Source organism: Melanotaenia boesemani, chromosome 8 (genome assembly GCF_017639745.1).
Source record: "Melanotaenia boesemani isolate fMelBoe1 chromosome 8, fMelBoe1.pri, whole genome shotgun sequence".
Classification (NCBI taxonomy): domain Eukaryota; kingdom Metazoa; phylum Chordata; class Actinopteri; order Atheriniformes; family Melanotaeniidae; genus Melanotaenia; species Melanotaenia boesemani.
In genome coordinates this window covers 7,843,509-7,987,687 of record NC_055689.1, presented here as the reverse complement: position 1 = coordinate 7,987,687, position 144,179 = coordinate 7,843,509, and the positions used below count along the sequence as shown (strand labels likewise).

The following is a 144,179-nucleotide window of genomic DNA, read 5'->3' as shown; positions in this document are numbered from 1 at the left end:
GTCTATGTGTGGGTTACATTCAATTTATCACGGCATGGAACGCTGCTCAGCCAATCACAATTAAGGATGAGAAACACCCGTTTTATAATAAGTATTAAAGCTAGATAGTTCTTCTTGCTAACTGCCAGCCACCAAAGGTTAACCCCACAAAGATGATGGGGTAGCTCACCAATTATAACTCCACTATATTGTAGTGCAGTAATTCTTCACCTTTTTGAGCCATGACCCCCAAGATAACATACATTGGTGTGTACCCCTACCAGACTAGTCAGCAGTCTGCCGTAAGCTAGGTGTTAAACCTGAAATTGCAGCCCCAACAAATGCGTGCTTGCCTTTGAGATAGAGGTGCGATGGTTAAAAGAAAACTCCTTCCTGATTATTGCATCTTTGTTTTTTTTAAATCTCAAACTTCCCGTCTACAGGGTCAGCAGGTATTTGGCATTCTTCCATCTTGCTCTGGTCACAATCATATTGCATAGACGAAACGTCTTTTTTTGTCTTGTTTTCTTGGTGGTTGGCACGCATCAATTTGGTACATGTAAGACGTCTAAGGCTTGAAAACTGTCAGAATCTTCAAAAATAAGATGGATAAAGTGGTTTTTGGTGGATTTAGTTCACCATTGTGACAAAGAACCCTACGTGTCCAAAATCAACTTCTCTCGCCAAGATTATTCTATATTTAGGTTTTTAAACTGGCACCAGTAATAACGTTGTTGGACACCCAATAATATAAATTCTAACTGTAAGGCTCGGAAAATATTAGAAACTTCTTTAATAAGAAGGATAAAGAGCTCTTTTGTAGATTCGATTTTTTTGTGGTCATGACAATACAATATTTCTGCAAAATACACTGCTCATCCAAAAAGTGTCAGCTTGGAGATTAATAAAGTATCTATCTATCTATCTATCTATCTATCTATCTATCTATCTATCTATCTATCTATCTATCTATCTATCTATCTATCATTATTATTATTATTATCATCATTCCCCTCTATTAAGTTTGCATTTACCAACCTCCACTCACTGCACTCACTACAAAGAAAAGTCATTAGCAACATACCTCAGGTAACAATGTCGGGGTTTGTGCCATTGCCTTGTGACTGCAGATGTTTTCGGCCTAAGTTATTAGTTTATTTAATAGGATCCCCATTAGTCATCACTCCATTATAGGAGCAATGGCTATTCTTTCTGGGGTCTGAGAACAAAATACTATAAATAAAAAAAACAAAACAAAACAAAACAAAACAAAAAAAACAAAACAAGTAAAAACAACAATATTGAATAATATCAGGTAACCAAATTAAAAAAAAAAATTGAACAATAAAACGTTCCACCAATTTTAGCACAGCATACACTACACTAAGCAAAAACCATTTCAAAATTTACCAAAACACCTAAAACCTGTCTTACAAAAAAAAAACAAAGACTAATAATTAACAAAACAAGCAACAAAACAGGAATCAAGAAGTCAGAAGTTATACAGTTATCTTTCTAAAAACGACCTTCATAATTCATGTTGAAAACTACTTTGGTTAACCTGTGGTACGAGCTGAGGTGGAAGTCTGTTCCACCACATCACTGTTCTCTTGAGTGCATCGGTTCTTGGCAAATGTAATATGAAGCTGTTGTTTACTGCTTGCCTTGTCTTGTGATTTATGTCTATTATTAGGACTGAATGTTCATAAAGGCAAGTAGGTTTACATGCATTATATATATTCTTAAAAAACAGAATCAGACTGTCAACCTTTTACTTATAATTAACCACGACAGTCTGGTACGCATTTCTGACACATCCCCCTCTATGAAGCATCTACCTACCTACCTACCTACCTTCAGGATTTAACTAAGCAAATAGAACACAGCCTCCCATTAGATAAGTACTTTAAGGATGATCATGTTTCAGCTGACAACAAGTTTTTTAAACCTAACTGATGCAGTGAGTAGCTTCTCTTTTCCTAAACAACCATGTCTGAAGACACATCCTGTCTTCGTGGAACAGATGTTAATCTGTTTCAGAAAGGTCAAATTACTGCCATGCATCAAGAAAAGAAAACATCTGAGATGCTGAAACTACTAAAATTACTAACTGTCCAGCACATTATTAAAAACTGGAAGGACAATAGGTAACATTCTTCTTTTAACAAAAAACATGTGACAAAAAAATGTTGAATGATGCTGACTGGTTAAATGTTTGGTGAAATGAAATCCTAAAAAAAAAAAAAAACAACAGTAGAAATCAAGTTGACATTTAATAGTGATGGTAAGAACATTTTGTTGTGTCCCGCAAAGTCTTGTTAGGTTTTCTGTTATGTGTAGTTATTTCTGGTCTTGTTTTGTGTGTTTTATTTTGTAGATTAATTCTTTTCTTGTTTCAGATACCTTAACCTTCCAGTTTTGATTGGTTTCACCTGTGTCTCATTTTCCCATTGTGTGTATATAGTCTGTGTCGTTTCATAACCTGATGCCAGATCGCCATATCATGTTATGTGATTCGTTCAAGCCTGCGTTCTGTATCCAAGCCTCTCTCTGGAATAAATCTTTTAACTGCATCCTGCGTCGGAAGTCCTGCTTTTGGGTCCCCTGTCTACACCTTCCTTAACACATTTCCACACACAATCTCAAGGGATTGGGACTAAACAACTGTGTAGCAATAAGAAAACCATTTATTAGTGAGTCTAATTGAAGAATAAAAAGGCTTAAATTTGCTAGGGAACTCAAAGATTGGACCATCGAGCAGTGAAAGAAGTTCATGTGAGTCCAGATTTACCCGGTTTCAGAGTGATGGGAGCATCAGAGTGAGAAGAGAGGAGTATGAAGTGATTCAGCCATTGTGCTTAGGGCCTCATTTACAAGCCTGTGGGGGTATGATTTAGGGTTGCTGCAGTTGGTCAGGTCTAGGTTTAGCAACAATATGTGCACAAAGAATGAGGTCAGCTGACTACCTGAATATACTGATGCCAGCATTCATGGGGCTCAGAATGTGAAATGTGAAATTTCTACACATGGAATGGCCACCACAGAGTCCACACTCAAACCCCATTGAGATGTTCTGGAGAAGGCTTTGTGGAGTGTATGGACTCTACCATCATCAATAGAAGATCTTGAAAAAAAAGTCGAAGTCACACCAACATTAAACAAAGGCAACAAGAAAAATGGTTTTATTTGATAAAGTGTTAATGTCTGAATTCATTATGTTACGTCCTCATTTGTCTAGGGGTACAAAGGATGGAACACAGGGAGTCGGACACAGGATTTAAAAAAGTATAACACAGTTTATTTGCAACAAACAAAACTAAATCTAGGTTCTCAAACAAATAAACATAACCCAGTGCCGACTACAAGAAATAAACCAAACTAAACCAACAAAAGGTGTCCCAAAATGGGTTAAAGGATAAATATCAAAAGAAAACCGGAAACACAAAAGGTGTTCCAAAGACAATTATCCACAACACAGAAACTAAAAATGTCCCAAAAACGGGTATCACGCTCAAAGGCGGAATCACAAACAAAACCAAAACCAAAATTATTCCTCTTAACCAAACAGTCACTTCAACTCAAACAAGGACGGTAAATTCAACACAAATGCCAATAGTCTTTAACTCTCAATTGGTATCTACACAAAAATCTACACAGAGAAGTCCGTAATCAACACACAAGTCAGAAGTCACTCCAGGCTGGCAAACTGTGTCCCACTGTCCACAGTCGCCTCGATCAGTGTGACTGGTGCCTTCTTGTATGAGCTCCTCCCCTTCGATTGGAGAAGCAGTCCGGAAGTGGGAGACGTCTGGACCAATCCGGACACAGGGAGGGCGGATCCCAGCTGGTATCTGGGACCAATCACAATCAGGTCCAGCTTTAGGCTAAGATAACAGGCTAACATCACGTGCCGTATGTGTTTACAGTCAGTGCGTGAGAAGCGAGCGGAACCGGGCTGTAAAGCAGACAGAAGGCGCCACTAAATCCAAACACTTTTCACTGAACTTTCTGGTTGGGGCTGTAAGCTCTGCTGATTTATCCTCCAGTTCACCGTGCTTTCTTTTGGAAAGCTGGCCGGCTCCTGCTAAAAATCTTCACATATTTACCCTACTTAATTAGCCTGAGCTAAACGGTAAACAGAACTGAAACAGTGCAGCGCATTCTCGTGTCACATGCGAGTGTTATCAGTGCATGTTTGTGTACGTGCGCGTCATTCATATATGCAGACAGCAGAGGAACATGAAGAAGAAATCCACCAAAACATGACTAATTTGGTACAAACATTTAATCGCCATTTGGCAGATAGCCCTCTGAGCTTTACTCGCCAAACAAAAAATTTACTTGCATTAGGCGCCAGGCGAGTGTTAATTTCGGACCCTGCATCAGGGGTGTTCAACCTGTGACTCTGGAGCCGCAAAAGGCTCTCTGGACCTTCCACAATGCCTCTAAATACGTGGCTAAAACATTTTTATAAATCTGTCTTTCTTGTTATTAGGTTGGAAACAAGGGACTTTTTTTTCTTTTACTTTACATCATTTTCAACAAATATCTACATCCCTTAGAAGAAAGTCTGTCTATCCTCTTTTTATAACGGTTTATGTTTTAACATAACACCTCTGCATCTGCACCCTCCGCTACCGGGAGTTAAGGGGTAAACATCTCGTTTCCGGGTGTAGTGTCAGGTCTGTAGATGTAACTATAAGCATGTGTGGTATCCATAGAAAGTCCAGAATCTCAGCTAACAGCTCAGTGAAACCATTTCTATGACAACCAAACACAGTTACGACAACAAAACATTCAAAGACCAGGTACACAAAGTTCGAAAAATATGTAAAAACAGATGATGTCTCCCCGTGAATACGAACAAACGGCTCCTCTACTGAAAGCTCACATCTCACCGATTCCACAGCTGGAAGTTTCATCTCACTATGACCAAGATTCACCGAACCAGAGGCAGAAGAAGACCCGATTTATGCTTCACGTTTGTAAAAATCAGAAAACATCTATTACCGTTGCTGTCTTGCATAAATTAAAGCCACATTTATTTAAGAAATAAATAAATAAAAAAAAAATTTGTCATTGTCTTTTGGGAGCAGTTTCCCATCCAAAAATCACGATGTTCTGCTATTTGCATGGGTTTTGACAGACAAAGAGAAATGTCGGTTCTTTTTCTTCTTTCTTAAGTTCCAGACAGAAAACGTCTCTTCATTGTAATAAACCCGCTCTCTCCGGATTACATCAGATGCACCGCTGCAGCAGGGAAGGGAGGACGCCATGTTTCTGTCATCAAAGCCAGTGGCCAGCAAAAAGAAAACGTTAAAAAAAATAACGCCGTTAATTAATTGTTGCGTTAACATGCGATTAATGCTTAAGGCATGTGATTAATGCTTAAGGCAAGCACGCATTTATTGAAAACAGCCACAAGAAAAGCAGCCACAGCCAAATACTTCCAACGAGTAAGGCAAGTCCTAAAGAGTCAGCTCAATGGCAAGAACAAGGTCCAGGCAATTAACAGCTATGCCCTGCCGGTCATCAGATACCCTGCGGGAATAATAAGCTGGCCAAAGGAAAAGATTCACACCACAGATGTGAAAACATATAACCGAGCTAAGATCCTGTGGGACTTCCAGATCCAGACCGACAAAATGGTAATGGCAAACAAGCCGGACATTGTGGTGATGGACAAACAGCAGAGGAAAGTCGTTGGCATCGCAATACCAAGCGATTGCAACATCAGGAAAAAGGAACATGAGAAACTGGAGAAATACCAAGGCCTGAAAGAAGAACTTGAGAAGGCCTGGAAAGTGAAGGCAACAGTAACTCCCAAACTGGAAGAGTGGCTACAAACCTCAGACATCTCGGTCCAGAAAAGTGCAGTTGTAGGAACAGCAAACATACTGCGCAGAACCCTCAAGCTCCCAGGCCTCTGGTAGAGGACCCGAGCTTGGATGGATGAGACCGCCCACGGAGGGCAAGAGGACAACATATATATATGTATATATATATATATATATATATATATATATATATGTGTGTGTATATATATATATAATGAAACCACTGACTTATGTCACTCTACTGACATGTCATTCTAAATTTCAATCTTTTATATTTTCTTATGGTGCTGAATAAATGTGAATTTATTGTACAATCCTGCTCCTCAGTATTAGCTGTTAACATCTGTCGCGCCTTTTGTTACATCAGTTGCGAGGCCGTGTTCAGCTTTTATGCTCACAAATGTGGAACAAACTCTGTGTATGGCAAAACTACAGGTCTGCTGAAACTCTAGCAGTTTTAATCAGTCTTAAAAACTTTTCTATTTGCTGCCTTTTATCAAAACAGCTGTTAATTCCTTATGCTGGAACTTTATTTCTTGCATTTTATCAATTTTATTTTAGCTTTCTTCTTTCTTTTTTTATTTCTTTTAAAGATGGTTTGTAGTGCACTTTTTATTGCTTCCTTCCCCCTGTGTAATGCTTTTAATGCTTTATGTAAAGCACTGAATTGTCTTGTATATGAAATGTGCTACACAAATAAACATGCCTTCTGTTGCTGTCGTAATATTCAGACAACTGGGAGAATCTTGTTGAACAGTATCTACTTATTCTATGATAACATCTTCCTGTTCGTTCATGTCTCTCTCTTTTGCTTCACGGGTTTATCTGTCATGTCGTCCGTATTCTTTAAATAATTCCATTTTGAGAAATATTTCTATCATCTTCTATTGTATTTCCCACAAATACTGTCAGATTGTCAGCTTTGAAGAACATTCCTAGAAAATACAAATATGTATAAAAGTGTTAAAGATGGGATTTTGAGGTTTCGTGGCAGATGACTGAGCTGAGATCTTATTTCTGTAGTCCACTTACTCCAGGAAGCTAGAGTTCTTCATCTGGAGTCAAAGATGGTCTAAATTTTGTCTCATCAACTGACTGAGGTAAATAGAGTACTATGAAATCGGGAGAATTAAAAACGAACATTTTCTTTCATTTGAACTTACATGTTTTGCATCTTTCTCCACAGTGGACTTTATTCTGTAATTTGTTGATAAGATTTTGTACATCATCAACATCACGTGGAGGTGGAAGGATACCAAAGTAACCCAGCTGTGTCATTTTGCTTTTTGTTGACTGACAGTTTTCACATGTTGTGAAAGCTCTAACACCCAGCAAACTTGATAAAAGCGGACATCTATTCAATCAAAACATGGCATGTTTTAATAAATCAAGCACGCTGATGGTATGTTTTCCCTTATTTCGCTCAAAGCCGGGAAGATTTCAGTTGAATAGAAGCGTCTCCCTGGTAAATAAATGTCTGTTAAAATGATCTTTCTCAGTGCAGGTGTTGCTGATGAAGCTTTAAAAAACTATCACTCTCAGTCAAATTTTCAGCGTGCACAATACACTGCAGCAAAGAATTCATAAAGCTGCTGTTCAATGTATCAGAAAACTTTCGGATGATTAAGATTGAGTCTTTGGGGGAAAATTCGTGTACATCCTCTTCTCTGCGTTTCATCATCTGACACTTTTTTCCAAAAGATCACTAGTGTAGGTGGCGTCCTTGGCATAAAATAAGTATCAGTGCTGTCAGAAAGACCAGCAGGTCGTTCAGTGGTTATGTCATGACCAACATCTTTCCTCAGTTCTTCACCAGTAACAGTTCCTTCCTGTCCATTAACACAGGCTGTCGTATTATTTAGATAACTGGGAGAATCTTGTTCAAAAGTATCTGCTTGTTCCATGACAACATCTTCCTGTCCATTTATGCCTCTCTCCTGCTCCACGGATTCATCTGTCATGACGTCTGTATCTTTTCATCTATGTAAATTATCCTATTTTGAGAAATATCTCTGGCATCTTCAGCTGTATTTGCCACAGATACTGTGAGATTCCCAGCTTGTCTTCCTTCTTCACCAGTACTACCTGTCAGGTTGTCTGCTTCCAAAAGGCTGTTTTGTGTTGCTGATGTTTCATTTGTGTAATCAGTAGAATCTTGTTTGAAAGAAGTTTCCAAGACGTCATTTCAAAATTTCTGTATGAAATCATTAACTCTTCTTGCAACAGTGTCTCTGTATCGTTATTGTGTCTCTCCTGTTTCACAGAGTTATCCTTTACAAGAGTTGCACCTTCCGTGGTAGTCCTATCATTCAGATAAGTGGAAGAAACTTATTATTATTTTCTCCATCTTCAGTGGTATCCTTATGCACATTAATTTCTCTGTCCTCTTTTCCTGATATGACATGATATGAAAATTCTTCTGACTGTATTTGTTACAATGTCTCTCAAAAGGTTAAATACACTGCAGAAAGGCATGTTTGACTCCTCATAGCTGCTGCTGCTGCCATCCATCTTCCAGGACAGACTCCAGTCAAAGGGGAAGCCCTTGTTGGCCAGACACACGAGTGTGGCTTTGCCCTGGTCAAGATCTTCACTGGGGGGGCAGCACTGTCAGGGTGGGACAGACTTGACCCACTACAGAAAGAGAGAAAACACTGCAGACATTAGATGAAACTCCTCCTCAGTTTTTTTTCTTCTGACTTTTGGTTCAGTAACCATAGTAATGGACAGGCATCACTGCTGAACCACAGCAACTGATCATTACTAAAGATAAAAATGTTCAATTTCAGTTTCCTCTGTGTCACATTACTTTAAAGGTCCCATATTATGCAAAATTCACTTTCTAAATCACTTAATCACTGCAAGATTAAGTGGATTAAATGGTATTTTTGTTCAATCTAATTTTTGTACAGATATTGTTCTCTTTTCCTTTTCATTAAAATATGTTTAGGCAAAAAATGACCTCAAATCATTCTCCCACATGAAGTAATGTGTAGCTTTGTAACTGATATGTGTTATTCAGGTAAACTGCAGCACTGTTTATCAATCAATGTCATCAGAATTTCAGTCTGAGTTTACATCAGAAAACACTGACAGTCCTCACAGTGGTACTGACAACATGGGTCAGTATTTTTGGTTTCCTGTCACAGAGATAATAGGTTTGAGCAGACAAGCTAAGTAGATCAAACAAAACCTTTAGCTTGCTACGTTTACAGATTACCATTCATGTACCATGTCAGAAATATTTTTGGTCCTCATCAGTTTTTAAAATTTCAATAATTTACTGAGTAAAACAGTAAGGACTTTGAATTTTGTTTCATTTTAAGACTGAACCTCACATCAAAACAATAAAGGTCAACCACCATACTGTTCAGATATCAAAATGCCCTTAACACTGACACATAAGTAATTATCTAATTCAGATCTAAACTTCTCATGTGACTCTCCTCTGCTGATGCTTCACAGGCCAAGTCCAGAGAATCAAACTCCTCATCCCTCTGAAATGAAGCCGACAAAACCGTGAAGCTGCTTTATGTTTTGGTCTCTGTATCCTCAGAGTCCAGAGGACAAGTCACAGTGACTCAGCCTGCAGCAGCGAGAACTGATCTGGGAGGAATCGTCACCATCACATGTAAAACCAGTCAGAATGTTTATGTTTATAGGAACTACCACTGTTTAGACTGATACCAACAAAAAGATGGACAAACTCCTAAACTCCTCATACACTACACTAGCAGCAGAGGATCCGGGATACCAAATCATTTTACAGGCAGTGGCTCAAACTCTGACTTCACTCTGACCATCAGTGGAGTTCAGGCTGAAGATCCTGCAGTTTAATGGTCAGAGTTATCACTGCATCAACAGTCAGCGTGTGTTTACACAGTAAAAAACATTCGTACAAAAACCTTCGTCAGTCTGACTGAACAGAAACTGAACTGACTGCTTCAAAAACTGATACAGTTCACTGAAAACACACACACACAGACACATACTTGTTGTGGTTTTCAGTTTTTCTTCCCACAGGTGCTCGTGATGATTGTCTGCTGCGTTGTCTTAGAGGCTTTCGTGTTTCTCAAATGTTTTACGTACAGGTGTAGCAGGTGGTTGTCTGGTTTTCCTGTTTTGGTTTGATGAGACAGTTGTGGTGGTGGTTATTTATCTTTTGTTTCTTTCTTTTCTTTTCCTTCTCTTTACTCTTCCCTTCTGCTCTTTGCTCACCCTCTACCTCCTGTACAACCCCACCTTCCAGTCCAGGAATTATGTGTGGTAATAAACAAATTTAAAAAACAATTAAATAATAGAGAATTATAATTAGGATTCAAGGGGAGCCTCATATCCAAAAGGTTCCTCGTGGCAAAGTAAATTTGTTTAGCACAACACAGAAGCCAGTCCATCATGGCGCTGGAGAGGACAAGTTACTTTTTTTTTTTTTGGCCTTTATTTTAGGAAGGGCAGTGTGTTACTAATGGCTTTCTTTTATTAAGATGTAATTTTGATCTTGGACTTTCTCTGCAGTGAATACACATTAAACAGATGCAGAGATCTGTCTAACAGCCAAAACGATGAGTAGAAGTGCTGTCATAAAGAGATGTTACAAAAGTCTGTTTTACAACTGAATGTAACTCATAAGTCAGAATGAAGCCTCCATCTAATTAGTTATCAATATAAAAGATCTGCTTTTGACATGCTGCCATATCGTAGTGTGATGATGCTGTTGACACTACACATTTTCTTTTTCATCTTGCATGAAAAGAAGTTTTCTTACAATTACCATCCAAAGAGGCACTTCTCAATGCTTAGCGCTTTTAGCAACCTGCCACTCTCAGACAGTATGGCAAATTGCTTTTTTTTATTTGGCCTGAAAAGGGGCTCAGTTGACAAAGATTAATGAGACACTTCATAAGAGCAATATTTAAAAAGCTTTTCATGATCAGCAGACGAGGGAAAGAACATAATGTTCTGATGTTGAGGTAAAAAGGTGGAAGGACTATAACTAAGACACCTAAAAGCACTTTGGGGACAGGAAAACAAACACTACACAACTGTTCGCATCCAATACTTTAAAAGTGTAATGTGTGATGGTTTAGAAAAAAAAAAACCCAAAAAGCAACTTTCACATAAAGACAGCATGAACACAAACAACACCTCTACTGAAAGCCCACATCTCACAGATTCTAAAATTTTAAGTTGCATCTCGCTATGACCAAGATTCACCGAACCAGAGGCAAAAGAAAGCCCAATTTATGCTTCACATTTGTAAAACATAGTTATAAAATGTCTTACCATATATCCACCAGAATGAAACCGCATTTAGTTAAAAAAAAAAACAACAAAACAAACAAACAAAAAAATGTTTCTCCTTGTCTTTAGGGAGCAGTTTCCCGTCAAAAAAATCACATTTGCCCATTTGCATGGGTTTTGACGAACAAAGAGAAATGACAGTTCTTTTTCTTCCTTACGTGCCAGACAGAAAACCTCTCTTCATTTTAACAAACCCTCTCTCTCTTGATTACATCAGACACACTGCTGCAGCAGGACCAGACATAGAGGAAGAAACATAGACTGCAGGCCTCTGTGTGTAAACAATGAGCAATAAGTTTGAAAAATGAAAAAAAAAAAAAAAAGAGGCTTTAATGTGCGATTAAAATAAATAAATAAATAAATGATGTTTATTAATCAATGCGTTAACACAATAATAATGCATTAATGTCCCCAGCCCTAATATGCGTTAAATGTGTTCAAAATTTTAATGCAACTACTTACATAAATTTAGCCACCTTTTACCACATTCACCACTGTTAACTCGTTACTTTGGACAGCCTTAAAAAATTATGTATATATATATATACATATATATATATATATATATATACATACCTAGTTTCTCACAGAAGTGAGAACTTTGATATACAGGACACCAAACTATAAAAACTAAACTGTGATATTTCGTCAAAGTCTAATGTGAAGGGTGTACTCACTTCTCTGAGATACTATATATATATATATATATATATATATATATATATATATATATATATATATATATACATACTGAGAAGGTCTTTTAAGAGATTTGATATCCATCTGTCTCCACAGCTTATGTTTCATCAGCCATGAAGAAATCCCCATGTTTCTAAAGATTTTCCCTTCCTCTCTTTGGGACAATTCGTCTGACTGTATTTGTTACAGTTTCTCCCCAAAACACACTGCAGAGAGGCATGTTTGACTCCTCATAGCTGCTGCTGCTGCTGCTATGAGGAGTCTCCAGCATATTAGGGCTGGGGACGTTCATAATAAAAAAATTATTCTAACTTTACTTTGCAAAGAACAATTTACTCTTGGCTCAGTCCTGGTTTAACAGGACTAATATTGGAATAGTGACCTTATGAGCAGTGAAGACCGATAATGTTACAGAAAAATGTTGTCTCAGCTGTAGAAAATATAGAAAAACTCTTTTTTTTAAAACTTTCATGATACTGAAATTAAATCTATAAATACATTATCACATTATTACATTGAAGGTCTTCTCTTCAGACAGGTGTCTTCCCATCTGCCTGTAAAACAGCTGTGGTGCGGCCTCTTCTGAAGAAGAGTAATTTAGACTGCAACATCCTTGACAACTACAGACCTGTATCCAATCTACCATTTTTAAGTAAAATTATAGAAAAGGTTGTTTATACTCAATTACATGGGTTTTTAAACAAACACAACATTTTAGAAAAGTATCAGTCTGGTTTTAGGACAAACCACAGTACCGAGACGGCCCTTTTAAAGATTGTCAGTGACCTTAGACGTAATTTGGACTCTCAGAAACTTAATGTCCTGGTGCTACTTGATCTTAGTGCTGCTTTTGATACAGTGGACCACCAGATTTTATTAGACAGACTGAGAAGTCTGGTGGGCCTCTCAGGTACTGTTCTTAACTGGTTTTACTCCTATCTGGCTGATCGAAAGTTCTTGGTGAGTATGGATACATGCTCTTCAGGAATCTATGACATAAAATGTGGGGTTCCCCAAGGCTCAATTTTAGGCCCAATACTTTTTAATCTTTACATGTTGCCACTTGGGGACGTCATCAGGAGACACGGCATTGACTTTCACAGCTATGCTGATGATACACAGCTTTACATCGCCGTGTCTCCTGATGACCTAGAGCCAGTTAACACCCTTTTAAACTGCATTTTAGACATAAAGTCATGGATGGCAGTGAATTTCTTGCAGCTCAACCAGGACAAGACTGAGGTTTTAGTCATCGGTCCTGAAGACAAGAGAGAGATAATTTCCTGCAGACTGAAAAACTTCAAACCCTCTCAGTGTGTGAGAAATCTGGGTGTCCTTTTCGACTCTGAGCTGAATTTTATTTCACACATCAGAAATGTCACAAAGACAGGCTTTTATCATCTTAAAAACATCGCCAGAGTTCGCCCATTTCTCTCTCTTGCCAGCACGGAGGTGCTAATGCATGCTTTTATTTCCAGCAGGCTAGATTATTGTAATGCCCTGCTCTCTGGTCTTCCCAAAAAGACTATTTCTAGTTTACAGTTACTGCAAAACTCGGCAGCACGAGTTCTGACGAGGACCGGGGGGCGGGAACACATTACACCGGTTTTAAAATCGCTGCATTGGCTCCCCGTGCGCTTCAGGATTGATTTTAAGGTTCTCTTACTTGTTTATAAATGTCGTAATGGTCTTGGGCCTTCTTATTTATCTGACTTGTTTTCAAATTATGAGCCCTCGCGGACCCTGAGGTCCTCTGGTACCGGCCTTTTAACTATTCCCAAAGTTAGATCTAAAACACACGGTGAGGCCTCGTTTCATCATTTTGGTCCTCAACTGTGGAACAGCCTGCCAGAGAGCCTCAGGGCTGCAGAGACTGTTGATGTTTTTAAGAAGAGGCTCAAGACCTTCCTTTTTAGTTTAGCCTTTTGATTTGACTTTATTCATTTTCTGTTATTTATCTCATCTTATCTTATCTTATCTGTCTCATTTATCTATTTTATTTTATTATATTTTATTATAGCTTCTTAACTGTTTCCCTATTTTATCGTTGTTTTAACTGTTTTAACATTTTTAACATTTTTAACTCCAGTGTTTCTTTATGGGGATCCTAAACTCTGGGAGTCAAGCCTGCTTCGTCTGCCCTCTGCAAACATGGCTTGACTGGCTCCTGGTGTAAATGGGTCCCCAAAAATGCCGTTTCCTCACAGCAGCGCCAAGCCAAAGACAGATATTAAGAGTTTGTGTGTGTGTGTGTGTGTGTGTGTGTGTGTGGATGGGTGAGGGGGGTGGGTGGGAGGTGTTTAATCTGTCACATAACTGGGTGTGTAAAGGGCTTATTGTTTTTGTTCTGTGATTTTCTTTTTTTTCATTTTAATATGCATTTATACTATGTAAAGCACTTTGTGTTGCCTTTGCATGAAAAGCGCTTTATAAATAAAATTTGATTTGATTTGATTTGATTTGATTTGAAACATTTGGCTCATTGGTGAAAAACCTCTCACTAAATGTAAAGTTACTGCTGTGACTAAGAATTTTGTCATCCATTTAATTGTAGTCCAGTTATAATCCAATTAAAACAAATCTAGTAAATGATCTAGATTAGTCCAATTTAATACTGCATTAATATAAGCCAGTTCAAAAAGAACATATTGCATCAAATCTTTTTTCTATCCACCATGACTGGGTGAAGATTGAGAGAAAAAAACCTTATAAATCGGATAAAAAAAGAATACCTAATACATAATACATCAATCTAGTACCTGCTGAGAAAGAGAAACTCAAGTGAATAACAACATCGTATGTCATATTTATACACGAAGAATTGAGTGTAAAGAGCAAAATGGTGGGAAATCCTCAATGAATCACTGGACAATCTACAGCAATCTAAGGCTATAGGATCATGACAAAGGGGATGGCTAAGGGTGATTTTAAGTTTCACAAAAAAAGAACAGTTTTAAACCTAATCTAAACTCAAACTGGTTCCCTACGAGAGGGGTCCTATATAAGTTAAATAAACATAAATGCTCTGCTCATATAAACCCTGCCTCATCAGTGACCTCTTGACCCAGTATGAACCTACCAGAACCCTCAGGTCATCTGGTTCCAGTTTCTTATCAGTTCCCAGAGTCAGAACCAGAACTAGTTTTTATTTAGAAGTCAAAATCTACATCTGGTTCTTTTAAGCTGGAATCATGTTTTAATATTGTCTTTCCCCACACTGGAATTTTATTTCTAGCATTCCATCTATTTTATTTTAGCATCTTCGTTCTGTTTTTATTTCATTAATTGCATTTCTTTTAATCTTTGTTTTTTTTTAATGCACTTGTGTTGCTTTCTGCACCCTGCTGAAATGTTTTATGTAAAGCACTTTGAATTGTCTTGTACATGAAATGTGCTATACAAATAAATTTGCCTTGCCTTGCCTTTTATGGCACATTCACAACAAATGAGTGGCACAATCACATTTAAAGATAATGAAAAAATGTAGACAGACGTGTTTTCATCTTATATAAAAAAAGTGGACATGAACATGTCACTGGAAATCTTTCTGCTTGAGTTTATTATTTGTCTTGACAGCCTGTCAGTGAGATCTTTCCAACATCACCTTGAGTGAAAACCAGTGGAGATTATTAAAGAATAATAGCAATTGACTCCACTATGGAGGAAAAACTTAATGCAGCTGGCTGTGAGAGCCCAGAACTCCGTGATTATAGCTATTGTCTACAAGGAACATAATAAAATAAATCAATAAAGTAACTAAGTAAGGAAATATGGAGAAAAGTAAGTGAAACATAAGTTATTGAAACATATATGTTACTGGACTTAAGCCTATCCGGCTACCAACAAGAGAAAGAAAGGTGTTAACAGTCTATCTAGTTTTTTTTTGTTTTTTTACATTTATCTGTTTTTTCTGTTTGATGAAACTGGCAGGAATATAGGTTTCAATGTTGAATAAAAGCCAGTATCCCACAAGTTTAATATTAACACAGTGATTTATTCAAAAGCATCAAGACTCGAAGCTAATAAAACACTAAAGCGATAGCAGTATTAATCATTTAACTTTGTCCTCAGCAATTTGCTCAAACTATATATTTAATATTTGCTGCCTTACATGTAAAAAGATGTTTGAACTAGAGGGAAATTATAAAATGACTTTCCATGTGTCATGGTTCACGGTACCGATTCCTGATTCTTGTGTTTGGTTTTTTTCTGTTTTGGTTTATAATGCCTTGATCTCAGTTTATAGTTTTGGTGTTGTGTTCTGCTTGTTATGATTATGGTTTAGGATTTTGGTTTTTGTCATGTTTAGTTCTGTCGTGCTCTTGGTTTATAGTTCTGGGTTTTTGTCATGTTCAGTTTCCGTTATGTTCATACTTTAGGTTTTCAGTTTTGTCATGTTTAGTTCAGTTTTTCTGTTTTTCCCTCATGTGCTCAGTTTTCGGTTCCTGGCACGTTACTTCACCTGGTTTGATTTCTTATTCACTTCACCTGCTCCTAATTACTCCCTCTGTCCACAAATACCCCATGGTTTTCAGTTTGCCTTGTCAGATCCTTGTGGTTCATCCCTGTGATGTGTGGCTCTCTGTCCCTGAGTTTTGGTAAATAAACCAGCTTTGTTCATCACAGTTCAGCTTCTGCATGATCTATCTGCATTTGGGTCCTCACCTCTGCTCACACATGACAGCTAATAGCATCATAGGCTCCAGCTTCCCAACGAAACCAGGATGGGAAACAGTGGTATAGAAAATAAATGAATGGACAAATAAACAGTAGTTTAACCTAGTTAATCTTATTTTATTTTACAAATTAGCTTATTGTACATAGGGAATATGAACAGATACCGTGCAATATCTGTGGAGGTACAGTAACTACGAACCATCCGTTCTGAGGGCAAATATTCACGTTATTAAATTATTAAACTATTATTATATGCGGCAATAACAATAGTCCACTAGCTGAATTTTCATGACTGAAGTAAGACATACATTCACATCTGTATGTATCATTTAACCCTCCTCTTTCTGTTCTCTGCCCTGGCTTCTACCAGCAGCTAATTGCTTATTCTGATGTTTTATCTGAAGAAAATAAGTATTATGCTGCACATATCCCCCAGCTGTCTTTTCTGTGGTATCAGTCCTCCAGCATTTCTTAAGTCCGTCCATTTGCAGGCCATATGGGCATTGATAAACTGAAGAGGGGCACCCACAGGAAAACCAAATACACTGACGAACATTTATTTTATAGCCAATCAGTTAACAATATAAATCCAACTAATTTTTGGAGCTCTAATTAGTCTCATGTGATCTGAAGAGTTATCATTACAATAAATAATTTCAGAGCTTCATTCTGAAAACTATAAAAACCTACATTCTTTACATGGTAAAATTATATTACTATATATTTTAATTGTGATGTTTCTCTCTAACATTGCTGATTTAAATCCTGCAAACATTCATTTGAAACGGAAGTACACCCTCAGTTATAAGATTTTTAGGGATTACAAAGGGATTAAACATTTTTTAAACCCCCTTGTCTTTAGCAAGTATTAAAATTGGTATACAACCTTAGAAGAGCAGCATGTTACATTATTTTAATCATATAGTTAATTACCTAATCATGATCATATTGATTTATTTAGTCTTACAGAAACATGGCTGCAGCAGGAGGATCATGTTAGTATTAATGAATCTACTTCATCTAATTGTTTGAATTTCCATGTTCCTAGAACTAAAGGCTAAGGAGGAGGTGTGCCGGTTATCTTCTAATCAGGACTATTGATCAGTCCTGGACCTAAGATTAGCTATAATTCCTTTAAATACCTGACTTTAAGTCTATGTTACGCAAAATAGAAATCAGAGAAGCCACTTCTGCTAGCAGTAGCATATCATCCACCGCGACCTTACTCAGTTTCTGACTGATTTTTCAGATCTCCTATCAGACTTAGTGATGAATACTGGTAAAGTCATTGTACTAGGTGATCGATAATGAAAATAAAAGCTTATATATTGCTTTTAATTCTATACTAAATTCAATTGGCTTTTCTCAAAATGTCTTCAGACCTACTCAGTCTTATTCTCATACTCTTGATCTTCTGGTGACAAATAATAGTGAAGAACTGTCTGATCATTTCTCTATAACTTTTGAGTTCACTTTACTTGACTAAATGGCTGAGAAGAAATTTCAAAACAGTAGATCTGTGTCAGATAGTGTTGTTACCAAATTTAAGAAATCAATTTCATCATTATTTTCTACAATGTGATGTGTCAAAATGACAGAGAGCATCCATCCCAGCGCTACTCCAATACAGCGCTAATCCCCCATCCCCCTCTCAGCTGTGATGACTTCAAATTTTTCATAAACAAAAATGTTTCTATTAAAAAGAAAATCTATGGTATCCTTCCCATTACTGATGGTGTCTCATCTGTGGCAGTTTTAGAGACATCTGTAGAACCTGACTATTTAAGGACGTATTTTCCTTACTTAATACTGAACTGTCTTTGATCAACATGCCTCCATTGACAGGATATGTACCTCAATCTTATAAGACTGCTGTAATCAAACATTTATTTTAAAAACCGACCCCTAAGGGGTCCCGAGGACCTGGATTGGGAAACACTTCCTTAGTTAATATCATTAGATAGCATGGTACAAACTTTCATTGCTATGCAGATGATACTCAGATTTACTTAACCATGAAGCCTGATTAAACCAATCAGTTTACAAAGATGTCTTAAAAACATAAAGACTTGGATGACTGATTTTTTTTCCTTTTAAAATCAGATTTAGACAAGGTTTTTATCTTTGGACCTGAAAAACTCAGGACAAAATTGTCTACCTATGTAATTAATCTGGATGGCATTAATATGGCTTCTAGTACTACAGTATTAAACTTTGGAGTTGCTGTATTTTTGACCAGGGTTTGTCCTTTGGCTCATATATAAAACAGGTTTCTAAAACTGCCTTCTTACACCTACGTAATATTGCTACATAATATATAGCCCATGCTTTTGTTACTTTCAGATTGGACTACTGAAATTCCTTATTAATGGGCTGTCGCAAACATGCCCTGAAAAGTCTCCGGCTGATGCAAAATGCTGAGAACTAGCAGGAGATATCATATTTCTTCAGTTTTAGCCTCTCTTCATTGGCTCCCTGTTAAATCCAGGATATAATTTAAAATTCTTCTCCAAGAGCATATACAGCTGTCCATGACCAAGTTCCATTGCATATCAAAGATCTCATAGTTCTATATATTTCCAAAGGAGCACTAGTGGTTCCCAGAGTCTCTAAGAGTACAATGGAATGCAGAACTTTCAGCTATCATTCACTCTTTTATGGAACCAGCTCCCAGTTTGGGTTTGGGAGTCAGACAACATCTCTATATTTAAGATCAGGCTTAAAACCCACTTTTTTGATAAATCTTAGGGGGGAAGGGTAGTTATCCATCCCTAAGTTATGCTACCATAGGCTTAAACTGCTGAGGGATGTTTCATGATGTACTGAGCACCTTTTCATCTCTTTGCTTCTTTTCCATGAATAAACTAATGACAGTATTGGCATGTTTAATAAGCTGTTTGTGCTGATCTAAAATGCTCTAAAATATTACTTAAATGTTGCTTTAAAACATGGTCAAACATCTCCTTTTTGGTGTCATCTGGCCATTTTTCCAGAAGTCTTGTGGTTTGTATACGTTTCAAACCTGAGCTGTGTTGTTATTTTTATAGAGAAGGGTCTATCTCCTGGTAACTAGATGCTGGTCGTGGATGAACATGGATAGGAAGTGGTATCTAATGAGGCTTCTCTGGTTTCAGGAAGAGGTGGGGGTGTGGACGAGTTGCTTTACAGTGAGCTTGGAGGGGGAATGACTGAACAGAGAGCAGTTTTAAAGAATAAAGTGAATCAGATTGTTAGTAAACAAGAGCTGGACCACAGTTGTGATGAAAGAATTTAAAGATGACTGTTTCTGTCAAACATAACTCAACAAATTTTTGAGAATGAAAAGCCAAAATACCAGATAATGACCAAACTTAATCTGCACTTCACTGTCAACACTGTCACATGGACATGTTTTGGGGGAAGACAATGTGGACATAATGTATTTATCGATCCTTCTACTGGTACATCCTGTTAGTTTCAGGTTTGACACTCTTTTCCCTTCTGGACTGTTTTAATTCTACATAGTATAGATTCATCAAGGTTTTGGAAATGTTCCTCAGAGATTTTATCTATATTAAATCTGCCATTCCCAGACATCCCAAAGGAGCTCTATTGGATTGAGATCTGGTGGCTGTGGAGGTCATTGGAGTCCAGTGAACTCATTGTCATCAGAAGCCAACAGAAGATGCTACACTGTGGTCATAAAGGGATGGACATAGTCGGCAACAATCCCCAGGCAGGCTGTGGTGGTTAAACCATGTTTTGTTGGTACTAAGGAGCTCAAAGTGCACCAATAAAATATTCTCCACACCATTACAACATGAGCAGCTTGAACCATTGATACATGGCAGGATTGATCCATGCCTTTGTGTTCCCCTTTCTTCCCCATTTTGATGCTGAGTTTTAATTTCAACAACTTGTCTCAACCACACCTACATTGCCTGAATCAAGTTGCTGCCATGTGATTGGCTGATTAGATATTTGTGTTAAATGAGTGAGTATAGTTCATGCTGCGATGTATTTGATTGGATATGGTAAGTCTAATCTAATCTATTAGTTTGGTTTCTATTTTGATACCTACTCATTACCCTAGAAAGTTAACTTAATAAATAATGTCATTCTTGAGAGGCGATGGAATTTAAAATGATTTGACATTTAAGTGATATTGCTCAAGGTTGCCCTCGCTTCAGTTGTATTCTGTAACATATTTAAATGTCAGCTCTTAATAGGATTCAGGCTGATCTGAAATGAGTTTGATTAATGTCTAAATCTGGTCCAACCTCATGTTGTTCAGGTGTGACAGAATGGAAATCAGTCTTTTACAGAGACAGGAGTAGACCTTCCGCTCTAATGTGCTGCTTGTTACAGCTGGCAATGTGTCAATCATTTCACATAGAATCAGCTGTTTACCTGCTTATTCATGGAGCGGGTTAGTGAGATCTTGCCACAAGCGGTCATGTGTGCTAGTTGAGATGCATTCTAATGCCAGGTGTGAACACAAACACATACAGTGACACACAAGATGGAACGCATGTCAGCCCTACAGTTGTAGCTGATAATGAATAAACTGTTATGCATTTGACAAACCCACTGGCCCCACTACTGCTAAAATTGAAAAGCTAGGCAAAATAAAATTTAAAGTTTTTGCATTGCTAGCAAAACATGGACAAATTTGTTAAAGTACAAATAAACAAACAATGTATCAATAACAGAGATTTCAACTACCAAAAACAAAAAGACAACAAAACATGATGATCTCACCATGGGCTTGACCAGGTAAAGGTCAAGTAATGGTCAATAGTGGGTAATGAAGAGAGACAACAGTGTGTTGTATGTCTCAACATATTAGCATCTGACAGTATGAAACTTATAAAGCTTATGAAGACTTCTCATCCGGAGCACAAAGAAAAGGCTGTGAATTACTTCAGAAATAAACTGCTCAACTATATAACAGAGTTGTAAAAAGTATTAAATAAAAAACTTTGTACCAGAGCAAAAACTAAACAGACTACAATTAACTTTCATACAAAACAATTTTACTCCAAACATTTCCCAGTGATGCAGAAAACTCTCACTATGAGAATATTAAATGATTCAAAATATGTACCTATATTAAAATCTGCTATACCAGATAAAATCTAAATAAATGGAATAAACCTGAGTGACATCTGTGCACATTTGAGCAAACATTTTGGACAGAACTCATAGTATTTGTTTCCAAATAAAACTTTCTGCCCATATTCACATGAATGGAGCTTGACTCCCATGATGGCACATACAAGTCTCCGAGGGCATCCCAGTTGGCTGCACACACATCTAGTAAATAAAGGTAAAAACCAGGAAACCATCCTCAATTCTGTCTTAATACAAGTTTTTCTCACTCGTAAGGACAAATATACTAAGGAAAGCTAGTTTTAACTACTTGGTTATTATTTTAATTGACTTATCATTACATCTCTAATATTCGAGTACCGGTGGACACGACAGGGCCGACTGGACAGGATACACAGGTAGAAATTATTGACAGACAGCAGTTTGATGAATTCATGACTTACAAAATGACTTACAAAAAACTATTAAAAAAAAAAAGATTATTATATGCACTGCCTCTAGCACTACATGACAGCACCTGGGTCCAACTGGACTCACAGCAGTCTGACTACCACTTAATTATGACGTCCCATCTTGTTTGAATTCTTGCTTGTGTTGTTCTTACTCTCAAATGTAAGTCGCTTTGGATAAAAGCGTCTGCTAAATGACTGTAGAATAGAATAGAATAGAATAGAATAGAATAGAATAGAATAGAATAGCTCAGCTCACTAGCAAGATGCATAGCATCTACGCCACAGAGCGGTCTTTGAGGTGGAAGACTTTTCCCCTCCTGAATCTTCTCAGCTTCACATGAACAAGGTGGTCCTGAACCATATCAGTCTGAGCCGTTAGCGCTGTTACGCTGGCCTGCCAGCAGCTCCAGCAGCTCCAGCAGCTCCAGCTGCTCCAGCTGTGGAGACTCGTGGCAGGTTGTGGCAGCTGCAGGAAGTGCTGCTGTAAGTTGCTGTTGCTACGATTTGAGCTGCTGTCTGTTGCCACATGAGGATCAGCAGGTAAAGAATGAAGTTCTGTTACTTTTAAACCCCTCAAAAGCACAAATCTTTCCCATTGCAGGAATATTTCAACAGAAACTGTGAAAGAATAGAAGTCTGAAACCAGCAAATCTACATCTTACAAGTTCACATCCATTCATATGTGTTGGTGGGCGTGGTTTTCTATGCCTTCAAGGTGAGGACCCATCTGGTTGCATCAGGAGGGAGGGACTGTGGGGTTTTTCTCTCTGTCACGAAAAACATAACCTGGTTTTACCCCGTTGAGGGTGCTATGAGCCATTTTTAAACTGCAAAATCCCGTTTTTAAAATAGCCTAAAAAATACTAAATTTATCAACAGTATATGTGATTTTCATCACAATTAAGTAATACTGTGTTGTTTACAGCTCAAATAACACAGTTTTGGGTGCACAAACCCTTTAATTCAGTTAAATGGTTAAAATGATTTGTTTCACAACACATTACAGAATAAAAACAGCACCAATGATGTCGTATTGAAAACAAGTACTTCCAGTTCTTGCTGCTAAAATCCGTTCTACAAGCTGTTGAAGAGGTAGCGTTTTGTCTTAGTTGTTGTTAAATAAATGATACAGGATAATATTTTATGCTATTGGTCATTTGAGGTGGTATTTAAGGAGTGGGAAGAGATGCATTTAATCCTGTTTAATTTCATAACTAAATCTACGGGTGTGCATCTTTTTCTGGATTTCTAAAGCTCTCTGTAGGCGTGGTTCTCTTTAATAACTCTCAATAATCCTGAAACAATATGCATGTAAATAAATTAGTTCTACTCCCATTTTTAACCAGAGGTGGACATTAGTCAAGTAGTCATTTTCCTACAAAGAAAAGAACAAGATCACAACTAAATGGTCATAATAATGAAAGCAACAGAGAAGGAGAAGCAGTTTTACCAAATGTGAAACTGAAATACTTAGTAAAGCAGTGAAAATTAAATTTTTTTTATTCAGATGTCTGAGATCCAAAATCATGAACAGCACAAAATCATATTGCCTCTGTTACAGGTAGAACACCCTGCAGAGGCAATAGAAATGGTCACATTGCAACTGAGAGAGAAAGCACACCTCACACAAAGAGTTCATGTGAGGGGTGAAGGGCCAGCAACTCTAGATTTATTTTCATTCAATGAACACAAAGCCTGTACGGTGCATGTCTGCAGCCTTGCATAGAGTTTATCAGGAGGGAAAGATAGATGTAGGGTACATGGGTACAGATGAATAACGTTATGTTAATTTTCTTTAAAGCCTACAGTAGGGTATGAGCTAATCCTGTGCCAGAAAATCAAAGCAATATTGGTGGGAGGGTGGGGGCTTTCACAGCTTTTAGGCAAGATGTGTAGCTGCAGTTATTTATACCCCACATTTTTTTAATTAACAATAAAAAATATATAAATAAATAAAAAATCTGAATAAAATGTACTATCATAAAGGTGAACCTCAGTGAAATTGTGCTGCTCCTTTTTTCTGTTTCTGCCTCAAGTGAAGGTTAAATGCCCCTAAAAGCATGTATGCATTGTTTAATATTTGTTTGAAAAGAAAAGTTGGATATGGTTTCTTTTTGTGTGCACATGTAACAAACTGCTACTTTGTTACATGTGCACACATAGTTATTAACTGTATAGCACATTTTCACTTTCATTCCCATTTTGCACTTTAAATATGCAGCGTTGCACACAAAATGATCAATTATTCATTGATATCTATAGAACATTGTAATGATACATGCATTCTGCCTTCCCGATGCCTGCAGAAAGGTGTTAGTAAAGGTTACATGGTTTCATATAGTAAATGTGTGTGAATGTAGGGGTACAAGAAGTGCAGGTAATAATAAAATGGTCTGTGCACTGAACTTAAAGATTCTGGGAGAGGCCATGAAATAAAAATATTGGGGTGGGGTGACTTGTTCTTGGGATTTAAAGGTTAGAAAAATGGTTTTAAGGCCAGGTTACATCTATTTATATATACAATTCTTTAGTAAGATGTATATTGTAAATATATTTCATTTCAAAATATTAAGATTTTAGAATGAGGTGGTTTGTTGTGACTTTGGAAACACCTCTGTTGAGTGGAAGTAGTTTAACCCAATCAGGAGCAGAGGAGACAAAAGCTGCTGCTGGAGGCTGAGCTGCCCCCACAACAGCAAAGTCTAAGTCCCCTATTCAAATTCATATTTAAATAATTAAACATTTTTCTGTTGTATTCCAGTGTTGTTTTTGTCATTGTTTCCAGCCACTCGTCCAGGCAAACTTGTCACAGTAGACATCAAGTAGGTATCTGGCCTCCCCAGTAAGGACAGATCACTGGACTAAACCAGAGTACTTTCTTTTTCACATTACTGCACTCTGCCACAAGCAGGAGGATATATTACACACACCCACTTGTAAAAGATAGCAGTAATCAAGACTAAAGCAATCATCACAAGATTGAATTTAATTAAAACTGTTTGATGTTTGTTCTGAAGAGATGAAGTTTGCTTAATTATTTCCATAAATGAACTTAAAAAGTGGAGTGAGGAACTCCAGCTTGTTTATTCGAGTCACTTTTTTTTCTTTGTGCTGCAGAGTTTTTGCTCCCTCAAACCTGAAGTTGGGGACAATTGCACGGCCATAGACACTTAATTTGACACCTGTCAATCTGCCACAGGATGTTGTGCTGCATCATGATTCGCTTCTCCCAATCTTTCCTCGGACAGCCATCATCCCAGGTATATTTTTCCTTCCTGCTTCATATCCTGACAGGTCGTGTGTCAAGCATTTAAAGCATGGGGCACGAGTGACACTCATGTCCAGATGAGTGAGGAGCCTGAGCTTGGGCACCCCATGCGTTATAACTGTGGATCATAAATTGATATGATCAGTGGCATCGCCCCTCATGTGAGCATTCCCCTTAAGCTTCTGTCATATTAAGTTGCAGGGCAGCAATGGCCACATGCTCAAGGTCAATGTCAGAGGGACGGCATCGGTGATGTAGAAGGAAGGGGGAGGACAGAGGTAGCAAAAGAGGTGGAACAAAATACCAATGAATGAGGGGGAGGGGGTTAAAAAAAACTTCATTGCAGAAAAATGACACAAAATCTTGTGTAACATACACTCTGCAAGCCACACAGCCTTAGGTGTGCTGACCTTTCCTTCATCTGCCTACACCCTCACTTGACTCCTCATCCCTTTCTCCTCTTTGACTCTGTGAGGCGTCATTGCATTTTGTAAATGTGACAGTAAAAAGGCTCGGACCACATGCATACAAAGACCTACTGTTCACACTCTGCTTGTGTATTATATTAATGCAGGGCATTGAGACCTGGTGACATTTTTACCTTGTGCTGTGTGCCCTTTGGAGGCATCATACTGTTGACACAACACAAACAAAACAGCAAAGTTTCCATAATCTCTGTGAGATAGAATAAACAAATTAGACACAGTGATTCCAGACCTGATAGTGAAAAGTCTGAAAAGAATTCATACGATGAATATTGATATAAAGCCAAACAGGAGGAGTCAGTTTTCACAAAACTAATAAAATGACTGGAAAAAGAAGAAAACAAGCATAGTTTACGCGTTACCCCAAAGTGATGTCGATTACCAGGTTGTTAAAAAGCCTAGCAAATACACTTGCAAGCAGGGGTAGATATACTCTTCAAACACAGGCATGAAATCCCAACTTCCCCACAGTTTTAAAACTTTATCTAATACCTAGGGGTTAAATTGGGATTTGCTATGTGGGTGTAACGCAGGGACTCCTTGGAGACAAAGGAAGGTTAATCAAACTTTACTGAACAGACATGGATCAGATGAATGAGCTTACATCAGGAAGGAAACTGGTGGAACAGACAGAGGAACAGGAATCACAGAGCTGAGCTGGGGAACGGGATAAGTCCATGTAGTGCGTAGGTTAAGGTCCGACAGGGAGTGACTGTGGTGCTGTGGTATATAAGGGCTGATGAGCCACTGGGAGACAGGTGTGACTGATCAGGGATCCGGGGAGTGATTGGCTAAAGGGCAGGACTGGAGTGAATGTGGCAGGGTGAGATGATAAGGAACAGGTGTGGATGATCAGGGAATTGGATGTGGTGGCTGTGGTGCCTGGCTGGACCAGATGAGACTATAACAGCATGGGGGGGCATCTGATCCAGGGTATGCACAGTAATTAAAGTTTGCAGACTATTTGATACAGTAACAATTTGACTATTGAATTCTGTGAGAGAAAATAACATTTTGAGATAAAAAATAGTTTAGGTATAAGTTATAAGCAATTAAATGCATGTAAGAGGATATAAAAGTCAGATAATATTTGGGTCTGAAAGCTGTGAAAAATGAATTGCCCAATAATACTGAAGAAACATTGATAAAACTTAATTGATCTTTTTTTTTTTTTTTTTTAGTTAAAGGTTTTCTTGTTATCATTTACATACAAGTTTTTGTGGAGCAGTTATTAAAGTTATACACTGCAGGAACATGTTACCATAACCAAATATAAAAAATTCACTTCAGATATAAAGCTACAGTTGAACTTTTCTCAGTGAGGCACCCGTTAACAATGCCTAATTTGGTATCCATCTTACATCCTGTCTCTTCTCTGAGCTCTCTCAGGACAGTAAAAGTCAGTCCGATGTTGACATTTTTCATATTTCTTGCTCTGTCTCTTGCTCTGATTTCCCTCGATGGCACAGCTATGATGCATGTTCAAAACAGCCAGTGTGTTGATATCCAGTTGCTGGCATGTGACACAGTGCTGGGAAGCAAAATGCTGCAGTAAAGTTATGCAGCATTGTGGAAAAAAAGAGTTGTGAAGTGCAGTTTCTCAGCCTTGGGATGTTGCTGGGCAACAACGACTCCAAGAAATGTCACTGTACGATTAAACAAGTCAGAGGAACTTGTTTAAGATTCGATATTTACATAGTGCTACTTTAATAATTAGTTCATTATTTCCTAAAATAAAGATTCTCCTCCAGTTATGTTGCACCCCTTCCAACTCCACCCCCACTTCCTGTAAGACGTTAACTTGTAATACATTTGCATTTGACAGATTAGCAATGTCGCCCTTAGACAGCTGAACTCTCCCCTGCAACAATTCCAAGTGGGGAAAGTGAACTCAACAAACAGTTCAAACAAATTCTACACACATGTGATGCATTTATCCATTAAGCGCCACTTAAAAATAGCGCCACACATTTAAACACCTTGTTGAATGTGAAGTGTCTTATTCTCAACATTTGATAATTAGAATTACTTAAAAATACATAGATTAGGACTATACTTCATTGCAGCTGTAAGCAGACTGCTATTTGCCTTAGAATCCATGCATGGACAGGCTTTTAGGCTTCTAGGAGTATCTAAACATAGCATTATGTAAGACATGCTTACAGTAGATTGTTTCCTGATAAGGGTCTGTCTTAAAGGACTGTACTCTGCAACTTAGAGAAGCTCCCAGCACAGGATATAAACATGAAATTCGGAGAAGAACACACAAACATCCTATATGTAAACTTGTGTCTGATCTATGATTGGCCGATTCAGGACTGAGTAATGTTCTTTTGTTGAAAGCTATATAGGAGAGACTTGCACATCTGGTCTGGGGGGGTTTCAGCGATTGGCTTCAGAGACCTCACAGAGATGCATATCTGTTTACGATGTCACTTTTTGTAATAGACCATCATCATTTTTACATAAAGCTGATGTCTGGAGCTCTTCTTTTACCTGTAAGTAATTTTTGTCATATTATAAGCTTAAAGTAATTTACTACAAAATAGTATGATCCACAGAAGAAGATCTTCATATGATGAAGTCATCATATCGCAGAAATGGCTATGAAGACACCAAGGACACCAAAGGGGAAACAACAGAAGAGAGGAGAAATTGTCAACCAGACGATGGCTTCACAAAACTATAGAATGTTATCAAGGACAATAAACTACAAAATGCCACCACAGACTATTTCTCCACAACACCTGCTTTCACAAAATAAACCCCACAATGGCATCAAGAGCCAGAAAGTACTCCACAACAAATGAAAGACAATAAGATATCCAATCCAGCAAGGTGTATGTGATAAAGTGGTGGGTGAGTGTAAGTATCTACACTACTGGGTAACTATTTAATTGAAATGATGGGTTACTAATGATTAAATAATTTGCCTGCGTTTTGTTCTGTAAAATTAAACTACCATTATAACTTGGCCTTTTCATAATAACCAACATTAGACAGAGGATCCCATGTGTAGCGGATGACAGGGATTAGTAAAATCACTCCTCTTCATATCCCTGAATGACATCTGTATTGAAGCTTGATACCGATATTAAATTGAATTGATCCCAACTCTTAATAAACTACAGATTTATTTTTTGTTACCCTTCAGGACCCTTTCCAACATTTCTGGAAATGACATCTGTGACATCTGGTAGAGAAACATATTTGCTATGACAAGTGATGTCTGAGAACTCATTGCATTATTTTAAATCTGACCCCATTGCAAAATGGTTTCTTATTGCATCTAAACAAGATGCATTCATCACTAAGACGGAGACTTTGTGGCTAATCAAAGCAAAATAAATATGGAGTTCAGGCTAAATTCAGTTATCAGTCCATACCAAACCAAATATTTGGTATATGAACTTTCCTCTGACTTACACACAACATAAATCATATCTGTGACGAACTTCTAACCCTAACTGTACTTCATCTGCCTGGACGTCGCATGAGGGTGCAGCCACCGAGTTGACCTAGAAAACCAACTAAATACCAGCTTCCAATTCCCACAGTAATGATTAAACAAGGATGAAATACACAGGAAAACCAGAGTGTCTCAACTCAACTCAATTAGGCCTGGATGTGGGGAAGATGTTGTCAGTGTAAATGTCGCTGTACAGTTTTCATGGGTAATTACCTTGCCTCCAGTGTGGCAAGGGGCCTATTTGGTGGGAAGAGCTTAGAACTGAACCATGAAGGGGAACAGTAAGTTTCCCCATCTCATTTTTTAAACTTTTCATTGGTAAAATGGTAGAGGGAACCTTTTTTTTCCACTCCAAACATAATTAAAAATGTCAACGTTCAACCACATGGGTTGATTTTTAATCACAAACTAATTGCTGACATTATGAACTTGTACTTCACTTTTTCAATGGGGGGGGTCATTGTTGGTGACTGTGCTAAAACACACAGATACCTGTTAAATGAAAACTGCTTTCCTAGGATCATAGAATATTTTTTCTTGTTTTTACTTAAACATATCTCTAATTTGAACACAAATAAGGACATGATGTTCCTTCCCCTTAATAAGAGAAAAGTAGTTTAATTTTTGGCCCTTTTATGTCAAGGATGGAAAGTAGGTAACAGTAAAGAGGTTTTTTTGCAGTGGTCCACATAAAACAATGCTTCCTGTTTGAGATGGAGAGTCAAGGTTCACAGTACACGGTGTGCCATATCTGCGAGGATACAGCTTCACCCAGCCTATGTGGAAATGTCGATTAGGGATGCCAGGCACTGAGCAAGGTTTTTTTTTTTTTGTTTTTTTCTAGTATTTTGCTATTTTTTATTTATTTATTTATTTTTCAGTCAGAAACTGCAATGTGTTTTTTTAAGCTGACAAAAAGAAAACATTACAATTCAAAAGAAGGCGAGAAAAAAAATGACTGTGCAAAGGAAGATATACTTAAATTGATTTCCTCTTTGGGAAAATCAAATTACAACAGAGTTTACTTCTGTCCTCATGTGGAAGCCAGTATTACACAGTGACTTGGACACAGTCTGACTGTCTCATAAACCCTCTGCTTTAACAAGGAACTGGTTGAGCCAGTTGTTTGCACATAAATCTAGAGACCTAACATAAACAAAAACTGGAGGGTGATTTAAGATTTATCTCTGATCAATGTAAGTAAAATGTTCCAGTCATATAAAAACAAAATCTGCCTGTAAGGTTTACGTATTATAATACAGTATGACATTGGTTCCCAAACTGTTCCTGCAGGGCCCTCCTTTTAACGACCACAATAATATCATACTGCTTCATACTGGCTTCACTTAAGTTAATATTTTGAGACATAGATGTGACACAGTGTCTCTTTTCATTACCTGCAATTATACTGGTCAAGATATGCCTTGTCATATTTTCTTTTTTTTTTTTTTTTAATGTCTGTTGTTTATTCGTTGTAGTTTATCTATTGATATAAAACCATTGGTGATTTATCTACATTAAAAGTGTTTAGTCTGTGCAGAAAATAAAGTCTTAAGGCATTTTTACAGATTGCAGATGTGTTGATTTCAAAATTTAAGCTTTTGTCAATCACTGTTCCCATTTGTAGTGTTTTCAACCTGAGAGCCCTTAATAGTGGTTAGAAGGGTAGAGGGAGACGTAAAAGGTGACTTTCTTCTTTGCTTTGAGATGGTTGTAAATCATACAACTCGTGTTTTTAAGACTGATTTATAAGGGTTGTATTTTATCTGTCTTCATGTTTTTTTTCTTTTCTAATTTGTCTAGATTAAAGTCTTTTTAACTGCCAGATAGACTTGAAACCATAAACATGTTTAGTCGCCACTCATTTATTTTTACACGAGTAGCCTTTTTACGGGTGGGACCACATCAATCTTTAAACCGCACCTTGAATCTGATCAGAGGCGAAGACGCGCGCGCTGATCTACACCTGCCAAAGTTCTGATACACATTTCTGTGTATAGCTGCTGAATTTTGTCTCCAGAGCGCACACAGTTGAGACCTTGATCAGCACCCTGGACAGCGCCGCGCACCAACCCGGACGCCATCTTATCCTCGAAGGGGGGGACTGTTCCTTAAAGTTTAAATTGGACGACGATCTGAGCAGAGCGGGCTGTGTTGTATTCTCCTTGACGTCGGATTGGTCTGCCACTGGATTTCCATGCGGTTCTTTTTCCTGCCCAACCACCGCCGTGCTCCGCTTCCGCCTCCCTCCAAACCCCCACCCTCCGCACTCAACGTCAACCGGCGATTTAAATACGGCCAGAGAGGGAAGGTGTCTGTGTGAGATACAAGAGCGACTCTGGAAAGAATGAGAGTGTGCGTTACAGACTGCCACACGGTGGAGCAAAGCCTAACCAAACTTTTTTTTTCCTCCAAATTTTAGACCATCCACCCCCTCCCCTCATCCCCCCTGAACTGAGACACAAAGTTTAGAAATTCCCACCAAACAATTTAGTTCAAATTTCAGTTTGACTAGACTTTTTCCACTTGACATTCATGTAAAAAGTGACAATTTCTTTCTTTTCTTTTTTCCCACACAGAAAAAAAGGGGGGAAATAGAAAAACAAGAAGAAAGAAAGAAAGAAAAAGAAAAGAAAAATGTTACTGACAAATTAGCAGCTGTGGCCTCTGGGTGTGCCACCGCGGTGACACGGACTGCGATGATCGTGTCCAACGTGAGCCTGAGCGGCTGCGCGGAATCCAACAGCGCTCTGTGCGCCGGAGCCGGGGAAGGGCACCTGGGGGGCGGTTCGTACCGGACCACCCTCAGCCCGACAGGACACCTGGTAGTGGCTGTGTGCCTCGGCTTCATCGGCACTTTTGGACTCGCGAACAACCTGCTGGTGCTTGTGCTTTTCTGTCGCTACAAGATGCTGCGGTCTCCCATCAACCTGCTCCTGATTAACATTTCTGTCAGCGACCTGCTCGTGTGCTTACTGGGGACTCCGTTCAGCTTCGCGGCCAGCACGCAGGGACAGTGGCTCATTGGAGCAGGCGGGTGTGTGTGGTACGGCTTCGCCAACTCCCTCTGTGGTGAGTAGACATGCAGAATCTGTAAGGATGATGGTATTTCAGCTTTCGTCTTAGAGTCTAGATGCATGTACCTATGGGCTGTGGCTCCATTTTTCATGTGATATGTGGTTTTTGGTCGTTGAGTGGTGTTTGGAGCTTTCCCACAGCACTGCACTTGTGGGATTTCATGGTTTTAATCTCCACTCGTGTGGTTGAAACGATCCTTGACTGAGCCGCGTGGTGATGTGCATTTCATGGTTACATCAAACTTTCAGATAAAACAATGAAAACACTCGAAATGCGTTCAAATTGAATATCAGGAGCCGAATATGCCAATTTGGATGGGAAATAAGCTGTTTATCAGTTCATTGTGTTTAAATGTCTCATATTAATGTATTTTTTCACATATGGATGTATTTTTTCGGTCGGCTTTCGCTTTCCTTCAAACAATTTGTATGATCAGGCTTCAGTTTGTGAGAAAGTGCAGATTATCTTAATTTCTTAAATTTCACTGTTTGCAAAAGCCAGCCATCCAGAGGTAAAACACGAAATTCTGAGGTTGTAAAGGTGCATTCTCTGTCACGGTCCTGCTGTTACCTGACGCGGATGCTCACGTTGCATTCGGGTAACTCAAAAATAGTTGTATGGTATGGTGTAAGTCATTAATTCTGCGTGAAACTACGTTAAAGGCTGTTGAATCACTTCCGAAACTGGCTGTGCATGTATTTCCACGGCATAAGATAGTCCTAAGAGAAGCAGATTGGAAGCGTTGCAAGCAGATGCTCGGCCATTTGTTCAAATGTCTTTTAAAAGTCTGAAAACATGTCAGCTGGTGATTTGGCCGCTGCTCACATAACGGATAAAGCAACACCACCTGATATTAAATGTCAGCTAGATGCTTGTTACCGTGTTGGGAGGCTGAGAGGAAGAGGAAGCAGCTGCCGGTGCAAGTCTGTGGACTGCGGGGGGAGTGTTGGTCCGTGGAAAAGCTGCAGTATGCTTTTGGTGTAGCCTATTTCTTGCTAAATCGAATCACCCGGGGGGTTGATGAAACGAGGAAGGGGGGCCCTGCGTGGTATAACCTGTGCTCAGAAGAGCTGGTATCGATGCAAATGAGGCGCAATGATGAAAAAGAGCAAAAGCGCCAGGATGGGGGGATAGAGATGAATACACAAATAAACAGAAAAACAAATTAAACAAGGAAAAAATAAACATGCTCACAATTTCCTATGGACAAAATGTGTTTATTATAGCAGCAAATAAAGTTGAGCAAAACATACACATTAAATTATTTGAAAAACCTTTTTACTGAAGTAATTTGTATGTTTGCTAAAAAAAAAAAAAAAAAAAAAAAAAATCTTAGATTATGATTAATTCTCAAAATTAAGAAGAGTTGATCTTTTTAGGAGCTCTTTTTGAAGACAAAAAAAATTATGTATTTCTTGCTTTTCATATCTTTCAAACCTTTTAAGACTTAGAGAGATTTAGAAACTCTGATTTCTAATGTCTCTGACGTCAGCACAGTTTAATAAAACTTTAATTTTTTTTTTTTTTTACATCTTGTCTCCTACCATTTTATCCAAAAAGTATTTCAAGAGATGTTTAGGCTTTGATGAGGAACTAAGCTTAACTTAGGCAGGATTTTGAGGGGGTTCTGCTGCCTTCAAAGTGGGAGATAACAAGAACATAGAGCAGCATGTCCAGGTAGCTGCTTGCTTTTGTTGTAATTACATAACACCAGGGTTCTAGTTGAGCTCTGCAAGACCAAGAAAACTTTCTGAGAAAACAAATGGAAATTTCCATTTGCCTGTAACAGACCTCTAGAATGATTATTCAGACTGGACGGTGATGCGGTGCAACAGCAAATGTGACCTTTATAGAAAATCCATCACAGAACACCCTCTGCTTGAGCCCCATTACAAAATTTCCTAAATCCATTTTCACCTCTCCTTTTTTTAACCGGATAAAAATCTGAGATTAGAAATGTCTTTTCCAAGACTGATCCAGCCAAAAAGGCTTCCCACACATTAATAATATACCACCAAACAAAGACATTGACTAATAAACAAAACAAGTAAACCAAACGCATCCAACACAGCATGTCAACTGTCACATTGACCAATGGAGTTTTCTTTCTGAGCCCTTAAAATCAACTTACTTCCCCAAACGAGCATCTAAAGAAGTTTAATACACTTTTGTAAAGGTTTTTTTTTCCGTCATAAGAAAAAGTTTGTTTGAAGAATTAAAGGAGCAGAATTTCACCATAGGAATACCTCTGCTTGTCTTAAATGGATCGATCATGCCTCCTGCTTGTGTTGCTGCTAGCACCAAGGGGAGCACTTCCCAGGTACAATCAATTAAACACCAGGAGGCTGTGGCAGCAAAAAAATTTATAATGGACAACCAAAATAAGATCAAGCTGAGGATTCTTTGTCATCCTCATAACTCCTCTATCTCAGTGTTTATATCTAGAATCTGTGGACAGACCTCAAAACAACAGCACATGGATGAAATCCTCAGAATCTCCCAGTAATAGAAGCCTCGTTTCAGGAAGAAAAGCTAAAAAAAAAAAGAAAATTGGAACTGATAGATGTTTATTTGATTATAAAAAGCATTTAATAAATTTGTTGAAGTGAGTTCTGTAAAACAGCAATGATGAAAGGAGGTCTAAATGTTTGCCTCCGGCACTAATTGGCTGTTATTGGGTATTTTGTTAGCTGCAAAAGATGGAAGATGCTTAAAATATGGAAGAAATTAGTCACTCAATTTAATGAATTTTGGAAATCACATTATTTTTCATTTGGATATTAACAGCAGATTGCATCAGCTATTTTCAACAAGGAGATCCTGGAAGCTTCCATACCAGTGCAACAACGTTTCTAGCATTTTAGCTGAATGTTATATATCAGTTTCAAGCATTAAAGCCCACAACACGTCATCAAAGGGGCTGAATTTTATAGACTGATTCTTTTGAAAACCTAAAGCTCAGAGGCCACTTTAATGAAAACAGTTGAACTGCTCTCCACAGGACTGAAAAATAACACTACATTTTTTAGAGCTCTTCTGAAATGGAGACCTTGGCGTCCCTGCACAGCTGCAAACTGACTCAATATTCCGAGCTTAGGTGTTCATAGTCGGCGGCCGTAGCTTTTCTTTGATGGAGTTTGCATAAAGGTCTCATAAATCTTTCACAAAAGCTTCCTCTCACATCTAATCTTCTGATGTTTAGAGACTCACTTTAAGTGGAGCAACTGCAGGGAGCAACCCGCAATCAACACCCAATCTGAACATCAGGAATTCTGATAACTGCTGTAATTTAGGATGTCAGGTATTTGCTATGATAGATAGATGGTAGGATTTGGGCTTTTTATGCACCTGCATGCGTGTATTTCTTGATTATTTGCAATATATGGAGAGAATGTGATCATTTTCATCATTTGTTGTCCATGTTTCACATTAAACTAAACGAGTAAGTCAAAGCCATGCAGCAGGCGTTGCCTCTGAGCTGCTCTGCCTCTTTTCCCCTACAATACTAAAACTTTTCATACTGTATACTTAACCTGACTAAATTCATTTATCCTTTCCCACAAGATCCTCGAATTTGTCACTTTTAAATTCATAGCCAACTGTCATCTGTTACTTTCGTTTCCTCTAAGTTAAGTCAGTAGTTTCCAGACGAAGATTATTTCATTTCAGTCATATCTGAGAGAAAAGAAGAGAAAATTTCTCAGTATCCGGATGTGCTGTGACTGTACCCACTGTCTCGCTAACTCGAATCCTGTAGCAAGATTAAGGGCCATGTGAAGATGTGTAACACTGACATCCACAAGGAGCCACTTTATCAAATTCTGTCTGGCAGAACTTTGGCTTTTACAAACTAAAAACATTGCAGGGAGACAGAGAGAGTGAGAGAGTGCACAAGAGAGGAATGGCTGGCAGACATTATTAGAGCAACCATTGGTTATGGACAAGTAATTCCTCAATAGGCTCATAAAAACAGAGTGAAAGAAAAAGTGAGGGAGGGTCAGAGAAAGGAAAAGTGAAATTGATTGTTTGGATGAATAATGCTCTGTGCAGCTTTGACAAAGTGACTTTGTCTGTCTTCACCAAAACTATATAAAGCTTTTCCAAATGATCAATGCTCCTTCAAATTAGAGGGCCTGGTTGTCAAAGACAAAAGATGTTGTTAGCGTAGTGATTGGTTGCAGATTCCGCCTCCCTCTCATCATTGATTTCTACTCTTTGCTTGCAGCCTCCCGCTTTTAGCCTCATAGTTTTAAATAAGTGAACATTTGACAATCCACTGCTTTGATTTTATGCCAAAAGCTCAGCTGATGACGAACTCTATTTTTTTCTTTGCCATCAGCTGTCTGGCACCCATTTAGCGGCTTCATGTCTTCTACACTCCTCTTTGCATCCTCTTCTCTTTCTTTCTTGATGAACTTTTCTTTTCTTCACTACTCCAGTGGAAGAACAAGACACTTTTCTCTTCTGTCTTTGACTCCCAGTCTGCGTGCTCCTGCACGCTGTCAGCCACAATCTGCACACTGACACAAGATTAACCTTGCACTGCCGAGCCCACTCACAGCATACTGAAGTCAGACCACCCCCTGTTGCACAAACACACAGAAAGAAATGGGAATTGCATATACATGTGCATCACACTGGCATGAGCAACACCTGGTCAGAGTGATGATAATTTGTTGTGACATAATAGAGGTGTCTGCAGGAAGAAAGAAACAGAAACAATGGCGCTACAGCATAAAGGTCAAGGAGGGGAAGTTGAGTGATGAGCTGAGGTAATGAATAGTGAATTAAAGGCCTTGTAATGCTCAGACAAAAATATGTTTTGATGATAGGTGTCTGGGTTGTAGTGCTCAGCCAGGCATTTGCAAATATTCTGGTAGTGTTTATGCATCTGTGATGGTTGAGGGAAACACACTGGGATGGGATTCCCAGAACAAACATGTCTTTATTCAATCCTTTGTTTTTCATTCAGAATGTCTTCTGCGGGATATACAGCATCAGACAGACCGTAGACCAGCGGATGCTTTTCAAAAGACAATTATGAGTGAAACAGAGAGGAAGAAAAAGCAGGACAGAGTTTGTTTTTTTAAATCAGATAATATGAAGTTTTATTTTGGAATATTAGATTCTGCTGCTGCATTTGATTCAGTGAGAGGAAAGTCTTTCACAATGACATTATATGCCTAAAAAAAAAACCATGTCACTCACATAGTGTAAAACCAAAGATGTGCTGTACTCATCAAGACCATGGCTATTAGGATGTGCTGATATATGCTTTTATCATCAAATTTAAATCATAAAGCATTAAAAGTAACAAGTACTAACAACCACAGCAGTTTTATAGAGCCTGTCCAGGTGGCAAAGGATTTTTTGGCTTCGATATGGCCCACATTAGCAGTTTTCTTACGACCCACATTTGGCCTTGAATGAAGCTAATGACTTTGGGTGAGTGTGGCTGTCTGGACTCAGCCATATTTCCACCAGATGTGCCCCAATCTATATTTTTCTCTGAGCCTCTGGGCCATGTCTGGCCCTAATAACACTTGCTGTAAATCATGTTAAATACATTTTATGACATGTGGGTCACATTCACCTACCTTTAGCTTGTTGGCTTTTACTTATACTGTGTTGAGCAGGCAACCCCGGCCACCATGTGCACAAGCTGCATTGGAGATGGAACTAAACTGAATATTCATTTGGCCTTATATGAATACAGTAATAATGAATGAGGCTAAATTGGATGATACTTAACTGGACCATTTAATGAACTTTCTCTGAGTAGTGCCCAGAGCTGGGGTATTTCTCTGTGATCCGGAACCACTAAATTCAACTGAACTGAGCAAAAAAGTAGCCCAGATTAGGCCGAAGGCCCAATCCCATTTCTCTTTTTTACCCCTCCCCTACCCCTTGCTTTTCCCTACCTCTCACCCCTTAAAACGGACTGGTAAGGGGAAGGGGTTGAAAACAGTACCCTAGGAAATTAATTACCCCTACTCTACCATCATACGTCATCAGAAGTTGTCGCTAGCTGCTATATCAGACGTAGTGACAAGTATCTATGACAACAGAATGGCAAGAAACTAATGACTAAAAAAGAAAGATGCCGTATTGTTTTTTTTTTTTTATTGCCTGGGTTGTGAGCATATTTTTGCGTTTTTTTTTCAATATGAAAAACAAAAGGAGACGTTATGTTATATAACGTTGTAAATAGGGCTGGGACTTTAACACGTTAACTCTGATTGATTAATTACAAAAAACTGAACATGTTAAAAAATTACTGCATTATTTGCATTTTGCGTTCTAAACAATGCAGAACGTTTGTCAGTGCAGGATTTCTGGTACACCGATTAAACTGAGATGCACATCAGAGCTCTGCTAAATCAGTGTTGCCAATTTAACAACTTTGGCACTATGTTTAGCGAGTTTTCAGACCCATCTAGTCACTGTTTCAAAGAAGTGACAAATCTAGAGACTTTTTCTGTTGTTAGTGGAGACTTTTGGAAATTGACGTAAAATAGTTTATTTCTTCTCAATGAGCAGCACTTCCGCCCCTCCCTAGTCCATTAGAGCTCGCAGCTGTAGTCAGAGCAGACTTTCACCTCTGCTTTATGACCAGACTAAAAACGAAACATGCAAAGCTGCTGCTGGCTGATCCCGTCCTGGCTTACCGTCAGATTTTAATGCCTATTAATGGTGAGTGTGGACGGAAACATTAAAAAAGTTAAAAGTACTATAACATGCTATAAACTCTAAATTAGAGAACAGTTGGCGCTGCTAGTTAAAGTACTTAAAATGACACTTCAGCTTTAGGTCTGTTTATTTTTGGCCAGGGATGTTTTCTATTTCTATGCTGACTACCGTTAGCAACATTATCTTACCAGCTAACATTAGCGTAAATGAACGTTATTGATTAGCGGTTGCAGCTAAGTTAGCGATTTTGATAATAATCCTATATTGAACGAGAATGTAAAAAAAATGGCCACAAGATGGAAGACAATTTTTAAATTATTTTTGCATCTTTATTGATGCTGAATATACATTTATGGGTGTCCTGCCACCATCCGCCATCTTTGTAGATGTATTCGGTGTCTGTCAGGAATTTTTTTTTACCACTTCGTTTGAAGCGCAGTCCTTAACTGTCTTTGTTTGGAGGGTTTAGTGGCCCTGACCCTTAGCTCTTCCTCTTCATCCAAAAGAGAATCGAGATAGCTTTTTCCTTAACGTGAATGAGAAAAACGGAGGGGAGGGTAGAAATGGGATTTAGCCACTGAATTCCAAAAATGCTTTAATGTGTCTGCTCTCTTGGACAGAAAGCTTCAGCACTGCTGTAATGACCAGGTTTCACTGAGGTCTCTGGTTGGGATTCGCATAGGAGAGCTGCTTGATTTAATGTGATTTATGTTGCCACTCACTCAATACTGTATGTTTTATGTTTGTTTTGGTGTTTTAATGATTACTGTCTGTAATGGAATTTGGACTGGCGCTGTCTTGGCCAGGGCTCCTTTGAAAAGGAGATTTTGTAATCTCAATGGGACTCCCCTGGTAAAATAAAGATTAAAAATTAAATAAATCAAAATCTGAATAATAGATACCAGAGACATGTATATGCATCTCTCACCTCGAGGACTCATTACTCCACATGCCTCCAGCCTCACCCAACATGCATGGCCTAACAGAATTTACTGTAGATGGCTCCAATCAGGACTGATGTTCTTTCCACTAAGTTTTTTTTTTTTACTGTCTCCTGTTTTAGACCTTTTATCCAGAAATCTACAGTATATTATTTCTCCTATGGATGCACCTATTTAATACTCTGATCTATTAAGGAGTTTGGATTATTCATTTGTTTCATAGGTAGTCCATAAGTACGTCATTCCTCCTAAAGTTCAAAATGTATAAATAGAGTACAGGAAGACAAACAATGATTTCATCCTAAAATATTTCCTGTTACACCAACAGGGGGTGAAATTTTGCTAAATTTAGCAATTTGTCATAATGTACAGTGAACTGCACTTTTGCATTGCATTGACGTTTAGCATTGAGTTGGATGAGTTTATAGAGAATATGATGGCACATCCTAATTGAAGGTTTTTATCCATCGAGGTTTAGTTTCTTGGAAATGTTTTGCTTTCATCCATAAGACCCTCCTGACGTCTGTTCTTTAGAATGAACCATTGTCCATAGATTCACTGACGTAAGTCTTTGACGTCAATGATTGACAACACCTATTTTATGACACCTATTCACACAGTTGAAACTATGAACAATTAAACTCTAATGTGACTTAAAGTGAGTCATGACTCTCAATGATGGCTGTACACTATAGAAATCAGTTGTTTCACAGTCTACTTGAAGGAAATCAGAACTAATGAAGCTCTTAGATGAGAGCAAAACATTTTTTAAAGAAACTAAACACAGTCCATTTGACTTGACTCAACCGACTGTGGTCATGTCATAACACGTTGGGGCATGAGTGCCATCTTGTAAGCTTTACCCTCCATAACTTGTACTGTTTCCTTGGTTACCTGGACTGTTACAATCTCTTTTTTCAATAACAAAGAAATTCACAACAATATTACATTAATAGAAACCCTTAAAAGAAAAAAATGTGTTTTCTTTTTGTTTGTTTTGTTATTGTGGTCAGCTGTTTTGTTGATTTACTATCACAATAAAATACCAATTTCCCCCTTGTTCACATGGCAATGTCTTACTTATTCCCACCACTAGGGGACAGAGTCTTACCAAATGAGCTGCATGTTCTCATTCACATTTACGAGTTTTATTTGTAGTCTACAACGTAATAACAACAGGGATAAAACTTCTTAATCAGACCTGTGTCTTGTCTATTTATTACTAGTTTCATTTTAATTAAAAAAAATGATCCGTGATGAAAAAGAATAATAACTGATAACCACAAATAGTACAAACATATCCTAACCTTAATCTTATGGTTGATAGCGTGTGAACAATCGTGATAGCAATCACAGTAATGCAGCTACTTTTACACCAGTATAGTTTTTCATTACAGGATTTGTCCTATTTCAGTATTAAATCATATTATCACATATGTATTAATAACACAATATAGATATTTTATCCATTTAACCACTAATGGTTTCATTTTTATTTTGAATAAAATGTTGGTCATGATGATGGTGAGTAAAAGATATGGAGAGGGAGTAGGAGAGATAAAGGAGACATTTCCAGGCAGAATAAACACACAATGCCAAGAAACAAGATAAACAGTGTATATCAAACTGTGGGTGCACTTTGTCTGTGTTTAAAAGTTATAAATCTCCTGAAGCTCGTGAAAATCTTGACTGGGTATGAGATTTCCTTTTTCACAAGTTGGCGTGTTTTAAATCCCTTCACTACTTTTGGTCTTAATCATAAAACTAAAGCAACTTTATACACAGCAATCTATGTGTTCCTTGTACCAGTTTGTAGGGAGTGGTTTTTATTTCCCTACATTTTACAAGCCTACGTAGCATTATCACTTCTTAGAGGCAAAGAAAGATTAGAGCTACAAAATATAATATGTCATTTGTCACAATCTTCCAGAACAAAGTGCCCATTTCCTTTAGAGACACCCTTATCAGGCATCATTTATCAGGACCTTCAAATAAGTTTCCACATGGGGATTATAAAGGATTGATGTGCTGTCATTATAAAGTTTGGTAATACTCGAGTACAACATGAGATGGTTGAGGTTAGGCAAGATTTTGATTTGGAGGGAGAAAAAAAGCACACTTTATTCAGCTGTAGAAAAAAATTAACAGTCAAGTTTTTCTGCACTCAGTTCTGGAAGTCAAATGATGGATGATTTAACTGAAAATGATATTAGTATTAGGAAAAAAATAAATGGTCAGAAGTAAAAACCAAATCAAATGTTCTCTTTACATTTATCCCCACTGACTTCCTTTTATGAAAACACAGACTTACGTCACACAAAAATAGCATTTACTAACCCTTAGGCATCCCAGCTGCTTCTCTTCACTTGCACTTACTAAAATTAAGTTTGTTTTGAGTCATAAAGTTAGATCACCTTCAGTAAGCAGCAACCAAAGAGCTTTAATGGATTTCTGTTGCTAAAGTTTGAAAAAAAAAAAAAAAAAAAAAATTCAAACTGCTGATGGAAACTGCGATATGCGTTATATACGTTATTATAAACCAAGTTGCTCATAACTATTATTCACTAAATCAATAATAAAATGTAACTACACCCCATACTTTTTGCGTAACTCCACCCACTGCCAAATTTAAAAAAATGCCTGAAACTACAAGGGTTTGGGTGGGAGGTGTGGGTGTGGGTGTGTTACGACCCAATATAGGGGTATGATTAGGTGCAACAAAAAAAGAACTTTGAGGACAGATGGTGAATTAAAATAAGCACATTTTATTAAAACCCGTGAACGGTGAGTGAAAACCTGTAACGGAAAATACACAAAACAAACAAGTGCTGGGATTAGCGGACCTGCTGAAAGAAACAAACCAAACATAGCCCAGAAATCCACCGAGTGCAACCCACAACATAACTGCAACTCGGGGTGAAACCTAAAACCAAATAAAAAGCAGCAGACCCATAAACTAAAGAGACCGTAGTCACAAACAAAACAAACGCTAAGCTAGCCCAACACTGCAACAAAATAAAAGACAACGAAGGCAGAATACACACCAGGAAGTAGCATGGCTTAACCCAAACTGGGTGTGAAACAAGAGGTACGACCAACTAAATGGACTGTTCTACCGTCCCCCACCGGGAACACACACACAAGCAGCCAGGACATCCTGCTGCACACTCTTGAACAGACCAACACACACACACAAGACTACCACATAGCACAGCAGACACCCAGTAAACCGTTCTACCAATTTCTGCCAAAGTCAGGATGAGACCACCTGCGCCAACCAGTCTCACCCTGATGCCACAAACACAAACAGTGCACAACGTGAGGGGAAAGCGGCCTTAGCCATTCCGGCTTCCCCCCCCATGACTGGCTTCGGCTGCAGCCTTTTCATCCTCAACCTCTATCTAACAAGCTGCAGCCTGATTGGTCCATAGAGAAGCCAATCAGAGGGGCGGGGACGGAGGTGTGCCGGCTCCAGACAGAGCCTCCAGAACTGGCAATCAGCGGCAAAATGAGCCACAACTGCCAGCAATAAGCTGTGGCCATAACAGGGTGGATGAAGAGGCAGGGAGTGAGAGGGTCGGGTACACAGGCAGAAATGATTGACAGACAGCAGCTTAGCAGCCACTAGCTTCACAAAGCACCTATGCCAAAGAGCGGTCTTTGAGGTGGAAGACTTTTCCCCTCCTGAATCTCCTCAGCTACACAAGAACAAGGTGGTCCTTACCCGTATCAGTCTAAGCCGTTAGCACTGTTATGCTGACCTGTCAGCAGCTCCAGCAGCTCTGGAAAGCTGTGGAGACTCGCGGCAGGTTGTGGCAGCTGCAGGAAGTTGCTACGATTTGAGCTGCTGTCTGTCACCAGATGAGGATCAACAGGTAAAAAAATAAAGTCCAGTCTTACTTTTACAACCCTCAAAAACACAAATCAGTCCCATTGCAAGAATATTTAATCAGAAACTCTGTGAAAGAATAGAAGTCTGGAACTAGCAAATCTACACCATATAAGCTCACATCCCTTCATATGCGTTGGTGGGTGTGGTTTTTTATGCCTGCGAGGCAAGGACTCGTCTACCAGCATCTGGAGGGAGGGGCTGTGGGGTTTTTAAAATTTTTTCCTGACATAGAGAAGCACCAAGTACGGTTCAAGTATTAAAAAAACAAAAAACAAAACCTGGTTTTACCCTGTAGGGGGCGTTATGAGTAATTTCTGACCCACAAAATCAGTTTTTTTAAAGAAATGAAAAATTTACAAATTTTATTAACAGTAATGAACAAACGAGCAGCACTCAGTGTTTTGTTCTTCTCTTCATACTCAGGCTACTGTTGCACTCACAAACTTTTTGCTCTTGGATTTGTTTCTGTGTGCTCCTGGGTTGCTGTGATAGGAGCCTGTTAAAATTCATCCAGTCAAAATAAGCCTACTTTTTGTGCATTTAATGCTTTTCTATGGAGACTAAACTCTTTCATAATGATCACAAATGTGTAAATTAGGAATTACAAATGTAGGTACTTGTATATGTACATAGTTGAATAGTTATTTCAAAATGCAAAAGATGCTTTCAGTGACAGTTTATCACTTCTTGATTATAAGATAACAAATCAAAACCTATTAACCTGTCTGATAATCATTGCATCATGTGTTGCTCCAGTTGCTTGCTGACTTCCGGATGGATACACCTTCTTACTGCAAGTATGTAGGCACTCCTGAGATTTCAATAGTCTTATTTTAGACCCTTACCCTGCACCATAGTGTATCAATGTTTAAAGTGAAAGAGGAAAAGTATGAAAGTTATAATCCAGTGGTTCCTAAACTTTTTCTGCAGGGCCTCCTTTCCATCGACAAAATGAAATGTCGCCCCCCCCCCCAAATCCCACTACCAAACGCATCCCGATGCTTACAAAAAAAACAAACGAAAAAAATGTGCCACGAAATAGTCTTTAGTTTATTTGCTACTACTTTATTAACTATAGTTAAAACCATGTCAGTGACAGAAGGAATGATAAGACAAATTCCTCTGCTATAGTAAGAGGTGTTTTAAACCAGGACACTGCAAACTACTATTTATTTACTGCTGTTTTAGTAAAACAATTCTGCTATTTACGACAGTTAAGTCATTTATTTCTAAAATGATGAACAGGCTTTTCTGTGTTTTCAGGATGAGAGGTCCCCAAAAGCCATTATAATTTATTTGGTTTCATACTCTCAGATTCTAATCAGACATACAACACGCTGTGGTCTCTCTTCATTGACCATTACCATTAATTGACCATTACCTGGTCAAGCCTAGGTCAAGATATACCTCATCATATTTTAATTGTCTTTTTTTTCTTTTTTGTAAGCTGAAATGCCTGTTGTCAATTTATCATCATTTGCCCATTGGTACTTTCACAAATTTGTCCATATTTTGCTAGCAGTGCAAAAACTATGAGCTTTCTTTAGCTTCGCTGCACACCCCCTAGGCACAACTCTGCCCCCCACCTGGGGGGCCCACCCCCAATTTAAGAGCCACTGGTATAATCAAACCAGTTAACTAGCAATCTTTTGGAGCACACTTTGCAAAACTTTGTAAAAATGAGTATGTTCACAAGAAAACAGTGACGATTTGATAGGTCAGCGTCATATCTAGCATTCTACTAGCTAGATTCATTTTAACAGATTCCTCTCACACAACCCAAGAGCACAAAGGAAGAAATCCAACAGCAAAAGTTCAGCAAAAGTGCATTAAATTTAAAAAGAGGCAGCAGAAATTTGAATATATTTCCATGCAAGCAGGGACTTTTTGGGTGCATCAGCAGGTTTTTGAGTGAGAGCAATACGATATTTAAGACAATTATAGAATAGAATAGAATAGAAATACTTTATTAATCCCTTTGGAGAGTCCTCAGGGAAATTTGGGTACCAGCAGCAATACAACACCAACAGTAAAGCAGGACAAGCACAAGACACAATATATACAGGTACAAAGCAAAATAGAGGCAACAAGGTGCAAGAAAAGCACAAATAGAATGCAATAAATAACAATAAGATAAGTTAAATAAAACAATATAAACAAGCATTGCACACAGTAGAGGTGGTACAGATTCCCAGTTCACTATTGCACGTCTAAGTTATTGCAACTGTTTGCATGGGTTATTGTGCATGTGTTGTATCAGGTGGACTGCACACCTCCCTCTCCCCACTCCTTCTCCCCCTCCTTCCTAATGCAGAGTTGTACAGTTATACAGTTGTACAATTACGCTGCTCTCAAATAGAAAAACTACATTCTTGATTAAAGACACTAATATAAACCCATAATACTGATCTACACCACTATTTAGTGATGACACAATGCTTTAAACCTTCATAAAGTCTCCAGAGTAATGGTGACATGATCTTGTATATCAGTTATGAGAGGACAGTTCTCCCAATTTTCCTCTTTCAAACTTGGGTGCTTAGAGTGCAGATAGGAAACTGCAGAGGATAAAAAAAAAGGGCACCAACAAGCAAAGCTGGACATCTTTCATTAAAAGTACACTATACTGGAAACACACTCAGAGTTGCTATGAGTCACCCTAGATCAAACGGAAGCAGAAGTGGATTGTTGTAAAGCTGTGTTGACTCAATAATATTGCAGTAACTGAACCAATAGAAAACCTAAGCTAATCAGTGTGGCAAGGAAAAGCAGAAAAAGTTTAATATCTGAGTGCAAACAAACCTGAACAACAGACTGTGTCAGACTCTGCAGCCGGAGGTGTACACAGTTTGGTCAGCGCACCAAAAGTCCACAAACACATAGATAAAAACACCATCATCTTCATGGCACAGCTTAAGCTTGTTTCCCTGATGCATTTCTCTTCTGCCTTTTTACTTTAACTCATTCATTGTGCTGAGTAGTCAGTGAAAGGCTTTTTCAAAGCCGCATTAAGTTCAGGTCCCCTTCACTGCCACTGAAAATCAATGGGCTTAAACAACAGCTCCATGGATCATAATGACTCCAAAACCAATAGCAAAGAGGAATGAAAAGGCCAAGGGGTTGGTATAAACACTGAGCTCCAGGCTTCTGCTGCTCAGTCACTGCAATACACAGTAATGGAGATGCAGATATGTCAAGACAAAAATGCTTTATGTTCTGCACTGAATGGTTATAGAAAGATAAGAAGGCCTATTGAAATTTTTACATTGTTTTTTTTTCCTGGGCTGCCTCTCAGAGACACTTCAGGTAGTGCTATTGTCTCTAATTTACAGCAGTGGGAATCTGCTGCAGGTCACGCAATATGAACTGAACCATTATTCAAAGTTTTACTACACTGCTCAACTCGCTCAGGCAGTCATTTTCTCAAACTATATCCCGCTCTCCCTGTGAACTGATCAAACCATAAAACTCCTTTTAACTGCACAGTTTTTGATTTCAGAAGTAAGATTTTATATCACAATGGGAGGATAAGTATGTGGACAGACAGTGTACTGCTTTCTGTTTTATGGTTCGGTTAAATGGACGGAGCAGGACTACATATGTTGTTTGCAGTCTTATATCAAACTTTTTTAGTCTCCAGATGAACTCAGATTATGTGCCTGTTTGGATACCACATGTACAAAGATGTATAACTTGATATGAACTCTGTTTCTTGTTTATGCTATAGGCATTGTGTCCTTGATCTCCCTGGCCATCCTCTCTTATGAGCGCTACAGCACCATGATGACCCCCACAGAGGCAGATTCCTCCAACTACCGCAAGATCTCCCTGGGCATCATCCTGTCCTGGGTCTACTCCCTCATATGGACCCTTCCGCCACTCTTTGGTTGGAGCCATTATGGTCCAGAGGGTCCTGGGACAACATGCTCCGTCGACTGGACAACCAAGACAGCAAATAACATCTCTTATATCATCTGCCTGTTTGTCTTCTGCCTCATCATGCCGTTCCTGGTGATCATCTTCTGCTATGGGAAACTGCTGTGCGCCATCAGACAGGTGAGTCATTGAAGGAAAAGAGGACTGAAGTCACACTGGTGAGCCTGAGCACCCCTTAGTGTTAGATGTTCATACAACCCATTCTCAGAAGAAATTCTGCCCATTTATGCTCCCTAATGTACGTAAATAGGGAAGTCCCTTTCAAACGTTATACATTGCCTTCCTCTTACTTCCATGTGTCTTTTACGTTGCCGTGATTGTTAAGTCAACTTCTCGACTAGTAAGCATTGCTGAATTCAGAATTCAATCCTGTTAGCCAACGTCAGTTTCAGATATTGGTTGGCGGTGGTATTGCACCACCATAAAGTTGCTTCGAACCGCCCAAGACGCCCTAAACGCTTAAATAACCTTTCTTCTAAAGCTCACCCAATTTCTACAGTTGTTGACCTCGCTTTCATTCCTCTGCTGCTTTTTTTTACCCCTGATCCATTTCTTCTTCTCTAGTTTGTTTCTTTCGCTGGTCGCATGTCAGCTGTTCTGCTCCGCACTGTCCCTGCAATTTATGGTGGTATTGTTCCATTTTCTGTGTCAAACAACGGATGGCTAAGTTCTTCGAAAACAGGCCGCGTAACTGATGCTGAAGACAGACAAAACTGTCCGTCCGTCTGCGTAACCGTCTTCAGTGTCAAGCATAAATGGAGATCTTCAGATCTTCTGTTTAGCCTAATTTAGTGATTTTTAATGGTTTGCTTGTTGGTTTGCAATTTTTTTATTAAGTTTTTTTTTTTTCACAAGATCCCAATTTTTATGCATTTTTGTAATGAAAATACATTTGAAGTGTTTACTGTGGTAATGCCGACTAGTTTCTTTCCACCAGGTCCTCATAGCTATTGTTTGTCTCAGACCAGCAGCTATGTTCCGCCTGGTGTGGTCTGGAAAAAAATAGTCTGGATACATTTCGTTTTCACATTAAAATCCGCGTCAATAAAATGTAGCGCGACATTTCTCTATGGCTCTGGTGCGGCTTTACCACAGGTCAATAGCGGTGGCGAAACATCGGACTGTCACCACGTCTTTCACAACACCCTCACTACACTCATCATACAGGAAAGAAAGAGACGCTCCACTAACATGGTGTTGAGATGGCAGTGATACCGTTTGTCCAAAGTGTTGATGAGTTCCTTAAATCCCTGATTGTTCACTGTGTTAATTGAGAAAAAAGTTCTGTTTGTTTATAACGTTTGTCTCTCTGTGACTCTGGGAGCTGGTGGATTATTTAGTTGCAACTCACAAAAATTTAACATTTTTCTAATTTTTTGTGTTGCGTCGCAAGCCCCCGTGAGCACGTCTGCGTGCACGAATGCAACATTTTACATGCACAACTGTCGCCTGTCGCTTGGCTGGAGGAGGGCAGCGATTTTCGCTTTCTCGCGTAAGTTTACATAGAAAATGACGGAGAAGGAGCGACGCCGCCTCCCGTGTGTCCAGGTGTCTGCAACTCGTTCTGAATAAAACTAAAGCGGTCGGGGCTGTGGGAGGAGTCTGCAGCAAAGAGCTGCAATGACAGCTGCGCTCGATTTGAAAACAGCACAAATCGAAGGACAAAAAATAATCGGACCATTTCATTTTTATGATCGTTGAAAACCCAGATCGTAATTGCGATTAAAATTCGATTAATTGCCCTGCCCTAACATGTGGATATGTAGAATATGTTACATGTATTGACATGCCAACAGGGAAGTATCACCAAAACTGTTCAGTTTCCCCCGTACTCTAGAGATTATTTTGTTTTATGTCTTAAAAATGATTGATGTAGTTTGTTGTAACTGTTTTCAACAAGTCAGGTGGTCCAGTTTTAAAATAAATGCCTAAATTCTTACCATACACTACATGCTAAGCTTCAAACAGGCAGACAAACACGGTTAGCAACTAGCTAACTGTGAATTTCTCCCTGTGGTTGAATAACGTATCTTATCTAGTCTTGTTTGAAAATGCTGGAGAATTTAAAAGCTAAAAGGCTAGATATTTCTTTCAAGAGTTGGTAGAAACCAATACTGAGCTAAAACTACAAGAAAACAATGAACTTACATTCATTCCCAGATACTAGAAACAAATGCTAAATACTAATATTACAATCAATCAAATGGTAGGAATGTAAAGGCTATATTTCCTAGAATACATCAACTCTGTTTATAGTTTGTTTCAGCCTCCAAGTGGCATCAAATAATTCATGTAACGTTCTTCTCACACAAAATCTCTTTTTCTTTTTATAGATGACAATGATGTACAGTATAACAAAAAACATTCTTATATGACAGTTTCTAAACTTCACCTCCAGCTGATTCATCTGATTGACAATCATATAGAATAAAAGCTAAATTCTATTAAAGTTTCCTGAGACTTGATACAGCTATAAATTTTATTAACAATATAGGAAAGGTCAAACTCCAATATTGACCCTATAAAAATCTCAAGAAAATGTTTGAAGAGGTTTTCTTTCTTTATTAGGACAGTTGGGTCATCTATACTGTGTGGAATGCTTCACCAGGATATGAGCAGATTTCTTAAAAACAACAAAAAAAACTAAACAAAAACTGCAGTGTGCAACCAAGTAAATTAAACCTATTACACTATGGTTATATATTTTTATTGTGTAAAATAAAGACCACCCCAGAAAGAGTAGCTACCACCTTAGTGGCAGTTAACAGGGATTCGTATAATAAATAAACGAATAACGAATAAATGAATAAATCTCTCTCCATAAAGGGGCAATTATGTGAAGAAGAGGTGTGAGTGTGAGTATAGCATGACGTCACATGCCGTGTCTCTGTGTGAATATCCAGCCCTGTTTTTACCAGCCAGTCTGGTTACGTGTTCATGTACATTCATGTGAACTGCATCTCCTCCCTTCTCTTGGAGCACTGTAAGAGCTAAAGAAGCTACAATTTTACATGAAGCTAGTTCTTCTCATGGACAGCACCAACATAAATGTCATAAATTACTCCGACATGTTTCACAAAATGATTGTTTTGCTCAGTGTGTTTGCACTTTCATTTGTGAACAAGGCAAGTGGGGGGAAGAGTTAAGGCGGATTTATACTTTATAATCGCGGCATCTGCGTGCGGTCGGTTATGGCATAGCTGACGCTGATGAGTTTGGTCTTGCCCTCGAGCGTAGGGGGTACACATAGTTTTGCTGTTGTGTTGCAGTTTCTCCTCCTAATCTGAAGGTGGCAGCAGGGGTGGTATTAGCCGGTAAATTCACCAGGTCAGAGTTCTTTTGTTGGATCACTTCAGTTCAGTAGCTATTTTCTGTTTTAAAACAACAGTGGCATCCAGTATTGTTCAGTGTCTTTATTAGCTTGTGGAAGAAAATGAAGAAATAATTCGATCAGCCTCTCATCAACTTGATCCACTGGTTATTATTTTTAAAGATGGTGGTTACCACACAAGTTCAGCGAGAAGATCCAGATATTAGGCAACACATGATCCTAAACTGACCAATCACAAGGGAGTACTTCCGCATGACCTCCTGCGTAGCAGGGGTGCACGTCAGGTGTGGAAGAGGTGGCGTAAAGCCTCTGCGGAGCTACACGGCACGTATGGCGGTGACACAGACGCCGCGCAAGCATAAATCTGCCTTTAGAGGGAGGTGTGGCTCATTACACACTTTGCTTTGGTATACAAGCAGCGCACAACAGCCTTGCGGTGAAACAATTTCACTTTTGCCCATTTAACAATGTACAGCTTAATATTGTGGTCACAACTGTTCACTGGCCGTTAAAGCAGCATTTTTCAGTTCAGCTGCAGCTTGGATTGTTTTGCAGCTGATTTGGTCGGGTCTGCTGTGAAAGAGACATCTATAACTGCATACCTGGCCAAATTTATTATATAAGCCTCAAACTGAATGCTAACTACCAATCCTAAGAGTAATACCAAGACACTTGATGAATATTGGTCCTGATCACATCAGTGAACATTCAGTGGTTGCCTGCTCTGGGGTGAGGAGGACAGCAGGTCATCCAGACTGTGTTTTCTGGTATTTGCTCCTCTTTCTCCCCTTGGCTATGAACCGTGGCACAAGCTACCGGGTGTTTGCTTATTCACACACTGTTTCACTCTGACTGAGTGGAGGAATATGAGCAGAGACAGTGTTGGATAGTGTGTTTGCTGGCTCTCCAAGGAAGCCATACAGCATGAGCAAACATTCACACACATGATGCTTATATGTATGTATCCTTCCTTCCTAATAAACTGCTGTGTGACATGTGAGTGACAAGTAACAACTCATTTAATAACAGCAGCATTTATTTCTTCTTCTTTTGTCTGTTGAGCACCCTATCACTTTGCCTGTCTGAAAACACATAGAGCTCTCTGTATAGATGAAGAAGGAGGCTGGGGAAAGTAATAGTGTTTAGCTCTCTTTCTCTCTTTGTCTTTGTCTACTTTCTCCCACTTTTTCCTCTCCCTCGTATATCTACTGTACGTAAGCTTCGGATGCTTTGTTTCTTTCTCTTACCCTTTACCACCTTCTTTGTGCAGGATTACATGTGCTTTCTTTATCTGCTTTTCTTTAATGGTTCACCCTGCTGCTTACAGCTGCTCTCACAATGACAATGCTATGTAAAATAAAGGCTTTAGTTCTCCTGTCAAGTCACATTGGTCAACACCAGCCGGCACAGATAAAGATAGCTTATCAAATGATTTTGAGAAAAAGAAAATGGACCAAAAGAAAGAAAAAGGGCAGGCTTAAAATAAAGAATCCCCCACTTGCTTGAAAGTGATATTGTTGTTTTCTCCTTTTATTCTTATTTTATGTCTTCCAGTTATCGCTAACTGAGGTTTTTATCAGTACAGAAAATAGAAGCTTTGAAGAAAATCTCAAACAATTCCTTAAAAATTCAACTAGTTTATTTTATTTAAATTTTTTGGCCGTTAACAAAATGTAAAGATATAATTGACAGAAATAATTTGTATATATTTATTATTTGTTACCAAGTAATACGTCATAATTATTGTAGTGCAGTTTTTTATTATTATTGTATATACCAGGAGGTAGACAACAAGTATCAGATTGAATACAACAGGGTTTTAAGCCAAGTTTTACCATAAAATGATGCAAAAAGTCTCAGAACCTCTACGTATCAAATATGATAGTCTTTTTAAAAAGACTTTAATTAAGATTAAATGGATTAATTCTTTTTTCCAAAAAGCTTTTTTTAAAATTAATTAATTAATTTATTTTTTATATTTTGTTAATCCCTGCTGGGAAAGTTCTTCTCTACATTTTACCCATCCTCGTTGGGGCCTTGCTTAGGGGCCCACAATGGCTCACCTCAGTTGCCAGTCCAAGGTCCTCCAGACCCAAGCCCACCTCTGTAATCAAATAAAATCAAACTTTATTTATATAGCACCTTTCATACATACAAATAGCAACTCAAGGTGCTTTACAGATAGTAAAATCCCCCAGAACCCCAACCCAATAGCAGCAAGGGGTCTAGTGGGTTCATAAGATAAAAGCAAATCAGATAAATAAGGTGGGCTAAGACCATTAAGAGACTTAAAAAACCAATAAAAGAATCTTAAAATCAATAACCACTAGGCTGCCACTGCCTGTTTTTTTGTTTGTAAAATAATAGAATAATATTAACAAAGACACTAGAAAGATACAAGATAGAAACATACAAAATTAAACGCATCGCCAAATTACTCATTTAAAGACTACAATCATACTGAAGGTCTCAAATAACATTTTGAGAATTAAAAAAAAGAAGGCATATTTAGAGGATCTGGCTAGATTTATTATAAGACTATAACTATACTATAAATTAAACTTGTGCCAAAATAAAGGTTCCGCAGAATGACAAAAACGAATCATGTAAATAAGTTGAGAAATTCAATCTGTTAAAATTCCTGGTGTGAACCTTTGGACATGTTTAGAACATGAACATATGCAGGAAAAAGGCTGGATCCACCAGCCGAGGCTGATCGAGTCATATTTCCAACAGGATGCATTGTTCTGGTGCCGCACACTTTCCTGTTAATTAACAGTGAGTACGTTAATCAAAAGTAGGTTTAAAAGAGTCTGAAAGCTGTTTAAAACTTGCTGCTTTGTTTTTGGAGTTCATTAACTGTTCCAGAGGAAGCAAGGGATGTGAAACCCAGCGTGAGCAGTGGTGACATAGATTTAGTTTTTATCATGTCCAAAGGAACATGCTGTCCTGGTGAAGTTGGAAATAGCCTGCGTTGGGATTAGGAGGCATGAATTGCATGTTCTCTGTAAAATGAGAGCTCTCTGCAACAGAACCAGGTCACTGATACTTTACATTCTTGCTGTTGCTCTGCTAAAGCAAAGTTTCCTTTTAGGCAATTTTTTGTCACTTTAGCTCCGTTAGACATGAACAACATGACTAAATCCCCCCCCAGCATGTCTGTGTTTATCACTCATTACTCCAAGGCTACACTAAAAATCTTCATCTGTTTCTTTTTTTCCATTTTTCACACACTGAGAGAAAAACAAATGCACCCACCCATAAGTTATACCAACAGACATACAAATCAGTTCAGATAGTATCCAGTTATTCCTCATATCGGCGATCCATTTAACTTTTTCCAGTAAAACTTATTGCCAGTCTGCATGTTTAATAAAAATGTTGGTCTTCCCATATCTTGAATACAGTTGGCAACATCTGTCCAGCCTGTCTAGTTTGGAAGACTGGGCTGAAGCCATTTTTGTGTTATTGCTTTTTTGCCTGCTGCCAACAATATCCTAAACAAGTATTTCTCTCCAGCCAACATATTGCTTGGTATCCTGCCATGTAAATTGTGCTTTAGGAGGGCTCTATCCCGTTACATGCTTCCCGTTGTTAAAATAAAATCAGTATTAAAATTAAAATCAGTCAGGCTGAATAAGTAGGCAGCTCTAAAATACACTGAAGTGATCTGCTAGCTATTCTCCACACTTCCTCCAAACACAGACCCCTCCCTTTCTTACCTGTCTGTTTACATTTCAGCTTTAGTGTAGTAAAGCATGTGATCAAATCTTGCCAGCAGAAGTCTTTCCAGTGACTGGAGCTGGTGGAAGTGGATTCTACTGAACACATATTCAACTGGTCTTCCCGTGACGCATTATGTCCTAACTCGTTTTCCTTTTTTTGCCTAATCTCATTTGTTGAATGTTTCTTACTGAATATTTCAGTATAATCTTTAAAAAACAGTTCTCTGCTCATTCACATCGTCCGGCATCCTCACTGACCATACATATAAGCTTGGAGCAGTTATTATGCTCAGCTTTGTTTTATAGTTGTCTTCTCATCTTGATGTATTAAAAATCAACTTGAGACAAGATGATGCCACTTCATAGAAAATATGTATGAAAAGCAATACATGATTGTGATATTTAAGCAAATAAAAATAATCTTTAGATATGATGCATATTATTAGGATTTGTTAACTACTAATCATTGTTGTTGAGCTGTAAGCACAACTAAGTGGATGAAGCAATAAACCGTACTGTAATAATTCATGATTCACATAGTTTGTATTAACTAAAGCCCATAGCAGACCTATATGGACTTTCCCTTGACAACAAAGATGTAATAAAACATAACAGAAAGCTTTTCACAAGAGACTACTTAAGCAGACACACAACGGTATCCCTGAGCTTAAAAGAATTCAGAGTAAAATAGAAACAGAGCAAATCATGCTGATGCACACACACGTGAAGTAGTTCTTAGTTGGACAACAGCAGTCCGTCCCTTTGTCTCAGCATGTTTACCCTTGGTCTGAATTCCTTATGTGACTCATATGTCCCTGTGGATTTCTAGTCAAGTGTGACTGTATGTCTTCAGCATCCTGTGTGTGGGGCATATGGAGGCAGGCAGGAAGATGAAGATATCAAGAGTAAGTAAGGGAGGCAGAAGGATGAAGAAGAAGGGGGGAGGAGAGTGACAGACTGAAACTGCTGGAGTCCTAATTTTGTTCTGGCCTACATCGGATGTATGACCTTGCCCTGACCAGGTGTTAATATCTCTGGCTGGAAGGACTTCTTTTTTTCCCTTAACTGATTTGGTCATTTCATGACCTGCTGTCATCTTTCACAGGAATGTGCAGGGAGTGCATTAAGGGGCAAAATCTCGATGCAAATGACCTTCTGTGGTCAAGATTTTAAAACGTGACTGATTTCTCCACTTTTTTTTTAATATCAGGCTCAGAAAAAAGTCGTGTTTAATAGGAGAGGTTGTACTTGTATTACAACTGGTCACAGATGTAGATAAAAAGACGCCAGTGAGGGATCTTAATGGTGTTTCTGCATTTTGTTATGAAAAAACATTAAGTGGCACTGTTCACTTACAATTTCTATTAACGTTGTTGAAAGCTTTTAAAAGACCTGATTTTCCTCTTGAATTCAGAAACGCTGATGTCACCCTGGCAGCTCTAAATACTTTCATAGTGAAATAGTCAGAGTTCATAGTGAAATTTATGGAGTCTAATACGGCTGCCCACCTGTGATTCCACAATATGAAATTAGAGGAGTAAATAAAATTAAATATATAAAAAACAAAGTCAGAAGAAAATAGTTATGTTTTTTTTATCTATTCTACATTTTCCATGAACACTGTTCCATAACGTATCATCCATCATTTGGATACCTGCTTACTTTAGCCTGCATGGTGCTGTTTTTGTGCTACTTCCTGAACAAAGTGCAGCTAAATGGGGAGCAAAATGTAAACCAAGTAAAAGAATACGTTGAAGAATTGGGCAGCTGGGTACGTTAAAAGAAAAGAAAGGAGTTAGGAGAGAATGTTCATGATGAGAAAGAGTTGAAAGCTATTGAGATATGGCAAGCAAACACCGAGCTATAGAAACTAAAAAAATATCCAGAGTGGGTACCATTGTTTAACCAGGTAAGTTCGTTAAGAACTAATTCTCATTTACGGCAACGACCTGGAATAAAGTGTTTTTTTTTTTTTAACACTTTGAAAACATGTTCACGATGACTGAACGACGACAGCCACTCAGTCATCTCATCTGACTAGTGATGGAACGTACCGCACCAAGTCCTCGGAGCGTGTCAAGTAATCCAGGAAATATTTCCCCAAAGCACGTATTACTGAGTGACGTCATTGGTTATGTCTGAAGCCTCGGTGACTGGCTGAATCACGCGACTGTTTTGGAAAGCTGCTCACATCTTGCCGTGAACCTCTGTGACATTCAAAAAAATGTTTTAACTGGAGAAGTTGTCTCTCCCACACAAAAAAAGAAAAATCAACCAAATTCAAATCTTAATTAATAAAAATGAATAAAATCTCCTCTGAACTGTAGGTCATTGTGCTGGTTTAAACAAGCATTTTCACCATCATTTGCCTGATTAAACCATTCCCATTTTACATAAGTTACACAGAACAAAGTTACTCCTCATGGCCTTATTATGTGGCATGAGACTATATGGTAATACAATTTTGCCTAAAAAAATTGATTATACTGATGATATTATACTATACTATATATTGATAGAAACAAATACTACATTTTTCACTTTTTAAAGTAGCCCTACTGACACAAAATGGAGTATGTCATGGGTTACATCAGGGCTACCTGTTTTATACGCTTTGGCCAGCAGGTGGCTGCACATGCACATGACGCTTTAACAAGTTATTCAGTTTCTGAACCAATTTGCTGGAAAGTGTCAGTGCTTTATGAGGTTTCATCTGGCCTTCACTACATCTGACGTTCTGATCCACGCGCCTTACCAGTTGGTGATGGTAACTCATTACATTGCTGCGTGACTACTGCCAAAAGAAGAACAAGAAGCGAGTGGTAGTTCCAGTGTGCTATAAATGAGATACACAAATCTGAGAAGCCTGTTGGTCCTTTAGACGAGAAGGTTGACAATTAAAAGCTTTCGACAGACAGCAAGCCAGGCGTTTAATTTTGGATTAAAGGTGATTAATCCACAGCTATCCTGTGCTTAATCAAATTAAAACTTTTAATTATTTGACAGCCCGTATAAAAATAAATACAATAGTCGCTACTAAATATATGTTTGACTTCAGTTCCAATTTTCCAAAACGTTGGACATTTAAATTTATTGTTGCTATTTACATAATGTAGCTAGAAAAAATAAATAATATGTATATATATATATATATATATATATATAAAGATTTGATTCAATTATTAAAAATGAGTTCACTTTGTTCCCTGCTGGAAAAGTGAAAATAAGAGAACGTTGTTGTTTAGCATTGGTATGAAAAAAATGTTGATTGAAAACAATTAAAAGAAACACAAGTGATTACATGCATTGAGTTGCACTGATAATCTGGATTATTTTCCCCAAAACTGAATTTGTCTACTGGGAATTCTGATTGACTGGTAACTTAAGGGAACTACCACACTGACTGCTGATGAAAACAAGATATTCCTTTAGTATAAAAACCTGTTCAAGTTAATTAGTTTTTTAGGGTTCCCACTAAGGGCTTTACAAGTCTTGTCCAGGCTTTGACAGGCAAGAAAAATAAATAGGTTTAATAGTTTAGCCAAAAGTCTAAGAAACCTAACTTTATTTTCAAAGCACATTTCATACAAAAGCAGCACAAAGGGCTGTACATAATAAAAACAAAGAAAGCCAGAAGTGAAATGCAAAGACATCAGAGCTCCTGAGTGAATTGTTTGGTCTAACACCTGCTCTGTGTCTCTGGTCACGCACTAAAAAAGACAAACCACATGTCCAGTCATGTCCAACTGCTTTCAGCCCATGTCCCATGCTTATTTCTTGTCTCACATTAACACCACTGATGACCCCCGCACTATAAACTCAGCACACGTACACACTATACACTCCAGCATCGCAGGACAGAAACAGAAGGAGACACAGCTGTGAAAATTGCTCTTGGAAATCCTTGGAATGAAAATTGCAAACACTTCTGCTTGATATGAGTGCCGTGAGGGAGCAGCAGGATGTTGGAGACTAGATTTAACACTTAAAGCAGAAATTAGTTCTCACGTGGGTTCCAGGATGAAGCTCTTACTGTTTGAATGTGAGCCTCAAGTGTCTTGTCTTATTGTATTGCAGGTCCTGCTTGTTGTTTGCTTATAGTTTCCCTCTTTCAACTGAGCACCCATTTTTCATCCCATTTCTGTTCTTCAAGATGTCTTTGGGATTCAATGTGTGTTTTTGTGGGTGTTAATTCTGTTCTCACTTCTCCACATGTCCACACTCAGTCCCAGTTTAAGGCTTACTTTTCTGAATCTCTGTGTGTTCATTCATTTCCAGCTTTTTCACTCACTCATTCAATCTTTTCAACCTCTTACTCTCATTCTGTTTCTCCATCTTTGAGCTTTCAATGTGTGCCGTTCATACACTGTCCCTTGTCTTTCACTGTGCCATTATCATTAATCTTCCTCACCTTGGTTGTCACAGTTGTCATTATCATTTCCGTTCCACCGTCATCCTCCACTGTGTCTTCAGAAAGCAAACCAAAATGTGCAAGAGCCAGATATTGACCTCTGACATCCACATTGGTAAAATAAAATGAGGCAGAAAAGCCTTAGACTGAATGATGTGCATATATATATATATATATATATATATATATATATATATATATAAATGCAGATGTTTGGAGACGAAAGAGGCCTAAGATGTTGGCAGTACAGAATGACGGTAAAGCTAAGGTGATGTCTGGTGATGCTGGATCTCAGTTGTAATTAAAAGATAAAATTATGTGGAACTTTTGTGATCACAAACACGACAAGTGTCACCTTCCCACAAGAGCTTCTCAGATGTCTTAACACCCTTTTTGACGTTGCTTTTGGCAAAGTCGGAACAAAGCAGCATGAAGATATAAACTGTTTACTAGCGTAAATTCCTTTGACAAGAAGAGACGACTCGTCCTTTGGATGGACGGGTGTGCAAGTAAGTGGACCTTTTGCTCTCCTACATTTGAAAATTAGACATGAGATTGTTAGCAAGCACTTAGTTTAAATAAAAATGCTATGTTGCCAGAGTATTTTACTTTTACACATGAAAATGTTTCACTTTTTACAGTTATCTTATTTGATAACTGTCCATGATTTATCTGTTGTGTTTGTTATACAAGGAATGTAATGAACTACTAACTGAAAATGAGTAAGTCATATTGGATAACATTATTGAATCCTGAATTATGTATTACTGAATTAATTTAAATGTTTGATTTCTGCAGTTTGGGGGAAAAATGGGATTAGCTGTGAGCACAACATATAGAAATGAGAAGCAAACCAAAGACTTTAAGCACCATGTTGCAGAGGAGGAGAGAAACCACATCAGGGAGGATGTGAAAAGCACATAATTTCCATCATGTCAGATAGCGCCACAGACACCTCTGTGAAAGAAGAGCTTGATTCTGTTTCAATGGTGAGATCAAGTCAAAGTTTGCTGGCATCATAATGGCGGGGGAGGCAGACAGGGCACACATTAGCGATAAGTGGGTGAGCAAGTTGGTCGCTGTGGGAACAGACGGAGCTGCTGTGATGTCCAGAGCCAAGAACATGGTGGTACGCCAGCTAAGAGGAAGGAAGCCAATATCATCGGCCTCCATTGTCCATTCCTGTGACCTTCTCTGATGCATTATTGTTATTGATTTTCCAGAAAGTACATGAGCTCCTCGGTGGATTATGTACCTGTTACCACACCTGTCAACTAAACAGGGCGAGTCTGGCATGCAGCCTCTAGTCTTTTAAGCACAGACCACTGGTGACTTACATTGTGTATCATGAAATACTCCCTGGAACAAGTTATTGCTCAGGGTTGCTATTGAAAGTGCTCCAAAATCGATGAATTTCTAATGGCCTGAAATAATTGTTAACAGTTAAATTAACATTGTGTTTTATAGTAATTTTTTATGCTTTGTCAGATTATGATCTCAAGCAGTAATGAATTAATTAGAGAAGTATTGGGCAGTCCAAGGTCAGGAAAGACTATAACCTGAAATGGCTGTTTCTCCTTCCTCCATGACACACATACACACATACATACATACACACACACACTCAAACTTTTGCACTCAGTCCTTTGATCTGCACTACATAAGGAGAACAGAACCAGTTTAATTTCATAATGGCTGGATCCCTTTATCATCACAAAGGGCTACTGAAGCCAATGGCTCTAAGAAAATTCACTGATTAGAGGTGAGAAGCTCTGTCCAAAACCAATATGATAAAATGCTGGATTGACTAGTCAAGAAGATATTTGCGATTTCAAGAGTGTGAGATTCTCAGTTTCAGCTCCACATTCAGACAGGGGAAACAAACATAAACGCATGGATTCATCCTCTCTTCTCTCAATGGTCCAAGTGGGTGCTGGTGGTATAACAGTGTGGGGAATGATTTCTTGGCATACTTTGTACCTTAGTACCAATGTGGCCTGGTTTAACCACCACAGCCTACCTGAATTGCTGACCATATCCATGCCTTTATGACCACAGTGTAGCATCTTCTGATGGCTACTTCCAGCAGGATCATCTCCAACTGCTTTCTTGAACATGACAATGAGTTCACTGGACTCCAATGGCCTCCACAGTCACCAGATCTTAATCCAGTAGAGCAGCTTTGGGATGTGGTGGAACAGGAGGTTCTCATCATGAATACAGCAGACAAACCTGCTGCGTGATGCTGTCATGTCAATATGGAGCAAAACCTCTGAGGAATGTTTCCAGTACCTTGTTGAATCTATGACATCAAGAATTAAGGCAGTTCTGAAGGAAAATGGGAATCCAACCAGTAATAGCAAGGTGGACATAACAACATAGCCACTGAGTGTCTGTCTGTCTATCTTTATTCATGTTTATAATTAGATGTATTATATATACACACATATATATATATATATATATATATATATATATATATATATATATATATATATATATTTGCACAATTAATCATTCAATGCTGAATGTTGCACAGTTTATGTAGCACGCTGCACATTATGTACATAGATTACTTTACTTTGCTTATATATTACCTATAGTTTATATTTATGTTTACTCTTCTGCATGCTCTTCTTAAATTAGTCTTTTCTACTTACTTTGAATATTTATGGCATTCGGTGTGGACGGCAAAGCAAGAATTTCACTGTACAGGGAAACCTGTTTCCTTACTGTGCATGTGACAATAAACGCTTTGAATCTTGAATCTTGAATATATGTTACTAAGCATATATTTGTTCTTATAAAATGCCAACGGCTATTTGTTAGAACTTCATAATCCTTTTAAAACATTATAATTTTGCATTTCCTGACATCTGCAGGTTTGCATGTCAAAGACCTGTTAACCATACAAAGATCATGCAGCCAGCATTTCCAACTAAATGGTAGGCTGCAGGCAACCTGACCCTGTGGGTACTTTTAGTGAGAAATGTCCCTCCGCAAAAAACAAGTCAAAAGGGCTGCCAGTCGTAAAAATTTATCATGAGACTAGAGAGAAAAAATCAATCTGCAAAAAGGGAGGAGAACATGGCTTCAGACTTAAAACTGATGATGTGGTCATTAATTGAATAGTTCTTAATGATGCAGGTAGAAGAAGAAATCAGTGGCAAGGTGACAGCTCAGTTTTTCTGGATGTATGAACCAGCTCAGTGTGGTTATCGTTAGTGTGACAGCAAATCTATGAATTGCCTTTGTGCATAATGAGGTGCTAACTAATGATCAGAGCTACTGTAGCCCCCACATGAACAAAGGAACCCTTATTGTGTCCTCCACAGCTTCAGAGTCAGACCAGAGCCCATCTGCAGATGGTACAGATGTTGTTAGAGGTCAGTGAGTTCAAACTACTCTGAACAAACAGACACAAGCATATTCTTGTTTAACCTAGGAAGCACTGATTAACCCACAAGCTCAGCAGAGCACTTCGTTTTATTTAAACCATTTAATATGGTGTTGTCTCTTGTATTGTGTGGCCTTTTATAAACCACTTCACCTGTTCTATATCTACTGGAGGATGGAAGATAATATCGTAGCTGAAGGGAGGGTTTGAGTCTTTGTTTCTTTGTTTTCTTTCTTTTTCAATCACCAGATATATTATCTGATGATAAACCTTTCTTTCATCTAGACAATTATTATTATTATTGACATCTGTAACCGAAGAGCATAATCAGTTCAAGAAGGCACGTTCTTAATTAGACTCTCCATTATTTGAAGCCTTTGAAAACACAATCACACATTTGTATTGCTTTCTTTGCTTTGTTTTTCCACTAAGTTTAGTTAATGACATATGGTGTCTCTGTGTGACCTGTCTTTTATTTATGCATCATTCTTGCTTACTTATTTGTAGAAATATGCAATATCCCACTGAGCTTTTTGGTTAAAAAGACTTAGATAGATTTGGTCTAAAAGTGAAAGTTTTGTCAGTGTCAAAGCTTAGCCTAAGACATTGGCATTGGCATTCAGCCCAGAGTTTATGAGGATCTATGAAAGAGATACACAAATGTCACTAAAACTGATCTATCCCACTAGTACAAGGGTGCCCAAGTTTGGTCCTTTTAGATGCCTTCTCCAACGCACCTAAGCAAATTGCTAAATTCCCTCATCCACATCATTCAGCTCTGCAGAGGCCTGTTAACGAGCCATTTAGTCGATTCAGTGTGTTGGAGAAGGGACGCATCTAACAGTTGCAGGATAGTAGATCTCGAGGACTGGACTTGGGCACCCCTGTACTATTCCATCTTAGGCCTGGTACACACATAAAGATTATCGGGGTGTTTTTGTCCCGATTGTCCCCCTTCCTGACCAAGGATGGCAAACGCCCACGATGTACGATTTTCCTATAAAATTATCATGTGGTCTGAGGAGTGTTAAGAGCAAATTCGACGCGATAATCGGCCTCAAAATGGATCGTAGCCGACAATCAAAAGAATTGAACATGTTCAATATTTTTCTTTCATGTCCTGAGTTGTGACTCTGTGGATTGTAAGACGTAGGACAGAATGTAGCCAATCAGAGAGCAAGCTGACTGGGGAACAAGGAAGGATATGAAGTCCATGTTCAGCCTGTCTTCAGTCAGTTATTTTTTTTCAGTTCTTAATTTATCTGTTAACTCTAGTCCCAAGAAACCACCATTCCCTCGTCTTGTATATCCTCTTCCATGCTAGGTGTTGTGTTTTCCTGTTGTTGCCATGGTTCTTCTTTTCGTTTTACCAGTTGTTCTCATGGTTCTTCTTCTTTGTTTGTCCTGTTGTTGCCATTGTTCTTGTAATTCGTTTTTCTGGTTGTTGCCATGGTTCTTCTTCGTTTTTGTTAGATCACGTTTGGTCACGTGAGATTTCCGGCTCAGAGGACTAGATTCTAGATTGGTTGCGGGACAGAATTGTTATGTATGTGTTGTTCTGTGATGAGATTATCGAAGCATGCCACACACAAAATGATCAGCACTGTTAAATACCTGATTTTTAATCTTGTGTAAAGCCTCGAACAGATAAACAAATCTCATCAGATTAAAAAAAAAATCTTTAGTGTACCAGGCCTTAGTTTCCATTGAATGTATGCAGCTTTGTGTCAGAAGGAGGCACCAGAGCTGAGTGGAGTGTTTCTATTGAACTGATTAAATTACAAGTCCTAATTCATAAAAAATCATTACAGTTCATAACATTTCAACCCTTTTAAGAATTTCCAGGAACATCCAATTGTCAGTGAAATAAGTTTGAAAAAGTATTATATCTTCATATTAACCAATACTGTCATTTATGACCTACAACTGGTCAAAGTCATTGTGTGTTTTTGACGTGGTCAGAAATATTACTATTCATCCTGTTTTTTATTTTTTTTTTTTTTTTATTTTTATTTTTTTTAAGTGGGGTTGTGTATAACTTATAAGTAGCTAGTGTCTTGCATGGCAGTCAGATTGATCAAAGTCTGGAAAATCCGGATCAGCAGGCAAACCAAGGTAATGATTACTTCAGCCAGGAATCTAAGCATGATCTATGTTTTATGTGGGGATTTTCCAATCCCATTTTCTTTCCGTCCGTACTGATTCCGATACCTGGGGTCAAGGTATCTGCTGATTCCTGTGTAATTGTATTAGGAGGTCTGTTAAATTTATACTATAAATAAATTATATTTATCATAAATTGTTAATATAGTTACTATCATTCAATGGCTTTCGCTTTAATCAGTAGGTTAAACTATAAAACATGAATTGTTTCTTTACACTATATATAATTCACAGAATCTTAAAACTGGACTTGCAGTGAATGTTTTCCATGATAACCAGGGGCTGCTCATCCAGGACAATAAATTCTTAAACTTGGTTGCTGCGGTGGCATTCTGGCTTTCTTTTTCGAATTCCTCACATTTTTTTAAACAGCATTTGTCATTGTTTGTTGTTGCTGCGCTTTGTTGCACTTTTCCTTTAAGGCACCAACCTCCTTGTTCTTTTTAACTTGATGGCAACCCAAAGGTTATATAAAGTCACTGGTGTTAAATCTGGCAGCATTCGTGTCGCCTCTGCAAACCTCAGCCCTGCATATTAGACACATCACTGTTTTTCTAGTGGGATTTTCTAATGAGTAATAATGCCAAATTTCTAACACAGCACTATGCTAAATGTTAGTACAACGTGACACACATGCAGCTGCTTCTCCGTCTACCAACTCAAAACAATCGGCATGCAAGATTGTATATTTTGTGTGTGGTGGTGTTGGGTGGGGGGTTGAAGAAAAGGATCATGATTCCATTTCCTTGGTATCAGATGGTGTTTAGACAGAAATACTTGTCAATCCCGATCCCTGAACATTTGGGAGGATAATATCAGTATAGGCCCAACTCCACGTAAAACTAATACAACAGATACACGTAGGTGAGCCAATACTTTTTAAGGCAGCTAGAATTCTGATACATACTACAAGAAATTAATGGTTTTGAAATAGGCTTCTTTTCATGAAGATGTCAATAATTAATTTTAATTAACTGAAACCTCTTAGAAATAATGATGATATTCATAAAGCTTTTGAAAGGGTATGTATTTGTTTTTGCTTGTTTTTGACTGCAGATGACCACTATATGCAGTCACAGACCCAGATACTTTCGGCTCTGTCAACATAACTTACTCACTTGGTGAAAGTTTACACAAACATGCAGCAACCAATAGTTTAGTAATTCCCAAGTTGAAATGTCTTAATTATTAAAACTGAGAGAAAGTGTCCGTGTGTTTATCACTGACCCAGTAAGACAAACCATGTTGACCACTTGGGTGAAAGTTGTTAAATTATTAATTTTTAACTACATTATTTATTGAAATCTGAGATTATAGCCCTGTGGTATGGGACAAAGTTTGGATCAAAATGCCTGACAGTTAATGCAGGTCCTATAATTCCCATCATGTCAGTCTTCAAAACGCACTGGGACAGGAAAATGTGAAAATTAAACCCCAAACCTCATTGTGCTACAGCTTTCATGTTGGTTTCCCAAAGAGGGAAACTAGAGGGCAGGCATCAAAGTTAGTGAATAAACTATAAACCATTGGGTTTAAACTTTTGTTGTATCACACAAAGCAAATTACACTGCTTTGTTTTCATACCAAAGTCAGTGTGGCATACATAACGACTTGTCCTAAAGTCTCTGAAGAATTTTGCTGAATTATTAATCTTTAAGTTTGCACAGAAACTCTGATTGGACCCTACAGTACAACAGCATCCACCAAGTCTGTATTAGTACAAGTCATTGGAGAGTTCAGGAGGACATACAGTCATGTGAAAAAGAAAAGTCACAGTGTTTTAACTTTAAAAATATTATGTGTTGTTTAAAAATAATCATATAATTCTTGGATACAGCTTTATATGGACAACAGCAATCATATTACACTGTAGCTATTAATAAGGCAAAGTGCGGTGTGTAATGACAGGAACCCGTCTTTTCTCTGATTGGGTGATGACAAATCAAACTGTCCAATCAGTTGGGGTGTAAAGACAGGCCAAAAAAAAAAAGGGTTTTTTCGCTTGTAAAACACTTCCGTTTTCTTTAAAGGTACAAATTTGTTTTAAAACCATGCAAATCCCCACTACACATTATAAACTTGAATCTCTCATGCAGATGTTTTTTGACATGGTGACAAAACTTGATTTACAAATACAAACTGATTTTTTTTTTTTTTTTAGCAAACATGCATTTACAGCTGAAAAATCTTTATGACTTTATATGGGGACCATAAGTTTCCTGGTCTGTGTTATGACAATGTCAAGAAGAAAATACATCAGCAATGATCTCAAATAAGTTAATTTTGCTGCTCCTCAATCTTGTTCATGAGACTGATGATTGATCACAGGTGGCATCCAAGATGGCAGAGGCAGATGAATCATAGGTATTGTAGTCCGAAACAGGGATCAGTAGACAGGGGAAGACAAGCGCACCGGTGGAGGAGGCACAGGCATGACACGCAGGCACTTCGTGGCCCATTAACTCCTCTGTATACCAAAGTTTACAGAAAGTTCAATACTGAATTTAAAAAAAAAAAAAAAAAAAAAAAAAAAAAGTCAAGGTGTTACAATGATCCAGTGAAGTCCAGACCTTAACCTGATTTTAAAATTGTTGTCTGCTCATAAATGAGTGCCCACAATCCCAGATATACAATAGCAGTGAGCATAGAAGAGCTGGGCACAATTCCTCCACAACAATATAAGAGAAATGAGACTAATAACATACTGTACATACAGTGATTCCTTCAAGTTACTGCTACTACGGGTGACTCAATTTTACACTTTGATTAACCTGCCTTATTTTATACTGATTTGACTTTAAGCAACAGGGTGTAATATGTAATAATTTTTGATTTGTCTGAATTTTCTTAAAAGATAAATCTAATTTTTAGACCTGGTTGTTATGTCCTGATGTCATGAAATTTCAAAACTGAAAGAAGATACTTTTCTTAAGCATGATTCTACAGTGGAAATTTTTTTAGTTTCCCAGGTTTGTCATGTGTCATTGGCCTTGATGTCAGAAAATTCTGTTATTCAATTTAGTTGAATCAAAACATGTCATTGTGTCGCGTTGCTCCCCGTAACCACCTCAGTTTTTGTCTTGGTAAAACAGAGTAAGGTGGAAAAATGCAGGTGCTGTCTTTTGGTGCATGCGAGTGATGCTGGGACTATTCAAAATAGTCACAAACGCACAAAGATAACTTGATAGTAACAATGAAATTATTCAGTGAAGGTGACAAAAAGTCTCCTTTATCATCTGACAAACTGGTAGCTGCATAGCTAAAAATAAGAAGCCTCAGGATATTAATTTTCTTTTCTTTTTGCGTGTGGAAAATTACGGGTGTGCCTTTATGGTTGTTTCACTCTTTGTCCTGATCCTTGGCTTTCTGCCTGTCAAAACCTAGAAAGTCATGGCCTAATTGGAGTGTTTGAATGTGAGGCGGTCTCTTGTCTGGCACTGCCAACCTCTGCAGCCATCTGCCTGTAGGATATAACATCATTTCAGTGTTGGCTGAGACACGAGTTCATACTTACTCATTCAGCAAAGCAGATGAACAGTGATGCTTTCCTTGGAATTATAGCAGTATGCCACAGTCATATTTCACAGACCACAGGTTTATTGAGGATGGCTGCCTGTTATTGTGACAGGGTGTGCTTGCCCGGCTCCACCTCGTCAGTCTTTTTCCCAGTGATATAAATCTAACATACCTCATGAGCATTCTGCAGATATTACACTTTGAATGGGTTCTCTCCGACCTATTTTCATGTGCTCATTTGTTTTCTAGGCCTTGTTTAACAAGTGAATGCTGTTACAGATTGAGGTTTCCTAATTATTTTTCTGAAAACTACATTTCTGGTTCAATTAAACTTTGTCTTGCAAAAAAAAAAAAAAAAACATCTGTCATTTTACAGACAAGCTACTCTCTTTCAGTTGGAAGATTTACATCCATCCATCCATCCATCCATCCATCCATCCATCCATTTTCTGCCGCTTATCCGGAGTCGGGTCGCAGGGGCAGCTGCCTAAGCAGGGAAACCCAGACTTCCCTCTCCCCGGCCACATTCACCAGCTCATCCGGAGGGATCCCGAGGCGTTCCCAGGCCAGCCGAGAGATGTAGTCTGTCTAGCGTGTCCTGGGTCTTCCCCGGGGCCTCTTTCCGGTGGGACGTGCCCGGAACACCTCACCAGGGAGGCGTCCAGGAGGCACCCTAACCAGATGCCCGAGCCACCTCATCTGTCTCCTCTCGATGTGGAGGAGCAGCGACTCTATTCTGAGTCCCTCCCGGATCACCGAGCTTCTCACCCTATCTCTAAGGGAGAGCCCGGCCACCCTGTGGAGAAAACTTTTTTTATTTACTTATTTATTTACTTATTCGCGATCTTGTTCTTTCAGTCACTAACCACGGCTCGTGACCATAGGTGAGGGTAAGAACATAGATCGACCGGTAATTCGAGAGCTTTGCCTTTTGGCTTAGCTCCTTCTTCACCACAACAGGCCGATGCAGTGTATGCATCACTGCAGACATGGCACCGATCCGATTGTCAATCACCTGCTCCATCCTTCCCTCACTCGTGAACAAGACCCCGAGATACGTGAACTCCTCCACTTGGGGCAGGACCCCATTGCAGACCCGAAGAGAGCACTTCACCCTTTTCCAGATGAGGACCATGGTCCTTTTGGAGGTGCTGATTTTCATCCCAGCTTCTTCCAGTGGTCCAGTGAGAGCTGAAGGTTATGGCCCGATGAAGCCGACAGAACCACATCATCCGCAAAGAGCAGAGACCCAATCCTGAGGCCACCAAACTGGATCCCCTCAACACCTCGGCTGCGCCTAGAAATTCTGTCCATTAAAGTTATAAACAGAATCTGTGACAAAGGGCAGCCCTGGCGGAGTCCAATCCACACTGGAAACGATTCTGATTTACTGCCGGCAATGCGGACCAAGCTCTGACACCGGTCATACAGGGAGCAGACAGCTCGTACAAGTGGGTCCGGCACTCCATACTCCCGGAGTACCCCCCACTGGAGTCCCCGGGGGACACGGTAGAATGCCTTCTCCAAGTCCCCAAAACACATGTAGATTGTTTGAGCAAACTCCCATGCCCACTCGAAGACCCTGAAGAGGGTGTAGAGCTGGTCAACTGTTCCACGAAAACCCCACTGCTCCTCCTCAATCCGAGGTTCGACTATCCGACAGACCCTCCTCTCCAGCGCTCCGGAATAGACCTTAACAGAGAGGCTGAGAAGTGTGATTCCCCTGTAGTTGGAGCACACCTTCCGGTCCCCCTATTCAAAAAGGGGGACCTCCACCCCAGTCTGCCAGTCCAGGGGAACTGTCCCAGATGTCCACACGATCCTGCAGAGGCGTATCAGCCTAGATAGCCCTACAGCATCCAGAGCCTTAAGGAACTCCGGATGGACCTCATCCACCCCTGGGGCCTTGTCACCAAGGAGCTTTTTAACCACCTCAGCAACCTCAGCTCCAGAGATGCTTCCTCATCGGAATACGTGTTGGTGAGATTGAGAAGGTCTTCGAAGTATTCCCTCCACCGCCTCACAACGTCCCGAGTCGAGGTCAGCAGCCCCCCATCCCCACTGTACACAGTGTTGACGGAGCACTGCTTTCCCCTCCTGAGCCACCGGATGGTGGACCAGAATCTCCTCGAAGCCATCCAGAAGTCATTCTCCATGGCCTCTCCAAACTCCTCCCATGTCCGAGTTTTTGCCTTAGCGACCGCCGAAGCTGCACTCTGCTTAGCCCGCCGATACCCATAAGCTGTCTCTGGAGTCCCACAGGCTAAAAGGGCCCGATAGTACTCCTTCTTTAGCTTGACGGTCTCCCTTACTGCTGGTGTCCACCAACGAGTTTGGGGGTTTCCGCCACGACAGGAGCCGACGATCTTACGGCCACAGCTGCGGCTGGCCGCCTCGACAATAGAGGCGTGGAACACAGCCCACTCAGACTCAATGTCCCCCACCTCACCCGGGACATTGCTGAAGCTCTGCCGGAGATGGGAGTTGAAACTCTTTCTGACAGGGGACTTCGCCAGACGTTCCCAGCAGACCCTCACAACATGCTTGGGTCTGCCAGGCCTGACCGGCATCCTCCCGCACCATCTGAGCCAACTCACCACCAGTTGGTGATCAATTGACAGCTCCACCCCTCTCTTCACCCGAGTGTCCAGAACATGTAGCCGCAAGTCTGACGATACGACTACAAACTTGATCAGTCGATCGACTGCGGCCTAGAGTGTCCTGGTGCCAAGTGCACATGTGGGCACTCTTATGCCTGAACAAGGTGTTTGTTATGGAAAGTCCATGATGAGCACAGAAGTCCAGCAACAAAACACCACTCGGATTCAGATCAGGGGGGCCATTCCTCCCAATCACGCCCCTCTAAGTCTCGCTGTCATTGCCCACGCGAGCATTGAAGTCCCCCAGCAGAACGAGGGATTCCCCGGAAGGAGTGCTCTCCAACACCCCCTCCAAGGACTCAAAAAAGGGTGGGTACTCTGAACTGTTGCTTGGTGCATAAGCACAAACAACAGTCAGGACCTGTCCCCCCCACCTGAAGGCGGAGGGAGGCTACCCTTTCGTCCACCGGGGTAAACCCCAACGTACAGGCCCCAAGTTGGGGGGCAATGAGCATGCCTACACCTGCTCGGCGCCTCTCACCGGGAGCAACTCCAGAATGGACAAGGGTCCAGCCCCTCTTAAAGGCAGTGGTTCCAGAGCCCAATCCATGTGTTAAAGTGACCCCAACTATATCTAGCCAAATCGCTCAACCTCGAGCACCAGCTCAGGCTCCTTCCCTGCCAGAGAGGTGACATAGATTTACATTGAAGGACATAAATAATAACAATAATAATAATATTTTGGTCCTTACCACATCATAACATGAGATAACTACAAACTCAGATATAAATCACATTCATATAACTGTAAACCTTGTGATTTCAATCAGACTGGAGTCTGAACTGTGACTGGATCATTGCAAACTTTGATTCTTTTCTTTTTCAGTCACTAGTTATAGATTTGCTGTGATAGTTTTCCTGGTAGGTTACCCAATTATAGACAGGTTTTAGTTATAAGACAGATGGTCTCACGTTTGACTCTAGGTTATTTTGGTATAAAAAGAATTCATGGTCCACTCAAGTGCTAAATTAAAACATTCATGTCTAAAGGCATGCCATGATATGGAGCATAGCACATGTTCACCATCTCAACAGCCAGATGCCACGCTCACCTAAAGAACATAATAAAAGTTGATGGATTTGACCATGAAGTGAGATACAGACCTCACCATATGCCAAACCCAGAGGTTTTGGTACTTTTCTGCTCTGCAGCATCCAGGTGTGTGCCAAGGAGGAAAGACATCAGCAATGATCTTGGGGAGGTATTTGCTATGAATATTAAAAGTAGCTGTAAAATGTATGAAGACTTATTTTACTTCTCAGATTATTTGTGCTCTTCAGCTACAAAAGACACATTTGGCCATCTTTAGAGTAAAGAAGTCTACATTGAAAAAAATGGATAGCTTTAAATTCCACATCATCATAAAATATAACCCACCACTATCTAAGATACTAGGACATTGTCCATAGAGCATATTTCACAAACACCTGATACTAACTGTCAAGCACAGTGGTAGAGGGCTGATGATTTGGGCTAGTTTTGCAGTTGCAGGACCTGGACACCTTGCAGCCATTGAGTTGATCAAGAACATCTTTGTAGAGTGTCTCTAGAGTCACGTGTGAGGCCATCGGTCTGACTGCTAATGCTCAGACTAAAGCAGGCCATTCAATAGAACAATGATCCCAAACACAGTAGCAAATCTAAGAATTTATTTTTCACACAACTGTGTATTAAATACCACCTTCTCCCCTTTTTTTCTCCCTATCCTTCCTCTCCCCTTAAGTGTACCAGACTGACATAACGGAAAATATTTGTAAATAACATTTGAAGAATGTGCTTACAAAGCCTGAACATGAAAATAGCATGTTGTTTCCTGTCTGTGAAATTCAGGGTTCATTTCTAGTGTTTATTTTTTAAAGCTCTGCATGTTCAAGAACCTGCTTGTTTTAAAGATCTACTCCAGCTACATAAGACAAACAAAAAAGGCCACTGTTGAATGATTTATTCATAAAAAATCTTTTCCCTCTGTAGTAATGATTTGTGAGGAGTTCTCAAGGGAAAGATGTAACAAGGAATCTCAAGGGCTATTTCTTTTTACCTTTTAAGATTACTTGTATTCCCAGATATAAAGTAACATCTAAAAAAAAAGTAAATGATTACTGCACAAAGTCCATAGAATTTAAACATTCTTCTTCATCACTTTGGTGATGTTGAACCTTATCTAATTGCCTTTTCCAGCTTTATACCAACCTAAATGGTCTTGTACATGATTCATTTGTGTGCCCCGCCCCCCAGGAATGTATTTGAACATAGCCACATCAAGGCAATCAATAATATTAGGTGTGGCTGTGATTTTATGTATTTGAGTTTCAAGCAGTTCCAGGACACACTGAGCGGTGAGCTGTTAGCCCCCTGTTGCTAAGTGATGAAACACTTGGACGTAACAAACAGTTCCCTCCCTGACTTTGTTTGTTTGTGTGTGTGTGTGTGTGTGTTTGTGTGTATGCCTTTAGGTACACAAGGGCAGGCATATGTAAAGGAATAACATTTAACAGCATGTATTCCATGAAGGCAGCAGTAGTTGCACCACATAAATTCATTAAAGGGGCATTCTGTAGCTTTTACACTTAAAACCTTTGATCTCGAGGCTGTTTTAAAGTCTAATTGTTGTAAAGAGTATATTTGGGTTTCAATATCCATTTACTGGTTGTACACTGTAACGAAGTAAAGGGTTAAACCTTCAGCATTGCATCACCAGTTGCAAATTGTGAGATGACAACGTATCTCCAGGTCAAGGCTCGTCAGTCTTTGAGGGCAATTGTCCTCCAGGTTTTAGCTATATCCCTGTCCAAATTAATGGCTCATTTAGAGGCTCGTGCAGAATCTAATAAGAAGGTGTTGAGAAGATTTGTGTCATTTGAATCAGGTGTGTTAAAGCAGGGAACAAATAAAATCTGCAGTGCAGTGGCTCTAACAGACCAGAGTTCAACAACCTGCTCTAGGCTGCTGTTTTCTGTCAGCCAGTGTTCATGTGACATGATGATGGTAGTTATGAATAATAAAATGTGTAAGCTGTAACAGCTGTCCTTTTTCCAACTCTTTAACAAGAAATTCTTTAACATTTATCCCCAACTATGTGCTTTTATTTCCTAACAAAGGTACTTGTGGGTGAAAGCACAGACAAAGAGAAAGGAAGTGTGATTATTAGTCTGTTTTATAATAATTTACAGCAAAATGAACTCAAGCAAGGCTTAGAAAGTGGATTTCATGAGGAAGGAAGATGTATGGAGACATAGCGTGGTGATGTGCTAATGAAATATAAGCAGCACCTGTGAAGGAAACAGAGAAATTGGTAAATGTGGTAATTGTACTATTTTAAACCTTTATTGTAAAAGTAAAAAGTCTCATTTTGTGGACAAAATCTGTTCTTTTATGTTAAGTAATGAAATCAGGTTGCTTCCTTATACTTCTGAGTGAATGCCAGGCCTCTAGTGGGCAGCGAAACTTTGCAACAACACACCTAGGTGTGTACAGCATTCGCATAAGCACAAAACACAACAAAACAAAGGAAGTGTTACATTTCATCTGCTAGTTATTTGGCATATGTAACCTATGCGTCTTCGCAGATGGCATAAATACTCTACCAGAAACAGGTTTTGCTTCATCAGACCAAATAAATTAAAAAAGATGTAGTGGCACAAACATGACACTGAGGTCTGCCAATTTTTGTTGTGCTTTCGTGGGTTAAGCAGGGTCTGAGTTGCAAGTCCAAGATGATGTGAAATACGTCATTGTTGCCAATAGATGGTGTAAACAGAGCAGACGGAGCTCTGATTGTATGTCCAATCATTCTAGAGCTGATCTTAATAATGGACTGGTAACTTGTCCAGGGTTTACCCTGCCTCTTGTCTGGTAGCTGGATGGATGGATGGATGGATGGATGGATGGATGGATCTTTGTAATCATGTTCAGATGTGTTTGATTTTGCAGTCTGATGGAGTTAAACCACAATGGTGAGAATATCTTTAACTTTCTTAACTCCAAATAAGATAGAAGATAAGATAAGATAAGATAAGATAATCCTTTATTTGTCCCACAGTGGGGACATTTTGGTGCTACAGCACCAAAGGTGATAGTAAAAAACCAGTGTAAAAAACAGCTTTACAGAGATAAGTACAAAAACTGTACAGAACAAAAACTATATAAAAAAGTCTATATAAGAAATTTATTTAGAAGTCTATGTAAAAAACATATATACAAAATGAATTTGCATTATTGTACTAGTATTGATATTATAAGTCTATGTACTTTATTAGCTTTCCGTTGTGGCTGTGTGGCTACTGGGAGCAGCAGGAAGGAAGGAAGGACCTGCAGTATCTCTCTGAAGCAGTCTGTCACTGAAGGAGCTGCTCAGTGTTGTTAAAAAGTCCTGCATGGGGTGGGACGTTTTCTCCATCACAGGCGAAAGCTTAGCCATCATTCTCCTCTCCGCCACCACCTCCACTGGACCGAGGGGACATCCCAGGACAGAGCTGGCCTTCTTAACCAGTTTGTTCAGTCTCTTCCTGTCAGCAGTCGAGATGCCATAATAGATGACTGAGGCTACCACAGACTCAAAAAAGGATCTCAGCAGTGTCCCCTGCACTCCAAAAGACCTGAGTGTCCTTAGGAGATACAACCTACTCTGTCCTTTCTTGTACACTACATTAGCATTGTCTGTCCAGTCCAGTTTGTTGTTCAGGTGAACACCCAGGTACTTATAAGATGTAAGACTTGTAAGAAGAAGACTTGTAATGGTGTAAAATGAAGTAGGTACTGACACTGGTGACATTCCCTAAAGATTTCTTCAAAAATGGAGAAAAACCTCAGAAAACTTGTTAGAAAATTGTACCCAAATACCTGTACCCCTCCACTATTAAAACCAGGACAGGATCAACAAGGATCTGGCAATGAGCAAATGAAACCAAGGAGTATTCATACCGAGGGATATCATGACTAAATAAGGAGCAGGGGCAGCGATAGAGGAGCAGGATGTTAGCGCTGCAGGATACATAAACAGGGCATAAGACAGACAGTTATAAATTCAACCAAAGCATGGACCCTTCAACTATCAGGATCACAGACTAACATGAAAAGGGGAACAAATGCAAAATCATAACACAAAATAACCCAACCTGAATTAAAGAAAGCCTAAATGAAAGACAAACAATATACAGAGGACATGATGCTTGAAACAGGAAATAAATTTGACAGAACCAAAAACCTTGCAAATATGACCAAAATATGACCCGTGTAAAAAGATTAAACAAACTGCACAGAAACTTCTACAGGATGCAAAAGATAACTTTCCATTTGAATAGTACAGTTAATAAAATTCAGAGTCAAGAGACAAATTTTATCTCAAGACACTTTAGTTTTTTAAAAATTAGGGACTTTAAGAACAAACAGTGCCGAAATGGTAGTTTTTGAGACCTTGACCAAACCTGAAGCCTTTTTTAATTTGTGCTATGGGTCATCTTCATTTATCCTCCACCAGTAACACCTATACTGATATTTACACATCTTAACAAATCACATAAGCGTTCCCTTTGCTATGACTCAAAAAGTTTCAAATAGACCTTACAGAGACATAATCATTCTGTTATGGGTACATCATTATAGAAGAGAGGTTCAGTAAAATAGTCGCAGGCCTTAAATGGTTAATGAGACAGTCAGTTCATCATAATGTAGTTCAGTTCAATTCATTACAGTTACTAGCTAAGGAAACCAATGGAACTGAGCTTTTTATGTATAATAATCACAGGTTAGAAATAATTATTGCTAATTTATTCCTCAGCTATTCCAGTTTTTACACATTTCACTAAATATATAACCATGCATGTGCATCATCTCACCATAGAAGCCGCTGGTGAGCATAAGCTGCTGAGCGGTTTATTCGGCTGTGCAGTGATGTTGTGAGCGACTCAGCGTGTCCATGACCAAAATAGCTGATTTTAAATCTGTCTCTGTGAGTTCATGTCTCTGTGTGTCACTGTTTGTATTGGAGAGCTTGATTGAACCAACCAGCTTTGGACATACAGGACAAACACATCAAATGAATTGGAATAAAATATTCTCTGTTTCAACACAGCCTGTCACACTAATAAAAGCCTTCAAGGGGCCAATTTAGCTGAGCGAAGTGACAATTTCCCTGAAGAGTTCCAGCTTAAATTCGATTTATTATTTGGCGAAGCTCCTTCTGTCAACTGAAGACAGATGTTCTACCTGGATTTTTTAGGATCTGTATTTGAGTTCTTTTTTATGTAAAAAATATGAGTTGTACTTGCTGAAAGCAAGACTGCATGAATTTGTCTTTCTTATAGCCAGCGGCCATAATTCATTTTGTTCTCAGTATTTTGTGAACTCTATAAAGACTTCTGATATTAAAAAGAACATCAGCCTGTTCATTTTTTTTTCTTTTTTCAATCTATAGTCCCTTCAGAGTTCCTGGAAGCAGGGCAAGAGACAGGATCTCCAGACGTTACCAAAAGCAATCAAACGGTGGAAAAAAAGACGTTTAGGTCAACAATTCAACAACTCAATTCCACATTGCTCATACAGTGCTCCTCTCTCCTTTTGGTCCTCAAAGTGGTATTACTCCAATTGAAAATGAATGTCCCAGTGCTCCACCTCAGCACACACACACACACACACACACACACACACACACACATGCCGGTGCAGCAGCTTTCCATTCACCACCTCCAAGCCTGAAAATCGCCGGCAGCCAGACAGGGCCTCAGCCTCAATTTGATTCCTGGTTCTTTCCTTTACAAGTTGTTTGTCTGCAGAAAGCAGCTGGTGATGCTTATTCCTATTCGCCTGACTGAGTTACTTGAGTCTCCCTCATTCAATGAAAGTTACAATCATCCCCCCCTCCCACCATTACTTTTTATTTATTTAGTTATTCCCCCACCCCCCGCCCTTGTAGACATTTCAGTGAGTTTAAGCAGGTGGAAGGAGGAAGCAGGCGAGCAGATTGTTTGTAAAGCGACACAGCGGAGCGTTCAGGATTCTTGCTGAGAGAGGCCCTTTGATGGGCGACAAGCTAGCGTAGCGTTTGCAGGCCACAGGAGGCTGGTGGTGTACAGGTCTAATGCAGCAAACACAAATCCTGCGATCAATCATGTTTAGCAGCCAGTGACTGCGCTGGCAGAACACCCAGGTCGACTCAGGAGTCGGGATGCGGAGGCAAAACAAGACAGTCCAAAGTGCTGCGTCTTCGTCTTTTCCCTGATCTGGGGGGAGCTTGTGTCTGTGTGTGTGTGTATGTATACTATCTCACTGTATATTTCTGTAGCTGGTGTGTGCTAAAATTCTAAAATAAGACTTAGAGTTGAATGCAGTATGTTTGTCTTTAGATCTGGGAGTATCTACATATATATTTATCAGGAGAAAGTTGAGTGTATATTTCTGTATGCAAAACTGTGCAAAAGTTTTGGGCCCTCATCTTTTTATACTATATTTTACTTCCAAGCAGCCAGCAGTGTCAAACAATAGTTCTCTGGGCTTTCTAGAGGTCTAGAAGTTTTTCTACATCGACCATTTCATTCAGCCCAGTTGTTGAACCCGATCATTTTCAGAGGGATAGTTTTTAGTTTTTTTATTAAAGTACTTACAGTACCACCAATTCATAAAAAAAATTGAAGCATCAAAATGGCACCTATACTAAGAAACAAATGAGTTTTATACATAACAGAAAATGTAAAGACCCATTTAAAGAACCATGTTAAATTGTACCTTGCAGTACTTTAGTTAAAGCAGTACTATGTACCTTGAAACTCTGTGCTTTTGATTCATGTTGATAGCAAACTGACTTTCGTTATGCACATTCCTGGAGCCATCATTCCTGGAGTAACACACTTCACAACTTTTTTCTCCAGCAAAAGGCGTCTTCACATGCCAGCAACTGGATATCAACACAGTGACAGTCTTAAGTTCAGTAGTGTCACTTTGAAATAGTATTTTTTGCACCAACAAAATTATTTCTAGAAAGTTTTTAACTGAAAACTTGGCATGTCTCGGGATGGTGCAGTGTATCAAACATTTAAGGAATCAGACAAGTGGAGGACACAAGAAGCGGCAGACTTAAAATAACTATCTACAGCAGATAAACAGTAGCTGGAAGTGACGTCTTCAGGAATACAAGCAAAGACCTGACACAGGACCTGAGACATGCATGTGGACCTTTAGTTGATCCACCAAACTGTTTCCTGAAGGGTAGCTATCAAGAAGCCATTCTTAAAGAAGAGAAACAGAGAGAAAATCAGTGTCAACAAGTCTAATGGAGTGATGAATCCTCCCCAGAGCCTAGACCTCAACATTATTGAAGCAGTGTGGGATTATGTTAATAGAGAACACAACAAAAGGCAGTTTTACCTACTGATATGATACTATTAGTTTATGGGACTTTTTCATCGATACCAATATCAATACTTCTTGCCCCTCAAAGGAAAATCACAATTATACAGTGCACATTAATATCTTTATTGCATGGGCAATATGGGAGATAAATAAAACTCAAGAACATCAGTACATGAAAGACATGCTTTTAAAACAATAAAGAGTAAACTAAAGCAAAAATTGGATCAAATAAATCTTAAAAAAAAAAATCTATCAAAAAGTAATATGACAAATATAATAAAACAAGCAATAGCAATAACCTGCATTAAACCAGTAAAATATAACAAAACCCCATCATCACAGTAGCAGCATCGCCATGACATCATGACATCTGATATATTGGCCAAAACGCCGAAAAAATTCAAACAAATATTTTTTATTAGCAGAGTGGTATATCGATACGCAAAAATGTATTGAACCTGATATTTTGACTGGCTGATATCAAATTATCAACTCCAGAGTATCAATACACCCATCCCTAGCTCAAATCTAAAGAAGAGCTTAGGAAAGTTCGTCAAAAAGCCTGGATTCCTATTCCTGAAGACTAAAAGAAATTACTATAAATCTTGTCCAAGATAGTTCAGACTGTGGTGAAGAATTAAGGTCATAGCAAATTTTGATTTTTAAACTCATTAGAATTGTAGAAACTATGTTTTTGACTTATATTCTGTGTTTCCATTTATGTTTGCTTCAATAAATCTCTGTACCAGTTTTTGGTTTCCTGCCCAAATATTTAGAAGTGAGGGGGGGGGGGCTCAAGACTTTTCCACAGCACTGTACATGTGTTTGAATTAGTGCCCAAGCCACAAGTCACCATCAGACTGGAGTTGTGCACAGCTGATTAGCTGCAGGAATCATTCCCTCTCAAACCCACTTCAAGTAAGAAGTTTCAGAGAAATGTCTCTCGTACAATCACTGACATGTTTTCATGTGACTCGCAGCATTAGCTGAGTGCCTTGTCTCAGTCATGGTGCTCAACAACCCCCTCGGCAGAGCAGGGAGGAAGATGATGGAAGAGGCGAAAAGTGTGATTAGATTTGTGAGTGCGCAGCTTTCCGAGGCGTTCGTGTGCCAGGATTTGACTTTGCTTTGATATCAGGCTGCAGTTTGTCAGTCAAAGTCCTGGAGGAGAGGATAAAAATCATACAGATAAATTTTTTAAATGAACACTAACAATGTTGTACTTTCAAACTTTAACTTTGAAGCTATTACACTGATGCCTGAAACAAAATGAGCCACACTGCATTTATAATTCCTGTACTGTAGGTCTTTTAAAAAGTATTTTTCAGTCAGAAAACAGAAACTGGGGGAATTTTGACAGAAAACATGACGTGCCTGTGTTTAATAAATGATTAGATTTAGAAAAAAAAAAAGAGTTATGAGCAATCGTAGTTTTTATGAGAGTAAGTTGCCAAAGTTAAGAGCTGTGGCATGAGGAATTCAAAAGTTTTCCTTTCAAAAAATTTTAAGAGTTGCCTGCACTAAATGTATTTCTCCCATTTTATTCTTCTGAACAAAGCTTTAGTCACATTCGACTGGAGAAGTTTTTGGCTTGTATCATTTCATACAGCCAACTTACAGACGTGAAAATGGGGAAAGGGGTTTTGTGAACAAGAAAGAGGGAGATAAAAAGTTAGAATTTGCAGTAAAGGACTTTAGAAAATGATTTCTAATCTTTCCTTTCTGGTTGAAGTGGTATAGTGTTGCAAAGCTGTCTCAGCTCACGTCTCCCAGGAGTTTCACGGGAGCTGCTGGTGCATTCTTGCAAAAAACTCTCCAGGTGTGGAAGGTACTAATTGACTCAAATGATTTGGCTCTGGTCTCTGTCCCATGAAGGTCTCTGAGGTGCGCACACTCACCGAAGGAGGCAACAACGCAGTTATTGGTGGCACCTTGTTTAGTGGAGCGCACCTACATGACAGCCTTGTCTCTTAAGGTTAAGCACAGATGTGTGTATAGCTGGCGATTCAACCGTGACTGCAGCTGCCAGGTAGAGCTGGAAGCCTCACCTGCTTCTTAAAGCATCGGGCAAACTCCTGCAACTACTGCCCATAACGAGTAATGACAGAAAAGGGCAGGAGAAGAGGAACACTTGTCAACAGCAGCTCTTCAGTGCTAATCTTGCATTAAAATTGGCCTCATAGGAGGAGAAATCATCTGCTTGCAGGTCATCCCTGTACACCTCTGTGGCTCCCCCTCTGGGAAATTCACTCTTCCACATCTTCTCTCTTGCTTCTCTCTATTGCACAATTCCCACTCTTTCCCACTGTTCTCATTTACCTCTCAAATGCCCTCTTTTCACCCTCTCTCACCCTTTTCCTCCATCTTCTTCTGTCTGTGTATGCCTGAATGCCAGGCTCACACTGCCTGCTTTCAGCTTTTTGACATCCCCACCAATCTCACAGGTCCAGCCACCAGCGTGTGCTGCTGCTGGAGGCAGGTATGGAGGCAAGAAGGCAGCTGGGGAATGCACAGGGGGTACCCCGACCGTCTCCAGACTCCCAGGGCTTCAGCAGCTGGTCTGGCAGCCGCTTGTTCCATCCGTGTGATTGAGCCAGCTTAAAGACTGCAAATTAACTAATTTGGAGGATTAATTAGGAACACTTAGCGGGTGCTAATTTGGTTGCATGGTTGCATCTGGTGGGATTGTTGTTTATTTCTGGGACAGAAGCAGGCATTAAAAGAAAGTTTATTTTCTGTTATCAGCGTGTACTGACTGTCAAATACTTTAGCAGGGCTTGGAATTGATGCTTGCAAGAGAAGCTGTTCTCTCTGTTTGAAGCAGCATACAGCAGCCTGATTTCACAAGTGAAAGCAGCTGCGATGCCTTCATTTAGTGTATTATATCTCAGTTTGAAAAGACTGCTGTTTTTGTTAGCTGTATGCTAATCTGCATGAGGTCTGTCGGTGCCGGGGGATCTAGGACTGGGATGGTGCATGTCCTGGTGTCTGGTTGACGCCCTGGAACCCAAAGTATGGGCAAGGAGGGTGTAGGGCTTTGAAGGGGGACTGAGTGGGGTTCAGGGGATCATCGGTGGAGGTTTTAGGGTGTGTTTGGGGGTGAGACTGAGACGTTTGCGTGTGCTTTCCATAATTCAAAATAAATAAATAATATTAAAATAATAATTCATCCATTATCTATACCGCTTCGTTCATTAAGGGTTGCAGGAAAGCTGGAGCCTATCCCAACATTTTAGCAGATGAGAGGAAGGTACACCCTGGACCAATCACCAGTCCATCACAGGGCCAACACAGAGAGACACACAACCATTCACGCTCACTCCTAGGGAGAATTTAGAGTGACCAATTAACCTAACATGCATGTATCTGGACAGTGGGAGGAAGCTGGAGTACCCGGAGAGAACCCATGCATACACGGGGAGAACATGCAAACTCCACACAGAAAGGCCACTGTTCGGACATATAAATGAATCAGATTATCAGAAGGTGCCTTATAGCCATAAACTTCCCTTGGTAAAGTAAATTTGTTCAGCACAACACAGCGGACAGACTATCACTGTGCTGCTACTGGACAGGAACGACAAGCTGGACAGGACAAGTAAAAAAAAAAAAAAAAATAGCTATATGCTAGTCCTCCATGATATTTTGTGCAAACAGAAACATATGGACACACTAAAAGTAACACACTGCATGGCTACAAAGCAAGGTCACTGAGAAATGAAACAGGAATTTCTAAGTAACTTTAATTTTGAGATCAAATTTTGATGCAGTCATATGAATACACTTTCATTTGGTTTCAGTTATTGTGAGTTTCAGTCTAACTTATGATTTAATATTAGCTTTAACATGCTAACCTTTTTACTTCATTATGGCTGGGGGGCAAATGCTGCTTCAGATTTGTGTTGCTTTTACCCACGATGGCCTCTTCACACAGTTTGCAAAATGTGTTGTTTAATATGAAATCAAATGTGAAATGTCTGCAAATGTTAACTCTTCTCTTTCACTTAAGGCAAGGCAAGGCAAGGTAAGGTGAGGTTTATTTGTACAGCATATTTCATGTACAAGATACTTCAAAGCGCTTTACATAAAACATTAAATGCATTTCAGTGGGTGCAGAAGAAGGTAATGATATTATAATTGTTCATGCATTTAAACTAAAACAAATGCAGGTTCAGTCAAATTGGATGTTTCATTTATGTCAAACTCTGTCTCAGCTTATATTTAATTTCCACTTCAGTATTTTAATCTCAACTTTCTTTGAAGAAAATATATGTAAGGTATGCACCCTCTTACAGCTCATTCATAGGTACGGGTTAAAGGTGCATGCTTTGCTTTTATGTACACATGCATGTGTATATGGTTTATAAATCTGGCTTCTGGCCTTGGATAGGTGATGCTGTTAAAAGGAAAAACAAGTGAAAGGCAAAAGGAGAAATTCAGTGTGTGGCAGGAGGTAAAGGAACAAGGACCAAATATAATAATTACAGTTTATGGAAGAGTTGTTTCTGAAATGGAAATTTGTTGATTTGTTTTTGCCTTGCGTGAGCATCAACACAGCTGTCAGACTGTCTCCTTCATTCACCTGCAGACCAATTTTATGTCTGTTTGGAACATGCTGGAGGTGACTTATCCTGCACGCGAGGAATCCACACACGCCTGCTGCTGTGGTATCAACACAGATTTACACTCTGCCCTAATCCCCTGTCAAAGAAACAACCACAGCAACCATCTAGAAACAAACTGTATTCTTTTTAATAATTAATGGATTATTGTGTTTGTAATATTTAAATGACAGATACATTTTTATTTTCAGCTGGGTGCTTAAAATACCTTTAATAGAATACATTCCTCTTCAATGGTAGAGAAAAAGTAGGGATTAAGTTTTTTCAGTTCTTGCAGCTCAATTCTTCAATATTAAGCTGATGGGAATATTAGATTACACTGATATGAAAAGCAGCTGATCCCATTAGGGTGTCATATGGCTTCAGCTGTGACAAACACAGGACATCACAGTTACAAGGCCCAAACTTCCACACCCAGAATAATAGATGCAAGCCAATAATATAAGTTTTAATGCATAAACTGTCATTGTTTTCCTTTCACTGAGGATTATCTGGTGCTCAAACCCAAAAAAGTAAATTCTGAACCATGACAGAGATGTGACAGACATTCCAAATTAGAAGTTAATCTGTCATGGTAATGTACTTTATTCTTACACTTTTAATTCTAATTTTTCACTGAATTTAGCTGGAAATCTAAATACAATCTTTAACTGAATACAGAGTCAAAATATTGTTAGTTGGTGTTAAAAATGGAGGAGCATTGAAGTGAAAGAACTGAACATACCAAATCTGCAGGTTCATTTCAGTTTAAAGACTAAGAAGTGTTGGAATCTGTTATAAAGTAATTAATGAAAACAGATGATGCTTTTGCTACAGTGGTGGTACCAAAAGAATTGGCGACCAAGCTGAGATCATCACTTTCAATATATATGCCCTGGTAATACCCTTTAAGCATTTTATACCTGTACAGTTTTGCAGTGCTTTTATCTGCCTCGAGTGCTTCCTCATAGCTAATCTACAAGATTTATGAGATGTAAATATGATTGTTTCTCAGTTATTTAGTGCCCTGTATTTAGTGGTTTGTTTGTTTATTTGTAATTCAATACACAGCCCTTCAGCGCTTTGGGCTTGGAGATGGGTAGGAGTTCGTCTGGGCGGGTGGTTAAAGCAGTGTCAGAAGTTTGGCCGGTTTCCTCAGTGATACACCCCCTAATGCGACATCCATCTTGCTTCGTTACTATACTGTGAGCTCTTGAGAGACAGTGAAAGTCAGTCCTACTCTTGTCTTATCTTTTTTCTCTCTGTTTGATTCTTTTCCTCTTTTCTTCTAAAGAAAAATCAGATAATTGTGATGATCAGATTTTTTTGTTTAGGTTTTTATAGTCTTTTCATGTTTAGTTCTTTTTTCCTTGTCTTATTTTGTACTCTTTCCCTTGTGCATTCTGTTTGGCTTTCTGTTTCACCTGGTTGGTTTGTTCATTCACTTCACTTGTTAGTCCATCTGTGTATATATACACCGCTTGGTTTCCTTTTCACCTTGCCAGTTCATTGTATTCATCATGTCAAGTTTTGTCTGTGTCATATACCCGCTGTGTTTCCCCTGGTTTGGCAAGTTTATTAAAACCTTGTTCTTGCTCCGGTCTGCCTCCTGCCTCATAAGCCTGAACTTTGGTCCTGTCAAACACAGCTTCTAGACAGAATAAACCGGCTATCCATGAACACAGCAGGCTATCCCTGCATCACCTCCACAGAACTGGTGAGCTAGCTAATGGGGCAGGACCCAGAAATGGACGACACTTCTGTGAGGTCGTCTTTCTGGGGGTCCAGACTGGCAGTCTGGATGCCTCCTGGGAGACCCAGCCCTTCTGGATCTGCATGGACAGCTGTGGTGGCCAGAAGGAGGCAAGCCTTGCATCATCACCACAAGCTTCATGAGGCACATCTCCTGTGTCACCAGCGATTCCACGGCCCACATCTCCTGGGTCATCCCCAGCACTTCAGCGTCCCATGTCGGCACCCAGGTCCTGTCCAATGCTTCAGCGTCCCACACCGGGGCCCAGGTCCAGTCCTGCGCTCCAGCTGTCCACACTGTGCCTTGCTCCTGTTATTCTGCAGGGGTCCCGGAGTGTTTGTGTCCGAGTGGATCCCAGAAAAGGATGCTTCTCTTGTAGTTCTGGACTCTGAGAAGGTTGTTCCTGTTGTCACGGACTCCGGGTGATCCTCCTGAGCCCAGTCGTCGTGGCTCCTGGCCCATCCCACTATTGCAGCCACCAGGCCACCTCCCTGATCTCAGTCTTTGTTTGTTTCTGAATTAGCCACATTCAAAAACGTACATAATAAATGTCACTAACATGAAATGAGTCATTAACAGGAAGTTTTAATGTCGGAAAGTTACACAGTGCAACTTTACGATAGTTGCTTTTAATCTCTAGTTTTGCAATGAAAAATTTTCATGGTTTAAAATTGACTTCACACCACCTTTTTTTTGCTACTGAGTGAATTGGAATCTAAGAATATGCTAATCTTATATTTACATCTCCATATCTCCAAGAGGCTAAATAATCCAATACCATATTCAAGTGAAAATATGATCATGGTAATGTATTAACTTTCTATTGCTTTTATTAATCACAGAAATGGACTATTTGTCAGGGAGCTGGAGCTGCAGCTACTTGCAGTTGGGTGGCTAGCTAAGCACTTACAAGTGCCAAGCTACAGGGTGTGCAGATTTATTAGGCAAGCTGTATTTTTGAGGATTAATTTTATTATAGAACAACAACTATGTTCGTAATGAACACAAAAGATTCATAAATATCAAAGCTGAATATGTTTGGAAGTTGGAGTGGGGCTTTTTTAGTTTTAGTATCTTAGGAGGATATCTGTGTGTGCAGGTGACTATTACTGTGCATAATTATTGGGCAACTTAACAAAAACTAAATATATACCCATTTCACTTATTTATTTTCACCAGGGAAACCAATATAACAACTCAATTTACAAATATACATTTCTGGCATTCAAAAACAAAACAAAAACAAATCAGTGACCAATATAACCACCTTTCTTTGCGAGGACACTCAAAAGCCTGCCATCCATAGATTCTGTCAGTGTCTTGATCTGTTCACGATCAACATTGCGTGCAGCAGCAACCATAGCCTCCCAGACACTGTTCAGAGAGGTGTGCTGTTTTCCCTCCCTGTAGATCTCACATATGATGAGGGACCACAGGTTCTCTATGGGGTTAAGATCAGGTGAACAAGGAGGCCATGTCATTATTTTTTCTTTTTCTGGCCAGCCACGCAGTGGAGTACTTGGATGCGTGTGAAGGAGCATTGTCCTGCATGAAAATCATGTTTTTCTTGAACGATGCTAACTTCTTCCTGTACCACTGCTTGAAGAAGGTGTCTTCCAGAAACTGGCAGTAGGACTGGGAGTTGAGCTTGACTCCATCCTCAACCCGAAAAGGTCCCACAAGCTCATCTTTGATGATACCAGCCCATACCAGTACCCCACCTCCACCTTGCTGGCGTCTGAGTCGGAGTGGAGCTCTCTGCCCTGTACTGCCCTGTATCCAGCCACGGGCCCATCCATCTGGCCCATCAAGACTCACTCTCATTTTATTAGTCCATAAAACCTTAGAAAATCAGTCTTATGATATTTCTTGGCCCAGTCTTGATGTTTTATCTTGTGTGTCTTGTTCAGTGGTGGTCGTTTTTCAGCCTTCCTTACCTTGGTCATGTTCCTAAATATTGCACACCTTGTGCTTCTTGGCCCTCCAGTGATGTCGCAGCTCTGAAATATGGCAAAACTGGTGGCCAATGGCATCTTGGCAGCTTCACGCTTGATTTTCCTCAGTTCATGGGCAGTTATTTTGCGCCTTGTTTTTTCAACACGCTTCTTGCGACCCTGTTGACTATTTTGAATGAAACGCTTGATTGTTCGATGATCAAAAAGCTTGGCAATTTTAAGAGTGCTGCATCCCTCTGCAAGACATCTCACTATTTTTGACTTTTCAGAGTCCATCAAATCTCTCTTCTGACCCATTTTGCCAAAGGAATGGAAGTTGCCTAATAATTATGCACACCTGATATAGGGTGTTTATGTCATTAGACCACACCCCTTCTCATTACAGAGATGCGCATCACCTGATATGCTTAATTGGTAGTAGGCTTTCAAGCCTATACCGGTTGGAATAGAACAACATGCATAAAGAGGATGATGTGGTCAAAATACTCATTTGCCTAATAATTCTGCACACACTGTAGGTCCTTCCTTCTTCATTGCTAAACAGTAGCTAGCAACCACTGACAGGCCTAGCCACAGATGAAAAATGCCAACTAGCATTTACAGCCATTAGGAACTGTGGGTACTAGTGAGCTGGTGGAAGCTAGTAGGCTAAAGCTGTGCTGGCTGCCTAACCTGGCTATGACTGTTACATTTCTAATATCATCTGCTGAGGAAACTCAACTCTTTTGGCATCAGCAGAAATATAATATTTTATCAAACATTTTCTTTTATACCAGTTTGGAGGTCTTTCTGTGAAAAACTAATATTTTCAGAATGACATCATCAGAGTGCTTTCTAAAATTACTAGAGACTTCTGCTCTCTTTGGAAAATACGGGTGGTCCAGAAAGCAAACAGAATATTACCCTGGTCATGCACTAAGCAGTGAATTTGTAATCGTGTCCTCAGGTCGGCAGTACTATCTGCCGATGCCGAAAACAAACCGCTATGCAAATTCTTTATCCCCTGTTATAAGGCTACTAAATGCACAAATACAGAAAAAATACTTTAATTATCTTTGCCATGAATCATAGTGAACTGTGAACTTACAGTGATCTGTGAATTATTTTGCATCCCACTCTGCTGTGCTGTCACTGGTGAAGGTTGTGCTGATATTTATTGTATTATATTTCTGTTGCTATGGGCAGCCTGACTGCAGAAATCAATTGTCCTTCAAGTTTTCTGAATCCGAATACTTTTAAAAATTATTTTAAAAAAGTGATTCGATTATCTGATATTTCAACTTGCTTGGACCTTTATTGTTCAGTAGGCTTTGTTGCGTTTTATAGTCACTGCTACAGTAGCCACGGATGCAGTATTGTTGCTTTGATCAGCAAATAACTTTTTGTCATTACTTACCCTGTCTTATCATTTCATCAGTTCTTCACAGACCTATTAGCTGTAAATCTCCACCTAGCAAACAGTCAGGATAGGTTCCTTCATTCTTGACGGAAATTATGGGCTCCTTGGCCTCACCTTTCTGAGAATCTGTGGTGCTCTGCAGATTCAAAGCAGAGATCCACAACCACAACCCTTATGGCTGATTCTACTTATGATATGTCTTTTACCACAGAAAAGATACTGTAGACCTGGTACAAAGTACAGCTGTGAAAACACAAGTGTGGTGGTACATACCATGTTAGTATGGTATTTCATAGCAAGTATGATAGAATTTATGTCCATGATGCATAGTGTGTTGTTAAATAGCAAGGCAGCTTTTGGCATTAGAGGTCACATTTTCTGTTTAAGATTTTCTATTATTTCTGTATAATTTCTATATAATTTCTTAAGATTTTCTTATAAAGAGAATTTCACAGCAATGTTTCCTCCCCCTCCTTAGTGTCTCTGGTAGATTAGGAATAATAAATATTCACTTTTTAATCTCTACTTTCCCTTTGTTATTCAAGAAATAAATATATTAGAATTATGAAATGAAGAGTTAATTGTACTGTAATAAAGAGTGTGATGCAAAATCTACTGAATCAGGCAAGAACTGAGGTAAAATTTCTGGCCTCAAAGCATCACATTACTTTTTTTCCAAGCATTTTCTAATCTTTTACTAAAAAAATGCCAACAGTGGTTTGGGAAATATTCTCCTGGGGGAAAAAAAAAAAAACACAAAAATGACAGAAAAATTGAGAAGTTGAATGTTAACACTGCTGCACTTTCCCCATCCATTACACTTTTCCATCACTACTGACAACACCATAATAACTGCTGCCTGAAACCTCCCTGACTTGCCTATAGAAAAGGAACTGTCATACAAAGCATCCATGGCTGGCACAATCACAGTATGGTGGTGGTGTGTACTTATTCTTATAAAAATCAGATCTGATCTCTCCTCATCTATCTTCCATAAACTCTTCCATGCTATCCCACAATGTGTATGACCTACTACTGTGTCCACCTTGAATGATTCGTATAATTCAAACTACCGAAAGACCACAGGTGATTGCTTCTGTGTTCTGTTTCTATCTGCTTTTTCAGTGCTGACTGACCTCCTCTCATCAATGAGTGAAGTGAGACAACTTCTCATTTTCAAAACCCATTTTCTGTGTTATTAATCCCAGAAGGAAATTATAATGTAGTAGTTTTTTTTATCTAATAAACATTCTTATTTATTCAAATAAAACACACAAATAAGTAAATGATTATTACTGATGGCAAGAATGATCCCCTGTATCTTTTTGTTGTTGTTGTTGTTGCAGCATACCTAAAGAGGCCTCTTTTGGGGTTTTTCAATAAAAAATATGCCTCTGATTCGATTATCACCAGTGACATACAGTGAGGTTCATGGCTGATGAGGCACTGACTTCTTTGGAGTCAGTTTTACAATTGCAAGAACTCAATATTTATCCAACTGGCAACATGCTGATCACTGGAAATGTTTCATATCTCATCAGCACTCCTCGTTCACACACCAACACAAACACACACAGAGGACGTATTTGGCCTAGAAAGAACTTTTATAGCAGCGAGAGACGATAAATTTGCTCCCTTCATGTGTTCTAAACAATTCATATTCATTCTAAACAAAGTAAATTATAGAGATATCAACACAAATTCAATTTTGACCCTCAGTTAAATTATTAGTTGTTTTTAAAACTTAAAATTCTGGTGATTTAATCAGTTTTAATACAAGTTGCTCAAAAGGATAACAAGAAAAAAGAATAATTTACTCAAGGTCAAATATTCATTTTTTTATATTTATTTATTCATTTATTTATAACCTCATCCATTTTTTAAGAGAACACATCCATTTATGGTCTTACCTTTTCTTGTATGTGAAGGACATGCGCCTATTCTGCTCAACAAAAGATTTCTCTAAAGAGATAATGGTTGGAAAAGACTGTCTGATTCCCCCTGTACATTTATTTTCAATCTTTTCATTTTAATTTAGATATATAATGTTTCCTCCGGGCAATAAGACGAAGCAGAGCATAAAATAAACAAACTGCTGCACCACATGACCTGCTGATGTTAGCTAAGCACCCGCCAGCTTACGTGCACCCCTCTAAGGTGCGACAAAGTCCTGTCTGCCTCACTTTATTACTTTTCTAGCAAGAATGATTGTCACAGACTTACATTAAAGACATTACACACACTGTAGAACGTCATGGTGCATAATAAATCTTTCTGTAAACCTTATATTGGTGACATGCTGAGAAACATTGATGGGTACACACCATACAACCCGGTGCGTATGGGATCTCTTATTACTAGGTGAGGTGAGGCTCACCGCTGCCTTATCTCGGGTTTCTGCCCTGTATTTGATCCAGAACTGCACAAATTCAGTGATTTTACTTAAAATAATGTTAAAAATGATTGGAGATAAAGAGAAAATACACTTGTAAAACAGATCATACAAATATTGTATTTTTTCTGTCGTCACGTGAAGTTGTTTTAAGTTTGTTTTAGGTGAGAACAGAAATCAAAAACTGTAATATGTGGTATTCACATCCATTGGCATCACCTGACACCTTGTCTGACACCTGACAACTTGTCTCTTCCCGTCTTTAAATGTAATCAGGCGGCACAATTCACTAAATTCACTATAGATCTAAATGTTGTGTAGAAGCTGCCGCTGTACTAAGCCAGCTTCCTTTATTAGTTTGTTTGATCAATTTTGCTGCTCAACAGTTGGCTGCAAATCAGATTGTACTTTCTACAATGGACTTTTACAAGATAAGCAACTTCTTGGTGCAGACTGTGAAAGGTATTAGCTTCCTTAAGAAGTAAAGTTTGCTTTGTCCCTTCTTGTCGATGGTCTGCTGCATTTCCAGTCTAGTCGTTCGTCCTGTTCTCAACCACCACCACCTCATCTCCTAGGATGGAAACACTAACTCCTCATTCTCCAAAAATCTAGAATAATCTTTTGTTTTGTTTGTATTTAAGATTAGGTCATTTTTTTTCCAAGCCATTTCCCTTTACTCAGCTTCTTGTCCGTCACTGATACACCCCACAACTGCTGAGCTATCTGAGTATGACAGGACTTGTATTGATCATTGTATTGTTCTGCTGACAACCTTCTCAAACACACAACTTTTCAGTCTCACGAACTGTGGTCTGTTTGTTGGGTAGTCACCTAGGCCACTGTTTTAGCTGTTTTTGAACAATTTCCAATAACTCCAATAACAATAATGGACATTCTTTTTCATGTTTAGCAATTTTTCCAGATCACTGGCGATCCAGAGCTTGTTATTGGGAAAGCAGATTATTGTGTTTTTATGGGGATAATAGTCTACACACAGAAGTTAATTTATTCTGTCACACATTTAGTCATGGCATTGATGTTATCTCCTTGTGGCTTACAGAGTGCATTCCCGTTTGTGGCCTCAAAGCACACAGTATTTTCAGATTTTCACCATATTTTGAGAATATGGTGAATATGAAATTTTATTATTGGTTATCTGAATAATAGGGGTGTTGGTGGAGGTGATTGGTACCAAACTATGGTCTGATTTTCTTAATGGAGGGAGGGTAGAGGAGTTGTATGCATTTCTTAGAATAAATCTAGCATCTTATTATTTCTGGTGGAGTAGCTGTTAAACTGTTGAAAGGCTGGAGGAGTAGCAGGATGGGAGACATTGTTGGAGTTTCCAGTGACCACAATAAAGGCATTGGGAAATTTTGCTTGTTGCTTGGAAATGGCTGAACTGATGATGCCTCAAGCCACATTGGTATTGCTACCAGGTGCAATATATACCACTACCAGAATGACACAGATAAACTTATCAGTTTTAAAATGTGGATGTACACTCACAGATAACAGTTTGGAGTCCCTGGTGCTAATCTTCTACTTTACAGTTACATATCATGGATTAAACCATCTGTTGTGAACAAGCAATCCAGCTGCTTTTAGATGCTACCATGTTGTTTTTTAAGAAAAGAGGTTTTGCATGATAACCCATCCAAGCAGCCTCTTTTAATTGTAGGCTACTGTCACGAACTTTAACATTTAACATGCTGAGTCTAAGATGCAGCACATTTTTTTTTTATTTTTTCAGTTTCTCTGAACATGGCCTAGCGTGACAAGAGTGTGATTTTTCCTCTGTGCTCCGACCTTGACTCTGTATGTCGTGCTTTTGTACCACAAGCATCTGTACTGTGACGATAATGTGGAGGATGTGATACATTTGTGGTTTTTAAATTAGATCAAATTATGCAATTCTCTTTATCCGTGTGTATAAATGATGCTCTGTAGAATATTATGACATTTTTGTATTTGTTTACAAGGCTGAGATCTCCCTGTATTTAGTCAAATTCCTATCACAATGGTCTGACCTTGGAGTGAACTTGCTTGGACATCCACTTTCTGGAAGATTCACAACTGTCTTGAATTCTTTCTGATGGTAAATAAGATTTATGTGTGAGTTTCATGTCAAATGATGAAGCACAATAAAACATGTGCAGGTTACATTATTTTGACACACTAATGTATCTCTTACAGTTACACAGATAAACAGCCTGTTTCTTCAAAACATCCACAAAAAACATCCACTAGAGAAATTCTGCTTTGCAGTAGAGCTCAACTCACTGGATGCAGCCAGCTCTGGTACTCATGCTGAGGACCTCACCTTACATGCAAAAGATCCTTCCATGCGCTCTCACAGGTAGCTCTGTTCTCACAGTTGATTCCTAGTAATGCAAACTAGGCTGACTTTTGACAACTGGGGGTAGAAACTAAGGACTAAGACACTCTTTGTTTTAGCTGATGTGATTCATGTAGCGGACGTTTCACACAGCTTCACTAGCTCCATCACCAGCAACATCTTTTCTACAATTTTTGGGAAATCTTAACCCATAATGTGTATTGACCACTGTATTGACTAAGCTTGCATAGTTTATGGTAGCATTTTCTTATTGTGAGGAGTGGAGGCAGCTTTTACCTGCTTTGTTATGTTTTGCATGGAAGGGAGATTATTAATGATGAGTACATTTACAGTGTGTATACATTCCTACTTTGTCAGCCAGAAATGATTGTCAGTTAGTTTAAGGACAAACTCAATTTAAACAATACTGAATATGAGTATAAATTCAAGACAAGATTGCAGATGCTGTATAAAAGTCTGCTGTGGAGAATTATAGTTTATCACAATCTTTAAAGCCTTTAATCAAAATTTTTATTAGGCAAGGACCTAATAATTTTTTATTATGTCCTGATACATAAAATAGTGAAATTAAAAGATGGTGTGCTTTATTTTTCACAACTGTATATGCGCATCAACAGATCTTACCATTCAACTGACCCGAGATCTGCTTGTTAATATGAAATATGAGCAGCTTGAATGCCTACAGCAAAGTCTAACTGTCAAATATCTAAAGCGACACAGTATGCCATCCAGTTTATCTGCCTCCATCACTTCACACTCCATTATTCATCTTTGTACGTGTGACATGCTGTGATTAGAATAGATGGCTTTGCCTACAGACAGGACATTTCTATAGCGGATGTCTTTGTGTCTGCAAAATGACTGTCTTTCTCCATGGAGGGACATTGTGGCTGACACATACTTAATGTCATCTTCACTGACATCTGGAAGAGAAAAACGTCTGTCCATCAGACACCGCACAACCACACCAACACGAGACAAGAAACAAACCATCATAGTTGCATACTCCCTTTTCTCTGCAACCAGGTGAAAGCTGGTGACATTTTTCTTCCCATATTTGATCCTTTTACCAGAAGTTTAAATGTTTATTTCAGTAGAAATGTCTAATCAAGCTACACAGTTGCACCAGATTTTTGTTGCTAACGACATAATATGTCACTCTTCTTTTACAATGCTGGCAGCACAACTTTCAGCACATCACGCTGCTGGATTCTTGACCTGCACAGTCTGTCAAGTCCATCATCTAGACATAAATTTTTCAGTTTCTGAGTTTTTATACTCAGCGGTTTGCACAGGCCCAGCTGTGCCTTCTCCTGCTGCTTCCTGCTTTGTCAATATCAACACTTTCATGCAATGCAAGATGTGGGTCTCCTCAGATCGAAAAGCTGTCACACATCACTCACACCACATCAGAAAGAATTCAGCTACGACTGGCTGAATTTTGGTGGATTGACTTAACTGCATGGGAGTCGCTACAAGATAGACAACTGTGGCCCTGACCAATACACACATTTAGAATATTTTATTTTCAAATCAGTAGTTTGGACCAGCAGAAAACTCCAGCTGGAAGTTATTGAAACTTTTTTTTGCCAAGTGGGCGCTTTCTTTAAAATGGTGGCTGATTTATCAGTTCCATGTAGCTGCTAATCGTTGATATTTCCAAGACTCCAATCACCACCAAAGTTCACCAGCAGCTCTAACCAGTTAAATATAAACAACAAAAACTCAGTTTAACTAGATATTCCCTACACTGCTCTCTCTGTGTTTATGGGCTTTTAAAGTAACAACCTTTATGCTTCATGATCTCATGGCAATGCATATAAAAGTACCCATTTAGGCAATTTCTGCATGCTATTTATAGCTTTTGCTGTGTCAGGTCAGGAAAATAACATAGCAAATGGCTAAAATAACAGGGCTGCATCTACAGTCACATGAAATGACCTGCAAAACTAATAAACATGTGCTAATAACACCCAACATGATTTGGATTACATTAGCAATGTCTTTATAAAAGCAAAATGTTTTATGTATTTTTTATATTGCTGTGGGACATATAACACATAAGTAAACACTGCTGGTGAACATATTAATTCACTTCAATTCTATTCATTTCAATTCACTTCAGTTCAGTTTGGTTCAGTTCAGTTCAACTTGCTCATGTTTTCATTTGTTTTGCTCACAGTCTTTGATCTTGGCCGGCAAACATCCATCATTTATATTAAAATTGCGTGCCACCCTTTCAAACAGCTTGATGGAAAGATTAAGTTTGTCGCTGTGTGTGCAGCTGTAGTTGTTTATGTCCACAGGTGATGATTCCAATGTTCTGCTGTGTTTCAGCATCACTGTATAAAATCAGCTCAGCACGCCTTGAACTACAACTGAGGTAGTCCCAACAAAAGTATATGAAAGTATCAGGTTTACAGTGGAAAACCAAATTAAATAAAACACAAGCCATAAAATAAGGAACTGAAAGCCTAGAAAAGTAATGCAGTACTACAGAATCATGAGTGAAACTTTTTTAAATAGGCTGTCAAGAGTCATTCTCTTAATACAGTATAACAATAATGGCTGTTTATGCAGTTTTTTTCTGTTGAGGACTCACACATACATGTATGTTTTACACTGCATTTGTAGTTGATATTTGAGCGTACTTTTATGGTTTATAAAAAAGACATTTCACCCAAAACTTATTGTGACAACAGAGTGCAGCAGTCGGATGATCTACCTCTTAAATATTGATTGATTTCAGAGAAGACAGTATTACTCCTGTCTTCCCAGAGGAATATAACCCATCAGCTAGTTAATTAAGTTGGCAAAGGATGTGAAGATACTCTCTCTTCATAAAAAATCAACTCTTCTTTACAACATTTTTCAAGCCCAGCAAACTAAGACTCTTTTTTCAAACTGTCATGATGCTGAGCTAAAAGAAAGGGCCTGCCAGTTTTGGTTCACAGCAACATCGTCTGGTCTATTATCAATAACCTTCTGTTATTTTGTTGCTCATTACCACGCTTGTAGTCTTCAAAAATTTCATGAAAAGACTTGAGCGATTTGTGCCATCATAAGGACAGTACGCTTTAATTACTCAGCTTTGGGGATTGCTGTTTAGCATATGAAACAGTTTTTTGTCAAGGCAGTCAATTAGTAAGCCGTCGTCTTTCACCAGCTACAGTGGCTCTGCTCAGAATCATTCAGAACTTAACAATCCATTTCTTCAATCTGTTTGTGAGCTGATGGACTTCATTATTTAATCACAGCCAAAACTGCAGCTGTTAACCACCTACTCCCCTATACCGGCAAAGTGAGAAAGGAGAACAGGGTAGGAACAGAGTGCAACTGGAGGTAAAACCAGAACTTTTCTGGGGCTAGACGACAGGTGACCTTTTCATTTACACAAGGATGGATTCAGCAAACCTTCAGTTTGTGCAAAAAGGCAATAAAAGGACAAAAATATGTCTACTTCGGGACAGCTTCACAAGGGTAACAAAAGAGCAGGAAACTGTCAAAAGCAGCATTAAGATATAATGTAGCAAGCTGAAGTTGAAAGCTGGGCAAACAGAAAAGTTTTCAGTGGAGACTTCTTTCAGTAAAGGAATAGAAACTAAATAAAACTGCAGTGTTTTCACTTTAGATGCTAAGAAATCAAATTTAGATATTTTTTAATATCATTAACATAATTTTTGTTATTTCATTCTTTTAATATTATTATCATCAACAGTGCCCGTCCTGCCCCCTACAAACATTGGAAATTCCCCCCAAAAGCCAGACACATCATATCACCTGTGAGAAAGTAAACACTTCAGTTAGAAGTCAGTTATAACTAATCAGTCAAACATGTGGCAGCAAGTCAATACATGCAGTCGTGTAGACATGGTGGAGACGACTTGCTGAAGTTCAAACTGAGCATCCGAATGAAGAAGAAAAAAATTTAAGTGACTTTCAATGTTTCATGGTTGTTGGTCTGAGTTTTTTCAGAAACTGCTGATCTACTGGGATTTTCACACACAACTATCTTTAGGGTTTACAGAGAATGGCCTGAAGAAGAGAAAATATCCAGTGAGCAGCTGATTAAAATGCTTTGTTGGTGTCAGAAGTCAGAGGAGAATGGGCAGACTGGTTTGATATGACAGAAGGACAACAGGAAGTCAAGTAAGCACTGGTTCCAACCAAATGATATGTAGAATAGAATCTCTTAACACACAACATGTGTTTAAACACCATAGAATAGATAAGAAATACTTTATTAATCCCTTTGGAGAGTCCTCAGGGAAACCTAAATATTGTTGCTGACCATGTCCATCCCTTCATGACCACAATGTAGCATCTTCTGATGCTACTTCCAGCAGTATAATGCACCATGTCACAAAGCTCAGATCATCTCCATCTGCTTTCTAGAACATGACAATGAGTTCACTGTACTCCAACAGCCTCCACAGTCACCAGACTTCAATAAATCTGCAGCATCTGTGTGATACTCTATGTAAATATGAAGGAAAATCTCTGAAGAATGCTTCCAATACCTTGTTGAATCTATGACACCAAGAATTGAGGCAATGCTGAAGGAAAACAGGGGTCCAACTTGGCGACTACAAGCAAAGTGAACCTAAAAAATTGTATGGCAGGTGTACATTGATCATATATGAATGCAAATGCCACAGTATGAATGAAAACATAGGCATCTATGACAATGTGTAGACTTACAGGTGGATGAGAATGAAATGAACAATAGAGAGGCTTACACCAGCTAATAGCTTTTATAAATACATGCATACTACGAGAACACCATTATGAAACAAGTGCTAGTAATCAGTGTGTAGTAATGAAGTATATATATTGTATATTGCATATACAAATGCAAACATAGAGGCTTAAATTAGAGGTTAGCTGAGAGGGAAATCAGCGAAGCATATTTTCCATCTACGTAAGCTGTTGCAAGAGTGATGATGTCTGATCACCGGGGCCTTGGATTTCTTTTTTTATGCTTAAAGTGTTTACTTGTGTTTGCAGAGCATATCTGTTTTCATCAATTTTTCTTTGAATGCAACTCTCTAACGGTGTAGAAAAAAATAAGACATAAAACCTCCTACAGCTGGAGGCTTTCATGAAAGAAAAACACTGCCAGTGAGTGTGTTATTGGTGGTGAAGTTGAGTGACAGCAGTAGACACGTGGCCATCAGACAGGGATATACATGGAGACAGCTTCAGTTTGTGGAGAGTGAAGGTGTTTGGCAGTGTGTCAGCGTGGCCATGACACAGAGTTTGGGATAACCTTTTGTGCTGGTCAGGTCCAACTCGATATTGTTTTTTTGTTTTTTGTTTTTTTTTTACATCAGACTTTTGAAGAATTCCACTTTAACACAACTTTTATTGTTATTATTATTATTGTAACTTTTGTCATCAGATAATATGAACTAGGATAACATGAAGCCATTTGTTTTAGATCTAAAGCCATGGCTTTAGCCACATTTAGCACTACACCATAATTTGATGAGGACACAAAGCAATAGTGTTCAAATAGTTACCTTCCAAGTTTACAGGACAAATAGAGAAAAAGAAAATTAACACAATTGTCCACAAAATGTAGGGTCCATGGCCTGGTTTCTCCTGTCTGCTACGACTTGACCAAATACTAAATGCTAAATGAAACCTAGATGGGTATGATAATTAGTAAAGGTCAGGAAAACACAATTTTATGCCAATTTTAAGCAAGCTATTCATCATCAGTACTATTCTCCATTTCAGACATCTAAGGTGTGGGCCTCTTGGTGTGATCTTTATAAGGTTTCCACACCAAACTGGCTTCTTGCCATATTGACAAGCAGTGGCTCTTCATGAGCCCTTATCAAGTTTCTAAAATTCTGTATTCCCACCCTGAGGAGAATACCAATTTATTCCCTTGTCTTGCTCGTTCTTAATTCAAAGTTCATGGCAATGTGTCAGAAAAAGGGACATAGACAAACAAAAACTAACAAAGATTTGCCCAATGGCCTGTTTCTTCTTCATCACTGAGGTATTGTTCATTTAGTTAATGATGCCTTTTATTTAGAGGTGCTACTTTGTGTTCAAGACACATCACACCAAACAGCAAACTAATATTTAAGGACTGGGGGGCCTCCTGTGATTGTCCCAGAATGACAACATCCTCTGCAAAAAGCTGAGATTTGACCATGTGATCTATGTACTGCATGACCTATAAATTGCAACTATGTTGGAAGGTCTAATCAAAGTATGTAAGCACAGCTTGTATGCTTGCAAACACATATCTTATTCCAAACATAATAGGATACATAACAGACAAAGAAGCTCCCCTGGACTCTCCATGTACCTCCCACAGAATCCCGCTTTTGGAACCTGATTATAAGCTTTCTCTAAGTCCATAAAATCCTGGTAGACTGGACTGGGTGCCGAATGCAGGCCCCCATAGCCTTGTTTCCACCAACGGTGTGGGTTGGGACAGGACGGTTAGGGTCCATTATGGATTGTAAACTGTAATCTCGCTGCATTTCCACGGCCAACTGTAACCTTACTTAAGAGGCGGAGTATCAGTCAGATAACGATAAGCCTCAGCTACACAAGCATAACAGCATGACGCCATCGCTCAACCTGTCAACGGATTGCAGTGTATCAAACACCGCCCTTTTGGGTCAGATCAGTTAGACTGATAAGGGTCCCAACAAAGTAGGATGGGTCGAGTCGAATAATAGGGTACACATCCCAAATTTTGCATATGACCGAACAGGGAAACTAGGTTTTTGACAGTCTGTGAGAGAGAAAAAAAGTTTGTTAATTTTACCATAGCCTTGGATGAACATGCACTAGTCCATTGTACAGCACTTACTAGAGAGGCTAAGGACTGTGATACTCTGATAATTTGCAAAAATTACCCTCTTATAAATAGGAACCACTTCCCCAATTTTTAACGCTATAACCTGTGTGATGTTGTTGTTTTGTTTTGTTTGCTTGTTTTATTTTTAAATTGAATGTGGCGTCATTTTCATTGTCATTGCTGGCTGCACAACAAATTGCCCCTCAAGGGGATAATAAAGTTTTCTAAGTCTAAGTCTAAGATTTTTCCGCATCTGTTCTCACTGATGACTTCTGCTTAGTTTGGTGAGCCAATAATTCTTGAAAAGCATCCTTTTTCAATCTCTCAGTCTGATGACATCCATGTGTGGGTCCTTGGGTTGCTTCTGGGACAAGCACCAAGAACCACCAATAAAAGTTCATAGTCATAGTCATAGACACAACAGTAGTCAATCATTTACCTATGGTCGAAGAAAGTCTGGTGCAAAGTACATTAATTAAGCACCTTGTCCCTCACGTGGTGTTTGCTATGGGCAAACCATGGCTAGTACAAACATCTGACAACAAATTACCCCTCAGGTTTATATCATTTACCCCATTCCTCTCAATCACTCCCTACTATTATATTGGCAGATGTCCAACAGGGAGATTTTTTTTGTATCTAAAATCAACTACCTTTGTAACTAGGGAGCCAATATACTACCTATCTCTCAACCTCTCTCACCAGCCCTGTCTCCTTACCCCCAAGTTAGATACTGCTCTGTGTACCAGTAGCACTTTTCTTATGTTGCAATCTGGGACCCTCAGAATGTCCCCACTTCTACCTGAGAGGCATTGTAATAAGCTCCTGTTATGGGCAAGGTGGGTGGTTGTCCCATGTGGCCCTTTCTTCTGACCCCCAAGCCAGGCCCTAGGGTTATGTCCCAGTTTTATTGTCCCAGACAGAGAAGCAATTTTTCACGCTCCCTTTTGCAGAGAGTGCTAATGAATTGCATTTGTTTTAATCTTCACCCCAGAACTGCTTGCCTTGAGACACCTTAGGAGCTAGAATTAAACCTCATGGCAACATAGCCGAGAAGATTTATAAACCATAAAAGTTAATTGTTTCAAGAACAGGTTCCCTATTTAGTGTACATGTTGCAGGTAATTGTGGATGAGTAAACAGAGTGGGAATTTTTACTCAGTTTTTCACATATTTTTGCTCCTCCTCCTCTGTTTCATCATTGACTGTAGTCCTTCTGTAAATGTTTATATTACATCCCCAACTTTCCTCCTCTTTCTCTCTCCTGTTCTCTCCTCCAATTCCCAAACCTTTATTTCTTTTTCTTTAACCTGTCTGACCTTTTCTTTTGTCACTCAGGTATGTCATTTCACAAATTTCTTTTCTAACAGAAACCTCAACAGAGAAATACTGATGTCAAAACCCAAATGTCTGAACATATTGTGTCTTCATGGAAGATTACTAACTCATTATGGTCTAAATGTTCTTTCTCCCTCGCTTTCTCTTGAATGTCTCCAGGTGAGTGGCATCAACTCATCGATGAGCAGAAAACGTGAGCAGCGAGTGCTATTCATGGTGGTGATCATGGTGATCTGCTATCTACTTTGCTGGCTGCCATATGGGGTCATGGCTCTACTGGCCACATTCGGGCCACCTGGCCTGGTCACCCCTGAGGCAAGCATCATCCCATCAGTACTGGCCAAGACCAGCACAGTCATCAACCCAGTCATCTATGTCTTCATGAATAAACAGGTGAGAGCGGGAAGAACATAGGTGGGATCATAGTGTTTTAGCTTTTGTTGTCATAAGAAAGCAGGCAACAGTGATCTCTTCCTCTGACTCAAGTCGTCTTGATTGTTTTCAAGGTTTTATTCCTTTCAGGCATTTTTGCAATGACATTGAATAATTTACCATATGTATGCAGAGGTGTATGGCAAATAAGGAGGTGACTTTAAACAATTTAGAAACGCTGAGAGGGTCCAAAACAAGCAGATATTTAATGCTGGTAACAAAACAGTAAGAGAAAAGACTCACGGCTTTGATCCTTGTTCTTACCTTGTCAGTTAGATTGATCTCAGGTCAGACTACAGAAATCTACTAAAATCCAACCTTTTGTGTGTTTCTACCCAATTAGCAGCACTCACTGCTTGTCAGAAGGGGTATTTGCAATGTTGTGAAAACACACACTATGTAAGGTGTTAATAATTAAACTCAATCTTGAGCTCAATTAATTTAGACTCTTGCTCACTTTGTGTAATAAAACACGAGTCACTTTGGATGTTATCTCTAAATGGCAGCTCTTACATATAGTTGTGATGAATATAGAAAGTTTTATGTCGTATTTGTTCTTCTGCTTTAAGTCATGAAAAGTTTCCTTTGAGGAAATAATAAAAATCCATGGCAATATGCATACTGTCGATGATTAGTCGAACCACCATCTTGAAAGGGCCACCTGGGGCGGTGTGAGCAACTGATAAAGATGCATCATTAGCGACACAACTTTATCTTTAAATACATGAAATTCATATTAGAAGAGAAACTTTAATCACATCATGTATTTGTTTTTAACATAAAAAAAACTACACTTGGATACTTTCTGGGCTTTTCATACATACTCTCCAGCAGGGTCTCAAAACAGTGTCACATATACATGACAATGAAAAAGAAAAAGAAAACAGTGAAAATATAGATGAAACCACATTTTTTTTTCTAGAATATGATGCATTCATCTCGATTATTTATAGAACTTATGGAGAAAAGTTGACTCACAAAAGTTGAAGTGCAGCGACACAATGTTTGGCATTCAGCTAATATATGAGATATCACGGGTCCTGTTCAAGCTTTTATGGCTGGAGGGCCAAAGAGACAAGAGACAGGATGAAAGCCAAAAACACACAGGACTGAGAAATGAACTCCAACATCAGACATGTTTGCTCAGTAATTCCTCACATATATGGCTCCTGTGGCACACTTGTGGTGAACTACATCTAATAATAAACAAGCTCATACTTGCTGAATTTTTTATTAAGGACCAAGGACCTTTGTACCCAAATAATTAATCACAGCAGGCCTTAAAAGTGGTGTAAATCCACTGACCGATGGAAACAAACACGTTTTTGTTAAATTATTCAGGTGGAGCTTTTTTATTTAGCAGCTTCGGATTCAGCTGAAAGGAAGTTTGGAGCAGAAAAAACAATGGCTGAAACAGATCCAAGATTCCTTTTCCTGAAAATTAGATTAAGCTCTTTCCAGCAAAGGTCTTTGGTGAATTTAAATCAGATTTTCTGATTGCCTCACCGGTAGGAATTTGAGGTTTGCCACAAAAGAAAAGGTCAACAGGGCAGGAACTGTTTAATGAATAATTATATATACTTTTAATTTTGTAATATTTGTTAGTGTCTTTCATCATAATGATTCATTGTAAACATGCTGAACAATACACTGGTTGTGCAATCTGTTACAGCCTGGTCCCAAAAGTGATTTAATCAAATTAGGACAAAACCAAAATTACAGTTTTATATCTATGAGTAACTTTAATGAAAACAACATTCTTGATTGAGTTTTAATTAAATTTTTTTTTAAAGAGACGTTTATTATGGTCGTCATATTTATCAAAGGGTGGCTCAGTTTGCGAGGAGCTTTCTTTCTTTTTTTTTAAACCATCTAATAAAATCTAAAACCTCACAGCTTTAATTCAGTTCAAGCAAGATTTATTGTGCTTATTTTTAAACGTCAGTTTTGCATCAGGCAGTTAAATGGACTGCTTTTATGTAACCACGTTGCAGCACGGTAACAGTTTTCCAATCCACAGTGTTCTTAAACAGCTGTCCCTGCCTGTTCCTCACTTAGGGAATGTTATTTAAAAGAACTTTAATTAACAAAATTCTTCTATTTGAAATAGAGGTTGTTAAGAAGTATTTTGGAACGTGCCTTCTTCAAAAGAATTCTCTCATTAAATCCATATAAGACAACTGTTGACCGGTTAGATTTTTGTTTTGTGTGGCTAAATAGAGTGGGGAATGGAGAGAGGAAAAGAGAGAAAGGAAAATGGACCTTGCTGGAATAATTGAATTGCACTGCTGAATGAAAGATTTGCGGGAAATGGGCCCAAAACTGATCCTGCAGCAAAATCCAAACCCAATTGTTTTACTCTAATTTTCAGTGGTAGACAGATAAATGTAAGCTCATGATGGTTAGAAATAGATGGAGATCTTATTTGAGAAGTTAATTTGGGGTCTGTGCATGCGTAAAACAGCCTCAGAACTGACAACAATGCTGTAGCTAAACAAGGAAAATGTGGCATAATCTTCATATTACTTAAATCCTTCACAGTCACCTATGTATCGACGGCATGCATTTGTCTGACAACACAGTAACTTCAGGTTGTTTTCAGCCGTGTTGGCTTAACAACCAGCAGACCTTGATCACTTGATCTCAGGGACCTGCTGGGCACGTAGGGCCGTAAAGAAGCCCTACATGCCCTGCTATGTAAGCTAGCAAACCTTTGCTAAGCTTGCTAATAGGGCAGTTATAATGGTAATGACATAATTAATAGTAATTTGTTACATGACAGATATTTGAGAACTTAAGTCATGGAGATTTAATGTTGCTGTTTTGATGTATCATAGTTGTGGAAATTATTTCAGTAGAATTACTTTGACGATTCATTCATAAACTCCAGAAAGGACTCAGTATTATTTAATTCTTCTTTGGGGGTTAATGACTCTATTTTCATGCTTTTCTAAGCATGTTGTCACTTTTATTTTTGAAATTTGTGGATGCAAGTGAGTCGCAACAACTGATGGATAATCTTACCATGAAGTTACAAACAGTTTCTTAGCAGCTCAGCTGACACCTCCCCTTTGAAAGGAACAATTTTGCCCCCTTTTGTTTTGTGTGCTATGTAACACGCCTGAATACTCACAGAGGGGGTTATTTATTTATTCACAGGGGCATACGTAGCGATCCAAGCACTTTTAACTTCTCAAACTGAGTTACGAGTACTGCAAGCCATTTTACAATAGTCATCCTGCAATTAGTAAAAAACAGTAACAAAGCAAAAGTGAAATAGTGTAAAAACAAACAAACAAACAAACAAAAAGGTTGTGTTCAAACCCTCTATGAATTTTTTTAAGTTTGACCTCCTCAGGAGGTGCCCTAATGAATAGTTTAGCTCCTCCCTGAACAGATGTTTGGTGATATTCTTACTAAGCCTGTTTCATAGAGTTTATTTAAGTCTAGCTGTAAGGCGATTGTTGTTCAGTTTGTATGATTCATGTTCATAATAATCTCAGTGATATGACCACAAAATAATCATTATTAACAAGTAAAGCACACACACTACACAGTAGGTGGAGGACTCAAAAATGTTAAAGCAAATGCAAAGAAGCCACAGCTGTTTCTTAAATGGCTTTGTAACTTTAAACATAAGCCAATTAAATACTTTGTGCCTGTATAACAAGAAATGTTTTGGGTGTGTAAGATAGCAGCAGCTGCAGAAATCTGCACATATCTATGCTTTGACTCCAACAGGCAGACACAAACACCTTTCCTTGCTGACAGCTAGTATTTACAACACATTCTACATGATATAAATGCAGCATCAGCATGTATAAGCAGAGTTTGCTAGCTACTGTAACCTTATGCTGCAACATAAACTTTTTTCTTCTTTCTTTTGGTTTGTGTGTTTACTGGACATTGTTGTGGGTTTTGTTGACAGCAGCTTGTGAAAGAAAGTCATATGAAAAGAAAATAACATAATTTTTTAAATGAATCAGGACATAATTAAAGAACAACAATAGTCCTTACTACGAGCAGTTTCATCATATCCATGGTATCAGTAAGTGATCTGGCTTATTCAACTCAAACAATGGAGATCACTAAATGGTACTACAATGCTGGTTGTCAGCTCAGTCAGTCACCCAGTTTTATGACTTTTTATGGATACTGTATGTACATGTTCATGAAAAATGGGCAGAGCAGACAGCAATTGACCAGTAACTGGATATTCCCGATAAATAGTAAATGGACTTATATAGCGTTTTTCCAGTCAGTTTGACTACTCAAAGCACTTTACACTACTTATCACATTCACCCATTCACACACCGATAGGCACATCAGGAGGCAAGGTGGGGTTAAATGTCTTGCCCAAGGACACTTGTAGTCAGTGGAAGCCTGGAATCCATCCGCCTACCTTCTGGTCTAAAGACGACCGCTCTTCCTCCTGAGCTACAGCCACCGATAGCCTAAAAAGCACCACAGCTGCTGCAGCCAAAGCAGGAAGGAAAAGACAGAAAGTTAGGACTACATTAAAAAGAAGATCAATAGTATTGTCTCATTGTTAAAACATGAATAGATCTGATCACTCACAACTCTTTATTTTATGAAATGAGTGTGTTAGCGGTGTATTGTTGAGGTGTAGAGAAAAATTCATCTTAATGTCAGATGTGAAGGTGGATCTTTTAAATCATATTTATACCTGTTACCAAGTTCAGTTTCTGACATCCAGACTAAAAACTTTAATAACAAAAGATTGAATTTGTTCAGTGATTTTAACTTGAATGTAAAAACATTCATTCAGTGTGGATGTGATGCATTTTGAACTTGATATGATATGAAGGCGGCAGGAAATTTTAATCACTGTTAGTGTTTTGATGTGGCGTAGTGATCATAGAAAATAAACAGAATTAAGATTAGATAAGATTTTAAAGTCCACTGAAACTAACTTTGATCAGTCTGTGTTTTAGGCTACCTAATATTCCTGTGTGAGGACACATCTCTCATAAAGATGAAAGTCAAGCGGTGCAGCTGGTCTTTAAGGGCTTCTTAGAGCGTATTCAAACCACAAAAGTCAAAGGGGACTCTGGCTGTGTGAGGACGATGTTGTGTAAGTTCATTCCTCTCATGAACTAGCTCAAAGTTCAGTTCCCACAGGAGACAATTAATTGTTCATGTTCAAAATTCACCATTTCATATGTTTAACTAGTTCAAAGTTCAGTTTATTTAATTTTTTTTAACATTAGAAGCAAGAATAATTGGCTGGACTTGAGAAAGAAAATAAGTTATAGTGAAATCAGTTATACCAGACCTTAAATTCTGTCACAGAAAATGAATATACATGTGGAACAGAGGTGGGGACAGAGGACAAAATAACCTTATTCATTTGACAGAAGGTCTTTTTTTTGTCAAACAGATATTTTCAGCTTAACTCTTTCCTAAATATTAAAGCAAAGAAAACCAAACGCTGTGAAGTGTAGAAATATTTTAAGATATTCACACTGGAAATGCTTCAATTTAGAAGCTGAATGTTCTGACTTGTTTTTAAAATGCAGGCGGACATATTTTGCACAGAAATATTAGATTTCTTTTTCTGACAATAGGTAAAATTCCCCTAAATAATCATTAATATTGGATTAGCAGATTAGCATTGAATTAGCATTGGATGCTTTCCCTCTTTAAGAAACACTACGAAACTTTGTTAGATTTTCTTAGTGAGGCCCCCATAACAACTATTTCTAATTCAGCATTAATCTTGCATCTTTTGTACAGTACAGTACTTTTGAACTCTCCAATAAGTCTGATGTTGACCCTTGTCTTATCTCTTTTACTCTGTCTCTTTCTCTTAAAGTGATGTTCCAGGCTTGAAAAAAAAAAGTAGTGAAGTGTACTTTTTTAGCCTTGAGATGCTGGTGGGCAGCGACAGCTCCAGGAATGTACAAAATAGATATCACTGTGCCATCAAAAGATGTCAGAGAAACAATTTCTAATGTCAGACAGTAACATAGTGCTACTTTAATTCCCATAAAAGCAATAAAAGTGTTTTGACATAATGTACATTTTGGGTCTATTTGTGCTCAGTAAATGATCACACCGTGTAAAATCTCAAAGGCTGTTCATCTGCAATTACTTTACTAGAGGAAGTGGTAAAGACCTAATTAGCTGTAATAACATGCATCCCTATTTAACATACAAGAGGAAAATATATAACAAAATACCACATGCACACAACTTAGTTATTGCACAATTAACTTAATTAAAGAGATACTGTGTAATCATGCAGCAGTAGCACAAGTAACAGCTCTGTTTGTATGGACAATGAATGACAATGAATTTTTAAAATATAAATTAAATACATTGAGAACTTAATGTAACTTTTAAAGTTAAATTATATTTTAAAAATAAACATTGTCTCTAAACAACATTTTTTTATTAACTGTTAATCCATTAGTCGGACTTTCTCTTTAAATGGACATATATAATATTTATAATGGCTGATACTACTGTGTATTAAATAAATGATCATTCATTTGACTTTAAAATCCCTTTGTCCTGAATTCCGGACATGGATCAATTATGACATGATATCCCACACCGGATCAGTCTCAGGAAATGACTGGAGGATGAAGAACTGGGACACTGACGCTCTAGTCCTCTGTGTTCTTACATGCCTCCAGTGTTGCTCTCCTGATTTATGGACATGGTGGAGCATCTTGTGCAAAGGACATTTTAAAAAGGCGCAGGTGTTGTGAGCAGCACAGGTATGTGGCGTCTGTCTCTAGGCAACCATGAACGCAATACACGCAACACGCAACGAAAAAATTGGGGTCAATACGGACTGTCCCTATTGAACCAATAAAATGTCAGGAGGAGATGTTTTTTGTCAAATAAGGAACAATTCTGTATTTTACAGGATGGTTGGCAACCCTACCGCTAGCTTGAGCTACACTTCTTTGCTGGCTAACAGTATCCAACCAGTTACTAAACCTGTTAGCACCTGCTGTTAAATCAAATCACGTTTTCAAAAGGTGCTGCCACATGTCTAATCTTCACCATCACTGGACTAATACCTTACTTTACAGTGTAACTACAAAAGAAATGACCTTGTCCTTGCACAGCTGCTTCATTAGCCTTTGTTTTTTCCTTTTTTCTTCCCCAAATGGATAATTCCTCTTCATAACGAAGCCCATAAACCACTCACTGAAACAACCTTCTTCCATAGGGGGCCCCCTAGTGGTGCGGGGCCCTAAGCGGTCGCTTAGTCTGCTTAGTGGAAAAACCTGCTCTGCAGACTGGAGATCTAATTTTTAAACATTTTAACGACTGTTAATTTGATTTAAGATTAAAGGGTACTCTTCAAAATTCTAGTTTACTATATGTCCTTCTTGAGCTGCTTTCTAAAGCAAATCTCTGCCCAAAGCAATGCTTTCACACTGAAGATTTAAGATGTTTTGTTTCACTGTGAAACACAGTTCATCACGATGAGAAAAAATAACTGAAGATAACCAAGATTGTCCCACTGGAGCAGACTGATAAAACCCTTTCCCTCAATGCAATCTTTTTAATCTCATTCTGGTCTAAGTGAAGCACAAAATGCTGTGTAAGGTTTTAGAAAAATATTCCCTCCAGACTCCTTCAGAAGGATTTCATGTACTATACAGAGAATTATGTACAGTGCTGTATATTGGAGAGTAAATCTTATCACTGTTTCCGCAGCCATTCACGTGTAATACTTTTTGTTGAAATGTAAACTTTCTCCAAAGTGTTAATATGAAGAGTTATTCTTGTGGAGCTGGAAACTGGGAAACAAAAAAAAAAGAAAAAAGACTGCAGGTCCCAGATGTTGTCATCTGGAAGTGCCGCATTCTTCTCTTGGCAGTTTCCATCTCACACTGAAGCCTTTCCTCCACTTCTAACTGACCTTACAGAGACGCTTTAGCCCACACATCATCGATCCCACGGCAGCGTGAAAGAGAGCAAAAGTGTGAGCGGGGGACGCCAAATGTCCTGTATGTCATTTTCAGTCTTCAATTCCTCCCAGCCCGTTGTTATGGAAACTGTGAGTTGAGGCGAGTTGAAGACTAAAAATGCTGTACAGATACAAGTAGCAGCTGGTGTGCATTTGTCGGCGGCGATCACAGCCCAGAGGAACGAAGTGAGGTGTCAGAAAACTCGGGCATTATGGGTAAGTTTTCACTGAATCTTCTCACTTTTTCTTTTCCCTCCTGTTAAAATGTTTCAGTGTGCACTTCATGTCTGCATCCATGCTGTAAAGTGACCCAGATCAAGCAATGGACAATTCCATGAAATTCCATGAACGCCCCAGTTTCCTTCACTGTGCAAACAGGCATTTTAAGTAATGTGGCACTTTAAACTGATTGTAGGTGTGAATGTGTAAGGAAGAAAGGAAGGAAGTTTGTATCTGTGCGTCGGCCCAGTGATGGACTGGCAAACTGTCCTGGGTGTACCCTTCATCTCACCATGTTTCACAAATGGACTCCAGCCCCCGACGACCCTAAGCAGGATAGAGCGGATATAGAAAATGAGATTTTTCACAAACAAGACAGCCCACTGAAGAGCCATTTCCTGCCCACTGAAGAGCCATTTCCTGTATCTGAGTTACGTCGTTTTCACCAACCCAATAGGTTGCAACAGCAGGTCCTGACTAATAACTCCAAATATGTTCTTAGTCATTATTTTGCAAATGAAGGACACATTGAACCAAGTTTGCATAGGCTACACCTCATCTGAACAGTCTGACTCTAAAGTGGCATTTTTTTTACAGAGAAACCAATTAAGTAGAAATCAATTTTTGTTTGATCTCACAGGATCTGGCAACCCAAATACCTCTTAGCAAAATAACTGAGTCAAAATTGTGACAGGCACCAGGCCATCTCCAGGAAGAGAGCTTAAACCTGTTACCACTTTTTACCACTAGGTGGCAGATTTGTGAATCTTCAACATAACAGGCAAGGGAAAGCAATGGGAGGTGTTTTTTTTTTCAAAGTTTATGAGGAAATCACAGTTGAAGGACACCATATAAAGCCAATGAGGCAACACTTATAGTCTTTGATACAGACTGGATTACAGAGAAGACAACATATTGAAACTCTTTCTGGAGGGAAATGTTTGACTTGTGGGGAGGACATATGGTCATCTAGCAGCAGTGAAAGTTACGCTTTATCATGGCGTAGCTGTCCATAATAATAACGTATCCAAAGCAGCACATGTGGGAGATGACACCTCTGAGGGTTTGCCTAACCAACGTTGGGGTGGCAGGGTGGAAAACATAGCACTGAAAATCCTGTGGGAGCAGCAGACGTCCAAATACAGCTGAAAATATCAATGATGATGGCTAGGTGTATTTGAAAAATAAAGAAGTGGTGGGTCAGACAGTTTGAGTAGACAATTGGAAAGTTAGATTTTATAAATACTAAATCCAGTTATTATACAGAGACACACACACACTTATACAGTATATATATATGTCATAGTTCATAGTGAAAATACAGCTGCCAACCTGTTATTCCACAATACGAAATTATATGAGTAATTTTACTACCATCATAAACTCTGGTTAATATCTAACATTTTTTTTAAAAAAAAAAGCTTCTAGGCCTAAAGCTTTAAATTTGGTTTTGTGTATTGAAGGAATGTGGTCAAATAGTCTGTTTAGCTTAGGAAATTTCTAACAGACTGTAATGACGGGATTTTCTAAACAGCCTTTTAAAAAGCTGTTTGAATTCTTAAAATACCAAAGAAAGAAGCTTCACCAGAAGCTTTAGAATTTCTCTCCTTGTGGTCAGAATACACCAGACCATGCTTTATGAAAGAAATTAAATAATTCCATCCCACAGTTTCTTGCAGACACACTGTTTGAAGTGATGCTGGATCAGTTGTTCTGATCTGTGTATAAATATCAGGACCGTGAAGTGAGTAACAACAAAATTCTGAGTCTTAGTGCCTTTTTCATTTTGTTTCTACTGTGAATTGTTGCAAGACATGTTGACAGCCGCTGTGATTTTTCTCTCTGAGCTTCTCCATCGCTGCTTAAATATTTAATTCCACAATTTGTTAACCGGAGTTTCTCATTCATGAGGAGCTCAAAGTACAGCTGAGCCTCTCAAGAGCCATCTGGTCTGTCTCCAGGTAGGCCAGCCGTTTTAACGTCAACCAAAATCTTTCTCTTCGCATTTCCTCATGAGAAGACTAGAGACTTATTTTTTTCATCACTTTGACATTTTAAATGTTTCATCAACAGAAAAAAGAGGCTTGCACACTGTGTTATCTGTCAGTTATTTAAATAAGCATGTGCTGACTGATTATTCTCAAACTTATCACAGAGGAAAGTCAGAAAGTTCATCCTTTGCTACTGCAAATGACTTATCTCTGATCCTAGAGGTGATCCAGATCCATACCTGAATGCAATGGGCTCCACATGCAGTTTGTGAGGTGATGCACTTACTAAAAACAATGCTGGATTCAATGTGTGTTGGACTGGATGTTGCTTTGCAGTAGCTAACTTTATTTCAGTAAGGGTACAAGTTTTATGTTTGTAACTTTTGATTTCAGATTTTTCCTAAAGAAGTGTCACAAAATGGCAAAGTGAAAATGATTACAACACATCTCTTGGCCAGGAGTGAACACTGGTATCAACTGTAACCCCAGTTTGGTGTGTATATGATTGATGGAAGGTTTTGTACAGGGTTGCTTTATTTGCCTGTGGTGCAGCAGAACAGAAGGCTGGCACACAAAAAAAAGAAAAAGGTTTTTTTCACATGTTTTTATGTTTAAATAAGATAAGACAGCAAATATATTTTATTGTAATTTGATATCATTGTGCAGGAACTGTATATTTAGCAGAAGCAACTTTACCCCAATTTTTATTTTATGGTACAATAAATGTGTTTTAATGTAAAAACATGGGTATGAATGAACCCTGAGAACTTTTTAAGTCTAGTTGTAAAAATTTTGTCTCATTTTGACTCAATAGCAAAGATAAGGACTCGTACCTGGGACTCTAGTCGAGTCGCACTTAGGTCGCATCGACCTGGACTCACACATTAAAAAGCCTGAGACTCAACTTGGACTTCTGATTTGAGACTCATGAACAATCTTTTGTTTATTTTTCTTCCTGATCTTCCCTCTGTCTGATCTTGTGTCTGTTAGATGTGATTAATTTCCTCAGACGTAAATCTGACATGACGTCACACAATGATGTGCTAACAAGGTCAAACAGTTAAAACAATGGCAGCCTCCTGTGAGCACACTTGTTGCTGCCTCACCTCTGATTACCTTTTGGGTATAAAACCATCAAACAAAAAGAGCAGCAAACGGCAACGTCTGTGGTATAAAATACAGGATGCTGAATCCATCACATCCAACTAAATCTGCCATCTTAAAACACACCTAGCGAGGTTAGCCACTTTGTAATATAACAGTTGCATGTTAGCATCCGTGTTAGCAATGATTAGCAGCACAGCGGTAAACGCTAAATTGTTACTACCTTTGTGCTAAAATAATTTAATTCTGTTAGAATGGCATTCACTTGATGTATTGAAAAGACGAATGAGATACTGAACACAGTTTGTCCTTAAACTTTTGCTTTGACCACTTTAAACTGAGGCCAAGAAACAATCAGAGCCATTTTAAACATCTGTTTATTACAAAAACTGGTCACAGCTAGTGCTACTTTAGTAATGTTAGCCATATTTATTAAACCTGTAAGTTAATGAAGCTACATAAATTTAAATGTGAATTTTAAAAAAAAATATATTTAAAAGTATGTTTTTATTTTTTGTATTCATATTTCATTAAGTCATTTCAACATATGAGTTATACATAATATATTTATAATAACATTAACAGTAATGATAACATACATGGAGTGACGCTTGTGAGCTAGTTCAAACAACATAAACATGAAAAGCATGGACATTGCAGGGATTATGGCAGCAGCAGCACAGCAGCAGTATTGCCAGCTAGCATGAAGCAAAGAGCAAGGAAGGAGGTGTGCAGTTTAAATACACCACCCGGATTGGATAGGTATGTTTGATATGAAGCATGAATGTTTGAGGATGCAGCACAGCAGCTCATTTCAGTCAGACATCTCACGAGTTGATGGATAAAAGCTTTAGCGAGTATTGTAGTTTGGTGGTTAGGCTCTGAAAAGTCCATCACACCTTGCTCATGCTTGAATGTTAACCTCTTTAAATTAAATATTGGAGTGAATGCTGAGCAATATTTTCTCTTTTAACCCCCACAAAATGGCAAGAATTCAGAGCTTGATGTCAACTGAGATCTATGTGAAATGAAAAAAACAGAAAGACATGGTCAGTTGTAATATTTCTTAAACATCAAGTCTGAAATGAGAGAACTCCTGAATTTTTGTGCAGACAAAATCTTGTGCTTGTCGAGCCTCATGCATCATTGATAGGTGTTGGATGACCAGAGCCTCAAGGACTCTAGTGTTGCAGTCAGCAGGTGAAGAGCAGCATTTATAGATGTACTAATTCTTAGGGAATGTAAAGAGTAGAATTTAGCTGAAGGAATGCAGCTTGAGCAAAGGTCATGGGATGTTCACATGAACCAAGATCTGGTCAAGATGCAGGACCAGGTAATAAGTAGCACCAAACAAATATATGCCCTTAAGAACAGAAAAAAAAAAAAGTTTATTATTTTCCTTGATATGTTTCACCCATTATTGGCTTTTTTTTTTTTAAATTATATAAAAACAAAATAAAATACAAAATAAAAATACTAGAATAAAATTAAAATGCAAGTAAATTTAAAATTTTAAAATAAATTAATAAGTAATAAATAGAAAATATAAAAATAAGTACATAAATGGTAGTAAATAAAAATAAATAAATAGATAAGATAAATGAATAAAAAGAAATAAAATAACATAAAAGGCCAGAATCAGTTTTTAATTTAATTTAATTTAATTTAATTTAATTTAATTTAATTTAATTAATTTGAAATGAACAGGTTTTAAAAATTCTGAATTGGCATGCTAAAGCAACAACAATATGTAGACATTTCATTAGTCATACTGCCTCATTTTTGCCTCCAGAGCATCATGATGCATTTCTGAATGCTCCCTTTATGTTTGTATTGTATTTCCTGTAAAGCTATTGATGTGTCTCATCATCAAGGTTAAACACAACCAGCCAATTTGTCAGAAAGTTTAAGTCGGTGGCTCTTTCTATGACAGAATTTAGAGTTTGCAGGAAATCTAAAAAAGAGACTCCCTCACATCAGTGGGAGGAAATGATTGATTTACAATATAAACACAGAGCAGAGCTGTGCTGCACTGAGAGGAGAGGAGAGTGGCAGGAAATCCCAAGAGGTAGTCAGATAATTGTCATTCTCTCCACACGTTTCTGTGCTACAGCTCTCAGATCTATTAATTTTTTCCGTTGCACTCTGTGGACTGCATGATACGCTACAAGACTGGAGAGTTTACTGAATCAAATTAAGTCAAGCAGTTGTCAGGTGAAGTGGTGGGTTATCTGCTGTTGCTTAGGAAAGAAGCTTAATGCTTCTCACCGTTAACTCGCTTCTTTTAAAATCCTTTAACTGTGTTAAATGTTATGTAGAGAAGTGACATGTACAGTCTGAGGCGAGGTGAGTCTAGCATCATGCAGCAAATGCATGATGCTAGACTCTAGTACAACAAATAAAAATCATTGTTTCCACTTGCAATGCAAATGTGTAAATGGAGAATGTGTGATTGTATACAGTCAATCCAAGCTGATTCCTCACATTTGACCCTTTAGTCGGCAACCTCCAGCTGTGAATGATCAGGCCAGATCACAGGGCATGAGATCACCTTTCCTGACTTATCTACAACTCTCTTCAAGACTTTCTGTCAGAGCATCACTTTCCTTCCATCTTCCTGTCATGCTACATGAATTCATCAGTCACTGCCTTCACCTTTCCGACCACAGCCTCGTATCCACTGCACTTTAAATAACTTCACCCTCTTCCATTTGTCTTTTCTCTTCCATCACACTCTCTTCTGTCTTTGAGACCCATTTTTCTGTGTGGTGTTTTGACACAGAGTGGAGCTGGGAGTGTATGCCAGCACCAGACAGAGGCGTTGATATTCTAGTTTCTCTACAGCTCCTTGCTAGTCTTCTCTTTCAGATGACCTGAAGGTTACGGACAGGCTGACAATAGGGACGTATGTGTTGCTCATAGTGTGAGCAGAATTTCTGGTTATGTCCTGAGGCATTTCTCTCATTCTCTCCCTCTCTGCATCTCTTCCTACACAGCAAGCATTTGACAGACAGTGATGCGTAGGAAAAGTTAATTTACTGAGTCAAATGACTACAAATTCTCAATAGATGAGTTCATGCTATTGTAAAAAATTAATGTTTCAGATAAGTTTTAAACACTAGTAGAGTTAAAAAAAAACAGCCTTCCAACCTGTGAGGCTCTCAGTTCCATGTTCATTGTGTTAAAGTCATATGAAATAAAATAGGCAACATTTTTCATTTGTGAAGTTTTCTATATCAGGAAATTATTCGAAATCATCTGCCAGGTTTAAAATGAGGGACATACTAACTTCAGATAAACTATATGTGACAAACTACTCCCTCTAATGATTTATGTGGCAAAAACTAACCCAAAATGCAGAAACAGTGTATGAAAATCTAAGACCTGCCACAGTGGCAGCCGAGTATCGCCAGTCAAGTACACTTGATTAACCAATTATCAGTGTGAGCGCCTCTAAAAAAGCAGACTTTTTCTAGATTGTTTGTCTGGAGCATTCAGCTGTGTGTTAACAAGAGAAGAAAAGACATCAGTGATGATCTTAGAGAAGCACTTGCACATCAATGCCTATAAGCTTGTTTCCAAACTACTCCAGAGTCCTTCATTCTAGGACTGGACATCCCAGCAAAAAACTGCAAAAATAAAATCTAAATTTCAACTCAGCTAAAATTTAAAGTTCATGACAGTTTAATTAGAAAAGGTCTAAGTATCACTAATTTGAAAGGGTTGCAAGAGCAAGACAGGAGAAGTAACATAACAGCTTAGGTTTGCAAAGTTGCAACTAAAAAAAAAAACCTATTTCCTTTGTTTTGACAGAGTAGAGAGTTAAAGTATGCAGCATATCAGCACAGACTCCTCCAACTATCGAGCATGGTGGTGGGGGATTGATGATTTGGGCTTGTTTTGCAGCTGCAGGACCTGTATATCTTGCAGTTTTGAGTCAACCATAAACTTGTCTGTATACCAAAGTATTCTAGAGTCAAATGTGAATCTATACCACTTTGTCCATTAAGGATTGGGGGTGAAGCTGGAGCCTAACCCAGCATTTAGCAGGTGAAAGGCAGGGTACACCCTGGTCACCAGTCCATCACAGATAGACAAACAACCATTTACGCTCACTCCTAGGGAGAATTTAGAGACCAATTAACCTAACATGCATGTTTTTGGACAGTAGGAGGAAGCCGGAGTACCCAGAGAGAACCCAAGCTTACATGGGGAGAACATGCAAACTCAACATAGAAAGGTTACTGTCGTGTCAACGTCACATTATTGTTCCAGAAAAACAATGTATTACCAGATTCAACCTTTTTAAATATCTGTCATTATATAATATGCTCCTATTTTAAATCTGATCCAGTTTATTTATACTGCACTTTAAACACAACACTGTTGAACAATAATAATAATAAATGCTTTAAATGTGTTATTTTGACTTTTTTTTTGTGTGTGGCTTTTCCAGTTTTACTAGGTGCTTTAAAAAGGGTCTCGTGGTATATTGCACTCATGGGAAAATGTAGTAGACTATAAGTATACATGAGACTGTACGTATACTAAGTATACTACGTTTACTCAGGAGTTGCACCTTTTCGTAGACTGCATCAACATCAACTCATACACACGAGATGAACGTTATTTAAATTGTGATTTAGCTCCATCCTTTGTGCTGTGACTATGTTGCAGATGTGAGCAGACATGTCTCAAACTTTAAGTTTAGCCAAATATTCTGAATGCATTGTTGTGCTTTCAACCTGTGGCTGGGGTCCGAAATTATTCACAATCATGCTGTCTGTCCATCAGCATGATGAGATACTTGGTTTTGAGCTGGGTAACACAGGGGCTGTGATTCATGCAGATGTTTGTGTAATAAGGGAAAATATGCATGAAATCACAATCTTGAGACATAAAGCGTTGTTTCTTAGATTGAAAAATTTATCCAGGGTTCCATTCACTATTTATTATACCCTGACAGATGGTGTATACATTTCAATGTCTTTGCTCTGAACCTTGGAGACAGCCTGTCCTTCTTTTCAATGAAATATTTTGATGTATTTCATTCCTTGAAGCTTGTCAGAATACAGTATTTGTGAAGTTGTAACCTGTAAATAATTAAGTGGAATCACTGAAAACATGTTATATTGTTTATTTATGATAATATATTTTATTCTTCAATAGATTAAAGTTCACATTTTTTACCATTGTGTGTGCTTTTTCATTGCAGGAAGAATGTAAAATGCCGTAGCATGAACTTCTGTTTGATCATTGTTAGTCCTGATGAGGGTAGAAGACTTCAGCTGAGGACACATGCTTGTTTGAAAAGGTTCGACTAGGGATGGGATTTACAGAGCATAATAAACTGGCATTAAACTGGTAGTGAAATGCTTTCTGAGTTAATCCTGATTACAATGAAATCTTAGTTGCAACAGCAGCTTCAGGTCACAATCTTATCATGCACCCTTGTTGACATTGTCCTTTAGACTAATATTGCCATGAAACACAGGTGATTACTTATAATCCTTGTTCTATGAACTCTGTCACTGTGGAGTTAATGATGGACATGCTGGTTCTGCTCTTGGAAATACTTCACGTGTAGAAGGTTTTCATTGTTAGTTGAAGATGGAACCAAGAAGAGGTAAAGAAATAGTTATAAAATAAAATACATGACTTCCACTAATGTGTAATGTTTTTTTTTTTTATTATTATTTGAGAAGGTAAGTTGAAGATATTTAGGGAAAAAAGGGAGCAAGATTGCAAAGATTAAAATTATGATACTCAGCAGCTGCTTCCAGATGTGATATTTATTCCCAGGGATGAAGCCCTCTCTATTTTCCTCTTGTGGATGTCTCCTGCATTTTATGTTGTTCTTTCCAGTACACACATATTTCTTCTATTAGATTACTATCAGTATTATTGCAGCCTGGCCACTACTGCTGTCCCTTATGATAAAACCAGTAAAAGAAAACATTTATTTTTTCTGTTTTTTGCTTTAGTTTTGCTTCACTAATAAATGGAAACCCTGACTTTGTTTGTACTTTGTAATGTGACAGATTAATGCTGTGTTATAAAAAGTACAGTTAAAGAACCAATAACACACTGCTGGGTAAGTTTTATTTTATTAAAAGCATTTAAAGGAGTCATCACCCGAAAATTGCACTTTTTCAAGTTAAAACTCATGTATTGGTATTGGACCGAAGTGTTAACTTCCCTGAAAGCCTTTCTTTTAAAGACTGTTTTCCGTCTGGGCCCTTTGTTTACAGCAGAGCTGCCAACAAGGGTAAACTCTCGCAAAAGCTTGATTTTAATTTGCTCCTGGGATTTCGTAATCACAGGAGGCTATTTGAATAAGCCAACCCCTCCTCCATGCCTAAAGTCATGCTTTAGGCGTGGAATGATGTAATGATATAAAGTCATGGTTTACTTCTGATGCAGCTAATGCTAAAGGACAAGCCTAAAAGTTTAACCACCTGCAATGTACAAAAGAGCCCCATGTTTTTCTTTTTATAAGTGGGGTGAAGTGCTCTGCTACGTAAATTTTTGTAAATGTTTTGTTGTAAATGTTCTTCTTCCACCAACTCGGTATCTTCACTCTCAGTCTCGGACTCCAGTTCAAACATATGGCTGATTTCGGTCAGGTTCGCTCGCTATCACTAAGCTGTTGATGTTTTGGAGTTGGACACACTGTGCATGCACTGGGCTAGCCCCAACTCTGGCCTCCCTGCGGCCAGTTAGCGCGCATCTTATTAACATTAGTCAAAAGCTTGCATGAACTCTCACTAGACAAAGTTGTGGTATGAGCAAAGGGTCAGAACAAGCTCTATGTTTGATTTTTTTTTTGTTTAATAAGTTTTCAAAAAAGTATTTAAAGACACTTAGAGGACAGTGGATACATGGGAAGACTAGGTGATGACACCTTTAAAAAAATTGCCTATGAAATTTTAAGTGGTTATTAAAGTAGTTCAATCCACTGGTCCAAGTCTGCAAGGTCTTAAGGAAAGTCAAAATGGGTCAGCTTGTTCTCTTGACCAAAAGATATTTTCTTAGAAACACCTCTGAAACAAGCAGAGTGCCATGCTCTGAGAGGTATTCACAGAGAAATTGTTGCTTGCAGAGCAAAACCTTCTGCTTTTAAAACAGTCAGTGGATAACGTGCATGCTATGTGAGGTGCACATTTGACCATGCAAAGAAATCTGTGATCTAGGCCAAGCTGTTGGGGAAAATAAAAAGTCTTACAAGTAAGAGCCTGAGATTTCTGGACAAAAGAAGTTCATTTAGCTCATAATCAGTGTTGTTCTAGGTACTGAAAAAGTAACTAGTTATAGTTGCTAGTTACTGAATTCAAAAACAACTCAGTTACTTTGTCGATTACTTAATCTAAAAAGTAATGATACTGTTAAAAGTAAATTTTTAGTTACTTTTGTAAAAGAAAATTCTTAAAAATTCTCCCATTAATGTCCTTATAATTTAACTAAGCTACAATGTTGCACAAAATATAAAACAAACTTAAACACAAAGTAATTTCTCAGCACTAATTTATTTAAGTCAGGCTAGAAAATAAATAAAATAAATAAATAAACAGAAATAAAAAGTGAAAAAAACATCTGCTCAAAAATTAAATCTATGCTGTTGAGCCTCCATCTCTCTCCTGCTCTTTATTATATCATTTAGATATTTCCTTAGGTATTCACAGGCGTTGTCACTGTCTCTCTGTCAAGTTTTGACGTGTGTGGGTAGGGGTGTGCTGGTTCCAACACCTGCGGTAACCAAGGAAACAGGGCTACGAACACTAGTTCCTAAAAAACAAAAGGACTGCTGCGTTTACATTTCTGTTCCACATTCAGCGCTTACTCCGATTAAATTTCAATTAAATCCGATTCGATTCAATATTGATTCATTTACAGCTAACTGTGTAAAAACACATTCTTAGATAACTATTTTTATAAAACACTGAGTTCATTTACTGTACTGTAATAATCCGATCTGACACATCTACATGCATTTCTGACATACTAGAACAATACAGCGTTTCCCCAGATTCAGTCAGGAATGCTGTGAGGAAAAAAAAAAAAAAAAAACACTGGAAAAAAGTTTAACTTTTTAAATGTCCTGATGAAACTGTTCAGTGGAGTCGCTCTAGATATTCGTGAAGTTCAGATCTCACATAACGTGTTGATGATAATAAAACCTACAAAGAATATTGGATCCATTTAAAGCCGTAATAGGACTCAGAAAATCCTACAAAGATGCAGATTTAGCTTGATCAGCTGTGCTCGTTGCCGTGACGACCGTGACGCTATCGGCACAACACCGGAACAGGAGAAATACTCCATCTGTGTGCTCACTGTCATCAACACAGAGAGCAGCTATGACATGGCGTCACGTGAATCAGATTAATAGCATCAGATGTTTTGATAAAAAGGACTACATGTAAATGTTAACCTGTTCTAAAGAAAATGTGACTTTAAATTACCATGTTGGATTTATTTAATACGTGATATAATATATATATATATATATATATATATATATATATATATATATATATATATACAAGATATTACTTACGTGCATGGTGACATTGCTTCCTGTTGTGAAACATGGTGGTGCCCATGCTTTAAGCATTAGCTGCTAATATGAGAGCCTGTGGTTTTAGCATAATATTTGTAATTTTGTTGGACTTGTTGAAATGACAATAAAGTTCTATTCTATTCTAGCTACTGATGTGAGGGGTAATATGCTACAAAATACTTTATAGGTGGATGTAATCCACACTGGTGAATAAAAACTTCTGAACTTGACATTATCTCGGCAAGAGAAGCTGATTTTAGACCAAGGCGACACATACAAGCAACTGTGTGTGTATATATACTAAGATCTCGCTGAGACTAGGTAAGTCACACAAGAGTAGGGTCACATTACAGGAAAAAAGCACATTTAACAAAAATTGTTCTCCAAGTTTTATGAATTAATATTGGATTTATTTAATTTGAATTGATTCAAATCAATAAATTGATTTTTTTAAAACCAGGCATACCTGTGAGAGTATGAGGAGGGATTCACAAAGGACGCAGAGCAAGAATTAACCCTCGAGTGACCATATTTACAAGCGACTTCATCAAGTGGACTTTGCAATACTGCCCATGTCGTGCTGTATCACCGCTGCAATGAGGAGGATGCTCACAGCTGCTAGCCGATATGTATTAATTTAGCTAGTAAGAGAGCAACGCCCTGTAGGACAACGGTAACTGAGTTACTTCATTTAAAGAGGAATGCATTACAGTATTAGTTACTGACAAAAGTAATGCTGTTACTTTTGTCAGTAACTAATACTGTAATGTTGATGCTAACTAATAATAATGCTAACTAATACTGCCCATACAGATGTAAGCTAAAAGTAACGCTGTTACTTTTGTCAGTAGTCATTATGAGCAGTGTTGGGTAGTAACGCATAATGCGTTATTACCCAACACTGCTCATAATCTAGATGTGCATGAAAATTACTTTAATTGCCAAGTGCAGCTGTGAATGGACGGTGGCCCTCAGTGGCCAAAATTCTTACAAACATAAACATGTCTTTGTGAGTGGATCTGGTGCATGTGTACCGTCTTTATCTATGTACCTTTTAAATACGCACTAAAGAACTTTTGCAACTTTCCCAGTGATGCCCCCCTATTATGGCTAAATTGCCATCCATCTTGCATTCTACACTGAGCTCTCTCCAGTAAAAGACAGTTTTATCTTGACTCTTGTCTTGTCTCTTGCTCTGTCCCTTCCTCTCTTTCTCTTCCTTTCACCCTTCAACAATGGCTTCTTGCGTTTCCTTGCTGAATCAGCCACAGGTTGTCAGTTTGTTTATATCTGTTTGCTAGCGTGTATCTCAGTGTGTAAAGCAAAGATCAGCTGTAATCACACAGGGTCCTGGAAGAAGTTGTGATGTGCAATTTCTCAGCATTGCAATGTTTCTGGGGAGCAACAGCTCCAGAAATTCCCATAATGGATGTTGCTGTGCCATCAAACGAGTCCAGAACACAAGGTTTTAAGTTTGGAAAGTTATTTAGTGCATCTTTAAGGCCTTACCTATTCCAAATGTTGAAACTATCAAACAAAACTGGTACAGCCGTTTTAAAGCTCAGAGAGTTTTCACGTCACCTCCAGAGTTGTTTGTCCATTCAGAGACACCGTAGTAAAATCTTTGGCACAAATGTGGGGCAGCTGCCTTGTGTGTGGACCCACAGCAAGTAGATATAAATGTCTCATTCTAAGAGAATGAAAACTTAATCCTTTTTTTAGTAAATTGATTAGGTACCAATAGAAACAGTTTTTTATTGATATATGAAATATTTAATTGACCTTTGATTTTGTTATTTGCTGAAACTTTAAGATGATAAATTGTTGTTTTAATACTCCAGATAAGCCAGAAAATAAGAGAAAAATATTCTATAGGCCCTTTAAGGTTTGTCCAACAGTATTCATGTGGGTGTAGATCTCTAATTATACTGTGGTAAAACATTAATTAGGAAGATCCCAGTTGGAACAAAAGATGTTTTTTTTTTTTTTTTTTTTTTTCCAATTCTCTTTTGAATCAGACTGGATGAACTGAATTTTTGGCTGATTGATAAATCCCTTTTTACAGATCTAGAGTGCATTTCTGTGTCCCAAGCCAGCCTTCCTCTAAAGCAACAGGACAGTAGTACTAGTTTGAGTCCTGTCTTTGTTTTCTTTTTCATTACAAATTAAACTTCCAGCCCAGAAGTGGCAGAATGAGCCTCTGCTTCTCTTCCTTTATTAGCTCTTTGGTGATACAGACAGAGAGAAACAGCAGAGGTCCTCACCTCTTATCTCTGAAGAGTTCTTATGTTTATCCACAGCTGCCTTGCAGCACCATGGATACGTGTTGCAACTGCTGCTTCACAACTAACCACTACAAAGTCAATCCTATATAATAAATAAATGTTTGGGGTCAGAATTATAGCAAGGTTGTTTATTTCCCCAACTTAAATATAATTGATTCAACTTTGTTCCACTTTGGAGATCCACAACCCCTTGGGTGTCCACCAACCCAGATTTTTGAGCCACTGACCTAGATTAATCTTTTAGAAAATGTATGTAAAATACCGTTTTTTAGCAGTAGCTGAATTTTGTTTTCCTACTTTATGTCAAACAGTCTTCTGGGGCAGTGGTGTTAAGAAGGTTAGAGAAGCTGGCCAACGACTGGACAGACCATATGTTTAATTTCTGAGCTAAAAATATAAATCTAAGAAGAAAACACAGAAAACTAGGCCCCTGATCTGCAAACTGGTCCATTAGCGAGGCCCAGGGGCCAACAGAGCAGACTGTGGTTATATTTATAACTAATCCATACATAATGATTCATTAATATAGTATCTCCAGTCTGCTTTCCAGTGTAGGTGCCTAAGGCAGCTTCCAGGTGTAAAACCTGAAAAAGAGGGCACTGCTCTCTTCCAGATTCCCCTGGTTAAAGAAATCATGTTTTTTTCTTATGAAAAGCCAGCGGTCAAGGTTGGAAAAGAGAAATTTCTAAGGTCCTGTTCATTTTCTACATGTTTTCCTGTGAGTTTACACTGATATCTGTTATTCCACAAGGTGCAGAAATGTAATAATTTTCAGTGGTTACTTTATTTGTATGAGTCTGCCAGTCCACTTCACGTTTCAGATGAGCCGAGACAAAAGACACATGGAGATCTTGATGTGAAACACCCAAAATAACCATTGTGAAAGAAATGTCTTTATTAATCCCCATTTTCATCATTTGATACTTTATGAAATTTATACTTTATATTCTTACTGTGTAAAAGGTTAACTTGACCCCTGGACTGAGAACAATGTGTGCTTGGTGAAAGACAAGGAGTTGCACCGAGGTGTCAAACCAACAGCTGCCAAGATAAGAACGGCCTTGAAGACAGAACTCCATCTTATTCATAGCTACACTGTTTTATTTTTCCCTCCCTCTGCGGGTAAAATTCTCTACACATCATTTTTTCTTGTCAGAACCTCACCAGACCCCGTGAGGGTCTGTGTGATGCTCTTCGTGTTTCATTTCTCTTTTTAATAAACTTTGTCAAACTTCACTCATTAAGACCTATACTCATTCAGATGCAGTTTAAGAAAAATGGCTTATTTTCTCTGTTTTTAACATACAGTATGTTATTTTGCACTTTTCTTAAAAAAAATCTTCAACTACAAACTACTAAATTGAAACTTTATTTTAACTTTATTGAAACTTGATTTAATTTTTCAGAGAATATTAATGTTTTTTGTAATAGAAATCATGCATTGCCATTTTATTAAAAAAGAAAGGGAATTGCTGTCTTCCATTCTCACACTCTTTCTCTTCCACCCTCCTGTTGTCACTCGCCAACATGCACACATTAGTAAAATTACTTATTCAGCTGAAAATTAAGCGACGGTTTGCAGTCTTGATAGAAAAAGTCACCAACTGACCCTTTAATTTAGAAACAAATAATTTGTTTCCCTTTGTGTTTTGTTTTATTATCAGAAGGTGAATGAGAATAGAAAGAGAGAAAGGAGGGAATAGATCAGTGATGATTAAATGCAGTTCGCCCAAAGGTTCAAGGAGAGAAAATAAGGAGGCAAATCAACATCACTGGTGGAGGCAGCAGCTTCCTACAAATATGAATCAAATTAATGCTCATGTGACATCAGTTACAGCTTTTAAACAGTTATTTGGTGCATTAAGACAAAGTCATAAATACTTTGTGTTCTCAATGATTAGCCTCTGATTTAATCCACTTCAGTCTAATCACACGCTTGTATGTTTGCCCCAGTTTTACAGATGTTTCCAAGCTCTGCTGCGATGTGAAACTCCTCGACGAGGCTCCAGCTTGAAGAGCTCCTCCAAGGTTGCTACCAAGGCCATGAGGGGGGCTGCAGTGGCCGGTACCCGCCGAACCAATGATTTTCTATTTATGGTAGCGTCACTGGGTCAACCAGCTGTCACTGTTCCCCAGCTGGACCAGTCCTGTGAACCCACTATTGATGTCACCAAAGCCGCATCTTCAGACAACAAACCTGTCGTGGTGTCACTAGTGGCGCATTGTGATGGCTGATGATTGGCTATTACTGTGAAATCTCCAAGTCCCCAGTCAGGAAGTCATTAATAATGAGAAGGGGGCTGTGTTGCTGAGGCTCAGAGAGCAGCCGCCTGCCAGTCCAGGTGGATTTATCGCAGCTGTTGCATCACCTCAACCCCGACCGGTACTGATGATAAACTGATAACAAAGGGAAGGCTTGGACTGCCTCTGGACTATATGAGGAGCAAAAACAATCTGAGAAGTTGGAAATCTGTTTCTCTTCGGAGGAAAAGGACATATCTTGCTGAGAGGAACCATTTGAACATTTTTTGGAGAGGGTGGGGCACAGTTTTTCAAATAAAACTGGTATCACAAGGATCTTTCTTTTGTGCAATATGTAAGCTATAGGTTTGGTAAGATATTCAATGTCATAATGGAAAAGACTTAGAGAAAGGAAGAGGAATATTTCGTATTTTTGTATTTATTTGTTTCAGCAGTGGTTACAACTGAAGAGCACAAGGTGTTTATGACCCCAAGCATTTTGAAGTCTCACTTAATGCATTTAAAATTTGAAATATAAAAAAAAGAAAATGAAAAAACAAAACAAAACAAAGAAGAGCCATTTTTAAAAAAGACTTGTATTTGTAGCATAACTGTTTCAACATGCTAGTGGCATTAAAGGTATTTCTGCAGGAATAGTGACTTAAAGGTTAAAAAAATTAGAGCATGTGGGAGATTTTTGTAGATCCTTCAGTATCGAATGTGTATATGCACCCTTGAGGAATCCGATGAGCTTGAGAAAAAGAAATTTACTGTAATTTTAAATAGACAGCACATCGAGAAAAAAAAAACTTTAACGTTTAATTTTAAAGTTTCTTATTTTTATTTTTTATTAGAACACCTGGACTCAAAGTGCAGGGAGTATCTATAAAAAAAAAGGGAGAAGAAAAACCAGAGAGAAATAGTGGTTGCAGACCTTGAAAAACCTCATTTTTGGAGATCCTTGAAACTTACAACAATGCAGCCACAGAGGTGTCCGCTCATTATTTACACATCCAGAATATTTACTCTGTGAGGATTCACTGCAGGGTTTTCCTGTCTTTGATTTATCTGTCAGAGAACATAAATATCCAAACAAAAAAGAAAACACTGAAAAGAATACAACATAAAAAAGGACTTTACCTTTTAAAAAGAGTATTATAAATGATGTAAGTTTTGTATGTATTTGTTGTTTGCCATGAACTTGTCAGCATCTTGTTAAATGTTTTAATAACTGATTCGATTTTGTTTTTCTTCCTTGCAAGGCCAAGAAAATATTCTACAGAAGTGCACCAACGTACTCCACATATGCTGTTGTCTGTGTACTTTTAAATCTTGCATATTATTTATGTACATGAGTTGATACCAAAGCAAAGGGCATTTCAATATTTTTGAAGGGAACATTGTACAATAAAAAAATTTGAATCTTAATTGGTTTCATGTGATTATATTTCAGTTTACACATGAATACATAATAAGAAATGATCTGGTCTTAAATAAAACGTAGCAGCCAGGTGCTGCTGATGAAACAAACAATTAATTACAAAGGAAAACATTGTAGACGTTATTGCTTCTAATGTTGGTTTCTAGATGATACTGAATCTTGCAGTGTATTTAGTTTTTCCACACAATGCTTTTGCATGTTGGCTTACTTTAAATAATGACACATGTTGTCATAATCTCATATGAGGTTGTATTTACTCACTGTTAAGATCAGGGGCCTGTTTCACAAAAGTACAATTCAGTTATCAAGGATAAGAGAAGAAAAGGAGGCTTGGGCAAGCCTTGTCTGAGCATCCTGGCATACTTGTTTTCATGTACATGAAACCAGGCTAAGGGAGGATAGACTATGTTAGGCCAGAAGTCAGTAATCCTACTAAATGTGCGTTCAGGGCTGTCCTCAAAAGATCATAATGTCGATCAGAGATTAACTGAAGATGCAGCTTCTTACTTTGCGTCAAGTGAGCAACAACTTATAATGGAGGCTCGCAACCAATTAAAATATCTAATATGTTTAAAGGGAAAACCAGCTGCAATAATAAAAAGGGAGATAAAAAGTTTGGCAGATGACTAAATGCATAACTATAGTTTAACATTTCACTATCACCTCTCTTAAATAACAGCAACATACTTAGTTATATCCTGCTAGGAGTTGTTTTTATTTGCTCAGACTAGCAGGGGACTTCATGCCTTAAAACTAAACAGAAATAAAGAGTTGCAGAGTCCCTCGGGACAGTTATTTACCAAGAGAGCTTAAAATGCAATCTGTACTCATCCAAAAAAATTGAAGTCTGAAGCATTAAAACTCTGGACCATAACACTTTGTCATTATTTTGAATTTACAGCAAACAAACTACAATAACTGGTAACATACAATGCAGACCATCTAAAGGATGGTCGAGGTATGGCTCCTGTCAGTGTGGTGTCCGATCTTTGGACCCAGCAGTCCCAGGAATCATATTACGTCTCGTGAAAATCTGTACTGCTCATACAAGTTGCTATTCATTCCCAAAGGGCCGGACCTGTACCTGAAACTCTTGCATGTCCGAAAACCCATCATCAGTGTTTCCTCATCAAGTTATGTTTCCTTAAAACGGGGACGGCATTGGGTGAAACACCTGTGTATTTATATATTACTTTTATATATGTCTCTAAATATCAATCTCATTATCAACATAACTGAAAAGTATCCTTGCATCAGTAATCTCAACAACCTCCGTAACACAGACCGACTATATCTGCATATTTTACGTCAGCAGATTTAAGATATTTTGTCAGTCTAACTTCATTTAGGCTTATCGCTTTAATGGTGATTTAAGTGAAACTGCATAACCTAATGAAATGTTTTATGAAATTCCTCCATAATTAGGTGCAATGAATATAAGACTGGATGAAAACTAGGGTCTTTTTGTTTTAAAACTGCACAAAATGTCTGAAGGGAGTTACTCCTGATTGGCTGTTAGCCTGGTCTGCTAATATGGAGTTAGCACTTATGTGTCACTGCTTTTTTTTACATGACTTTCTCACACAGTGCCTTCCTTTTTTCCTTCTTACTTGATATTATTCATTTAGGTCTTTATTAATCACCCCATTTTAAATAACTGTGAGAAGTATGTTTAGAGACTGCCATCGCTCTTTTGTTTTAGATCTAATTTGCACTAAAGGACTGAGTGAGATTGTGATAGGAGCAATCAAACACTGGTGAGTCAAATCTTTTTAAAACAGACATATCATCAAGTTTATAACTTTAAAATTGGTCATTTGGCTGACAGTGGCACTTATATGTAATTTATTAGCAGGTTATCATCCTTGTAGCACCTGTTACTTACCTGTTACATAATTTTACTCATGTATGACAAGCAGTAGATATTTACACAATGGACAGGGGGAGAAGTTGATCTGATGTAACCCCCTGTGCTATCAATGAACAACAACCAAAAGGTTTACAGGTTGAGAAATTTTGTCAGCACTGCCTCTTTCAGGCTTCAGTGTGCCTTTAGGGATGTTCTGCTAATTGTTTGTGTGTAATGCCTGGCCCTTGGTCTCCACTGTTTACTATAACCCCCCTGGTGAGCAGAGATAAGAAGTACCTGACTAAATGAAAATATGCAAAACGTGACATTTTTATTCTGGAGCCATGTTTACAGACCAGTTGTTACTAGACTAATCCCCTGTGGGCCCTGAAGTTGCACAGACACCCACAAATGCTTGTTATAAAGTCAAAGAACATCCATTTGGAAATGTTTGATACTTCTTCAGCAGCCAGATTTTAAACTCAACTTTTAACTGTGTTTGGACACATTTTTTAGGGGGAGGTGTATCTGACAGAAGAACTGATGAATTCTGCCTTTTACTGTCACAACCCTTTCACACTATGTGCATATCAAACCACCTATTAACTATGTTTATACGTCAAGTAGCCATTTTGAACCTGTAAATAGGATTAAATCTGACCCATCCTCTATTAAAGTGGTTGCACCTTCGTAAACAATTCCCCCATGACTGTAATATTTATGGCCTAAATAGTAATAGAGGGGCAATAATGGACTGCATGAAAGCAGACTGTCCACTTTATTAGATGTACCTGTTCAATTGTTTATTAACACAAATATCTAATCAGACGGTCACATAGCAGCAACTCCGTGCATTTATTCATGTAGACATGGTGAAGACGACTTAATGAGGAATTATTAAACTATCTGAGGTAGGAACCAGGCTGAGGTAGGAAACAAAGGATGTACCTCAAAGTGCAATATATGAAGTGCAAGACATTTAAACATTATTTATTTTCTCGTTAAGTCACGTTTCGATTTTTTGCGAATGTATTTTTTGTGACTTGTTTGTCCAAAGAAAAGTTCTAGAACTTGGGTAATAAAAGTGCAATATTCAGCCCAAATGAATAAGAAAAAAAACTAAACAAAAAAAGACATGTGGCATTTAGTTCACATACCTTGGAAGGCTAGCAGGATGCCTAATTTCAATAAGCCATTTCAGGTTTGCTGTAGATGTTGTTGATGTCCGGAGTTGCTTCTTGACAGCCGGCGGGCAACGTTTACGCAAAAAGGCAAGAAAATTAAAATTTCAAAAAATTACTTTAGGTGATCATACGAATATGTTGTGGTATTGTCATTGAGGCAGAGGTGGTGCTGCAGCCTTTATTGGATTTTACCTTCATGTTTTGCAATTTGATGCGAGCACAACCATAAGGCTGCAGTGCAGGGCCCCATCCACCTGGACAGGGACAATCGCCATGGCAACTATCCCGCAGTCAGAGCAGGGATAGCTACTGTTGTGGAAGGCCCCCATGAGGAAAACATGGCAGTTAAAAAAAAAAAAGTGCAGAAATATAAAAACTACATAAACAGGGGGCAGTTAGAGAATAAAAAAAAAATTAAATTAGTAAGTAAATAAATAAATACAAAAAATTAATATAAAATTTGATTTATTTAAATGTTAAATGATCTGTACTTATATAGCACTTTTATCCAAAGCGCTTTACATGTACGTCGCATTCACCCATTCATATACACATTCACTCACTGATTGCAGAAGATGCCATGCAAGACGCTCAACCACGACCCATCAGGAGCAAGTAGGGGTTCGGTGTCTTGCTCAGGGACACCTCAACATGAACTCGACAGGCCGGGATCGAACTGGCAACCCTTGGTCTACAGGACGACCACTCTACCCACTGAGCCATGCCACTCCATTTAACAGGAATGAAACTTAATTATAAGCTAAATTAAAAAGGTAGGTCAGGCGGGGGCCCCCACAGGCAGGGGCCGATAATGGTGAAACAAGGCCCCGCCTTAGGTTTTGGTCTGAACACTAGGAACAACCAAAAGGCTGGAACCAGAGGACCTCAAGGTCCGCGAAGGTTCATACTCTAAGGCCCAAGATAATTCAATCAATCAATCAAAACTTTATTTATAAAGCGCCTTTCGTACAAGATTGTGGCTCAAAGCGCCTTACATTTAAAAACATTCCCGTCCAATCACCCTCACCCCCCATACACGCACAAACACTCCTTCAAATTCAAAGTACATGATGCCAGGTGCAGATGGACAAATGAGGAAACCTCATCAGAAGGGGATCCATCTGCACCAAGGGTGGGACAGTATTCTGCTAAGTTTCTGCAACTGCAGGGACACAGGAGCACGGCGGCCCGAGGAGACCTGGCTGAAACACCAGCCCCCACCGCCAAGACGTACGTCCCACCGCATCGATCAGCCACAGCCGGACACCACCCCCAGTACAGACGGACCCCCGTAGAGGAAACACTGGAAGAATCCAGAAACAATAAAAGGCAGTAAAAGAGCACTCAGTGTATAAAACGTCAGAAGTAATAAAACCAAATATTACGAAACTAATTAAGACTTAAATAACTGAATATCAACTAAAAGCTAAGCTGAATAGATGGGTCTTCAACCGAGTCTTAAAAACCTGAATGTTCTCTGCAACCCTGAGGTCCTCCGGCAGACTGTTCCACAGGTGAGGGCCGCGCCACTGGAACGGCGCCTCCCCGTGGGTGTGTGTCCTGACCCTAGGAATGACTAAAAGTCTACTGCCGGAGGACCGCAGGGATCGCTAGGGTTCATAGGGTAAAAGCAAATCTGAGAGATAAGAAGGTCCAAGACCATTAAGACATTTAAAAACTAATAAAATGACCTTAAAATCAATCCTGAAGCACACAGGGAGCCAATGCAGTGATCGTAAAATGGGTGTAATATGGGCCCGCCTTCTGGTCTTTGTCAGGACACGTGCTGCTGAATTCTGAAGAAGTTGTAAACCTGAAATGGTTTTTTGGGGAAGACCAGAAAGCAGGGCATTACAGTAGTCAATACGACTTGTGATAAAAGCATGCATAAGCATCTCTGTGTTAGCCCGGGAGAGAATTGGGCGCACTCTGGCAATGTTTTTTAAATGATAAAAACCTATTTTGGTAATATTCTTAATATGGGGAATAAAAGTCAGCTCAGAGTCAAAAATCACGCCCAAGTTTTTTACTTGTGAAGATGGATTAAAATATATTGATTGTAGTTTAGGTAAAAGTTTCTCTCTCTGGGCCCCAGGACCGATGACTAAAAACTCAGTTTTGGCCTGGTTAAGCTGGAGAAAGTTTTCTGCCATCCAGGATTTGATGTCCAAAATACAGTTAAAAAGAGCATCCATTGGCCTTGAGTCATCAGGAGACACGGAGATGTACAGCTGGGTGTCTTCAGCATAGCTATGAAAGTTGACCCCATGTCTCCTGATGACCCCGCCAAGAGGGAGCATGTATAGATTAAAAAGCACTGGGCCCAAAACCGAACCCTGGGGCACACCACATGTGATCTCCCGGACCCTAGAGGAGTAGGTGTCCATGCTTACCATAAATGTCCTGTCTGTGAGGTATGAGGTGAACCACTTGTGAACTGTACCAGAGAGGCCGAGCTGCTTTAAACCAGATAAAAGAATAGTATGGTCAACGGTGTCAAAAGCAGCACTTAGATCCAGGAGAACCAACACTGTTGTCTTCTCTAAGTCATAATTTAATCTAAGATCATTTAAAATCTTAGAAAGGGCCGTCTCAGTGCTGTGGTTCACCCTGAACCCAGACTGAAATTTCTCAAGGACATTCTGTGTGTTTAAAAAATCAGCGAGCTGAATAAAAACTAGTTTCTCTAAAATTTTACTTAAAAATGGTAAGTTGGACACCGGTCTAAAGTTATTAAGGTCATTAAAATCCAAACCGCCCTTCTTCAGCAGGGGCCTCACCACAGCTCCTTTAAAGGCAGCAGGGAAGACCCCCGTCTGAAGAGAGCAGTTCATAATGTTTAAAAGCTCGTCTCTAAAAGATGCATAAAATGACTTAAAAAACGAAGTTGGGATTGGGTCCAAAAGACATGTGGTAGGCCTCACTGAGGAGAAAACCTTATCAAGTGTCACAGCGTTAACCAGGGCAAAACTGTCCAGTGTTTCCTCCGGTAAAGGCAGACACTCAGATGTATTTAAAATAATGTTATTTTGAAAGGATAAAATATCACGTCTTATAGTGTCTACCTTACCCACGAAGTGGTCTGCAAACTCCTCGCATAGAGCATGTGTTGGGTTAAAATTGGATATAATAGAATCTGAATTTAAGATATTATCTATTGTTGAAAAGAGGATTTTGGGGTTGTTTTTATGGTTACTGATTATTTTTGAAAAGTAATTATCTCGTGCATTCCTAAGGGCGTTATTGTATATTTTTTGTTGATCTTTGTAAATTTGATAATTTATTGTTATTTTGTTTTTTCTCCATCTCCTCTCAGCCATCCTGCATTTCCTCTTAATTTTCTTCAGTTCCTCATTCCTCCATGGGGCTATAGGTTTAGTATAAATGGATGTAGTTTTTTGTGGGGCAAGAATGTTGAGGGCTGACTGAAGTCTACTGTTAAAATTTTCAACAATAAAATCACAGGAGGCAGTTAAAACAGCAGGAGGACATTTCTCTAACACCTGGAGAAAGTTTGCAGCCACTTCAGGGGTCAGATGACGCTTCCTCACCGTCCTCACCGAGGCACCCCGCTGGATAAAACTGGTGACGTTAAAAAACACACAGTAGTGGTCAGAAACAGCCAAGTCGACAACGGAGGACACACCAACAGACAGGCCATACGTGATGACGAGGTCTAGGGCGTGCCCGCCGTTGTGACTCGGCTGCCCCACGTGTTGAATAAAACCCATGTAACTAAGAACACTTAAAAACTCAGCTGCCACAGGATCTGAGGGGTTGTCTATGTGTAAGTTAAAATCACCAGTTAAAACAATCATACTATAAGAATTATAGATAATAGATAAAAAATCAGAAAATTCTCTAATAAAAGCTGAGCATTTCTTGGGTGGTCTATAAATGGTTATAATCAGGATGGGAGGACTGCTAAGAATGATAGCATGGTATTCAAAGTGTCATAGTGATTAAATAAAACAGGTTTGGTGGCAAGAGCTTTTGATGTTATTGAAGCAGTGCCACCTCCCCTTTTACCATGTCTTGTCGAAAAAGCAAAGTTAAAATTAGGCGGTGAGGCCTCAGCAAGGACAGCAGTCGCATCTGCACCCAGCCAAGTTTCAGTTAGAAACATACAGTCAAGCTTGAAGTCTAAAACTAAATCATTGATAATAAAAGACTTATTTACTAAAGATCTTACGTTTAAAAGAGCCATGCTCAGAGATGTAGGGCAAGCTTTATTTCTGAGTTTGTTTACAGTGATGTTGACTGGTTTAAGAGTGCGGTTTGTTCTTTTCGTCTGTCTGTATGTGTTTCTATTCGTGGATATGACTGGGATAGATGAAAGAATGTAACAATTGTCTGTTTTGTCCGGATCTAATGATGGCGGTTGTTGATTGGATGGTGGATCAAGCTGTAGGGATCGGATGGGGGGGCTAGTGAGCACGGGGTAATCGGATACTGGATGTGGTTGTACAGAGGAAGAAATGAGCGTGGGGACGTCAGATGTAAACAGTCAGTGTGCATCTGATTGCAATGTGTACTGTAAATTGAATGCTAGAATACGGGAACCTAATCTATTCGGATGCAGACCGTCCGATGTGTAATAAGTGGAGCGGTTCCAGAACAAGTTAAAATTGTCGATAAAATCAATGTTCAAAGCTTTGCAAGTATGCTGGAGCCAAGTGTTCAGTCCGAGTAGTCTGCTAAAACACTCTGCGCCGCATTAAGGCATTTATAAACAACTAAAAGAACCTTAAAATCGATTTGGAAATGCATGGCTGATAAGTACTGGAATGTGGTGTATGTGAGAGAAGGATGCAACTGGGGGACATGTTTCCTGATGATATTGTGGCAGTGGCAGCCACAGGGGAGAGCTAGTGAGCGAGGTGTAGTGATGTGCTGGCTGCAGTGATGCAGAAGAAAATAGGTGTAGGGGTGTGTGTAATGAAAACAGTCAGTCACGTGTAGCTGATTGAATTATGTGTTGTATGTTTGATCCAAGCAGGTGTGATCTTAAAATGTTTGGGTGCAGTCCATCAGACCGAAAAAATAAGGGACGGTTCCAGAACAGATTAAAATTATCGATAAAATCTATGCTAAAAGACTTGCATGTGTTTTGGAGCCATCTATTACCAAGAAGTCAGCAGACTGATCCAAGCAAAAATACAGGAAGTTGCAGTAGTCCAATCTGCAAATGATGAATAGATGATTACATGTTCAATCCGTTGGTGGGTTGAATCATTGATGCCTACGTGAACTATTATCCAGTTGGTGGAGTCTGGGAGAGACTGCAGCAATCTTGGGAGCTTCTGACAGATTGCGGGCACCGTAGCCCTGAGAAAGCAGCGTGTGGAAGCGTTAAAGAAGTGGATATTTCTTACTACATAGTCTTCTGATGTGAGGTTAAAGATGTTTTCATGCCCGGGACCTCCGTTCTTTATCCAAACCCACCGCAGACTGCCTCTGGGCACCACCAAATGCTGCCCCATTATCCGCCTGGGCCTCCTTAGATATCAAACCCCCAGAGCATGGACCCAACAGCCCATGAACTGGCACAGCCACTGAACCATCATAAATCACTGTGAAGCCCAACAAAGATGAAGTCTTTTGCCCACGAACAAGCACCTCTGTCCAGAACAATTGATGATTTGGTGTGGAAGATGAGGATGGTCAACTGTCTGAAAAAGGATCCCATGGTAAGTTGTCATGGAGGGCAGAGATTAGTGAGGCAATCCGTTGTGATTGTTCAAAAGTCACACCCATGTACTCGGTAAGACTCTTTGGCTTTTAACTTACCAGAGAACCGCCAAATATCCTCCAGAAGGTCAGCTCTTTTCTTGTTGGCTTTCTTTAGTTTGTTGCCCATGGATGTAGCCACTAGCTGGTTTGTTTTGGCCAACAGCTGATTGGTGGCTAACATCTGACAGGTGGCTAGAAGCTCCAGAATCAGTCAAATATAAAACTCTCTGTATCATTTTGTGATAAATAAATGACTGTTAAAAAAAACAACAGCTCTTAAAAATATGCTTAAAACAGATTTTAAAAAGAGTAAAAACCACTTAAAAACCAATAAAAACTCTCAGGTTTAGTTGGAGCTCCTTGCTAGCATGAGGGAAGACGCCACACCACGCAAGGTAAGTCTTCCATCCACACCGTGTTGACTGCATGGCATGCTCCATCCTGCTTTGTATCAACAGTTCAGGCTACTAGTGGAGCAGTGGTGTGGTGTATATTTGCTATAGACTTAGACTGCTGAGGTATGTCTCATAGCACACTGAGCACCTCCTTTTCATCTCTCTTTCAACATATGACAGTATTGCCATCACTGACATATTTCTCCTCTCTTAGCAGGTCTTTCTGGCTAAAAGTTACAGTGTCTGTTGGGCTCTCTTTCCTGTCCTCTCCACCCCAACCGGTTGAGGCAGAGAGCTGCTCTCCCTAAGCCGGGTTCTGCCGGAGGGTTTTCCTTCCTGTTATAAGGTAATTTTTCCTTTCCACTGTCTCCCCTTGCACACTCAGAATGGGGGATTGGATCAAGATTTAATGCAATCTGTTGGTTTTCCTTAACTAGAATAGAATAGAATAGAAGTACTTTATTCATCCCAAGCTGGGAAATTTAGGTGTTGCAGCGGTACAGTCATTTAGCAGTTGTGCTTCTTAAGGTAGCAAAAAAAAAAAAATGAAAAACAGTATAAAATTTCAATATTTACAAGACTTATACAATTAGGTATTTAGCTATACACAGTAAGAGTGAGAATAGCCAGCGAATAATATAGTCCAGTGCAATGATTAGTAGTGAAGATGAGGAGTTTAACTGTGCAAGGTTGATCCAGTCAGTGCAAAGATTCACCAGTTACAACAGTCACTCATATTGTTATCTCTGAGACCATGATGATGAGTTAAACAGTCTTATTGCGTGTGGCAGGAAAGATTTCCTGAAGCGGTCCTTGAGACAGCGAAGCTGTCTGAGCCTAATGTTTATTATGAATTGTCTCGTATTGATTTGTCTGTTAAGTGCCCTGAGATCACATTGTTGTGAAGTGGCACTATACAAATACAGTAAAGCTCAATTGAATTGGCTTTTTAAACATGACATTGAGTTCACTGTATGCCAATGGCCTCCACAGTCACCAGATCTCAATCCAAAAGAGTGCCTTTGGGATGTGGTCGAACGCGGGATTCTCATCATCGATACAGCCGACAAACCTGCAGCAAATGTGTGATGCTGTCATGCGAATATGGAGCAAAATCTCTGAGGAATGTTTCCAACAACTTATTGGTTCTATGCCATAAAAAATGAAGGCAGTTATGTAGGTAAAAGGGTATACAACCTGGTACAGGCAAGTTGTACCTAAAATAGAGGTCGGTGAGTGTTCACATAGGTATATATGAGTAATGCTCACCAGGGGCAGACTGGCATTTTGGCCCAGACTGGCCCATATATGATCATGCACACCACTAATCTTTGCACTCTCTTAAATGTAAATATCAATTATGCAGTTCTATAAAACTACAAAAGCTATTCAGTAAGTTAACAGGAATCAGTTAGAATGGTCACAACAAGTGTAATTTATTAGCAAAATAAATTTCTACTCCAGCACAGTGATGAATATTAGAGCAGCATTTATCTTACTGTGTGTTTAAGGAAGAAAGAAAATACAATAGACATGAGAAATAATGAATCAGATTAAAACCGTTCCCAGAAAAAGTGTAGAAACTGTGTCTCTGTGTCTGCTGCCTGCTCTTCCATTCTGGAGATTTTATCTTAACCAGGTTCAACTAAAGATTTAATGGAGTTTATTCTTTTCTTAACAGAAAATGTGAAGTCACATCCAGAATTACTGGATTCTCTGATTAAGAAGCAAACAGCTGCATCAGTATAACAGAGACAAAAATGTAAATAAATAGACAATATATACTGTAGTCTTCATAAGGAGGAAGGAGGGCAAAATGGCAAAACACCTGCAGCATTTTCAACTTTTGAACTCCAGTTCTGTGAGAAAGATTATATAACAGCCATTTCTTTACTTCTCTGTTTTCATCAGTTCACTCTTTTGGTATAATTTTTTTATCACACATCACAGCTACTTTGTCATGATTAGGCAGCTTTGTGTCCTGGTGATGTGTCAATTAATCATCATGAGAATCCCGAATGTTTTGATTCCCATGTGAAGCAAAACCCTGCACTAATAATGTGATCCCAACAAGATGGGAGTACTAGAGGTTATCCCAACTGCCATCAGGTGAGAAGTAGGGAGCACCCTGGACAGGTTATCAAACCATCAGAGGGCCACAGCATCATTATCAGTTAAACTAAAGTTTTAATGTTAAAAATTAAACATTCACAACGCATCATCACAAAGAATCAAGCGCATATAGATCTCTCATTGTCTTCACATCTGAAGCTACTTCCATCTAACTGAAAGAGGTCGGAACTACATGAAGAAACATTTGGCAATACAGGATAAAATCTGTCTTAGTGTATCATCACAGCAACACATTTGCTAATGTTACATGCACAGATGTGTCAGACAAATTGGAAAGCTACTTTGCCTAATTACCATTTAAGCAGTAAAGCACAGCTTCTCTGATACTCAAGATGCCTGAAGCACAGGTGGTATAGTGTGTTTCTTTGACACCTGCCAAACAAACCAGGCTGAAGGAATTGTAATATCTGGCAGGCTGCTCTGTTACCAGTGGTCCCAGCCAGAGCTCTAATGATAAAACATTGTGTATATGGGTGATAACAGAACAAGGTTTTCCACAAGTAAGTAATTAATAAAGCTTACTGACACCATGAATTTCCTCTCAGGCCTTTGAAACTGATACATTTCCTTAAATGACGAAGTACAAACTTAATCTGGCAGCTTTTAAATAAATGGATTTGCCTTTTTGTCTATTTATAGATGAGGGTTTATATAATGTAAGGAGACTCCCTTTAATGAAATCATATTAAAACTTAGGTCCATAAGCTATTTTATACATGATAATGAATGAGCAAAATTAGCCATAAACACTATGGTTGAGAATTTCTCCTCTAAATCTGTGGAATAAAGGTCAGCAAACCCAATATGTTCTACACTGAACATTGGTGCAACCAACTCTCTCCACATAGTCTTCCTGGACCTCACTAATGCCTATAGATCGGTGCCCCAGGAACTCTTGTGGGCAGCCTTCTGATTCTTTCACATTCCAATTGTGGTTAACTCTGGTAAAGTCCTTTTTCCAAGACTTGCAGTTTTACTTTACCACCCCCGACTTCATCCCCTCCTGGTAAGTTCTGGAGATTGGTATCATGGCAAGATGCACCATCTCACCCCTTGCTTTTTTAATCACAATGGAAGTCATCATCCAAGTCTCAAAATGGGTAGTGGGCAGGCAGTGGCTAAATTCAGAAGTCCGTCTCCCTCCTCTCAGGGCATATATAGATGACATCACTGTTCTAACCACCACGGACAAGGACCATCTGCAACAGTTATGAAAGGAGACTAGTGACAGGCTTTGAGACACTGACAACACTCAACTGCCTGGAAGATTGAAGGCCTGGTGCTTACAGTTTGGCATTCTTCCTCGAGTAAAATGATGGGAAATGAGATACACCACCAGGAAGGCGATGCAAAGTTGGCCAAAGTAGTTTTCCTCAGCAAACAGGAGGATCACCTTGCAGGATGTGTGGAGCATGGAGGTAAAGCAAATCAGCATCTGCATCAGTGTCACATAATGCATGATGTCCTGTCAGCACCCAGCAATCTTTATCAGTGGCTTGGTGAAGATCCAGGGTGTGCCCTCTGCTCCAGACTGGCTTCTCTCAAACACATATCGACAGGGTGTAAGTGTAAAGTTAACTTCACCCTGGAGAATAAGCATTCACCAACTTATTGAGTGTGTCTCAAACCGCTCACTTACATGAGTGCACTGGAAGGTAGTGTGTAGTGTGCACTGAGCACTACCTTCTGTAGTGCACACTATCGTGGGTAAGTGCTGATCCAAATTGAGCACGTTTGAGAACGTTTTGCACTTACCGGTAGTGACGTACCAGCTTTTGATGGTGATTCTTCTGCTGCCTTAATTTACAGAATGAATTTCCAACTCTTGATTTTACTTTGTTTACTTCTTACCTAACCCCACCTGTAAACTTTGTTGCATCCAACACAAGATCCTCCTCGGGCACATGAATTAGAACGTATGCTTATTTATATTTAGGTATATGACCCTCCTACGTGCTGCCTAATAGCAGCACCGCTCCGTTAATATACTTTTTTTTAAGTTATTTCAAAATCCAAAATCACGTTAACATACGTGTTTGCATGTCATCATACTTTTATGCTATTAAATGCCTTTTAAAAAGCCTCCACTGTATTAATCTATCTCAGTTGATAATAGAAACCATCAGCACACTTTCATGTGTCTCTACATGTCTCCCCATACCTGATAGTATAAAGTGCAATTTAAAAAACTAATAAAACAGCTTTTAAATTTGCAAAGATATCTTCACTGAATTAAAGTACTTTACATTATACATCTGTTTTTATTGGTGTTTACACTGATACCGTTGCAGTCTGGCAACAGGAAACCAGTTATACTAGAAATCATCATTTAAAATATGAAATGCAGTAATTAAGAAGCTAAAACAGGGATGCAGAAAACATTTTATTTAAAATTTTTATTAAAACATTTCTTTCTTGCCGCCTCCTCTTCTCCACAGCAGCGTCCTAGCCTGCAGGTGGTAAATGCCTCAGTACCACTGCTGGCTCGGTAGTTTAATGCCACAGTGACCTACGGTGAACACAGAATGGCAGGTTATATAAAAGCAAACATTATTATGTACTTTATGGGTACTTTGCAGACTCTTATTTAAAGTGATGTACAATCAGCTACGGCTTAGTCAGTGGTACCATCGAAACGGGCCAGTTGTCTAAACCAGCGGTGTTTCCGAATCAGTTTTCAGATCAAAGACCATTTCGTTTACGCCAGAGACCCCACAGTGCTTAATCTGGAGGTTCAACAATCATGAATAAACATACTGAACCTATAGCATTAATCATTTTTAACACTTATAGCCCATCTACATCCGCAAAATCGGCTATAAAACTGCTAACATTTACGTTGCTAACTCCTGCATCGGTTCCGCTGAGTCAGTGGCTGCCATTATTCAGCTCTGAAAAACTAGTTGAAAGTCCCTCCCCTTCCACTACGTCAGCAAGATGGCGTCCGTTTAGTGTGCAGTGTCCATCGTTTCGCACTAGATTTTTGGCCGAGTTTAGGGCAGCATCCGGGTACTTTCAGTGCACTGAGTTTTTACTGAAATTTCTGTGTCAGCGCACTAAGCACTTAAATGTAGTGTTTGAAGTATAGAAGTGGGCGGATTGGGACACACCCATTGCCACCAGCAACAGTTAAGCCCTTGCAGTTTACTTTTGTCCATGAAGGGGAAAAAGCAGTCAGGAATGGCCCCACAGCTCTGGAGCATAATCACCTTCGATGGCCAGAGACTGGAAAATGCTTGTGGATATAGGCCAGCAACTTTATTTCCCCCCTGAGATTGCAACTACTACCCTCAATCCTGACATTGTACTCTGGTCCCCTTCTCTGAAGAGGGTGTTCATTATCAAGTTCACTGTACCGTAGTAGGACTCGGTGGACAAAGCCTATGAGCAGAAGCACCTAAGATACAGCAAACTAGTTGCCAATGCACAACAGCATGGCTGGTACACCAAAGTCTGCCCAGTTGAAGTGGGGTGCAGAGGGTTCGTGGCAGCTACCACCATCAGGCCACTGAGAGCGCTGGGAATTACAGGACAGAGTCTGTGTCAAACCATCAAAGTAATGTCAGAGGCAGCTGAAAGAGATAGCCAATGGCTGAGGACTAAAGGTCAAGACTCTTCCTGGGCCCCTGGTTGAGAGGGTGATTTGGGGGACACACTGTTGGGACTTGATAACCCCAGTAGGACCTTCCTCAGCCGAGGATGTATAGTTGTAATTGTTGAAACACCCAATGAGAGCTGGAGTCTACTACTGAAGATGTGAGCCCTAGATTACCCTCCACATGACAGTGCCCATCAAGAACTACAACTGTGTCAACATAGTTAGTAAATTCTCCATGATGCTCACACTTAAAGGATGGTTTACATTTCGTCCTGTGTTTCAGAAACTAATTGTGGACCTTTGAAGCTTGTGTTTTGTGAGGAACCAATGAAATGAGAGTTCAATATATGAGAATTAGTTGTCCTGCTTTTTTAAGCAGCTACTAGCATTACAACTTTGAAAGTATCAAAACAATCATGTATAGCTACTCCAGGTGACCTATGGGCAAGCTAACATGTTCTGCAGCCAAACCAGCCAACCAAGATGGCTCTGGATGGCCAGTGAGTTGGATAATATGGTCTGAAGCAATAGAAAGGAAAGTCCTTTTCATTTCATTTACTTCCAATTGCTTGCAATCCCTTATGATTTAACTTCTTCTCATTTAGAATATCTCTAATAATGGTTCATGCCATTATGGTTGACTTACATCTATAGCAAAAATACTTAACAGAACATAGAGTCAGAGTTAACAGGGCAATTGTTGGTGGGATAAGAATGGATCAGATTAGCATATTTATTGATCCTCATTCCATCTGACAATGCTCTCCCTATCTTCCTCATCTTCCATGCTGGTAGGTAGTTTACTGTGGGACAGTAGAGAGAATAGAGCGATGCATCTTTGAATAAGACTGCTTAGTGACAAGAGTCAATGCAATACACCACTAAGACTAATACCAGTCTGCAACTGCCATAGTCTGACTTCAGTGCCTCACCACTAGCTGTGTTAAGCATACAAATTCTAATTGGGTATTTATGATGGTCAACATTTCATTATTTATTTTTTCACAGTTAAACAGTTAACTTGACTCTGGTCTTGGCTCTGACCTTTCTCCTTCATCATTTTCCTCCTCATTCTCCTTGCTGCTTGATGGCTT

The 144,179-nt window shown here is 38.8% G+C and overlaps 1 protein-coding gene across 1 annotated transcript; it reads left to right on the top strand.

Annotated features, from left to right (window-relative positions):
- The first annotated feature begins 31,957 nt into the window (after positions 1–31,957).
- Positions 31,958–127,330, top strand: LOC121644355 (vertebrate ancient opsin-like). Its single transcript, XM_041992259.1, has 4 exons — positions 31,958–32,330; positions 47,587–47,915; positions 102,125–102,358; positions 126,465–127,330. The coding sequence occupies exons 1-4, from the start codon at positions 31,958–31,960 to the stop codon at positions 126,744–126,746; spliced, it is 1,218 nt and encodes a 405-aa protein (XP_041848193.1). The 3' UTR covers positions 126,747–127,330.
- Positions 127,331–144,179: the final 16,849 nt, after the last annotated feature.

Excerpts from the sequence above, each read along its gene's own strand:
- LOC121644355 (XM_041992259.1), top strand. The coding sequence starts at position 31,958 with ATGATCGTGTCCAACGTGAGCCTGAGCGGCTGCGCGGAATCCAACAGC. Across the intron at positions 32,331-47,586 it reads CTTCGCCAACTCCCTCTGTG|GCATTGTGTCCTTGATCTCC; the intron begins GTGAGTAGACAT and ends TTTATGCTATAG. Across the intron at positions 47,916-102,124 it reads TGCTGTGCGCCATCAGACAG|GTGAGTGGCATCAACTCATC; the intron begins GTGAGTCATTGA and ends GAATGTCTCCAG.